The 119,946-nt window shown below is 49.6% G+C and overlaps 1 protein-coding gene across 2 annotated transcripts; it reads right to left on the reverse strand.

The window, feature by feature from the left end:
• Window positions 1–937: 937 nt before the first annotated feature.
• On the reverse strand, window positions 938–96,141 carry PHF21B (PHD finger protein 21B). Of its 2 annotated transcripts, none has more exons than XM_007531912.3 (13): window positions 95,715–96,141; window positions 94,759–94,824; window positions 30,649–30,741; window positions 29,705–30,058; window positions 25,604–25,744; window positions 14,542–14,593; window positions 12,662–12,738; window positions 9,396–9,450; window positions 8,006–8,028; window positions 6,197–6,355; window positions 4,005–4,080; window positions 3,653–3,756; window positions 938–3,079 (listed from the first exon to the last, which is right to left on the reverse strand). In XM_007531912.3, exons 1-13 carry the CDS (start codon window positions 95,766–95,768, stop codon window positions 2,858–2,860), a joined length of 1,476 nt encoding a protein of 491 aa, XP_007531974.1. In that variant the 5' UTR covers window positions 95,769–96,141; the 3' UTR covers window positions 938–2,857. The 2 variants fall into 2 exon arrangements, with proteins under 2 accessions (XP_007531974.1, XP_060044744.1); XM_060188761.1 differs by lacking the exon at window positions 95,715–96,141 and adding an exon at window positions 95,004–95,105.
• Window positions 96,142–119,946: the final 23,805 nt, after the last annotated feature.

The raw sequence follows: 119,946 nt of genomic DNA on the forward strand, positions 1-119,946 counted from the left end.
TGGGTCCCCTTTCTGATGACAGAGCTGGCCTTAGAGGGGCTACCCCAGGAGGGAGGGGGTTCCTATCACTGGTAGAGGCTCTGCCTCTCTGGCTGTGGTGAGGTTGTTGGGGGGACGGGGACCCAGTGTGTAGGGGCTCAGGTTCTCCTTAGATGGGCCTCGGACAGTGCCATCCTGTGTGTCCACCTCGGTGTCCTCACCTCCCTGCCCCACCCCCAGCCCGGCCAGGCCAAGGCCCTGGAGCTGGGCTGGCAGAGAACCCTCAGAGGTGGCCCCCCAACCAGCAGTGCTCTCTCCCAAGGCTCCTCAGGCCATCTCTACCAGCTCCCCCAGCACAGACCATGCACTGACTCCCTTCAAGGAGGGCCAGATTCCTGGAGGTTTAGGTGTTGAGTGTGAAATGCTTATGGTGTCCACTGGGGCTAGAGATTATTAAGAGCACAGGCTGGAGAGGAGGGGGTGGGGTGGGGTGGGGCGCTCAGCACAGAGAAGGCCATCAGGAGGAGAGATGGGGCTGGAACCCAGGTGGGCTATGAGTCATGCAGCCCTGAGAGATCAGATGGGGAGGGGAGTGTCATGCTGACCTTGTGTTAGGCGGTTCTGGGGGAAAAGCAGGACTGACTGGAAAGGGTTCCAGAAGGCAGGAGGGTGGAAGGTGCTGAGTACAGGGATCTCCCTAAGCCACAAGGACAAGGGATTCCTCCATGAATCTCTCCGTGGGGAATGTCTCTGTGGGGTAGACACATAAGGCTCCCACCTCAAACCAGGTGACCAGGGGCGGCCAAGTGGAGAACAGGTGAGCGCTGCAGAAGACTCCTCCCCGGGTGGGGGACAGGTAGGTCCCTGCTACCTAGCCCCTCCCCGCCCCCTCCTGCCCCATGTGCTCCCCAGAGGCCTCTCTGTTGAAGGTAAGGAAACAAAACCAAAGCACATGCTCTGAAATCCTCAATCGCGTTTAATGCATCATACAGAAGGAAAACTACACGGGTGTATTTAAGACAAACACTTTCGCTACCCTCACTATCCACGCGATGATCCTCCTCGGTCGGGGAAAACTAAACAAACAAAACAAAACAAAAAACTAAGTCTCAAGACGCATCAGCAGCTACCCCTCCTGGGTCCAACCTTTCATCTCCTCCCATCACAGTTTAAAAACATTTCCTTCGATCCATCCAAGAAGGTAAAACACACCAATAACGACAACAGATTAAAAAAAAAGAAAGAAAGAAAAACAGAAGGAATCCGAAGGCGTACATGGCAAGCCACGCGGTAATGCATAACTGGCCTCTAGGGTAACCAATATAGAAGACGTGTGTCTCACAGCTCACTTTGTTCATCGATAAAAGAATATAAAAAATCTTGTTCAACCCAGTGTTAGGTGTATTAAAATAGATCTGTATCGTACATACAGCACAGTTTCTCCCGGAGTCGTGAAAATGACATGAGGGACGCAGCAGGCTGGAATTTGGGCCGCCCCCTCACTCTGCACTGGTCTTGGCGCACCTGCGTGCGTGTGCGCGCGTGTGCGGGGCGGGGCGGGGCGGGGGGCTGCAGCGGCACACGCACCCGCATGCTCAGCACAATTCGGCACCGTGTGATCCGCTGCGGTTGGGATCCCCGGGCTCCCGGCTGCATATCCTGTTGTGCTACAGCCTCTGGAGAATAGAGAAGCTGGTGAGTGAGAGGGGCTGGCACAGACCCCTTGGGACGCAGGAGCCCTTTAAAACGAGCTGCATGGGCTCAGCTGTCACCAAAGGACAGCAGGAAGGGGGACTCTAAAGCCTCCACTCTTACCCCTCATTCTTAACAACAGCCCCCCTCTGGATCCCCCCCCAGCTACCCCCCCAGGCTCAGGGGGGTTTCTTGTCGTCCCTTGCAGCAGAAAAAGAAGTCAGCAAGTGTCCCCCTTCACATTAAATATTTTAACATTAAAAACACCATACAAAAATGTAAAGTTCTTTTTTTTTTTTTTTTTGGCATAGTGTCTATCCTGGCAAGGAAAAAAAAAAAGAACTGGAATACTTTATTGGCTCTTCCAAGGGAGGAAAGAAAAAAGGCTTCAGTCAGAAGTTAAACAATTATTTCAACCCAACTGGAAAACCTGCCAGATGCCTCCCCTTCCAGGAGGTGCAACTCCGCCTTCCCCAAAAAACTCCATGAGGAAAATACGTGGGAGGCAAAATGAATCTGAGAGATGGAAAGAGAGAGAGAGAAAGGTGGTGGGTGGTGGCGGGTGTGGCCGGTGCTTCGAAGAGAGGATGACAAGGCCCTTGCAGCCAACGCCACAGCGCAACCCCTGCCACCCCCAACGTTTCTCTGGTGATGCAGCTGTGAATACAGGTTTTCGATGCTAACACTGACTGGCGGGGCCGGAGCTCTGGGAAGGCCTGACATGAGCCTCAGGGCTCCCAGGAGGAAGGGGTACTGGAGTTCTACCTAGATTCCCTACCCACTTCTTGTCCTCACTACCTCTACTACTCAGTTACGTCTCTGTGCCCTCCCAAGGACTCTGGAGGGGCCAGGCCCTCAGTGGAGCCCTAGGAAGGAAAGTCTCCTTGCCCCTCTGCTACCCCATCTCCTGTGGGCAGGACAGCCCCAGGCCTGGGGACAGCTGTGCCTGTGAGCCAAGGGCCATGCATGTGCGCCCTTGTTTCTGGGTGTCCCGTCTGCCTGTGGAGCTGGATGCCATCTCCACCTGGCCCTGGCTCTGGGACTAACATCGCTCAGGTTTGTCTCCCTACGGTTCTGGTTTTTGCTTTTCTCTGAAATTCATAGTGTATATGAATTAAGGCTAGCAGAACCCTCCGGTTTTGTGAGCAGGGTCCCAGGAACTTTCTGTGGGTGTGAAGACAGCAAGTCAGTTGTGCCCCTGGGGGTGCTGGAGGGCAGAGTGCATGGTGGTGGCCGGGGAGGGCTTGGTCCAGGGCCCAGCCAGCAGCGGGGTGGGACCGGTGGTCGTCATGGTGACCTGGAGCATCCGCTCGCCCTGTATCAGTCTCAGGAGGGCCCGCAGGCGGTCCAGGGATGACTGGGTGCCCCGCTGTCGGGCCAGCAGGCTCGTCTTAAGTTCCAGACATTTCTGTCCAGGGAGAGGGCATCAGAGAGAGGGGGTTCAGAACTGTAACCTGGGGAAGCACCCCACTCCTCAACCCTACTCCCTTCCAGGAAAACAAAAGAAAAGAAAAGGGGGTCGGGCGGTAGCGCAGCGGGTTAAGCACACGTGGCGCAAAGTGCAAGGACCGGCACAAGGATCCCGGTTCGAACCCCGGCTCCCCACCTGCAGGGGAGTCGCTTCACAGGCGGTGAAGCAGGTCTGCAGGTGTCTGTCTTTCTCTCCCCCTCTCTGTCTTCCCCTCCTCTCTCCATTTCTCTCTGTCCTATCCAACAACGACGACTTCAATAATAACAACAATAATAACTACAACAATAAAGCAACAAGGGCAACAAAAGGGAATCAATAAATAAATATTTAAAAAAACAACTTCTTGTGGGATGAACCACAGAGCTCCATTCCCCACTCACTGGCTTGCAGGGGGCTGCTGGTAAGCCTGCCCTCTTTTGGGGTCTCATTCACCAGAGAAGGAAGCACTGGGTGGAAAGTCTGGGTTTAAGGGCACCCCCTGAAGCCCCCCTCCCCCCGGTCTTCTCAAACCTTCACTGCAGAGGTCAGGCACCGGCCCCGCTCCTCTAGCTGCTGGTGCTCGGTCTGCAGCTGGCTGCCTCTCTGCAGCAGCTTCTGCTTCTCCTCTTCTTTGACTAGAAGACACAGGGCCGGGGCCCACTGAGCAGGGCAGGTGCAGGGCTGGGCCGGGGCTGAGCGGCAGAGGCAGCAACGGAATCTGAGGGTTATGCCCAGGAGCCAGGGGCTCCGGCTGCAATGGCGGGACTGGAGACTCACTCCCACAGGGATGTCCTGTGCAAGGCCCCGGCCTGGCGAGCCTTTGATCAGCTGAAGACAAGGAGCCAGTGCCCGCTCCCACTCCCCAAGGCCAAGGCCGTCTTACCTGTTTTGTGGGTGACGTAGGAGTGCACAATGGCCAGCATCCCAGTCCAGGGCACACCTTCGTCTTTCTTTAAGGCCTGAGGGCAGATGGGACTGTAACTGGACAGGCCCCGGGGCCTGCTGGCCTCTGACTTGCCCCAGCTGTGTGACGGGGGAGGCGTGGCTGCTCTGAGGGGCAGGGGACCGGGGGATAGGGCCTGGCTGACAGAGACTGCTCAGTGCCATCTTCACAAGGGCTCCAAACAGTACCTGGGGGGGGGGCAGGTGGCGGCACCTGGGTGAGCGCTCACACTAAAGTGCACGAGGACACAGGTTCAAGCCCCAGGTCCCCGCCTGCAGGGGTAAAGCTTCATGAGTGGTGTAATGGGGCTGCAGGTGTCTCTTTGTTTCTTTCCCTCTCTGTCTCTCCTCCCTTCTCAATTTCTTTCTGTCTCTGTCCAATAATAAATAAATTTTTAAAAAAGATTAAAAAAAAAAAAAACCAGTGCCTGGCCCAGCACAGGCTCAGACTTCTTGAATGAAGAGGTGAACGATCATTCTGGGTGAACGATCATCCTTCATCCTGGGTCCTGGGGCTCTCCATCGTGGTAAACGGGGAGCACAGCTGGTTCCCCCTCTGCAGCCCTGTCATGGGGCTGAGACCCCAACAGTCACAGTGCAGGGCTGGGAGGCTACACGGGGGACCCTCCAGTAACACCCAGTCTGACTCCCACAAAACTGAGACTCAGGGTCGTTGTTTTACAGAAAAAAAAAAAAGAGAAAGAAAACTAAATCCCTTCTGATTTTATAAGAGATACTTTTTTTAAAGAAAGCAGATATTTTCATTTTATTTTTTTTTAAAAATTATGCCTTCCTGTCACCCAAGGAAAGCTGGAAAGATTTCACACACACACACACACACACACACACACCCGTTTTTTTTATTTTGCAGTTTCTCTCACATAGCTGACAGGGGTAGTTTAAGTTTGCTTTTTTTAAAAAAAAATTTTTATATTTATTTATTTTCCCTTTTATTGCCCTTGTTTTTCATTGTTGTAGTTATTACTGTTGTTGTCATTGATGTTGTCGTTGCTGGATAGGACAGAGAGAAATGGAGAGAGGAGGGGAAGACAGAGAGGGGAAGAGAAAGACACCTGCAGACCTGCTTCACCGCCTGTGAAGTGACCCCCTATAGGTGGGGAGCCGGGGGCTCGAACTCGGTCTTTGTCCTCTGCGCCACTTGCGCTTAACCGCTGCACTACCGCCCCACTCCCATAAGTTTACTTTTAATTCAGCTCCACAGAGTGACCTAAGACTCACACAGTCTTTGTGAAAAGTCCTCCTCAATCAGTACGCATGATCGAGTTTACTTCCCTACCTCCTGGTCCTGGTTACTCAGGCTGTTCCCATCCTTGTCCCTTTATAAAGAAAGGGCTGGGAGCATCTCAGAACATTATCTGTGCCTGCCGGGCTGTTTCCATCCCTTGAGCTCTGTCTACACCAGTGCCTCAACTGGCAGTGCTGTGAGAGAGGCCAGGAGGTGCTGCTGGCATCTAGTGGGTACAGCCCAGTGACAGTGTGACCAAAAAAAAAAAACAAAAAAAAACAACTCCTGCTTGACTCAGGAGGTAGCACAATGGATAAAGCCCTGGAATGTCAAGCATGAAGTCCAGAGTTTGATCCCTGTCACCACAAGTACCAGAGTATGATGCTCTGTGTTTCTCTTTCTCTCCCTCTCCTCTCTCTGTCTCTCTCCCCTCCCTCTCTTTCCCCCTCTCTCTCTCCTTCTCTGTCTGAAATAAATAGATTTTTTTAAGTAGCTAAGAGGGGCGGGGAGCACCATACTTGGCTGAGCACACATTACAACGCACAAAGACCCATTCAAACCCCTTGATCCTCACCTGAGGAAGCAGCTTTATGAGCAGTGAAACAAGGCTTCAGGTGTCTCTCCCTCTCTCCCTCTTAAGTCATCTCTGTCTCTAGCCATAAATAAATACAGAAAAATAATATCCTGCAGCACCCAGGCCAGTCCCCACCACATGTGCTGCAGCCACCACCAGAACGCCTGGCTCTCCCAGCCTCTCTTCTCACGCTGCTCTGCCCACCTTAGTTCTGCTCACAGTGGGAACTCCTCCCACACCCCACCTCCCCGGAACACAACTTCTGAGCAGCCCAACGTTGCTCACCTGCCCACCTGGCCCACGAGCCCCCTACCTTCTGCTGGCACTTGGGGCACATCCACCCAGCCCTGGGCGCAGTCTTGAGAGGGGGGTCCAGGCAGCTGAGGTGATAAGCCCCTGAGCAGGTGCCGCAGGGCTGCAGGTTGGTTCCCCGTTTGCAGGCAGCACAGTGCTCATCTTGGGTGATCTCGTTCTGAAAGAGAGCAGCAGGGGCAGGACTCGGGTCAGCCAGCAGGGAGCGGGGCACCCAGGCTGCGGCCACCCCAGTCTGCCTGCGTGTCCCCGTTCCCCCACCAGCATCTCTTAGCAGCTCTGGGAGGGTGACATCAGAAGGAGGCTGGGAGCAGGCAGTAGCCTCCAGCCTTCAGCTTCAGAGCCGAGGCTTCCTCTCCTCAGGCTGTGGGCTCAGCAGAGAAGGCTCAGGCTCCAGCACCTCCCATCCCCACCAGCTACAGTGTGCAATGCGGCAGGGTTGCTGTGGCAGATGTCACGGTGAGGCCAGGCAGTGACACACCTGGCCAAGGGCATAGGATGCCATGCTCAAAGACCGGGGTTCAAGTCCCCACTCCCTGCCTGCAGGGGGGAGCTTTATGAGTGTGAAGCAGCTGCAGGTGTCTCTCTGCCTCTCTCCCTCTCTATCACTCCCTCTCTCCTCACATTCTCTCTGCCCTATCAAATGAAAAAATAAAAAAGGAAAAATGGCCACCAGGGACAGAGTCTTCATCCTGCAGGTACAAAGCCCCTGATTCTGGTGGTAAAAAAACAAAACAAAAACAAAAGTACACCACTGTATTAACATGCCATAATCCCATCACTTGTTGCTTTGGAGTTGCCTGGCCACTACAGACACGAAGAGGCAGGGAGATGCTCTCAAAATCAGATCAGAAACATTGCAAAGAAAACCCCTAAGAAGGCTGTGAGACAGCTCACCCCATAGGACACCTGCCTTGCCATGCACATGGCCCAGGTCTAAACCCTGACACCTGGGCGGCACAACTGGTTAAGCTCACATGTTACAATGCATGAAGACCCAGGTTCAAAGCCCCGGTCCCCACCTGCAGGAGGAAAGCTTCACGAGTGGGGAATCAGGGCTGCAGGTGTCTCTCTGTCTCCCTCTCTATCTCCCCTCCCCCCTCCATTTCTCTCTGTCTCTAATAAATAAGTAAATAAATAAAAAATTGAACCCTGGCACCACTTGGAAGTGGCATGGCACTTGGGGAAGTCCCAGTAGTATGCTTTCCTCCCCCTCCCCCAGCCCAGCCACTGAAGTAAAAAGAGGGAGACAGTCAGCCTGGAAGAAAATCGTGCATTCAAGGCACCAGAGCCTACACACACACATACACACAGACACACACAGACACACACGAGACAACTACTGAGCACATATGGAGGTCATTCTGCAAGTGAGGTGATAAGCATCCTATGTCCTAGAAGCAGGGAAAGGAGTGTGTGTGTGTGTGTGTGTGTGTGGCGGGCTCACAGGGTCACAGACATGTGGGTACAAGGGGGGTTACCAGGTCCAGCCCCTTGTGAAGTGGGTCTTGAGAACCAGACACGGTCTGTTCTGTCCAGGGTCACACAGCAAGGCTGGGCACAGCCAGATGCAGGCAGGACAGGATGAGCTCCCCTCAGGCCTCAACACTGGACAGGGAGGGCTCTGCCTGAGCCCGTGGGCCAAGCCCTGTAGTGCTGCCCAAGTCTGCCAGGTGGGTACTGTGCAAAGCTCTCATACACCCAGGACAGAGTCCAGAAGCCCAGTGTCCCAATTCAGTGGAAATGGACCCTATGGGAAGGGAAGCATGCCCCTACCTCCTACCAGGAGTGGAGCTGAGGGGACACATACCTTCCAGCAGGGGTCCTCATTGGCTAGCACAAGTAAGAATGGCAGAGAACAGGTTAGTGGGCATTGGAGGGAGCACCCAAGGCATGATGGGCAAGGCACAGGCTAAGGTCAGGGTTCTCAGCCAGGGCCCGGGGGAACAGCACAAAGCCCCAGAGACTCCTGGCTTCTCAGCCACAGCACAATGGGACCTAGGGTCCTGGCCCTTGCCAGGCTACCACAGGCAGGTTCCTTGTGGCCCCTGAGTTCTGATGAACAAGGATCTGGGAAACACTGCACAGCAAGATGCCCAGAGAGGGAGCCATCACCCCCAACCCCAAGGGAGCCCTCAAAGTGACTTATTCTCAACTCCTTTTTGGTCCTGGCCTTCCCCTATTCATCTGAATAAGTGATGTCAAACCACCCCTTTTAGCAGCTGCCAAATCCTTCTGGTTTCTGGGTCAGACCCATCTGGAAAGAACCACCAGCAGGAAAAGAGCAGTTCCTATGCTCATAGCACTTGGCACTTGACAAAGTGCCACGGTTCTCTGCCTCCTGTGACCATCCCAGCTCTGAGAAGCAGAGTCATGAGCTGTTTATTAGAACAGCCCGGATCCAGGAGGGTGATGTGGTCTGCTGAAAACACCCAGAATCCTAGGGAGCATGCAGTCATGCTCATTCCCTGCTCTGAGGGTAACTCATCTTTTTCTAGTTGAAGAAATAAAACAAAACAAAAAAGGAGCCCCTGGCTGCATTCATAAAGGTGGCTAATTGGCACCCAAAAATCTTGCAGTGGGCCACGGCAGGGAGAAAGTAAGAACCCATGTATCCTTGCACACAAGCTGGGAGCCAGGTTCCCGCCAGAGCTGGGCTCCGGAAACTTGCTGCAGGAAGGAATCCCAGGCCCAGAGGGGGAAGGTCAGACCTGGCCACACAGCCAGGCACTCAGCAGGCCTAGGAGGGTGTGGGAAGTATGTGTGGGCAGAGTGCCACCAGCCAGCCCAGGGGGAGGCTGTCATGGAAATAGATGTGCTTTGTGGGTGGGTGGTGTGGTCACAGGCTGCACCCGGGCAGACAGAGTGGGAGACAGGAGTCCCTCCTGCACCCCAGCCTCGCCGTATCCCATCAGAGCACCTTTGGGCACAGGTGCTCTGCTCATCGTTGGCCCTGGGGGTGGGAGGAGGGTGGTGAGGGTACCTAGCCCCCTGGGCCAATGTCATATCTGCACCTGCCAGATGGGGGCGCACCCCAGCAACCTGCAACCAGCAGGGGAAAAAAGCAAGTTTGGTTGCCCTGGAGGGGCAGATGCCAGCTGCCACCAAGACAGGGCGTTGCAGGCTGAGGCCCCAGCTGTGTGGCACCTCACCCAGAGCCTCCCACCCCCATGCAGAGGACCCCCACCATCAGGGCTTACCTCTTGCTGTGAGGAACAAGGGGGTGTTGAGATAGTTGGATGCCAGCCGTTTCTTCTGCAGGGGACAGAAAACAAAGCCACCTGTCGTGGGGCATCTTGCTGGGTCCCACCATCCCACCCAGGCCTCACCTGGCACTGACGTCATGATGAGCAGCCCCGACCAGAGCTGGGGGTGGAGGGAGCAGGTGAGTAAGGAGAAACCCAGTCCAGGCCCGTCTTGGGGAGTCACAGGGCCCCTCCCTGCTCCCCATGAGCACATGGGGCTCAAGAAGGAAGGACGAGTGGGCAGTCCCAACCTAGGACAAATCCCTGAACCCCGTGACCACTGGCTCCCATCTGTCTGTCTCCTGTGCCTTCCTCCCAGCAGCTCTGGATTCAGGCCGGAAGATGTGGGGTACAGTGGCCTGGTCCCCTAGAGTCCACTCTCCTGTGGCACAGGAAACCCTGGCCCTGGACACAGTGACCCTTGACACTCAAGGCATCACGTGTAGACAGGGCTTTCTGGTACATTCCAGAAGATGGCTTTCCCAATGCTAAGCCAGGAGGTCTGGGTGGCTTCCCTTGAGGCAAGAGGGAGGTTCCTCGGGTCAGAGGACCAGCTCTAGACCTCTCTCTATGCCAAGGTCAGGCTGTGTTCAGGGACAAGAAAGGAAGCACAGGCCTTGCTGGGAGCTCACAGGCATCTAAGGCTGAGTTGGCTCTTGATCTGCCGGAAAGGTCACCTCTGGCCCTGTCCACGGGCTTCAGACACTTGGGTGTAACCTTGACCACAGAGCAGCGGGTGGCAAAGGGATCAGACCCCTGACTGCCCAGAGAACAAGCCCCATGATAAGCTCACAAAAGGGGCACAGTGCTCAGGGTGTGTCCTGGGGGTCAGGACTGGCTCAGGAAATTCAGGAAGCAGCAGGTGGGTATAAATAAGCAGACGACGAGCTGGCAGAATAGCTTGCTTGGATAGCGCACAGCTTTGCCATGTGCATGGCCCAGGTTTGGGCCTGGCCCCCACTGCACTGAAGAAAGCTTCAGTGCTGAGACCTCTTTCACCAACCCCCCTCCCCGTGTGTGTGTGTGTGTGTGTGTGTGTCTTCATCTCTGGCTCTATGTGGGAACAAAAAAGTCACTGCACAGTGATAAAACCCCAATGATGACAAAAAAAAAAAATGGAGGGTCCAGGCTGTGGCGCACCTGGTTAAGCGCACACATTACAGGCTCAAGCCCCTGGTCCCCACCTGCAGGGGGAAAGCTTCATGAGTGGTGAAGCAGGGCTGCAGATGTCTCTGTCACTTTCACTCTCTCTCTTTCCTTCCCTTCTCAATTTCTGTGTCTATCCAATAATAAATAAAAATATTTTTTCTTAAAATGAAGCAGGCTTCATTAAACATTTTTATTGATATATGCAGGCTTTGGGCACATTATTTGAGCAGGAGCGAGGGGAGGAGACGAGCCAAGGACAGGTGGCAGCTGTGGCATACACACAGATGGGCTTCCTAGCAGGCGACCCAAGCTCACCACAGCTCCATGGAGACCCTCCCTCCCGCCCCCCAAGTCACAGTAAGTGGATTCCGGACCACAGACCCAGCTGACCCCTTGCTTCCCCTGCAGGCCTGCAGGGCTCAGCAGTCTTGGACATTCCCTGAGCCAGTCACGGGCCCTTGGAGGGCCGCCCCCATCTCTGAACTGGGAGTCCTAAGGAAACAGCTTCCATTCTAGGGGGGGTTTCTGGGTGGTGAAGTTCCCATTGCCTGTGGTGATTGACAACCAGTCTGGTTATTCAAGAAGAATCTAGAAGCCTGCTGTAGCCTGCATTCAAGCTACACCCCCACCCCTACCCCAGTGAAATGGTGACCATTTCTCACCATGATCTCCTGCACCTGCTTCTTCTGAGTATAATCTCTCTCTTACTACGTGTTTTATAAGATTATAAGATAGTAGTAGGGGTGTAATTCCACACCCCTCTCCCCAGTAAAGTTCTGTTCCACCCCCTCCACAGTAACCACCACAGTCCTCCCAAAGTCATAGATTACATATAGACATACTTTCTTTTTTTCCAGTTTATGTGTTTCAATTCTCTATATTCCACTTACGAGTGAAATCATCCCATAGTCATCCTACACTTCCTTTTTTTAACCAGAGCACTGTTCAGCTCTGGCTTATGGTGGTGTGGGGGATTGAACCTGGGATGTGGGAGCCTCAGGCATGAGAGTCTGTTTGCATTACCATTATGCTATCTACCCTCCACCCCTTCACTTCCTTCTTTACTCACTCAGCATGATCACTCACTGCCAGTCCCATCCATCCATTTAGTACTAAAGGACACAGTACTTTTTTTCTTGTCAACTCCTGAGTAGCACTCCATTGAATATATGTCCCTTTTTGTTGGTTTGGTTTGGTTTTTTGGTATTTGTAAGAGTCAAATCAGCTGTTTTTATCCCATTCTTAAACGCTTCACTGCCCCCACACACTATCTAAGCACTTATAATGGCACCCCCCCCAGTATTTTAAACTTTTAAACAGGAAAATGAAAAGGCACACAACAGAGAAGCACACTGGCCATTTGGGCAAAGATGGCAGAGCCCATGTGGAAGCTGATGCCTGTTTTCATTCACATCTAAGACCCTGCCTTCACTTCCTTTCTTTTTTTTATAGAAATATTTTTTATATTTATTTTCCCTTTTGTTGCCCTTTTTTTATTGTCGCCGTAGTTATTGTTGCTGTTATTGATGTCATTGTTGTTGGATAGGACAGAGAGTAATGGAGAGAGGAGGGGAAGACAGAGAAGGGGAGAGAAAGACAGACACCTGCAGACCTGCTTCACCGCCTGTGAAGCGACTCCTGCAGGTGGGGAGCCGGGGGCTTGAACCAGGATCCTTATGCTAGTCCTTGCTCTTGGTGCCACCTGTGCTTAACCCGCTGTGCTACCGCCCAACTCCCTTCCCTTCCTTTCTAGACTGCGCGCGCACGCGCACACACACACACACACACACACACACACACACACACACACACACACACACACACACACGCCTATTACAACGTCCAGGTGTGCTCCTTTTCCCCTTTTCCTTTTTCCCTCGCAGGTTAGGGAAACAGCGCCTGACGTCTTCAGGTGTTCCCAAGCAGGATTTCTCAAAGGACTCCGAACATGAGAAGCAAAGAAAGAAATGATCTGATGTCAGCTCTGAACTCCAGCACTGGGGACACAGGAGTGAGGGTGGCCCCAGGCACAGGCCCTGCCTTCCAAGCCCTGTGATGACAGCTCTCCTCACCTCTGTCTCCAGGAGGCCACTGTAGGCAGGGTTGGCTGTGCTTCTCCTCTTTCGCTCCTGGCGCTTGCTCTGGATTTCTGGAAAAGTACAGGTGCGGTGGTTACTGGAGCCGTGCCTCCTGGGACCCTGCTGCCGACTCCACCATCCCCTCCACTCCGCAGCCCCCCATCCAGCACACCTCCAGGGCAGCCCTGGCAGGAGAGAGGCCTTTAGAATGGCTCAGAAGCCATCAAGCCTAAGGTGGCAGGGAACTGCCCTCAGCGCAGGGGCCTGTGTACCATCACCGAGTCCAGGGACATCTCTCTCAGGGCCCTCAGACAACAGATCCCCACAAGCAAGAGACAGGCCAGGCTGAGCTGCAGGGAGAGGCCTGGGACACTTGGGGAGCCCAGGTGCAGGCCTGTCACCCTGGGAACCTCTGGCCCCAAGTCTGAATTCTCTGCAGAAGTCGGTGCCTGTGTTTCAGGGAGTGAGACCGGCCTCTCCTCCCTTTCCTTTCGTTAGCTCATTCAAACTGTCAAGTGCTTCGTGACAGAATGCCCAGGCTAAGTACTCCTATCTTTCTCTTCCTTGCTTCTGCAGTGACTGCAAGGTGAACCCTGCGCTCTGTTTTTCTCTGTGCAGCGCTCCTGAGGTCGCTTCCTAGTCTCTGTGCTTTGGGTCTACTTTTCTCTTTTTCAATACTATTCATGTTTCCTATAAGGTACTCTAGAACCTCAGTCAACAAAGCCAGGGGTCAGATAAATAGTTAGAATATCATGGTAGGGGAGGCTTTCAAAATAGCTATTTATCAAAATTCTAGGCAAGCAAATGATACAAGACAAAAATATAAAATATCAAAAAAAAACAAAAACAAAACCAAAACCAAAACCCAGGGCCAGGTGGTAGCACACGAGGTTAAGCACTCATATTAGAATGTGCAAGGTCCCCATCTGCAGGGGAAAGCTACACGAGTGGTGAAGCAGAGTTGCAGGTGTCTCTCTGTCTCTTTCCCTCTCTATCTCCCCCTCCCTTTTCAATTTCTTTCTCTATTTAATAATAATAAAATAAATAAAAATAAGAAAATAAAATTTTTTTTTAATCTTAAAAAAAAAACATTTTAAAAAGTCCCAAGAAATCATAAATATATCAGCAAATCACCTTTAACCTCAGCCCCTACGAGCACCCTCCAATTTGTTTGTTTTGGGAGCTTGGAATGGAAACCATGTTCTCACAGGTGAAAGCATGAGCTTACTGCTGGCGTCCAGCCTTAGACGACGCAAAGTTCAAAGTAACGTCCCAGGGTTTTTTTTGGTTTTTTTGAGTGGGATGTCTGGGGGCAAGTAGCAAGTCTGCATGGGAGGTTGCTAAGCAGGAAACAGTCACTCGGTGCTTAACTTGGAACTTTTGAACGCTCTCATAGGGAAGGTTCAGTCCTTATCCCAGTTTACAGATGAAGAAACAGAGGCAAAGGCTCAGTGACCTGTCCAACCTTGAGCAGTCAGTGAATGACCAGCGGGGCACCGTGGCCCCAGAGTCCGCCTCTTATGATGTCATCACACTGTTTAGGGCAGGGACCCTACAGTCCCTGCACTGAAACAAGTGTCCCCTGGGATTTGTAGTCCTGGAACTGGGAGGACGAGATGGCTTCTTAGTTTGGTAAATGTGATGGGGGGAAGACACCCCACCCACCCCGCCCCACAAAGAGTGACTCACATCAGTGGACAGCCATTGCTGGGGGGCGGGGTTTTTGACAACCTGGAACTAGGTGCTTCTGCCTGATGTCACACGCCCACCTTCCCGGGCAGAAGGCCAAGGGCTACCCAAGCCCTGATGGTCCTGAGCCCACCCTGGCCCACAGCTGTCCCCGGGAGTCCAGTTTGTCACTTGCAGACTCTCACCTTCCAAGTGTTCTGTGGTGACCAGGCCTAGAGCCACCATGAAGGCAATTTTCTGAGGGAAAGAAGCAGAAGTATTAGTCCAGCTCTCAGCATTAGTGTCAGTACTGGTATTGGTATCAGCATCAGTTTCAGCTCTCATTCATTCCACAAACATCTATTGAACACCTGCCTATGGAGCTGTTTTCCTTTTTTTTTTTTTTAATGTATTTTTATTACTGGTTTAATACTGGGACATACGATTACAAAGCCACACCCACCACTACAGACAGTTCTGTGTCCCCTGTCCACTCCTCCGCTCCTACCCCCCCCCCAAGAATAACCACCATATTTTTCAGTCTCAGAGACCAAGCTGGCTTGTCTATTTAGAGTCCCCTATATTTTTTATCTAATATTCTCTTTCTGTCCAGGACCCCACACTCCCACACATCCTATCTCTATAGCTCCTCTAGGTTGGCACAATTTCTCAGACTGAACTCGTTGCTGATGACCCTGGCAGTTTCGAGGTGTGCTGGGCAGGAGTTTTGTAGATGTTTCTCGGTTGGGAGGTGCCTGATGTCCTCAGGGTGAGACTGGGATCATGGGTCTTGGCGAGAGGCCCAGAGAGGTGACATATCTCCTTACCCCTTTCTGTCAAGGATTCCTACTGTGCCATCATCATGACCAATCATTGTGGCAATACTGGCTTTGTCCACATGGATGAGGTGTGTCTGTTCTTTGAAAAGTGGTTCATGGGGGATTAAAGATATGCCTGGACGTGCCTTCATTTCCCCCTTGCTCTTGAAAAACAATTTAACTGGGTATAAAATCCTTGCCTCTTCGAAGTCTGCAGACCAAGTCTGTTCCCTTCTGGCTGGATAAAGGAAGCCCGCAGTCCAGCTGTCATTCCTTGCGATTAATCTGGTCATTCATGAACCTTCTCATCATGAATTTCTAGACTTCCAAGATCTACTTTTATTAATCCTGCCTCAGAGATGGAGTCAGCTTTTGATCTAAGGACTCACGCCAGTTGCCTTCAATTCTAGAAAATGTTTACCTTCCATTCCTCAGTGATGGCTTCTCCCCCCACCCCTATCCTTTAGCCCATGAAATAGAAACTGGTTTCTCAACCCTTTTTCTGTCTCTTACGTGCTTCCACATGTATCCACGTGTAGGTTACACACACACACACACACACACACACACACACGTACACCTTAGCATCTCTGCACTATATTCATGGTGTCTAATTTCAAAACACAAATTACTTCTGTTCATTCTGCCTAGTTATTTTTTTCTCTATCAACCAGTCACTGCCAGACTTTCAAATAATGTTATATTCATTTGATTTTCTTTTCCGCTTCATTACTCCTTACTAATTTCAAGCGGATGCTATTCCTTTTTTAAATTCCGCTGAGCACCCTCACCTAAACACAGTAATGGTAAAAGTCATTGCTAGCGTACTTCACAAAATTAACTTTATCTTGAATAAATTCATGCTCCAAATATTGATGTTACTGTCACTCTCAGCACTAGGTCACTTTAGGTTAGGATTCTCCCTTGGCTATAACTTCTCTTTTTCTCGGTTTATATTTTCATGCTCTCCTCTCTGTAATGCCCTCTTCCCTTGCTGCATGCTTTTTTTCCTTTTTTTATGACACTAGGGTTATTGCTGGGGCTCCATGCCAGCACAATGAACCCACTAATCATGGAAAATATCCCTTTCTTCCTTCCTTCCATTTATTTTTTTAACTGGCTAGGACAGAGAGAAACTGAGAGAGGAGGGGGAAAGAGAAGGAGAGAGAGACACCTGCAGACTTAGGAAAAAAACTTCCACCCCAGGAGCAGTGGATTTGTAGTGCTGGCATTGAGTCCCATTGATAACCCTGGAGGGGGGAAAAAAGAACTTTCAGTCAGCACCCATAGTCCCAAGGGAGCTGCATTTCCCCTTGGTCACTCTCACAGGTTCTATTCCTGAAACTAAACAGCCTGGGGCATGAGGTGGAAGGTCAGCTTGTGCCTCCTGGGAAAGGGGTCATAAAGACCCTTTCACATTGACCATCACTATTTGTAACAGTGGCTGAAAGCTCAGGGGAGGAGGAGATGCCAGGACAATGGCCAGCCACTCCGCTGCTATTCTGAGCTATTCAGTTCCGGCCCTAAGTTCTTCCCCCACACCCCCAACACACACCCCCCCCCAGTATGGCCAAAGCAGAGAAAACCACACAGCACAGCACAGCACTTAGGAGTGCAGGTCTGGGCCGCCAGACTGCCCAGGGATGACCCTTAAACTGTAGGTCATGAGTTCTTGGCCTCAGTTTCCCCATCTATACAAGGGGCTAACAGCAGTCCCTAGTACGCACGTGTTCTTGGAGCCCCCAAATCACTTAACACGCCTTCTGTTGATGCCCAGGAGTCATTCGGGGTACCAGAATATACGGTGCCCCCTGTCCACCGAGATTCCTGTGTAGAACACCCCAGGACGCCTACCAGGCTGGCCCACCACCAGCTGCATGAGGGCCTCCCTGTTGCAGCCGTGGAAACTGGATTCAGCCAGACCGCCTGGAAGTCCCTTCACAGCTCAGCCTCACAAACACTAACCAATGTTATTTTACAGACTCTGGGCCCCATCCACAACCCAGGGCCTGTCTGGCCCATCTGGTGATATTTCTGTGGGAGCTGCAGTAATGGCGTCAAAGGCGAGACGGCCACTTTAACAATGTCCATTCCTCCAGTCCGTGACACCCTCCATTTCTTTGTCTCTTTTTATTTAAAGATCTTAGAATGTCCATTAAAGGCCTCCCACCCCCACGGGCTACTCCAAAGTATTCTATCTTGTAGCAGCAGTGGGAAATGGGGTAGTTTCTCTGCTTTTCCTTTCCTCTGGCTCAATCATTTGTGTACGGAACATCACGGATTTACATATATGAATTCCGCATCCTGCCATTTTACTAAATTTACTGTTTCTAGTAGATGTTAGCTGGGCGGGAGGGAGTCTAGGGTTTTCATATATATTATCATGGAGAGTGCAAACAGTGACTGTTTTACTTATTGACTAGTTTGGAGTTTGGTTTTATATTGTTTTTGTTTTTACCAGAGCACTGCTCAGGTCTGGCTTATGGTGTTGCAGGGTATTGAACCTGGGACTTTGGACCTTCAGGCATGAGAATCTCTTTGTATAACCACTATGCTATTTAACTCCCCACCTTCTTCCTATTCCTTTCTGATTTTTTTTTTTTTTTAGCCTAACTGCTCCGACTAGAACTTCCAAGAGAGGTGAACAGCAATAGTGAGAGTGGCTATCTTTGTCTTGCTCCAGAGCTTAAGGAAAAAGTTGTTAGTCTTTCATTGCTGAGCATGATACTAGCTGAGGGCTTGTCATATGTGGTCTTTATTATAGTGAAGTATGTTCTTTCTAGTTCCAAATTACAAAGGTTTTTTTTTTTTTTTTTATCACAAATGGGTATTGAACTTTTTTTCTCAAAAGCTTTTCAGCCTCTATTTATACGGTCGTGTGATGTTTCATCTCCCATGGTTCTTCTATTGAGCTTATGCTGTTTAAACAACCTTAAAAAGTTTTGTTTCACAAGTAAGTGAATTAAAGCTGTCGTCTTCACATGAAAAAGCGTCTGCTCAAATGGAACCCCGGAAATCCATTTGGACCCCTGTTCTCTGATGTTGCCCACAATATGGCATGACTACAGCAGCCCCCCCTCCCCAAACCAATGATGTGACCTGGCATGACCAGAAGAAACAGATTCACAGACTCCAAAGCTCACTCTCTATAGAAAAGTGGAATTACAGTGGTTGACCTTCCCCATCGAGACATGTGCAGCGGTTCATCCCCTGGCATTTCTTCCATGGTCATCTGCTTTGGACTGACACTTCTACTGGACTTACTGGTACACCTCTTGAACACTTTACAGCAATTTCCCTTTATGCTGCTGGGTTTCTCAAAGACTGACTGCAGCAGTCCATGGGCTTTGCAACCAGCAGCCTTGGGGACTCTATAGGCCATGTCCCCTCGCCTGTAGGCTCTGTCCCCAGAGGCAGGAAACCCCCCTCCTTACTAGGTCCTAACCCCAGAGGCAGGAAACGCCCTTTGAGGCAGGAAACGCCCCCAGAGGCAAGAGATGCCCCGAGAGGCAAGAAATGCCCTTTCGCCTGTTAGGCACTGCTCTTTGAGGCAGGAAATGCCCCTTCAGGGCTCCCCTTGGCATCACACTGGTTCTTGCTGCTCTCTTACTTGTTCCTCCATGTCTTGTGCCAGTTCTTTTGAAAATGCCTGTATGATACAGGTTTCTGTTCACCCCACACTCCTGATACTATGGCCGTTAGTTAAAAAGAAAGGGGGAAATGTTGGTCTGCTTCTAAATTCTGCTTCTAAGACCCCTTCTGTTGCACTGCTTGAGGCGGTGGTCTATTTACATCATCATTGCTTTCATTGGTTGAATGCTGTGGTCTATTTACATAATCATTGCTTTCATTGGTTGAATGCTGTGGTCTATTTACATAATCATTGCTTTCATTGGTTGAATCCCCACTGGCTCGCACGCTATTTTCCTTCTCCCCACCCCCTATCCTACCTACTTCCTCTTCCTGACACTTCCGCCTCAGGAGACATAAAAGACAGAGCTTTCTAATGAAGAGGAATTACATTAGATTAGATTGTTGAACTGCATCCCCACTCGTCAATAAAGATTGAACTGTTTCCCAGCTCAGCCATGAGTCCCTGGTCATCTGTCTCCCGCCCGTGAAGCCAGCCCAGCAAATGGCACCTGAACAGGGACTGGCAATAAATGGTCAAAAAAAAAAAAAAGAATATACTCATTTCATCTAGGCTGCCCAATCTATTTGCATACAGATACTATTAATTGTCTCTTACGTTTCCTTACATTTCTGTGGTGTCAGTTGGGATCTTGCTTCTTTCATTTTGGATTCTTTTTACCCTTCCCCTCAGTGAGCCTAGTCGGGGATTTATCTGTTTTATGTCTCCATCCAAAAACCAGCTCTTGACTTAGCTGATATTTTGTATCATCGTTTTGGTTTCTATTTCATTTATTTCTGTTCTGGTTTTTATCATTTCACTCCTGCCAAGGTTGAGGTCTGTTGTTCTTTCCCTTGCTCCTTCAGATGTACTGATAGATTATTTGAGCTTTCTCTCTTTAACGTGGACCTACACTGCTACAAACTGTTCTCTTAATACTACCTTTCCTGTCTCCTATAGAGGCTGACAGCTCACCTTCATCATTGTTTTTCTACAAATATTTATTTATTTAGAATAGAGACAAAGAGAAGTTGAGAAGGAAGGAGGAACTACAGAAGAGGGGGAAAAGAGAGAGAGGGATAGAGATGCAGCAGTATTTCGCCTCTCATGATGCTTCTCCCTGAAGGTGGGGCCAGGGGCTTGAACTAGGGTCTTTCCACACTGTAATCTGTGCACTTAACTAGGTGCACCACCACCTGGCCCTTGTCCCCAGATAATTGTTTAATTTCTTATGGATTAAAAAATCATCTTTATTTATTTATTGGATAGAGGCATCCAGAAATTGAGAGGGAAGGGGGTGATAGAGAGGGAGAGAGACAGAGAGACACCTGTAACACTGCTTCACCACTTGTGAAGCTTTCCCTGTGCAGGTGGGGACCAGGGGTTCAAGCCTGTGTCCTTGTGCCCTGTAAGATGCATGCTCAACTCGGTGTGCCACCACCCAGCCCCTAATTTTTGAATTTCTCTTTTGCATGTTTTGATGCTCACATGTTAGTCAGAAGCGTGTTGTTTAATCTCAACATGTTTGAAATTTTTCCTATTTTCTTTGCACTGTTGACTTCTAATCTCATACCCTTGTGCTCAGAGAAAAAAACTGCAATGTTTAGTATAAATATAATTTATTAATATTGGCCTTTGAGGGCAGGGGAAATAGCACAATGATTATGAAAAAAGACTTTCATGGGGGAGTTGGGTGGTATTGCAGCTAGTTAAGCACACATGGCACCAAACACAAGGACCGGCATAAGGATCCTGGCTCGAGCCCCCAGCTCCCCACCTGCAGGGGAGTTGCTTCACAAGCAGTGAAGCAGGTCTGTAGATGTGTATCTTTCTCTCCCTCCCTCTGTCTTCCCCGTCTCTCTCAATTTCTCTCTGCCCTATCCAACAATGACGACATCAACAACAACAATAACTACAACAATAAAACAACAAGGGCAACAAAAGGGAATTAAAAAAAAGACTTTCATGGGGGCTGACTGGTGGTGCACCTGTTTAAGCACACATAGTACTAAGCACAAGGACCCACAAGAGAACCAGGTTCAAGTCCCCACTCCCCAACTGCAGGAACGGCGCTTCACAAGAAGCAAAGCAAGTCTGTAGGTGTCTCTCTCTCCTCTTCTTTACCTTCCTCTCCCTCTCTCAATTTTTCTCTGTCCTTTCCAATAAAATGGGGGAAGGAATGGCTTCCAGGTGCAGTGGATTCATAGTGTTGCACTGAGCCCCAGCAATAACCCTGGAGGCAAAAAAAAATTTTTTTAAATACTTTCATGCCTGAGGCTTCAAGGTCCCAGTAAGAGATGAACTGAGGTTTCTTACAACCATCATATCTCTGCCAGTGTATTCCTTGAGGTGTGTTAATAATTGTTTTGTATACTCTCACATTTACTTTTCAGTGCACTCTGATATTTCTCATGGTTTCTTCACTTTCGTTCTCCCTATTCTTCCATTTGTGAGACTGAGAGCATTTTATCTTCTAGTTCATACTCCCTCTGCTGCAAGACTGAGTCTACCTGTTAATCTTCTCAAGTAGTGAATTTCATTCAATGTGTCTATCACGCCCCCCGCCCCCACATCTCTGTTTGGGACTTTTTCTTAAAATCTTCAATTTGGGGGGCTGGGTGGTGGTGCACCAGGTTAAGTGCACATAAAATGAAGTGCAAGGAGCAGCATAAGGATCCCAGTTTGAGGCCCTGGCTTCCCATCTGCGGGGGGTGGGGTGTCACTTAGCAAGTGGTGAAGCAGATCTGCAGGTGTCTATCTTTCTCTCTCCCCTGTCCCCATCTTCCCCTCCTCTCTCAATTTCTCTCTGTCCTATCCAACAACAACAAAAATGGAAAAATGGCCGCCAGGAGCAGTGGATTCATAGTGCAGGCACTGAGCCCCAGAGAGAGGCCTGGAGGCAAAAAAACAACTTCAATCTCTTTGGATAGGCAGTCCTGGTAGTCTTGTAGCTGGCTCTCGCTCTCTCCCTCCCCCTCCCCCTTTAATATCTCAAATTTGTTTTTCTATGATAATCTGGGAACCTTTCTAATTGCTTGAAGGGTCATTATGACGACTCTTCTAAAGTCATGGAACACACACACAAACGTTCTACAAGGCCAATATCACGCCGATCTCCCAAAGTAGGACAGGACAGTACAGAAACAAAACCAGCCTCAAGGATCAGTATCACTCTTCTAAATTCTTTGTCTGGTAAGTCCTCTAGTTCTGCTTATGAATGTCTTCCAGGAACTCATTCTCTTCAACACAGTCCATCCTGTATTTTATGCAGGTTGTCCAAGAAGTTTTACACAGGGGGTCAGAATCTGTTGTTTATCTGCAGGGGGCACTACTACTGTCATGCTGGGATTTTCCTTTGTCTATGGGATCTGGTGGGGAGGAGGAGAAAGGAAATGGAGAAAGAAAATTGAGGCGGCTTTTGGTGTTGCAAAGGCAAAGTGGGTGATCACACAGCCCAGTGAGAGGGCCCCACACTCAAGTTCTGCTTTTCTTGATCCTGACTGCATTACTGCAGCACGGGTCTCCTCACACACTTAAGCAGACAACACCTCAGGTTTCATGTCCAGGTACATTTGAACAACTGGTCTCTTCTGACTTGCAGCTGCCCTCAGATCCTGTCAAGTTCTCTGTAGGGGGAGGAGGGACTTGGCCAAACTGTCTCCTCTTGGCTCACCAGTCCTCAGAGGATTTCATTTTCTGCCTCAGAGCTGAGTCTGTGCCAGCAGGTCAACACCCTGTCTCCGTCAGGAAGTCCCCTGAGGCTGGATCTTCGAAGCCAGCAGTCTCTTTTGTTGCCCTTTTATTATTATTGTTATAGTTATTGTTGTTGATGTCATCATTGTTGGATAGGACAGAGAGAAATGGGGAGAGAAGGGGAAGACAGAGAGGGGGAGAGAAAGACACCTGCAGACCTGCTTCACCGCCTGTGAAGCAATTCCACTGCAGGTGGGGAGCCGAAGGCTTGAACCAGGATCCTTACACCAGTCTTTGTGCTTGGTGCCACATGTGCTTAACCCGCTGCACTACCGCCCAACCCCCTGCCAGCGGTCTCTATTCTGTATCAGCAGGATCTAGGCTACCAGCTACCACGGTGGCTAGTAAGCACCACATATATCCCAGCCTGGTGTACCCCCTACTGACCACTTTCACAACCTTTAGATGGATGTTTGTCACAACCTTTAGATGGACGTTTGTCACAACCTTTAGATGGACGTTTGTATCTTTCAGGCCGACCCTGAGGTGCATGGGTGAGGTTTTACATTGTAGTTTACTGTTTATAATTTTTTTTTCTTCAGGGAGTGTTATTTGTTTGTGACTATTCTGCCATGGCTCTGCCTCTCATCTCCTAATCCTCTTTTAAGAGAAAGTTTAATAAGGATTTTTACACCAGAACGTGCTGTAATTGCAAGTTCTATTTAAGTCATTACATGTATTTACGCTAATGATGCGGTAGGGGTAATTATACTAATTGTATAAATGCACGATAATCGACTAAGATATACTTGGAGAGAACAAAGGCAGCCCACCCAGGAAGCCCTCCTGACCGCACAGGGTGTAGCAGAGCCCCACAGGAGGATGGAGGGCGGGGCGGGGCGGGGCGGGGCGGGCAGGGCGATCACGGGGTCTGTGCTGTGTGCCAGTCCTGGGTCTCCCCATGGACACAGTTCGTACTCATGTGCTGCCTCAGAATTAAGCTGCCTCTTGGTCAAAGCTGGGCCTGGGGCCTCAGAAAAACCCACTTCCACCTCAGTCTTGATGAGCAGTCAACCCAGCTGGCCTATGGGAACCAAAAAAAAGAAAAAAAAGCACAGGATCCTGTTCACAGATATTCTGTGGGTCTCTGCTACTCAGGAACAACATCCCACCTTCATGCCTTCAGAAGACTAGTTGACAACTTGCTTGGCTTTGTGTGTTAACTCTTTTTTCAGCCACCAGGTTCCAGATGCTAAGATGATGCCAACGGGACTTCCCTGGGTAGACGACCCCACCAATGTGTCCTGGAGCCCTGCCCCACTAGGGAAAGAGAGAGGCAGACTGGGAGTATGGATCAACCTGTCAACACCCATGTTCAGCGAGGAAGCAATTACAGAAGCCAGACCTTCCACCTTCTGCATCCCACAATGACATTGGGTCCATACTCCCAGGGGGATAAAGAATAGGAAAGCTATCAGGGGAGGGGATGGGATACGGAGATCTGGTGGTGGGAACTGTGTGGAGTTGTACACCTCTTATCCTATGAGTTTTGTCAGTGTTTCCTTTTTATAAATAAAAATAAAAAAATATTATTTGAAATTAAAAAAAAAACAGGCTCCAACGTCTACCTTGAACATTATATCTAAGAAATCCTCATTGGTACGAGACTTCTGCAGGCCGAATAGTCCAGTCCAATTCCCTGAGGTGCCGAGCCCGGCTCCCCCCCCCACCTCCTGAGCAGCCCACACAGTGGCCTTCCACCCTACACGGCAACCTCCCGCCTGCTCACTCCTCAGGTCCCCATCAGTCGCGCGCCTTCTCTGCAAAGCCTTCCCCAGCCCTTCAAGGTGGGAGCATGCCTCTCTCCTTCCCCCTGGACCTCAGACTTCACCGTTCTCTGTGTCGCCTGACATGCTTGTGGTTGGCTGGGTTAGCACGGGGACAGAAAAGAGGCTCCCACCATGCAAGGTACGCACTCTACCACTGAGTCACAACCTACACTCCCCATCTAAGAGTTCTGACCTGAACACCAGTTCCAGCTGCCGGACCTGTGTTTGTCACAGGATTGAGCTTCCCTCTGACCATGACCCTCCACCCCATGGGCATATCCCCACCTCCACCATGGAACAAAAGCGACACTGAGTGCGTAAATGGGTGAGCCGCTACTCTCAATAAAATAACCTTAAGGGACTGTAGTTTTCCACACAAGGGAAAAGGCAGGGAAGGCTGCCTGGAGGAGACTATGTCCAAAATGAGTCTTCCTTGTAGGATGAATAAAGGGGGGGAAATGAGAGGTCAGGCATGGGCAGTCATGTGGGAAAAGGCCCGATGAGTCGATCTGGGCCTAGGCTGGCTGAGGGCAGAAGTGGCAAGACAACAACAATGACTTACTGCAACCAAAGGTTCAGTAAAAGACAGCCTGGACTCTGCTGCCATCTCCCAGCCTCATGAGTGCAGGTGGCCGTGTGTCAGCCGTGCACCAGAGGCTGCAATTAGGGCCGCTTCACGCCTCCTCCTTTGAGTCCGGTGGAAAAGTCATACCCCATGCCCCTTCTGAACATTCTGAAATGTTCCATTGCCACCTCCAGGACACACCTACGTCTCCCAGGCCAGCCAGGGAGTGGCAGCTGACTCAGAAAGCACTCAGAGTCCTACTTGCCACCTCTGGATTCTTGGGACTGACCAGAAACAGAGAGAAGACATTGGGTTTCTTGAGGTCCAAGGGCAGCCAGGAGCAACGTCACTCCCAGATGGCACGGAGGGTCTGAGAATGGACAGGGTCAGACTGGTCTGTCGCCAGCACATGACAAGAACACTGCAGCAGACCTTGACTGGGGGTTTGGCAGACCCTGCACCATGTCAACCTCCTGCATGGCTGCCAGGAAAGAAAAAAAATGGACTCCTCTGATCCTACAGACAAGACACACTCATCAGGCTCTGCAACCCATGCTCAGCACTGCCCCTCACAGCAAGCAAGTCCCGGAAATAGAAAGGCGGGGGTGTGGGCTCCCTGGGCCTGTCCCCTTCTTGGGGCTCTGTCTGTGCAGGAGTCCACACGCAACCCTCCCCTCAAACACACACGCAGCCATGTCCTCCAACAGCCCCCAGGCCACGCCTGCAGCCCACCTCGGGGTTCTCTTGGCTTGGAGACCCCTCATCCTTCTTCTTTTTGGTGGCCTTCGTTCCCTGAGATGGCTCCTCTGTGGGTGGCCGTGACTCCGCTGTGCTCTCATGCTGTGACTGCGCTTGGGGCTGAATGATGATGACCTGGAAGACAGGGCGGTGCAGGCTGAAGGGGACGCTGGTGGGGCACCAGGGGGTGGTAGAGACAGGCTTGGTGTGGGGCAGACCACCTGCCAATGCTCATGTCCAGAGGAGAAGCAATTACAGAAGCCAGAACTCCCACAGAACTCCCACCTTCTGCACCTCATAAAGATCTCTGGTCCATACACCCAGAGGGATAAAGAATAGGGAATCTTTCAAAGGAGGGGAGGGGATACGGAGCTCTGGTGATGGGAATCGTGTGGGATTGTACCCCTCTTATCCCACAATCTTGTTGATCATTATTAATCAATAATAATAAAAAGAAGTTGACAAATAAGAAAACACAAAGTCGAACTTGGACTGGTGTTGGTGTATTCACCAAAGTAAAAGACTCTGGGGTGGTGGGGAGGGTTCAGGTCTGAACATGATGGCAGAGGAGGACCTAAAGGGGTTTGAATTGTTATGTGGAAAACTGAGAGATGTCACACATGTACAAGCTACTGTATTTTACTGTTGACTGTAAACCATGAATCCCCCCAATGTAGAAAAAATAAATTAAATGAAGGGGGCAGGGAGCTGGAAGTGCCCAGGTGCTCAGGGCCTGCTGAGCCCAGGACCAGGTGCACCTGTGCCTGCAGAGGGTGTGGAGACTTGAATGGCGGCCCCAGAAGGGAGGCACACGCCTTGCCCTTGTGCAGTCCTGCATGAGAAACGCGCCTGGCTTAGAGGGGCCGGAGCTAACCCCGCCCTTTGCTAACGCTCCCCAGCGTGTAGGCTGGGTTTGGCCAATGCCTCATGTCCTCCTCACAGAACCAACTAACTTTCTTTATTTCTTTCTTTCTTTCTTTCTTTCTTTCTTTCTTTCTTTCTTTCTTTCTTTCTCTCTCTCTCTCTCTCTCTCTCTTTCTTCCTTCCTTTCCTTCCTTCCTTCCTTCCTTCCTTCCTTCCTTCCTTTCTTTCTTTCTTTCTTTCCTTTCTCTCTTTCCTTTTGCTGGGGCTCGGTGCCTGCACCATGAATCCACTGCTCCTGGAGGCCATTTCCCCCCCTTTTGTTGCCCTTGTTGTTGTAGCCTTGCTGTGGTTATTACTGTTATTGTTGATGTCATTCGTTGTTGGATAGGACAGAGAGAAATGGAGAGAGATGGGGAAGATAGAGACGGGGAGAGAAAGATAGACACTTGCAGACCTGCTTCACCGCCTGTGAAGCGACTCCCCTGCAGATGGGGAGCTGGGGGCTCAAACCGGGATCCTTCCGCCGGTCCTTGTGCTTTGCGCCACGTGTGCTTATTAACCTGCTGCTCTACCACCCAACCCCCCTCACGGAACCTTTCATGATGCCACACACACTGTGAAAATGGGTGCAGCAGCTGTTCAGGAGCTGGGCTTCTTATCTCCAGCCCCAAAGCGGGCAGAGGGGTAGAGCGAAAGCAGAGACACGCCTGAGGTCATCAGGTCAGGAAGCTGAGGGGCTGGGACGCCTCCTGAGCCTACCAGTCTGCAGTACCTGGCCTCTCCACTCTCACCCCCATGTCGTAGCACCCACCCTCCACCACCACCCATCACATCAGCCCTGTGGGGAGTGGGGGGCAGAGGTAACAATGAGATTCATTTTTCTCTTGCCCTGAGGAGGCCTGTCAAATCCAGGGAGACTGGAGAAGGAGGCGGGCTGCAGATGCTGCTCAACATCACCCAGAGGGAGGTGCCACATCCAGGGCCCCACTTCAGCCCGTCAGTCGTCACAGGGCCCAGGCTTAGTGCTGGTTTGATCGAAGGCCCTGCGGCTGTAATCTACAACAGCAGCTTCTGTAGTCCCAGTTCCCTGGGCTGGAGTCCCCCCGCCGCCCCCCACCTCCACTCAGCTACTGATTTTGGGCCGAGGAATTTTTTTTAAAGATTTTTAAAAAATATTTTAATTTATTTATTATTGAATAGAGACAGAGGGAAAGTGAGAGGGGTGAGGGAGATAGCGAGGGAGAGAGAGACACCTGCAGCTCTGCTTCACTGCTCATGAAGCTTTCCTCCTGCAGGTGGGGACCAGGGGCTTGGGTTTCGATCCTTGTGCCCTGGAGTGTGTGTGCTTAGCCAGCTGTGCCACAACCTGGTCCCATGGCTGAGGGATTTTCCGGGAGTAGTCAGTAAGAGTCTGACTCAAACCAGGAAAAATCTGAACATTTATTTGTCCTTCCCCCCCTAAGAACATGTGGTGAGGATCTTGTGTTTTCTTTGTTTGTTTTGTTTTTAATATATATTTTCAAGATATCATTATAACACTAAGCTAGCCAAGGCTACTTTTTTTAATTAGTCGGTATTTTTATTTTTAATTTATTTTATATTTATTTATATTTATTTTTCCCTTTTGTTGCCCTTGTTTTTTATTGTTGTTGTAGTTATTATTGTTGCTAATGTCATTGTTGTTAGATAGGACAGAGAGAAATGGAGAGAGGAGGGGAAGACAGAGAGAGGGAGAGAAAGATAGACACCTGCAGACCTGCTTCACCGTCTGTGAAGCGACCCCCCTGCAGGTAGGGAGCTGGGGGCTCAAACCAGGATCCTTATGCTGGTCCTTGTGCTTTGCACCACATGCGCTTAACCTGCTGTGTTACCGCCCTACTCCCTGGTTTTTTTTTGTAGACTATTTTACTTGATAAAACAGAGAAAAATTGAGAGGAAGGGGGAGGTAGAGAGGGAGCGAGAGACAGAGAGACACCTGCTGCCTTGCTTCATCACTTGTGAAGCTTTTCCCCTGCAGGTGGGGACTGGGGGCTTGAACCTGAGTACTTGTGCATGGTAATACGTGCACTTAACCAAGTGTATCAATACCCAGCCCCTTCGATCTTGTGAATATAAGGCTCCAGACACAAAGAGAAAATGCATTCTGTTTGTACTTCTGTTTTAGGGGAAAGCACTTTGTTCTTCTATGCGTCACATATTTTCAAACCCCAGAATTCTCTGGGTAGAAAAAAAATGCCACATTTTATGTTCCTGGAAAGAAAAAGCAAGCTTAGTAGGAGGGAAAAAGAGATAGAGAGAGAGAGAGAGAGAGAGAGAGAGAGAGAGAGAGAGAAGTCATACAGGAGGTAGACTTCTTGAAAAATAACAGAAAAACATTCAAGCTTAAGAATGACCAAAGGAACTCAGCCTTGGAACTCAGGAGGCAGCACTGCGGGTTAAGCGCACATGGCGCAAAGCGCAAAGGGCCGGCTTCAGGAACTCAGTCTTCAGCTTAGTGCCTGTTTGCACCAACTGAGGGAACAGTGTTGAAAGTGACAACAGTGAGTGCTACAGGCTGTGCAGGGAACACTGGTCCAATGTCACACACACCCCCTGGGCCAGGGGCGGTGCACACGTCCCCACTACAACTTCCCACAGACCACAGAATCCCTTGAAGCACAACAGTCAGAAAAGACGCCTGTGTACGACAGCACGAGGCTACACAGTAGAGTATCGACATCTCAGCTGGGGAGTACAGAGGACACCGCTCATACCAAGAGAAGGGAATCCCGGTGGACCCCAAAAGGGGGGGGACAGAGGACAATCATCGACCAACTAATAAAATGTGTGGCCAACTGGAAGGGAGTTAATTGTTCCCACAAATGAAGTAGCTGAATCACTGACTGATGGTTCTGTTTCCAAGGGTATTAACGCACTCAGCCAGACACTTGCTCAATCACACGTTCGCTCGTTCGCTCGTACGCCACCACCGTACGATTCCTTCGCCTGGCAGCTCATTCACCCACTCGCGCCTCTGAAGCCCCATTCATTCACGGGCTGATTCATTCATCCTGTCACCCTGCCACCATTCCTCCACATCTGTCCGTGCTCCTTCGTTCCCTTGGGTGGTGGCCATTCTGACACCCACTTACCTGTCTTGCACAAACACCTGTGTGTGTGTGTGTGTGTGTGTGTGTGTGTGTTGGGGGGCGGGGGGAGTATCCCAGAACCTGCTGGCAGGTTCACACTCACCTTGTCGGCACTGATGAGGAGGGGCTGCACTTTGATGCTGTCGCTAACCACGGACACGGCTGTGCTGGGGGCGATGGCGGCGGCGGCGGCATTGCTGGGGGCGGTGGAGATGATGGCGTAGGCCACCCCGGCACTGCTCAGAGGAGAGGTGATGGCAGCTGGCTCGGTGAGGGCCTGGGGCTGGCTGCCAGGCGTTGGCACATGGCTCACGGTGTTGTTGGCAGTGGGGAGGGCTGGGCTGGGGTTCTTGATACTGACCACGGTGGCCTTCTGGAATGTGGGGGGCTGCTTGGGTGGCCGGTCCCGGCCTGGGGTGACAGGGAGGCTGTCTGGAATCAGTGTCTTTGGCCTAACCTGGGATGGAGGGCAAAGTTGCAGGCAGAAGCTCACACAGGCAGGGTGCAGGGGGTGGGGTGGGGCGGGGGGGTGGCAGCTGTGTGGCCCAGTGGTCCTGGACAGCCGGGGCTACCTGCACTTCAGCCAGCGGCCCTGGGAGAGCATGGTGTGCACAGCTGAGCTCCACACCTGCTCCGTGCCAGACACAGCCACAAAAACTATGCACCATCTGACAGGCCTCCACGGTGCTCAGCAGCCTGGGGGGAGGGTGTCCACCAGCTGCCCTGGGCACCCACCCAGCACCTGTGCCACCCACTAAAATGATGTCTCTGGTGCAGTTTCTTAGCCAGTTTTGACCATTCCCTGGACCAGGAACAAACAGTTCAAGAAATGCTTCCATCTTGAAATTTTCTGTTCTGTTCTAGCTCGACCTAGTTTCTTTAAAACAAATTAATAAATTCTGGCCCTGACCCACTAAGGTGACCTGGCAACACCCCAGTGTGGGCAGCCAGGGACGGTCAGGATGGGGGGGGGCGCCATGCAGTTGTCATGCTCAGTGAGGGGCTGGGACAGACAGACGGACCCCGGGGCTGGTCGTGCATATTCACCTGAGGTAGCACTGCTGCTCCTTGCCCGGCCAACCTCTGCAAGGAGCTGACCTGAGGACCCGTGACAGGCACTGCAGTGATGGTTCCCAAAGTCTAGAAGAGACGATGGTGGGAGGGGTGAGATAAACAAGGCTCCTGCAAGGACAGTAAGCTCTGCTCTGTCCTGCTCAACTGCAAGGCTTTTAAAGACATTACTCATTAGATAGAGACAGAGCGAAACTGAGGAGGGAGGGGGCGATAGAGAGGGAGAGAGACAGAGTGAAACTGAGGAGGGAGGGGGCGATAGAGAGGGAGAGAGACAGAGTGAAACTGAGGAGGGAGGGGGCGATAGAGAGGGAGAGAGACAGAGTGAAACTGAGGAGGGAGGGGGCGATAGAGAGGGAGAGAGACAGAGTGAAACTGAGGAGGGAGGGGGCGATAGAGAGGGAGAGAGACAGAGCGAAACTGAGGAGGGAGGGGGCGATAGAGAGGGAGAGAGACAGAGTGAAACTGAGGAGGGAGGGGGCGATAGAGGGAGAGAGACAGAGTGAAACTGAGGAGGGAGGGGGCGATAGAGGGAGAGAGACAGAGTGAAACTGAGGAGGGAGGGGGCGATAGAGAGGGAGAGAGACAGAGTGAAACTGAGGAGGGAGGGGGCGATAGAGGGAGAGAGACAGAGTGAAACTGAGGAGGGAGGGGGCGATAGAGGGAGAGAGACAGAGTGAAACTGAGGAGGGAGGGGGCGATAGAGAGGGAGAGAGACAGATCGAAATCGAGGAGGCAGGGGGCGATATATATAGAGAGAGACAGAGAGACACTTGCAGCCCCGCCTCACCACTTGTGAAGCTTTCCCGCTGCAGGTGGGGGACCAGGGGCTTGAGCCTGGGTCCTTGTGCACTATAGTGTGTGCGCTTAACCACGTGCCACCACTTGGCCCCTAAGATTTTTTTTTTTATAACAAGAGTAACATGTATTCACACGAGACATTTTTGCAAGCTAGAGGAAAAAACATATAGAAGACAGTGCTGTCCACCAACAATCGTGCTTGGCATCTGGCTGCACCTAAGCTTTCTCGTCTGTCTGTTTGTTGTCTCCGGGGCTTCACAGCTCTGGATCAACTTTTTCAGACAGAAAAGGAGACAGAGTGGCCTGGGAGGACTCCTTGGCCTCTCAAAACATGAGGTTCCCACTTTGATCCCCAGTCTCACATGTGCCAGAGTGATGCTCTGGTTCTCTCTCACTCATAAGTAGGTATTTTTTTAATCTTACAAAGAAGGAGGGGGAGGGGAGGGGAGGGGAGAGGAGGGGAGGGCAAGACAATAAACCCAAGTCAGAAGGTTCAGCACTGTTATGAGGTCAGTTCTTCCCAAATCCACGTATAGATTCAATATTTCACGTGTGTGTAGAAATTGACAAAACCATTTCAAATATATGGAGAGGCAGGGAGATAGCTTAGTATTTATGCAGAAAAATGTTCATGCCCAACGTTCCCAAGCCCCAGATTCAATCCCTATGACCACAGTAAGCCAGAACTCAGCAGTGCTCTGGTAAAACAAAGAAGTGAAGTGTATATGGAAATGCAAAGGCAAAAACCAACTCTGAAACACACAGATAACAGCAATATCAGATAAACAAAGGTATGGGACTTAAACCATATAACTTCAAGACCTGTCTTAAAACTAGTGATCAAGATAGTGATAACAGCCCTGCTCCACTAGGGAAAAATAGAAACAGGCTGGGAGTATGGATCCACCTACCAACGCTTATGTCCAACAGAGAAGCAGTCACAGAAGCCAGACCTTCCACCTTCTGCTCCCTATAAAGATCCTGGTGGGGGGATGGAGAGTGGGTGAAGTGGGGTCAGGCGGTAGCGCAGTGGGTTAAGCGCATGTGGCACAAAGTGCAGGGACCAGCATTAGGATCCCTGTTCGAGCCCCTGGCTCCCCACCTGCAGGGGAGTCGCTTCACAGGCGGTGAAGCAGGTCTGCCGGTGTCTGTCAGTCTCTCCTCCTCTCTGTCTTCCCCTTCTCTCTCCATTTCTTTCTGTCCTATCCAACAGCAATAACAACAACAACAATAACAACAAAGGCAACAAAAATCGGGGATGGGGGGAGGTCTCCAGGAGCAGTGAATTCATAATGCAGGCACTGAGTCCCAGCAATAACACTGGAGGCAAAAAAAAAAAAAAAAAAGTCCTGGGTCCATGCTCCCAGAAGGATAAAGAACAGGAAAGCTTCCAATGCAGGGGGTGGGATACAGAACTCTGGTGGCGGGAACTGTATGGAATTGTGCCCCTCTTATCCTACGGTCTTGTCGATCATTACTAAATCAATTTAAGAAATGCTCGCGCACACACAGCTGCATACCCAGACACATGAATCAGAGGATTCCCAAGACAAACTCACACACCATTTCCTGCAAAAGGCTACAGAGAAGTTAATTTGATGAACAGGGATGATTCCTTCACAAATGGTGTTGGAACAAGTAGATACTCGCAATCTAGAGATGAACAAAAAGTAACCTTGATCCACACTACATACCACAGACAAGTAGTCAGAGAAATGATTCTTGAATGGAAAGGGCCAGACCCTCCCCCCAATTTGCAGTTCATGTTGTACAATGTTCTTCCTTTTTTTGCCTCCAGGGTTATTGCTGGGTTCAGTGCCTGCACCATGAATCCACTGCTCCTGGAGGCCATTTTTTTCCCCTTTTGTTGCCCTTCTTGTAGCCTTGTTGTTGTTATTGTTGATGTTGTTCGTTGTTGGATAGGACAGAGAGAAATGGAGAGAGGAGGGGAAGACAGAGAGGGGGAGAGAAAGACAGACACCTGCAGACCTGCTTCACTGCCTGTGAAGCGACTCCCCTGCAGGTGGGGAACCGGGGGCTTGAACCCGGATCCTTCCGCCGGTCCTTGCGCTTTGTGCCACCTGCGCTTAACCCGCTGTGCTACCGTCTGACCCCATACAATATTACTTCTATAAGACCCCAGAAAGTGCAGGCAAATCTAAAGGGCCAGGTGAAAGGCTTAGGGAGATGGGGTAGTGGGAAGAAGGCAGGGAGGCTGTGGGGGGTGAAGACTGGAATCATTGTCTTTGGTGATGAGGTCATGGGTTCTCCATCTACCAAACATCACACTTCGCACTCTTCACGTACAGTTTGCCGAGACATGTGCCTCATCAATAAAGACAGAAATATCTGCTTCACGTACTGGGGTGGGGGTGGGGGTTCAGGTCCTGGAACATGATGGCGGAAGGGCACCTAGTGGGGACTGAATCGTTACGTGGAAAACTGAGAAATGTTCCACATGTACAAACTGCTGTATTTTACTGTCGACTGTAAACCACTCATCCCCCCAATAAAGAAAATAAAAATAAATTCCTGCATCCATACTTCAACAAAGCCGCTAAAAACCACCTACCTCTGTATCCTCATCTTCCATGTGCTCTCCTTCTGGCCCTGAAATGAATTACTCTCTCTCCAAACAGCACAGCTGAGAGTCTCAGAGCCACAAACCAGAAAGCCACCTCTTCTGAGTGGGAATGTGGAATTGGCTGCCTGTCCCACATGTGTGAAGCTGAGACTCTGGAACCCTTTTTGTTTTTTTCTTTTCATTTTTCTTTTAATGATTTAGTAGTGATTTATTCCATACCAGTCTCACCAAGTAAGTTCTGTGCACACACCACACACACACACACACACACACACACACACACACACACACACACACACACACGCCAACAGTAACAACCATAGTTCTCCGAAGGTCACAGGTTTTGTTTTTTTACAAGTTCAATTCTTTCTATTCCCATTTATGAGTGAAACCATCCCATAGTTGTCCTCCCTTTTTCCTCTTCCTTCTCAGATAAGAGAAACAGCGCCTGACTTTCTCAGATATTCTCCAATATGTCTTCCCCTCTCAGTGATGGTGCCAAAAACAAAGCTACCACGTCACAGAAGTTCCACAGGTCCTGCCAAAAGTGGGGTTCAGAGTCTTCTAGCCATCTTCCCATAGCATCTGTCCCTCTGGGAGTATGAACTAAAATTCTTTTGGGGGTGCAGCAGGAAGAAGGAATTCTGTAATTGCTTCTCCACTGGCCATGGACTCTGGCTGGTTGATCCTTAGCCAAGGCTGATGTCTTTTAATACAACTGCCTGCCTCCGCACCCGTGGCAAGTTACCCACGATGAGGTGAACGTGTACAAGAACGGAGCATTCTACGCAGGTACAGAGAACTTTAAAACCAGATGTGCCCACTCTGGGGAGGACTGTCCATCCAGAGCTTGGATGAGTGCTGACAGAACCCTGGCACTAGTGCCCACCATTACTACATGATTCTGCCCTTTCTCTCCCAGATGACTGACCAGGGAAGCTCTGCCCTCCTCTCGGGACCTGCTGGCCAATCAGCACAACTTGTGAAGTCCATCAATGATCAGATTCCCTGCAGGAGCCCAAAGCTGCAGATGTGAGGGAGGCACCCAGCATGCTTGATTACAAACTCCACGGGATTCCACTACCTGGGAACTGCAGGCAGAGAGGCAGACTCGGAGACGGAAGGCATGTGTGGCAAGGCCTTCACGAGTCAGGAAAAGGAGCCATGTTTTCTACCCGGTCCGGTCAGAAGGATGGCCAGAAGGTCCTGGGACTCCAGAGGCCAGAGACCAGAGCAGGCACTGCTTTCCCTGTGGATTCTCCTCTGGTTAAGATGCCCTGAAACAAGCCCTTTGGATGCTGCCAACTTGTGAGGTGTGTGTACCATGTGCGCGCGCGCGCACACACACACACACACACACACACGTACACACACACACACACACACACACACGTACACACACACACACACACACACACACACACACACACACTGTGTCTCAGAGCTCCTGTGTATCTCCATGGAAGATGTCAGGGCTGCCTTCTGTGAGCCTATTTCTGGGTAAGTCGCCATGTGCACTATTCCCGCACCTTAGGAGGTGTTTCCACACAATGTTTCTCTGAGCGCTGCTCTTGCTGTGTCTGTGAGTCCTGCGGGCACCCGTGTCTGTGGTCCTAAGCCTGCATTTCTGGAGGCCTCTGAGTGTCCCCTCCAGACTTGGACATGGTGACTCCTTTTAACCGTTCAGTCATTTAGGTGGGGGGAGGGGGGAGGAAGATGCTGACGAGGCAGAGCCCCCCAAGGCAGGGTGGGAGGGCTCTGGCCTTGGTCTCAATGCTCAATTCTCTAGAAAGTAACAGAACTGCGGGGGTTGGCAGCTGGTGGCTCACTTGGTTAAGTTAACACATTACCAAGTGCAAGGGCCCCGGTTTGAGCCCCTGCTCCCAAAATGCAGGGAATCCACTTCATAGACAATGAAGTGGGTCTGCAGGTATTTATCTTTCTCTCTCTCTCTCTCTCTCTCTCTCTCTCTCTCCTCTCTCAATTTATCTCTATCCTAGTAAATTAGAAAAAAAGGGGGGGAATGGCCACTGGGAGTGAATTTGTAAAGCTGGCACCAAGCCTCAGCAATCATCTGGAAACAAAAACAAAAAAGAAAGGGACAGAACCCACCCCCAGGAAAGCACTGCATGCCTGCAGGTTTGCAGGATTCCCCACTGACTGCAGGAAGTAAAACGCTGTCCAACTCACTCAGCCCTGAGCCGGGCCTGCACTGCTGCCCAGGCCTGGGGAGCAGCCGTTCTTCAAGGAGCATCCAGTAGTGAAGGCGTGTGGTCCAGTCCTGGTCCAGGCACCAAGCACAGAAGCTGGACGGTTCTCTAAGTGAATCCCAGACACGCGGTCCAGGAGGGTCCCACTCCCAGGACACCAAAGTCGCCCTTTGCCCACCCTCCATCTGCTACGTCGCCGTCTGGCGGCCTGGAGTCTCCATCCACTTGCTTCTCTTCGTTCTCGGGCCAACGCGGAGTAGGCTCTCTCCTTATAACCTTTAATTAACAAGCTGAGAAGACATTTCATGCAGCAGGAACTGACCTTTCTGCTCCGTGTTGGAATTTATCGACAGCAGCAGAAACAATCATCTCAGAGGCCATTCGGCCAGCGCCAGATAGTTTATAGCACACTTTAGACAAGATACATGAGCGTCCGATGACTACATTCACAGCTCTAAGCATTTTCATAGAAGAAGAAAAGGGGCCATAAAAAGTCAAAGATAACTTCCAATTTTTTCTTGCCTTGGCAGAATGCGGGGGCAGCCTGGGAAGCCTCAGACAGGCTCAGGCCTTGGTGACAGGAGACAGGTGATAGGAGCACCGGCTGGGGGGGGGGGCACGCCGGCTCAGGCTACCTCCCACCCCAGCAGCACGTGACCTGCCTCTCACAGTCTCCCCACCTGCTACGGGGTCTTCTTCCTGGCCAGTGAGGGGTTCTGGATAAAGCACCAGGTGAGCACCCTAAGACCAGCTTCATCAAAGAAGTTTTGGAAGCCCCAGGTCCAGAGAGGCACAGAGCCCCCAGAACTGGGGAGAACAGAGGGCTGGTGGGTGCGTGCTTGGAAGGAAAGAGGACCCCCAGTGCCAGAGTAGGGGCACTGTCAGTGGCACAGCCAACTGGGGAGTGGCCCCTTTCTTGCTAAATCAATGGGTGTTGGGGGGGGGGGGAGGAAGCCCCAGCAGCTCCCACTATGTGACTCCCCATCTCCAAGACAGGGTATAGGAATTTGTGCTGGGCTAGAGTGGGGGTGCCTCTTCTCGGGCACGTACTCTCTGGGTTGGAGAGAACGAGACCAGAGCCAGCCTGGGCTGCTACTCACTTAGCGACAAGAGAGAGAGATGACCCAGGGACAGAGCTGGTGGTGGTGAGGCGACTCAATTCTCTATTGATCAGAGAGCCAAGGCTTTTAAGAGTTGGACCCAGAAGTGACAAGTCGGAAACTGAAATAGCTTGACATGGTTTGGAAAGGTGACGGAGAAAGGCAATGGGGTTGGGAAAGGTAGGAACTTCCTTAGCAACTGTTGCGAGGGTTTTAACTGGTAGGATTAATAATACCCTGCAGGCGGGGATGGTCTTGAGGGTAGAAAGAAGACAGATCAAAGGAATGGAATGGATGGGGATCTTTCAGGCACAACAATGATTATGTAGATAATAAGGGAGCAGGATATAGTATCAGGAGTGCAGGGTGCTTTGTGAGGCAGGGAGTCTGATAAGACGAGGCAAACCTTGGAGGGTTGTGTCCCTCCTCACTCGACTTCTCAGTAAGGAGAGAGAGACTGACAGAATGGATGTCCCCTCAAGTCAAGCCTTGCCAAGCTCAACCACATCCTCACAATTTCCCTATAATTTGCACCACCCAGTTAATCAAACCCAGACGTCCTGGCATCCTACAGTCCAAGAAAGTAGGAAAGGAAGCTAGGGCCACCAGGCCACCAAGTGGGGGCTTCCTATCCCTGTTCCTTTCAGCGGCACCTCCTCCTGAGTCATGGGACAGAAGCCAGAACAGGGGTGGCCATAGGACCACATCTTCCTCTGGATGAAGGGCTCTCAGCCCACCTGTCTCCTGGCCAGCATGGGCAGCCACCTTCAGTGAGCGCCTCTATCCACAGCTGCCACCTCTACACAGACCCTCCTCTAGCTCCTTCCCAGATGTGGCCGACCATCTCATTGCCTCCCTGGATGCAGCACGCCAAGCCCGCTGGCAACAACTCACGGAAAGTCTGAACTTCACCCACTCAAGTAGGAAGGCCTGGAAGCTTCTTCATAGTCTGGGTGCCGGTAGCCAACCCTCTCCCGTCTCCCATCCTCCCGTATCTCCAAACTCAGTGGCCAGTCACCTAACTCAAGTTGGACGTGCTAAGATCGACCCAGTCAGGAAAAGAGAAATTTCCCATGAGTGGTCATCCCACTTCCGTTTATCTTGTCCATCTCCAAAACTCTCTCCCTTTACACTGTCTGAACTGGAAGATGCTTTGAAGAGGGTTAAACCGGGAACGGCTGCTGGCTATGATAACATCACCCCAGAACTCATTCTTAACTTGGGCCCCACGGCAAAGAAGTGGCTCACTACATTCCTGTCCCACATCTTGGAATCCGAATCTATGCCCAAAATTTGGCGTCGTGCGAAGATAATAGCAGTTTTGAAACCAAAGAAAGACCCAACACTGGCCGCCAGCTATAGACCAATTTCTCTCCTCTCCGTGTGTTACAAACTCCTTGAGAGGCTGCTTCTGTCACGTATTTCTCCTCTTACAGAGAAATTCCTATCACCCGCCCAAGCTGGTTTCCGCCCAGGAAGATTTACCTGCGAACAAACTCTGGCCCTCTCAACTTACATTGAAAATGGATTCCAGAAGAATTTAAAGACGGGTGCTGTCTTTGTTGATCTCACAGCAGCCTATGACACGGTCTGGCACCATAGTCTCCTAGTCAAGATCTCAAGATGCCTGCCTCCATGGGTGGCCAACACTATATCGTTTCTTCTCCAAAACAGAAGATTCCAGGTGCATCTGGGTGACAAGTCTAGCAGATGGAGACTTGTCTCAAGTGGCCTCCCCCAGGGCTCTGTTCTGGCTCCTACGCTATTTAATATTTACATCAATGACCTTCCAGAAACTTCTTCAAGGAAGTTCATCTACGCTGATGACATCTGCTGTGCAACTCAGGCATCCAAGTTTGACATCCTCGAGGAAACACTCACGAAAGATATGTCTCTGATATCTGATTACTGTAAAAAATGGCGACTAATCCCTAGCACTGCAAAAATGGTATCATCTGTTTTCCATCTACACCATGCCTCGGCCTCGCGTGAGCTTAATGTGCAGCTTGACAATACGAGAATCCGGCATGAAGCCCAGCCAGTCTATCTTGGCGTTACTCTCGATGGCACCCTGTCATTTCACGAACATCTCATAAAAACTGCAGCAAAGGTGGGCGCGAGGAATAACATCATTGCAAGACTGGCCAGCTCCTCATGGGGCGCGAGCGCTTCCACACTGCGATCATCATCTCTGGCATTATGCTATTCCACTGCAGAATACTGTGCCCCAGTATGGTTCCGTAGCCCCCATGTCCACTTGGTCGATTCCAAATTATATTCCCCCATGAGGATAATTTCTGGAACCATCTGTTCCACCCCGGTTCCATGGCTGCCAGTTCTTAGCAACATCGCACTGCCAGATATTCGTCGGGATGCGGCATCATCTAAGTTCATTTCCCACGTCTACGCTCGACCGGACCTGCCAATATATGCGGATATCTTCCTTCGCCCACCCTGTCCAACGCTTGACGTCTCGTCATCCAATCTGGTCCCCTACACCTACACTGAACTTCTCTGTTCCAGACTCTTGGAAACAGAGTTGGCAGGCAGCTGAGGTAAAGAACAAACACCTCATCACAGACCCCTGCAAGTGTCAACCCGGCTTTGACCTAGCACGTTATGATTGGGCCCTCCTCAATCACTATCGAACAGGCCATGGCCGGTGCGCAGCTATGTTCCATCGCTGGGGAGCCAGAGACGACCCGAACTGCCCCTGCGGCTACAGACAGACTATGACCCACATAGTCAACGACTGCCACCTCTCCAGATTCAAAGGAGGTCTCGAAACTTTACATCAGGCTCAACCTGACGCTGTTGACTGGCTACGGAAGAAGGGCAAATGCTAGAAGAAGAAGAAGAAGAAGCTCCTTCCTAGCACAAGGGGGTCAGGGACATGACACGCAGTGGCCAGCCCAGCCCCAGCACCAAAGAACAGAGCCGCTGTGAGGTTCCTCTCATCTGGACTCACCCAGGCCCTGGCCTGAGCATGACACAAAGAGGTCCTGGTTCCAGTATCCAACTCTGGAGCCTGTGGCCAGTGCTCTGGCGAGTGGGCTTCTTGCTGGCACCCAGGCTTCTCTCCATGCTAGGGACCTGCCACCCAGTGCCCTCACCCCACCTGAGCCTGCACTGTATACATATGCAAGCCTGTGCCCCAAACTCTGGCCTTGGCCCAGATCCTGTGCCCAGAGCAGAGCCTCCTCCCAGCAGGACTCCTGGCATGGGCGTCGATGAGCCCAGAAGTATGGTGCAGCCTCATTCTGTCCAGCTAAAAGTTCCAGAAAGAGATTCAATGTTGGGGCACGGCTAAGCAGGGCACCCCCATGTGTCTCCCTCCCTCCATCCCTCCCTTCCCAGCGCCTGAGTCCTTCCCAGGACAGGGTGTCCGGGCACTGGGCAGGGGAGGAGGGGGAACACATGGGTTACAGCTGAAGGGCAGACAGAAGTGTGTCGGATGCTGAGTGCTGAGCTGACTAAGGCTGGGGCTCCCACTCCACACACCTTCCAGGCTTCCCCTGCTTGGTGGGCAGCTGGCCCCCCCAAGACCCTGTAGGGCAACTGTGCTCCTAGTTAATAATTTTCCTGGCATCTGTAGGCTGCTATGGAGACAAAGGTTAACAACCACATACTCAGGGCAGTCAGGGCCAAGAAACAAAGATTAAACAAGCGATGTGTGTATATATCTTTCTTTCTTTTTTTTTCTGAGACAGAGAAGAAGAGTGGAAGAGATTTGATCCAGGAGGTGGCACAGTGGATAAAGCACTGGATTCTCAAGCAAGAGGTCCTGAGTTCAATCTCTGGCAGTACATGTACCAGAGTGATGTCTAGTTCTTTCTCTCTCTCCTCCTATCTTTCTTATAAATAAATAAATAAATGAAATTTTAAAAAGGGGGGCTGGGTGGTAGCGCAGTGGGTTAAGTGTACATAATATGAAGCACAAGGACTGGAGCAATGATTCCAGTTCGAGCCCCTGGCTCCCCACCTGCAGGGGGGAGGATTGCTTTTGGAGGCAGAGAGAGAGAGAGAGAGAGAGAGAAAGAGAGAGAGAGAGAATGAAAGAGACCACAGCAAAAACTTCTGGATTTTTGGGTTTTTTTTTTTTTTTTGCCTCCAGGGTTATTGCTGAGGCTTGCCTCCTACAGTAGGAATCTGCTGTTCCTGTGGCCATTTAAAAAAATTTTTTTTTAATTGGATAGGAAAGAGAGAAATTGAGAGGGGAGGCAGACATAGAAAGGGAGAGAGATAGACACAAACAGACGTGCTTCACTGCTTCTGAAGTGACCACCCCCCTGGCAGGTGGGGAGCTGGGGCTTGAACCAGGATCCTTGCCCGGGTCCTTGTCCTTGCCATGGCCCGGCTCCCACTCTTTCTTTCTTTTTTCTTTTTTTCCTTTATTGTCTTTATTTATTTGACAGAGATAGCTGGAAATTGAGAGGGAAGGGGGAGGTAGAGAGGGACAAAAAGAGAGACACCTACAACCCAGTCTCACCAATCGTGAAGCTTTCCCCCTGCAGATGGGGATCGGGGGCTTGAACCTGGGCCCTTGTGCACTGGAGCATGTGTGCCACCCGGCCCTGCAACGAAGCTTCTTTCAAAGCAGCAGGAGCCAGACTCAAACCTGGGTCACACACATGGCAAAGCAGCCCACTCTCCAAGGGAGACGTTTTGCTGGCTCATAATCACCACTTTTATTATTTATCTTTAAAAAAACAACTTATTTATTTATTATGGGATAGAGACAGGGAGAAACTGAGAGGGGAAAGACAGAGAGGGAGAGAGACAGACAGACACCTGCAGACTTGCTTTGTCACTTGTGAAGCTTCCCCCCTGTAGCTGGGGACCGGGGGCTCGAACCCGTGTCCCTGCACATTGTAACATGTGTGCTCAGCCAGGTGCGCCACCACCTGGCCCCTCAAGCACTACTTTTACGTCACATGGAATCAGTTCACCTGTGGAGCCCCACAGCCCACAAGACACTGAGCAGCCCTATCCGCTGGCATCTGACTACCCCCCACCCCGACTATGTGCCTTTTCTGACTCCCGTACACGTGCACACAGGGAAGTGCCAAGGGACATGCAGCCCACTCTCAGCTTTCCCCTCCCTCTGAAGCCCCACCTGTGGCAGTCCACCTGTCTTCACAACCCCCGACACAAACAACAGCAAGGCGCGAGTGCATGCGTGTGCGTGTGCGTGTGTGTGTGTGCGCACGCGTACACAGCCTGGAGCATCATTCCCCTGCTGGCCTCGCTCACAGAGTGAATCCCCATCCTCACCGCAAGAGAAAACCAGGAGGGACTTCCCTGCTCCCAGAACAGAGGTGCTGGCATGTGGCACACAGCGGCCGGAAGGGACTCTGCATGATGCCCCCCACCCCTTCTCAATGAGCCCCAAGAACCTAGTCCGTATGGCAGAAGGAGGGAGGGAAGCAGCAGCGAGCATTCAGATACAGGAGTCCGCCTGCCCTGGGAGAGGGGTGGCCAGCCCCCGGCAAGGGGAGGGTGAGGGCGGGGAGGGAATGTGGAGGCTATGATCCACCTTACCTATGGTACCTTGATAATAAAGAAAACAAGCATTGGAGGGAGCAGGAAGGATTTTCATGTAGCAATGCAGAGTAGGAAGGCTTCCTGGAGGTGATGGTATCTGAGCTGGACCTTGAAAGTTGCACCAGAATGTTCCAAGCGGTCAGTCAAGGGAACTCAGAAAATGGGGGGTGGGAGGGTAATGGGGAGCAGAAGGATCGTGGGGCTGGAGTGCAAACACAGGGAGGGTGTTGGAAGCAGCTTGGAGGGGCAGGCCGGGCTGGTCTGTCAGCCCCAGGAGCTCAGTCATGGTGCTACGGGTGACAGGGGGCCAGAGCAAGTTGCTGGCTGGTGGGTGGTAGCAGGAGTGGGCTTTCAACTTTTCCAACAGGAAGGGCTGCAGGCAGGTCTCCACCCTGAGGAGTGGGAGCAACGGTTGGGGAGCCGAGGCCCAGGAGGCAGCCAGCCACACCCCTGGGTCCTGAAGGTAACCACCTGCTGTGTGAGGGGCGGTCCCCACACAAGGCCACTATGCAGAGAGAAGAGCCACCCCCAGGGGCTGCTGGGATATCACAGGGCAGAGACTTGAGAACAAAACTCTAGAAACTGGCTTCCTAAAGCCCCAAATGGGGGTCACTTCATTTTATTTTTATTTTTTTGGTGGTGCTGGGGATCAGATCACAAGCCTCATATATGCAGGGCCCATGTGCCACCACTGAGTCACAGTCCTGGGCCCCAGGAATCATTTCCGGAGATCTGGCCCCCAGGGAGATGCAGCACACAGCACAGCTCAAAGTTGAGCCTGCCTTAGGGGGCGAGGGATGACGGGCTGGGGGGGGGGGGCATGTACCAGGCTGCTGCATAAGTTCCTGCCCACTGGGTCCCGGTGACCCAGACCCAGCAGAGCCAGCAGATGCAGAACACCCAGGGCCACTTAACCTGTGTGGAGGGCCTTTCAGGGAGGCCATCAGTAATCAGAAAAGCCCAGAACACACAAGTGGCTACTCCTGGCTGACATTTAACACACCCTTTCAGCAGCCCCCGGTGTTGCAAAGTGGTTTAATTAACTTGAAAGGGTGTAATTTGGTGCTATTTAGTGGGAAATACACACTCTAAATGGCATCTCAAATGAATGAGCAGAGGGCTGAGATCACAAGGGTGGGCAAGAAACCCACCCCAGGTCCCTGGCAGCCCCATGTGTGGAGCCAGGGGTGGGAGTGTTGAAGACCCCACAGACAGCAGCACCTGAAGCAGCCAGGTCTACGCTGTGGACACCCCAGAGACAGGTAGAAATGGTCGAGTCACATTAGTAAAACTGGGAACGGAGAAGCAAAACAAAGTGCCTCAGAACCGACTGGACTTGGGCAGGGGACAGTCAGGACTCCGTGTAGCCCTCCCTCCCCTCAGCCCAGCTGATGGGGCCAGGAGGCTGAATTCTCGTGAATGCCGAGAAGACTCTGGGGCTTTTTCTCTCTTTCTCTTTCCATGGGCCCTGCAACCATGTGGCGGCTTCAGATGCTAGAGAACCCATGGGTTTGTCACGAGGGCTGCCAGGAGAGAGGGTGGTGCTGGGAGCTCCCCTCTGGTAGGAGCCAAGAGAAAGAAAGAATGGATGACGCAGGTGGGGGCAGGTAGCGCACCTGGTTAAGCGCACATAGTACGAAGCACAAGGACCCTTGAAAGGATCTGGTTTCAAGCCCCCGGCTCCCCACCTGCAGGAGGGACACTTCACAAGCAGTGAAGCAGGTCTGCAGGTGTCTCTCTTTCTGCCTCTCAACTTCCCCCATCTTTCTCAATTTCTCCAATAAAATGGAAAAAATGAGCAGTGGATTCATAGTGCTGGCACTGAGTACCAGTGACGACCCTGAAGACAAAATAAATAAATAATAAAGATGGAAAGAAAGATAGAAAGAAAGAAAGAAAGAAAGAAAGAAAGAAAGAAAGAAAGGAAGAAAAACAAGAGCATGCCAGCCCCCCTGGCTCCCAGACTCTCTGCTCCCCTCATTTCCTGTCCCCAGAGTCACTCTTGGTTCTCAGATCTGGAGACCCCTACCAGGCACGCCCCTCAAGTGACATCTGACTCTCCCATAAGGACACGGGGCATGCCAGCTTTAGAGGCTATCCCAATGACCACGTCTTATTTTCACTGCAGCTGCAGAAACCTCATTCCAAAGACGGTTGTGTTTCCGTGTCTGGCGGGGAGGGGACAGGGATTTGGGGCTGTGCTCATCAGTTCTGTACACTACTGTGTAAGGGTGCCCCTCCTTCACTGAGGGGCCAGATTTGAGCCCTCTCCTGCCTGCACCCACCCACCCTGAGCCTCCTGGCTCCTGGAACCAGGTGGCTTCAAATGTCCATCAAGTGGGTAGAGGTGCTGGGCACATGCATGGCTTGTCACCAAGTCTCAATGCAGCATGCAGGAGTGAAGAGCACCCACTGGAAGCTGCCATCTGTGTGGGGCTCTGAAACTAGCACCCCTACAGAGGGAGGGGGGGAGTCTAGGAAGGTTGTGAAACAGGGTTCTCTGGGTCTCCGGGTGACAAAAAAGTTCTCTCTGGATTGGGGTGTAAACAACTGTCAAAAACTCATCAAGAAACTCAATTAAGACCTATGTTTTTCACATTTCAATGTATGTAAATTGTATCTCAGGGGGGGAAAGTTTGTTTAAAAAAGAAGACAAGAAGCCTAGACCTCAAGTAGATCCCTCTCTCTATTATCACTGGTTATCTCCATCAGGAACAACATAATGGACCCCTTTGGGGGACCCCCATAGGACCTTGCCCTCAATGTGGATCAACAATGGTAGAGAATGTTCCATCTTCCAAAGGAGGGTTGGATAATATACTCTATCTACCACCTGAAGATGGGTCCTGAAATTGGTGCAACTTGGAATGTTCTAACTGGTGACCACAGAATACAAGTTCGGTCCTAGAGGGATGCAGAGGTTACATAGGCTCCTAAGCTGTATATGGGCCCAAGATCAAATCAATGGGGTTTACAGTCAGCAATATTTATACACTTTTCCCATATTTGGGAGCTACTCCCTTCCCTGATCCAGCTTTCTAGCCCTTTTTCCAGCCATGGCATCATCTCCCCAGATAATAACTTGGGTCCACCTGCGTATCAGATGTCAGGCTCAGGCAAAAACTAATAAAGTTATGGGCCCTTTGGAATATACCTAAAATAGACCTACTAGCCATTTCCAAAACAGAGACTCCCAACTTTCATCTACAATATGCCAGCCTTTAAGTTCATGATTAATGAACAATTTGCATGGCTTTATATGCTAACTCTTTTTTAGCCACCAGGTTCCAGATGCTAACATGATGCCAACCAGACTTCCCTGGGCAGACAACCCCACCAATGTGTCCTGGAGCTCCGCTTCCCCAGAGCCCTGCCCCACTGAGAAAGAGAGAGACAGGCTGGGAGTATGATCGACCTGTCAACGCCCATGTTCAGTGGGGTAGCAATTACAGAAGCCAGACCTTCCACCTCCTGCACCCTATGGTGACCGGGTCCATACTCCCACGGGGTTAAAGAAAAGGAAAGCTATCAGGGGAGGGGGATGGGATATGGAGCTCTGGTGGTGGGACCCCTCTTATTCTATGGTCTTGTCAGTGTTTCCATTATATAAATAAATTTTAAAAATACCTTATTATACATTATTTGTATAAGCAATTCTGGAAGACAAAAAGTAAAAAAAAATAATAATAATAATAATTAAAAAAAAGAAGGCAAGAGCAGAAGCTCCAGTCCTCAGGGAGAAAAGTGTGCGTGTGTGTGTGTGTGTGTGTGTGTGTGTGTGTGTGTGTGTGTATGGGGGGGCAGGTCCAGTCTCTGCTGGAGTGCAGACACACACACACACTTTGGGGGCTTCACAGAGGGAAGGGTATCTTTTCCAGGAGGGGTCCCAGGGCCAGAGCCAGTTTCTGGGGCACCAGAAAAGCACTGGAATTCACACAAGCTGTTTTAATGTCAATAAAATGTTCACTGGTTTCACTGACTAGAAATGTTAAAGGCTTGTTCTCTCACTTCTTTGAGAAGCACTGAAAGTGCCCAAAACCACAGAGAAAGGGCAAGAGTTAGAAGGGTTTGACGGGTCCCCCTGTCCCACTCGGGCTCCTGGGTTCTCCTGGGACCTGCAGGAAGCCAGCTGTAGATTTGAACATGATAAAAAAAAAAAAAAAAAAACTTGTCCCCCTGCAGGTCCCCGCCCCAACACAAGCACCCAGGAGCTGCTAGCAGAAGCCCCAGCGCAGCTCTGATGGGCTGATGGACCAGAAAAGGGGAGCCCCGCCCCAGTGACCATGAGCTGCAGCAATGGATGCTGGGCGTTGCCATCCATGGCAGCTCACCATGGCTGAGTGTCAAGAATGTTGGCGTGCAGTGAGGGAAGCAGAGAAGGAAGCTGGGGGTAGGACGTGTGTGGGCTTCCCAGGATGCTGCCTCATGATAGCAACATCTGAGGTCCATGACAAAGTGCAGTCCACCCATTCCATAAACAGGAAAACCAAGGTTGGACACATGCCCAAGTGTGTGTGTGTGTGTGTGTGTGTGTGTGTGTGTGTGTGTGTGCGCGTGTGTATGTGTGTGTGTGTGTGTGTGTGTAGGGGGGGCAGACGGGCCCCAGGGCTCACACATGGTCTAGTTCTGCTCTGACACTACTAAAGGCAGTGTTGTTAAAATTCGGAGGCTCCAGCTGACCGGGCTAGCTTCACGGGCGGGTAACAGAGACTCGAGGACACACGGCTGGGCAGGGAAGCTGTATTTCTTTATTCAGGAATAATGATTTATAAACTAAGACAAACTAATCACCAAACAAAACTCTCCTGCCTCTTTCCCCCCGCAGCGGCGCTAACAACTCTCTAACTCTGGAACTCTGGAACTCTGTCGGGGTTTCTTGGGGCGGGGACAAGCGGGCCCGCGAAACTAGCAGGACCAACCCAATTTTCTTGGCAGGGGGAGGGCATACAACAAGGCAGGACCACACCAATCCCCAGGGCCAGCGAGGAGGCGGGTTTGCACGTGCAGCAAACCCTTTGTCCTGCAGTGCCTCAGCTTCCCCACGTCTGTGGTGGGGCATATGGAGCAGCCGGTCCATGAGGCCCACGGTGAAGGGTCTGACTCACTGAAGGGGGCAGAGGAAGGCTGAGAAAGACACAAGCCTAAAGAAGAGACACTGGAGGTGAGGTGTCGGGGTGACTCCCAATGCCGCAGGATAACCAATAGCAGTCCACGCCCACCCAGGGCAAATGAAGGATCTGGAGAGAGTTCCTGTCAAGGCAGCCCCTGAGCAACTACGCTCCTCACTTCCTCCCTGAGCACATCCAGACCTGCCCACAGGCCTCTGACTGGAAGTCTGCAGGCAGCTGAGTGGCACAGGGTCCCCACAGGTACAGCAAGTTGATCTCAGCAGCGGCCCACAATCCCCAGGACAGAGTGAGAGCAGACAGACACAGGACAGCTCCCTCAATTCTGAGTGAGGTCTGGAGGAGTCCAGGACTTGTCATGACACACCACAGAAAGTTTGAGGGGTTTCACCCATTCAAGCCAGCCTCTAGGAATCTCAGGCTCATGGGGGTACAACTTCTACTGCCAAGTCACAGTACCTGCTCAATAAAACTCTTCTGTTCCATAGCATAATGCTTACGCAAAGAGATTCTCAAGCCTGAGGCTCTGAAGACCCAGGTTCAATACCCCACACCACCATAAACCAGAGCTAATCAGTGCTCTGGTAAAAAACAAACAAAACCACTTCGGTACTATTCTCATTGGCCATTTTTGTTTGTTTGTTTACTGACAACAAGGTTATTACTGGGGCTTGGATGCCAGCACAACAAACCCACTGCTCTGTGGGCACCTTTTCTTTTTTTCTATTTTATTAATATTTGATGAGAGAAACTGAGGGGGAAGGGGAGATAGAGAGGGGGAAAGAAAGACAGACACCTGCAGACCTGCTTCACCGCTTGTGAAGTGACTGCCCTGCAGGTGTCTCAGACCTGGCTCCCTGTGCATGCCCAGCCAGGTGCGTCACCACCCAGCCCCTCGCTGTTAATTTTTTTTAAGGGTAAGATGCAGAGAGATAGAGAGGGAGACACCTGTAGCACTGCCCCACCCCTGTGAAGCCTCCCCCCCCGCAGGTGGGCATGGGGGCCTTGAAGCCAGGTTCTCGGTCCTGGTAACACGTCTACTCTACCCAGTGTGCCAGCACTCACCCTGCCCTCACACTTTGTGCAGAAGCTCATGACAACACCTCTCTGCAAGGGGAGGTAAGGAGGGACTGAGCTTCATTTCCACTCACCTCTCCTTCCAGGGACATGGTGATGTTGGGAGCCCCCGTCTTAGATGAAACCCCTGTCTTAGCCCCACCACCACCACCCCCCACCCCACCCCCCCGGCCACCCTCCACCAGGCATTAGAAGAGAAAACAGGAATATTGGCTGTGTTAAGAGCTTCACTCCAGGGCTAGGATGACATTTCGAGCAGCGACTGATAAATTAGAGTAAGAAAAAAAAATGTAAAGGACGAGAAAGTAGGAAGAGATTGCCGATACTAGCCCAGTGAAGCACGTGACCGGCCGGGTCTGTACAGACGCAGGATGGGGGCGGGCGCAGGATGGGGGCGGGCGGCGGGGTGCCCACTGCAGCTTCTAAGGTGGTGGTAGCTCCCAGTCATTTCCAGTTTGCTGTTTGCTCCAAATGAGTTGAGGTACTCAGCCAGACTGCAGTGCTGCCTACCCCAGGGTGTGGGACCCGGCCCCTCAGGGCATTTTTGGCTCAGTGTGCAGGGGACCTGGGACCTGGCCCTCTCTGGGCTTCTGCAGCTGACAGCACCTGGGTCTCCAGAGCTGGGAAGAGCAGAAACAAGAGGTCTGAGCAGCCACCACTCAGCTTTCCACAGAGGGGCCCTGGGAGTCTGACACCCACCGATCCCCTAAACCATCCTGCTGTCTTGAATAAAGGAGGGAGTTGGTGGGGGGGGGAACATGACAACAGAGCTACTCAGGCAGAAGGCACAGTGCCAGGTGACTCTGGAGAGGGGACCCTCACCTGCTCCACCTAGAGTCACACCCCAGCAGGACCCCTGGTAAGGAAAGCAAGGATTGACTTTTAAAGAGAAAAGCAAGGGTTAACATCTTAGTTTTTTTTAAAAAAAATGCAGTTGGTGGCAATCTTCCCCCTCCTCCCAGCATAAACAGGCTTTCTACTGCTGTCCTCAGAGTGGCCTTGGCCATGGCCTGATAATCTGTTCCTTCTGTCTTAGAGTTGCTGATAGTTAAACAATGTGTACTCTCTCTATACAAAAAGAAAAAGTAACCTGTTAAGCTTGTTGCTATGAGTTACTATGGGAAAATCAGTAACTGTATAAAAGTGCAAGGTCCCTCTAGGGAAAGACAGAAACAGGCTGGGGGTATAGATCCACCTGCCAACGCCCATGTCCAGCAGAGATGCAACTGCAGAAGCCATAACTCCCACCTTCTGCACTCCATAAAGAATTTTTGTTCATATTCCCAGAGGGGTAAGTGTTAGGGGAAGATGACCAGAGGGCTCTGAACTCCTATTCCATCAGGACAAAGGAAAAAAGGAAGGACATTTGGCAATAGATAACAGTAATAGAAGAAGGTGTGACTTAGGAAGGAAGGGAAGGCAGGACCATAGGAAAAAATGGGCAAAAATAAAGACAGAGACACACAGTTATAGAAATAACTTGGGAGAACTACTGCAGTTCCCCATGGAGGAAATGAGGATACAGAACTCTGGTGGTGAGAATGGTGTGGAATTGTACCTGCTACCTTTTAATTTTGAAAATCAATATTAAATCATTAAAAAAAAAAGACTAAAAAGGGTGGGGGCAAACGCCCCATCTTCTGTGGACACAGTCCGGCTGGATCTGCTGGCATAATAAACACTGCTCCCTGCACTACAGCCTCAGTGTGTCCCATCTTTCTGCCTGAGCATCTGATGACACCGAGAGCCAGGTGTCTGCAGGTCCCTCCCCATGCCTGCCACAGCCTCCCACTGGGCTCCAGGGGTTCAGGGACACTGGCACCCCACACACACCTAGTGTTTGGCAGCAGTCTCTCGGGTGCTGAGTGGCGAGGAGATCCCAGGACCCCACCAACTGCTATTTCGCTCCCACCCAAGCCCTTTGGGGCTGCTGGTGCCCTGAAGCCTGGGGGGCAGGAGAGAAGAGCAGAGGTGGGTGTGGACCAGGGCTGTGGGCACTGGGGACCAGCCCCAGATGGCCAACCCACTACCCAGGGAACCTGCCTGCACTCGGTCACAGAGCAGGTGGTTCCGCCAAAAGCTCGAAGCTGTGTCAGTTCGGAGCTTCCACTTGGCAGCAGCAGGGCGGGCCACTGAGTCACGGCTGTGTCACTGGGCCATGCTGATCCCGTGAGAGGCTTTGGAGGAGTCTAACTCCACTCACTGGCTTCTTTTTTTTTTCTTTTCATTTCACCAAAGGCAGCCACATCTCCATGAGAACCCAGTCTCCAAAGTTTCTCCCCAGTGTCTGCAGATTCTTCTTTCAATTCAGAAGGTTTGGCTCCTGGGAAGGTCCAGGGCTCCCCAGCCATAGGTCAACTACGACCTGCTGTCTATGTCTGTGCTGCCTACCAGCTAGGGATTCCTAATGGTTAGAAGAAGAAGAAAAAAAAAGAAAAGAAAAGGAAGAATAATATTTTGTGTCCCATGGAAATTGCAAGAGATGCACATTTCAGTGCGATAAGAAGTTTGATTCTTTCCATGTTGTCCACGGTTGCTTCTACTACCTGCCCCCCACCCCCAACAGAAGCTGAACAAAATGCCACAGAGACTGTAGGCAGGGGCAGGTCTGACCACGGCACAGGCTGTGCCCTTCCCCAGGGAGAAGGAAGGGAAGACCAAACACGGGGCTGTGAGGCCTGGAGCAGGGAGGAGACGGTGGTGCCACCAGGAGGGCGCTTCAGGGCCACCTGCTATGGCCAAAGTAGACCTAGAGCTACTGATGGCCCACCACCCTCAGCCCACACTGGCACCGGCCCCAAACCTCGCCACCACTCCTGGACTGTGTGACCTTGGCGAGGTCTCTGAGCCTTTCTGAGCTTCCGCTTCCTCATCTGGCTCCTCATGGCTTGTGATCACAAGGTGGTGACAATCCTTAGGTGGCATGTGACCTTAGAATTCAGCCTGGCCAGGCTGGGAGTCTGGATCGACCAGTCAACGCCCATGTTCAGCGGGGAAGCATTTACAGAAGCCAGACTTTCTACTTTCTGCAACCCACAACGACCTTGGGTCCATACTCCCAGAGGGAGAGAGAGTGGGAAAGCTATCAGGGGAGGGGATGGGATATGGAGATCGGGTGGTGGGAATTGTGTGGAGTTGTACCCCTCCTATGGTTTTGTTAATGTCTCCTTTCTTAAATAAAAAAAAAAAGAAAGAAAGAAATGACAAACATTGGGTGTGGGGTAGGGTTCAGGTCCTGGAACACAGCAGTGGGAAGTTATACTGTTATGTGGAAAACTAAGAAATGTTGTGCATGTACAAACTATTGCATTTACTGTTGACTATTAAAGCATTAATCCCCCAATAAAGAAATAAAAATCTTAAAAAAGGAAAAGAAAAGAATTCAGCCTGGCCTGCATGCAGCACCCAACAATTTCTGTTGGTACTGCCCACAAGCAACGCACCCCCAGTTCAGGAGCTGATTAGATGAGAACTACACTGTGGGCTGGAGAGGCAGCTTGTCAGGAAGGGCAGGTTTGAACCCTGGCACCACACGGACGTGCGAGGACACCCGGGGGAAGAAGTTCTGCTTCTGCGCCAGCTCCCCCTCTGCTCCCTCGGCACGAGAAAGTGGCCTGGAGCAGTGAAATCACGCGTGTGAATGGCCCTGGCTCTGCAAAGACAAAGAAAGAGTAGTACACCGCCCCACCCACGCCAAGCAGGTGCCATGTTGCGTCCCCTCCTTCCCACCAGCCACCAAAGAGGGACACCAAGCAGCAACAAGGACACACAAGTGCAGGCCTGGCAGTGGCGCACACATTACCATGCACAAGGACCCAGATTCAAGCCCCCTCTCTCCACCTACAGGTGGGAAGCTTCACAGGTAGTGAAGCAGGTCTGCAGTTATCTCTCTTCCTCTCTCCCTATCTCCCCTACCCCTCTCAATTTATCTCTGTTCTATCAAATAAAGAAGGAAAGAAAAAGAAAGAAAAGAAAAGAAAGGAAAATAATGGCCACTGGGAGTGATGGATTTGTCACGCAGGCCCCAGCAATAACACCAGCAGCAATAAAAAAGACACAGCAGTATTGGAAGTGGGTGTTCCAACAGGTGGCTCACGGTGACGGTGACGGAGCAGAGGCAGACAAGCTCTCCCGGAGGAGGAGGCTCCCACACGGCACCTTCAGGAGGTGTGAGAAGGGCAGCAGTGACGGAGGACCGCTGAGGGCACGGTGGCTCAACCCCACGGGCACAAACTGCACCAAGTTTACAGCCTGGAAGTCAGGAAGTTTTCTCACAACAGGCTATCGGTTCCTCATTACTCAGTTCTTAATAGGGATGACAGGCGGGATTAAATAGTGAGTCATCTCCAGCCCCATTAGTGCCCCAGCAAGATGACTCCAAATTAAATCTAACAGTCAATGAAATCGTCAATATTTAATTTGCTCATTGCGGGCGGCGACGTGGCCCTCACAATGCTATTATTTAACGGTAGGGCTACTGGGATTCATCACACACTATGGGACTTGGAACTTGGAGCTTTCTCCATGTGGTGGGGGGTGGGGTGGGGGACTGGGGGGCGCCCCTGCGCTGCTTGGGGAGCTCGGAAGCTCTTGGGAGGCTGCCGGCTTCTGGCGTGGCTGCTGGGGCTGCCCACGGCAGTGGCTCCCCTTTGTAGAATTCCTTTGACCGTCTGACATTCTTTGGAAATAGGAACTAGAAAGAAACAAGGCTTGGGAGATAGCATAGTGGTTATGCAGCAAGGCTTTGGTGCCTGAGGCTCTAGGGTCCAAGTATCAATCCCCAGCATTACCATAAACCAAAGCTGAGCAGTGCTCTGGTACAAGGAAGGAAGAAGAGGTGGGAAGCAGAGAAGGAAAAGAAAGAGAGGGAGGGAGGGAGGACAGGCTCTCTTTCATGATCCTCTGATCTCTCCAGCATTCAGGAATGGCAAGAACACGGGCACATTTGGACCCTCTGGTGTTCATGTGCAAGGTGTCCATGTGCAAAGGTAACATGCATGACTCAGTGTTAGATGCCAAGCTTACAAATACAAGATGTGGTGGAGTCATTCACCTACTGTGTCCCCAGGGAACTACAGACACCTAAGGGTCCCCACACAGCCCCAGCTGACTCCAGGATCCCAGTACTTTTGGGGCCTGGCCCTTGGGTAGCTCTGCCTTCCTGGACAAGGTAGAGCCGTCCCTGCTCTGTCTCTCGAGCCCTTCCCCTGTCCCAGCCCAGAGACACACTATCCCCAGTCTGGGGTCCTGGTGTGTCTCCCTGCTGGGCTGAGACTCCCAAGAGTATGTTCCATTTCACATACCTCCTATTCTTTGCTCTTCTCTCTCTCTCTCTTTTTTTTAAATTATTTTCCCTTTTGTTGCCCTTTCTGTCTTATTGTTGTAGTTATAATTGTTGTTGATGTCATCGTTGTTGGATAGGACAGAGAGAAATGGAGAGAGGAGGGGAAGACAGAGAGGGGGAGAAAAAGATAGACACCTGCAGACCTGCTTCACCGCTTGTGGGGCGACTTTCCTACAGGTGGGGAGCTGGGGGCTCGAACTGGGATCCTTACGCCAGTCCTTGCGCTTCATGCCACATGCCGCTGTGCTACTGCCCGACCCCAACCTCCTATTATTTTGTTAAATATTTGTTATTTTTATTGTGATAAGACAGAAAGAAATTGAGAGGGGCAGGGAAGATAGGTGTCGTATGCTTTACATTGGTTTGTTCTAGCCCTCCCCCGCCAAGAGAATTGGATGAGTCCTGTTAATTTCACAGGCCGCTTGGCCCCGCCCCAAGGAACCCCGGGAGAGGGTTCCTGAGTTCGAGAGTGCCAGAGTTTCAGAGGGTTCCCCAGTACGAGAGTTCCAGAGTCCCAGAGTTGGAGGGTTCCTGAGTTCCAGAGTAAGAGAGAGAGTGCTTGCGCCGCCGCAAAGAGACAGCAGAGTTCTGTTTGGTGATTAGTTTGTCTTAGTTTATGAATCGTTGTTCCTGAATAAAGAAATACAGCTGCCCTGCCTAGCCGTTGAAATGGAGAGAGGAGGGGAAGACAGAGGGGGAGAAAAAGATAGACACCTGCAGACCTGCTTCACCGCTTGTGGGGCGACTTTCCTACAGGTGGGGAGCTGGGGGCTCGAACTGGGATCCTTACGCCAGTCCTTGTGCTTCATGCCACATGCACTTAACCCGCTGTGCTACCGCCCGACCCCAACCTCCTATTATTTTGTTAAATATTTGTTATTTTTATTGTGATAAGACAGAGAGAAATTGAGAGGGGCAGGGAAGATAGGGAGAGAGAAAGACGCCTGCTGACCTGCTTCATTACTCCTGAAGCACCCCCACCCCCGCAGGTGGGGAGAGGGAAAGGTCTTGAACCTGGGTCTCTGCATATAGTAATGTGTGTGCCACTGCCAGGCCTGCACTTGTGTGTCCTTGTTGTTGCTCAAGCCCAGGCCCCTGCACATGCTAACGTGCACCCAACAGGGTGACCACAATGGATGCCCTACAGCCACTGACAGATGAACAAGGGAGTTGGGGTGGGGGAACAAAAGATGGGCTCTTTCTCCGTGGGCACTGAATGCTTCAGAGTCAGCAAGATGCCTCATAGGTGCCGACTCATGCGATTCATGGGTCTCCCCAATACAGGACGTGGCTGGGCCTGAGGGAGCCCTCACAGCAGAAAACATTAATGAGAGATAACGGCTGAGCTTTGATATTCAAATTCCCCTGCATTCTTCATCTACCTCTTGATTCAGATTGGTTCCCCGCCACTCCACCTAATCACGTTGATGTTGTTAATGAAAATATGAAAGGTGATTAAGGAAAGCTTTTCTTTGTACTTTCCCCCCTCTTTCAATTTTCATTTTTACTTTGGGGAAATGTGCAATGAGTTTTGAATCTGGGCATTTTGGGCAAGTGTACATTTTTGGCACTTGGAAAAGGGAAAAAAAAGTCTCAAAAAGCAAAAAAAAAAAGTTTGGGGGCTCAGAAGTTCAGTTTGGCTGAAGGGATGACCCCAATGGAGAGAAACAGGCGGGGCCCCCCGCTTTGAGCCAGAATGTTGAGCCCACACTGTGTGGCAAGGCCAGCTCAGGGCACCCAGCTGCACCCACAAGACCTTACTCAGCCTGTCAGTAAACACAGTGGGCGGCCAGCCCTGGTGGGGGGAACCTCTTGGGACCAATATGATTCTGGCCCTTCCCTCCCCAGAACCAGGCCTCCAGCTGTGTGTGTGCTGCCCAGCCTTGCCATCATGCTGCCAGTTGGCACAGAGATAATGTGACCCTGGATAGTGCATGTTAAACCAATCCAGGAGCCCGGGAGAAAGCTGGCTCTCCCCCAACCCCCACCCCACCAGCTACTCCTCCATCCTGGGTTTGCAGTCAGAATCCACACTGCCAGGTGAGGGCGGGGCTTAGAGTCAACAAAGCCAAGAAGAAACAGAGCTGCCACCAATTTGTTCCAATTAACAGTGGGGTGATTTCCCCATTATTGACAGTTCAGCTCCCATCTTACTCCTCAGCCCCCAACTGTCAGGTAAATCAAAATGAAATAGAAATGACCAGGTGGGTGTTGGGACCAGAAGCAAGTGCCCCCAGAGAGGGAATCTGAGAAAATCTGCTGGCCTCTCTATGCTCCCCCAGCTTAAAGCTCCAGCCAGGCCACACCTCCTTCTCTCCCCTCATGCCTCCTCCACTCACTCCCCATCCACATACTCAACTGAGGGGTTCATCCTTCTCACCTCCTTAAGGAAAGAGAAGAGAGTAGAGAACTTTTTTTTTTAATAATAATATCCTTTTATTTTTAATGATTTAATTATTCATTATTAGAGACAGAAAGAAATTGAGAGGAGAGGGAGAAAGACACCTGTAGCACTGCTCCACCACTCATGAAGCTTTCCTCCTGCAAGGGGGGACCAGGGCCTTGAACCTGGGTCCTTGTGTGCTTAACCAGGTGTGCCACCTCCTGGCTCCTGAGAGTACTTTCCAGAAGACACACACCACCACTGTCTCTCTAGCAGCCAGGTGCGTAGTCACTTCTCTCAGACAGGAGATAGCCCAGGCTGTTAGAGCACCAAGTCACCTTCACTCCAAGGCCCAAGCATCAAGGGTTCAAGCTGCTCTGCTCCTTGCACCTGTCCCACCACGAGGAGGAAGCTGACCTGCCTGCCTGGCCTTGGCCTCTTGTGACTCGTCCTGAGAACAAAGGTAGGTGACTGCAGAGCCAGAGTGAGGCTCCTGTCCTAGCCCACCTGCACCCCTTTCCAGCAGCCTAGGAATAGTGTGTGTAGTACCTGGTGACCCGTGATCACTTCTCGCCGCCCTCACGGACACGTGGCTCACACAAGTGGCTCTCTCCTGCAGTGCTGGACTGCTCACCTGGCCCCAGAAACATGTGTTCAGTCAAACACCCAGGACAAGCCACTCACACCTCCCTTCTCTCCCTTTCAGGTGTGCAAAGAGCCTCCTAAGACGGCCACTTTCAGAGCCAAGTCCATGCTGGGGGCCAGGGCAGCAGCTTGCTGCTCATTTTCTCCTAAGAGGAAGACAGGAGGTCAGGGGCTCGAGGGTCCTGGGAGACTTGCCAAGGTCACACAGCCCATAAGAGCAAGAGACTCAAGATTCCCAAACCAGCCTATGAGCTCCAACCCATCCGTCTTCCTCAAGGCTGTCAGTCCCGGACACCTGCCCAGCTACTGGGGGTGCAGCGCTTGCCGGTTGGCGGGCGCTGTCCGTGGTGCTGAACCCACGCAGCTGGCCAGTTAGTCCTTCCACCCGCATTGCCCAGGAGAGGGCGCCAAGCAGTCTCACTTTGTTTCCAGATCCATCTACCTTGAAAACAAAAGATTTTTAAACGTGGCCCTTACAGAAGAAGTAAATTGACGATTTTGGTTTCACAACTGACACTCAGGTCGGACTGCATCCAAAAGCTGTACACCTTCTCCCCTCTGGGAAGATGCTGGTGGCTCTGGTGTTGCTGCTTCCCAGAGACTATGAGGTCAAGCACAGCCCTGCCTCTCCAGCCTGCTCAGAAGCACAGGGTTTCACTGTGGGTCTCAGACAGAATGTCCCTCACCTACCGGCTCAGTTTTAAAACTGTATAGATGTGCTTAGATAGATGTGAAGTTGTTCTCCCCAAATTCTATAGAGTTGTAAACTATTCTATAATTATTTTATATAACAATTATAACAACTCTATTGAGTTGTAAACTGAGACATCAATAAAATGTGCCTTAGAATAATTTTTTAAAAGTGTGTGTGTCTGCTTCATTAAGAACTGAGATAGTAGAAAGGATAAAATGTGTAAGCTTTCAATAATAAGAACGCCATAGGAGTACAGCACCCAGTTTAAGAAAATAAACACCAACTAGTAAGGTCATGGCCCCCTTGGAATATACCTAAAATAAATAGACCAACAAGCTTTTTTTCAAAACGGCGATCCCAAATCTTCATCTGCAATATTCTTGTCTTTAGGTTTATGATTAGTCAACAATTTGTTCTGCTTTATATCTTAACTCCTTTTCAGCCACCAGGTTCCAGACGCTATCATGATGCCAACCTGACTTCCCCAGACAGACGACCCCACTAGTGTGTTCTGGAGCCCCACTTCCCCAGATCCCTGCCCCACTAAGGAAAGAGAGAAACAGGCTGGGAGTATGGATCCACCTGTCAATGCCCGTGTTCAGCAGGGAAGCAATTACAGAAGTCAGATCTCCAACCTTCTGTACCCCATAATGATCCTGGGTCCATGCTCCCAGAGGGACAAAGAATAGGAAAGCTTTCAAGGGGGGGGTGGATACAGAATTCTGGGAATTACATGGAATTGTACCCGTCTTATCTTATGGTGTTGTCAATTACTTTCATTGTATAAATAATAAATAAATAGAAAATGAACACCAATGGGGGCTGGGTGGTGGTGCCCTGATTGTGCATGTTATCATGCACAAGGACTGGGGTTCAAGCCTCCCCCCACTCCCTACCTGCTAGGGGGAAGCTTCACAAGTGGTGAAACAGGCCTGCAGGTGTGTCTCTCTCTCTCCCTCTCTACCTCCCCCCTACCTCTCATTTTCTCTATAGGTGTCTCCTGTCTGTCTCTCTCCCTCTCAGTCTCCCCTCCCCCCTCCATTTCTGGCTGTCTCTATCCAATAATAAGAAAAGATCATTAAAAACAAAGAATGACAGAAATAAACAAACACCAGTTCGGAAATACCTCTGCTGCCCTCCCCACTGCTCACACACATACTTCTTCATTCCCTGATCTCTAAAGTTCAGCAATCACAGAGCAGGGGAAGTAGCATAATGGTTGTGCAAAAGGCTTTTCATGCTTAAGGCTCTGAAGTACCGGGTTCAATCTCTGACATCACCATAAACCAGAGGTAAGGGAAAACAAAAAAGCTGGTAAAGAAAAATTATAATAAAGTCTTTTAAAACTTTCTATAAACTCTACAAAACAGAAGTACTCCCCTGAAACTTCCTTTCTGGACTCAAACTAAGGTTCCCTGTCGCCAGCAAGGCTGGGACATGCTTGTTTATCCACCCAGCCTCAGCGGACATCTCTGTCTTCACCACTCTTACTTTGTTTTGTCCTCACTGCTAAGAACACACAGGCTTCCTAATAAACCTGGGTAGGAACTCCTCTGAGTCCTGCAGTGAGTAGCCAGCTCTCTGGGGGCTCAGATGAGTCCATCTTCGTGTGTGTGTGTGTGTGTGTGTGTGTGTGTGTGTGTGTCTGTCTTTCTGTCTCACACAGCTGCCACCAACATTCTAGCATCCCCTCACTGGCCCATCTGCAATGTCTTCCATTCCTCTCCCTCTCCTTCCCTCCCCAAGCCGAGTTTTCACCAAGGGTTAGTTTTTACTTTTTTTTTTTTTTTTGGGGGGGGCTAGGTTGTTTGCTTTATATTCCACATGAGTAAAACCATACTAGTGTAGAGCTTCTGATTAGGTGAGTGAGTCAGTAACTATCAGTAATGTTAACTATTAGCCGTACAGAGAATGCTACCAGCTGAATAAGCCAATAGGCTCAATCAATAAGCCACATAAGCTATCTTGACAGCTCCACCAAATAACCATTTTTAAAGTGAACAATTCAGTAGCATCTAGGATATTCCCAAAGTTGGCAGTGCTTAACAGTCTGGTTCCACCACATTTCTCCACCCCCAACTGACTTGAATTTTTTTTTCTTTTTTTTACCAGAGCACTGTTCAGTTCTGGCTTATGGGGAATTGAACCTGGGACTTTGGGGTCTCAGATATGAAATTCTCTTTGCATAACCCCTATGCTATTTACCACCAGCCCCTCTTCACCCCACAAGAAGCACTCAAGTTCTTTCAGCAGGATGATTGCATGCTGGGTACCCCCATCAAAAGATAGGGGGACCCAAGAGCTAGGTGTCCTGTGACAAGACCACTTCCCCACCCCAGGGTCTCATCAAAGTCACTGAAAACATTCAGAGAAAAACAATCATTAAGCTGCAGTCACCCAGTTCCCAGTGTCTCCTATGCCTGTGCCCCTGCATCCCATGTCACCAGGCATTCACGAACGCAACCAGGGGAGTCCTGGCTTGGGAGACAGCACAGGCTTTGGTCTAGGTGCGGGGTCAGGAGGGAGCCCCAAGTAAACCTGCATGAACCCAGCTTGTGCTAACAACTAGAAGAGAGGAGAGCAGAGTACAAAAGAATCTCTTGCCACCGTGTTCATCAAGAACAGCTAACCGGGCAGCCTGGAAGGTCAGGTTCCCCTAAAAGGTCAGGCACATTGTCCCCCTAGATCTCACTTTACATAACACGGAAGTGCCCAAGACATGTTGTTCCTCAAAGATGCCCAGGTAACCAGGTCCCTTCACAGGGTGACGTGCCCTCCCCATCTAGCTGGGACAGGAAGCTACATCTGCTCACTGGTGCCACCACCCAGAGTCATCAGCATAGCTGATTACCCCTAATTGTAATATCATTTCTGTCTTGCCACTAATACATTTAGACTTGCTAATTTAAATCCAACCACTCCACTGTGCCATGCTTGCAAATAAACATTTCTGCAAAGGGAGAAAGTAAAGAAATAACTCCCAAGCTTTGTTCTCTCTGTAGCTGCTACTTGTACAGACATGAGGGGGGGGAGTCGGGGGGAGGCAGCAGGTGTCATTAATTTTGACACTGGAACCTTTGCAAAGACCCAGATGGAATCTGATGAGGAGCTGCTCTTCACTGTCCAAAGCTTCTGAATTGGGCTGAGAAGAAAAACCTGGACAGGGAAAAGTGGGAAGGGAGAGAGGACGCAGGCAACAAGCTGCTGTAGCTGACCCTGATGTCGGCTAAGCCCCTGGGCCGTGTCACCTGCACCCTCTCAGGGACACCACCTCCTGCAGCTCCTGGCTGGATGGCTGGCTCCTTCTCAGGCCCCTCTTGGACCTCTGAGCTGCCCCCTCCACTCACCAAGTTGGGGTGGCCTGATCTGCTCCCAGACCTGGATTGTAGAGAGCGAACACCCTGTGTTCTTGTGTTTGCCTGGTCCCCGCTGCCAGGCCTGGCACAAGGCAGGGACCAAGGAAAACTCCTACACACACACACACACACACACACACACACGCGCACACACACACATATGCATGCACACACACAGACACACTCACACATGCACATACACGCACACACATAGACGCACTCACACACACAGACGCACTCACACACACAGACGTACTCACACACACATGCACACACACACACACAGAGATGCACTCATACATACACGCACACACATGCATGCACACACAGACGCACTCACACACACATGCACACACATACACGCACACACACATATATGCATGCACACACAGACGCACTCACACACACCGATGTACTCACACATACACACATACGCACACACATACACGCACACACAGAGATGCACTCACACACATACACACACACACACACATGCACACACACAGACACACACACACGCACGCACACACAGACGCGTGACAAACAGCCTCACAATTAGGTCAGTGCCCCTCTGCTACCTGCAGACGAGGAAATGAAGGCGCTAAGAGACAGAAGTCACTGCCCAGCATTTGTGACCAGTCAAGAGGAAGGAATTGGTCCCTGCACTTATTCCGGCCTCACCTGAGCCCCCACAGACAGCAGGGAGAGGACCTGTGGTCCTTCAGAAAGCGAGGCCCTCCTAGGTCAGATCGATGCGGTAAACAGTTCATGGTATTTATATACTTTCCTCATGTTTGGGAGCTGCTCTCTGCCCTTATCCAGCTCTCTAGCTCGAGTCTCAACTCTGACACCATCTTCCCAGACAATATTCTTAGTCCACCTGCACGTCAGCTAGCAGGCTCAGGCAAACATTACTGAAGCCATGGGCCCCTTGGAACATGCCTAAAGTAAGCTTCCTAGCTACTTCCCACACAAAGACCCCTAATCTCATCTGCTCTATTCCTATCTTTGAGTTCCTGTTTATTAAACAATTTGTTCTGCTTTATATCTTTTTCTAAATTTTTTTTACATTTATTTATTTTCCCTTTTTGCTGCCCTTTATGTTTTTCATTGTTGTTGTAGTTATTATTGTTGTTGCTGTCGATGTCGTCATTGTTAGATAGGACAGAGAGAAACTGAGAGAGGAGGGGAAGAGAAAGACAGACACATGCAGACCTGCTTCACCGCCTGTGAAGTGACTCCTTACAGGTGGGGAGCCGGGGGCTCGAACTGGGATCCTTACACCAGTCCTTGCACTTTGCGCCACATCCAGCCACTAAATTGCAGATGCTACTATGATGCCATCATAACTCCCCAGGCAGACAACCTCACCAATGTGTCCTGGAATCTCACCTCTCCTGAGCCCCACCCCACTAGGGAAAGATAGAAACAGGCTGGGGGAATGGATCCACCTGACAATGTCCATGTTTAGCAAAGAAGCAATTACAGAAGCCAGACCTTCCACCTTCTGTAGCCCAAAAGGAATTTTGGTCCATACTCCCAGAGGGATAAAGAATAGGGAAACTTCCAATAGAGGGAATGGGTACAGAACTCTAATGGTGGGAACTGTGTGGAATTATACTCGTGTTATCTCACAATTTTGTTCATCACTATTAAATCACTAATAAAAAAAAGGAAAGAATGAGTGAAAATGGGGCCCTGCACCTGTGCTCTCATAGGAAATTTGTAACTCTGCGCCCTATAGAAGGGGGTGGTGGTGGACAACTGCACACGTGTGCCCACACTCCTATAAAAAAGTTACAGAAGGGGAGTCAGGCGGTAGCGCAGCAGGTTAAGCACATGTGGCGCAAAGCGCAAGGGCGAGCATAAGGATCCCAGTTCGAGCCCCTGGCTCCCCACCTGCAGGGGTGTCGCTTCACAGGTGGTGAAGCAGGTCTGCAGGGGTCTTTCTCTCCCCCTCTCTGTCTTCCCCTCCTCTCTCCATTTCTTTCTGTCCTATCTAATGACGACAGCAATAACAACAACAATAAAAAACAACAAGGGCAACAAAAGGGAAAATAAATACATATTTTTAAAAAAGTTACAGAAGCCAGACCTTCCACCTTCTGTACCCCATAATGTCCCCTGGTTCATACTCCTAGAGGGATAAAGAATAGGAAAGCTGTCAGGGGAGGGGATGGGATAGGAAGTTCTGGTGGTGGGAATTGTGTGGAGTTGTGCCCCTCTTATCCTGTGGTTTTTGTCAGTGTTTCCTTTTTATAAATAAAAATTATATTCAGAAAAATGTAGAACCTGTTTTCCTACAGAAAGGACAGTGACACTGGCTCCTCTGGACCTTGGACAAACATAGCCACACAGGATCCAGTGAGGAAAAGTAAAGGGTTACACACACTCTGCTCAAGGACATCCCAGAGCAGTTCCGCGAACTCTGGAATGGAAGCTGACAAGAAGGTGACCATGACAGTTATGAATGCATGCAGTTACTACAGTGATCTTGCTGGGGAACGCACTCACCCTATACATGCCCTCTCCCCTCTGTGGGAAGTGGGTGTCTGCTGCAGCAGCTCACAGAACTCTGAAGCCCTCAGCAGCCCCCTCTGTCTTGGAGAGATGACCTAGCAGCCTCCCAGGACAGGTGGGTGGGCTCCCCCAGACCCAGTCAGGACCCTGTCTCTTCCTCAGGAGAGAACTCTGGTATCTTGTCAGCTCTTATTTTGCAATGTTGTCCTAGTAATGGGTGAGGGATTGAATAAATGAATGTGTCAGACAATGACTTCCCAAGGCTGGTCTGGGGCAGGACGAGCCAGGAGGAGGGACGGGTGAGACTCAGAGGTAGTAGTATGTCCCTGCTGTCCCCACCCCTAGTTCACCCAGGAACGGTGGCATCACTCAACCCGTTTCACAGATGAGGAGACCGAGGGCTGGGACGTCATCCAACCTGAAGGATGCCTGGCTGTCTGCCACGCTAGGTGACTCCCAGCCCCGACTCCTCTTACAAACCACCCCCCCTCCACCACTGTCACCCACAGCCACCACCTCTTCTGCCCAGTTCACATACATAACTAAAATCTAAACAACCTGCCCTGCATCCCATGAGACTGTCGATTTTCATTAATTTCAGACATTGTGTGTTTCTGGCAATTATTTGTAACAAGATTTACAGAGGGCATTTAAAATCATAATTTTTATCTGGAAATCAATGCTTATTGTTTTAAGTAGCTCATTAGGGGTGAGTATGTATTACAGGAGCAGCCGGCTCCAGCTCCGGCAGGAGGCGTCTGGGGGCTGGCAGGAGAAGCGGCGAGAAGGATGTCTCTGAGAAGGATGTGGCGATCAGATCAAAGGCAGTGGACTTGGGAATTGCAGCTCCCACGGACAGAACACGTCCACACATGGTTTGAGCAGAGGCAAAACAGGGAACATAGTGGGTTGTCAGGGAAGTCATGGCATTTTTCTATGCAAAAGTGCATCATGATTTTTCCAAGAACCCAGCATTTAATAATCCAGAGTGGGGGGAGTCGGGCTGTAGCACAGCGGGTTAAGCGCAGGTGGCGCAAAGCACAAGGACCGGCATAAGGATCCCGGTTCGAACCCCGGCTCCCCACCTGCAGGGGAGTCGCTTCACAGGCGGTGAAGCAGGTCTGCAGGTGTCTATCTTTCTCTCCTCCTCTCTGTCTTCCCCTCCTCTCTCCATTTCTCACTGTCTTATCCAACAATGACAACAACAATAAAACAATAAGGGCAACAAAAGGGAATAAATAAAATAAAATTAAATTAAATTTAAAAAAAAAAATAATAATAATCCAGAGTGGGGGAAGACAGCTGGATGCCTTTGGCTCCTCAGCCTCTGCTGGAAGTCCTGCAGGAGGTGTGGCCACATATGGCACTTGGCTCAGCAGGGGAGTGGCAAAGGCCCCCAGTGTGGGACCTAGAGCCTAGACTGTCTCGAGAGGCCCCCAGTAGCGTCCGTAGACAAGCCCAGAAGAGACAGGATATGAGACACGGGACCCAGGCCTAGCCCCAAACGCCACACAAAAGGGCAAGGAACGGGCCTGGCTGGATTAGCTTTCACCCCTGGTGTGTCTGCTTTTGGATATATGTTTTAGACGTGGGGTCTTACATGTACATGACTTCACTGCTCTGGGTCACACTCCACTCTGTCAATTCTCTCTAGCCCTCTGTGTTTGTCTCTCAAAGGAATTTGAAAAAGAACTTTAAGGGGCCAGGCAGCGGCACACCTGGTTATGTGCAAACATTACAGTGCACAAGGATGCAGGTTCAAGCCCCTGGTCCCCACCTGCAGAGGGAAAGCTACACAAGTGGTAAAGCAGGGCTGCAGGGGTCTCTCTGTCTCCTTCTCTCTCTCTGCTTCCCCCTTCTCTGTTCTGTTTTTATCCAAAAATAAATAAATAAAAATATTTTTTAGGGGGTTGGGTGGTGCCGCAGTGGGTTAAGCGCATGTGGCGCAAAGTGCAGGGACCAGCGTAAGGATCCCGGTTTGAGCCCCCGGCTCCCCACCTGCAGGGGAGTCGCTTCACAGGCGGTGAAGCAGGTCTGCAGGTGTCTGTCTTTCTCTCCCCCTCTGTCTCCCCCTCCTCTCTCCATTTCTCTCTGTCCTATGTAATAACAATAACACCACAACAAGGACAATGAAATGGGAAAAAACAGCCTTCAGGAGCAGTGGATTTGTAGTACTAGCACCGAGTCCCAGCGATAACCCTGGAGGCAAAAGAAAAAAAAAGTGTACACCTATGTTCATAGCAGCACGATTTGTAATAGCCAAAATCTGGAAACAACCCAGGTGTCCAACAGCAGATGAGTGGCTGAGCAAGTTGTGGTCTATATACGCAATGGAATACTACTCAGCTATTAAAAATGGTGACTTCACTGTTTTCAGCCCATCTTGGATGGACCTTGAAAAATTCATGTTTAAGTGAAATAAGCCAGAAACAGAAGGATGAATATGGCACTCACTCTCAGGCAGAAATTGAAAAACAAGATCAGAAAGAAAACACAAGTAGAACCTGAACTGGAGTTGGTGTATTGCACCAAAGTAAAAGACTCTGGGGTGGGTGGGGGAGAGAGTACAGGTCCTGGAAAAGGATGACAGAGGACCTAGTAGGGGGTTGTATTGTTGTGTGAAGAACTGAGAAATGTTATGCATGTACAAACTATTGTATTTATTGGCAACTGTAAAGCATTAATCCCCCAAAAAGGAAAAAAAAATGTAAACAAAACAAAACTAAACAGCAGCAGTTCAACAACAATGGAAAAATAATGGGTGGTCCAGGAGGTAGCACAGTGGATAAAAGCATTGGACTCTCAAGTGTGAGGTCCTGAGTTCAATCCCCGGCGGCACATGTGCCAGAGTGATGTCTGGTTCTTTCTCTCTCCTCCTACTTTCTCATTAATAAATAAAATCTTTAAAAAAAGAAAGAAAGAAAAGAAAAAAGAAAAATAATGGCCACCAAGAGCAGTGGATTCATAGTGCAGGCACTGAGCCCCAGCAGTAACCATATAAAAACAATTCTGGTCCTCTGAATTATAGAAATGAAACCACTAATACTAGTCTAGGACTTTACAGAGTTTATAAATATTTTGACTTCCCTTTTACTGGTAGGAAATCTGAGTTTAGGAGTTGTCACACCTTATCAGTGTTCAGAGTAAGCAATCTTTTTTTTGCCTCCAGGGTTATTGCTGGGGCTCAATGCCTGCACCACGGATGCACTGCTCCTGGAGACTATTTTTCCCCCTTTTTGTTGCCCTTGTTGTTTTATCATTATTGTTGTTGTTATTGATGTCGCCGTTGTTGGATAGGTCAGAGAGAAATGGAGAGAGGAGGGGAAGACAGAGAGGGGGAGAGAAAGACAGACACCTGCAGACCTGCTTCACCGCTTGTGAAGCGACCCCCCCTGCAGGTGGGGAGCCGGGGGCTCGAACCGGGATCCTTACCCTTGTACTTGCACTTTGTGCCATGTGTGTGCATAACCCACCGACCCCGGGTGGTAAGCTGAGGACTTCTTTCATGCCTCTGTCTCCTCAACCTTTCCCTGAACTTAGCTGGAGCAAGACAGTTATTACCTGTTGGAAACACAGCCTGTGACAGGAATAATGGACTCTGGGATGTAATTAGCCCACAGCTGACATCCGCGTACGAGCGTACTATGGACTCACGCAAACCCACAGGGATTGTGGGTGCATCGAAAGCTTTTTAAGCGCACGTCTGCTGGAGAGAACTCTCAGCTCCAGTTCCTGCACTCTTGGTGACTGCTCCCCTCCCCAGGACCACCATGCCACTTCTCCCGGGACCTGAACACATGTAGCCGAGCTCTGGTAAACTCAGCTTAAAAGACTCCCGGCTCCGGCCATCATAACTAGCTGATCTTGCCCCTTTGCCCATTCTGCTGTGCTGAAACAGCCCCACAGTATAATAAACTCCCCATTCATTTAAACACAGACCAGAGCCTCCTGAGGTTTTTATTTTCAATTACTGTAATTACCACCACCATCATCACAAAAATTTCAAGGGCTGGGGAGACAGCATAATGGTTCTGCAAAAGACTTTTTTTTTTTTTTGCCTCCTGGGTTATCACTGGGGCCCAGTGTCTGCACTATGGACCCAGTGCTCCTGGAGGCTCTTCTTTTTCCTTTTGTTGCCCTTGTTTATTGCAGTTGTTATTTTTGCTATTGCTGTCATGATTGTTGGATAACACAAAGAGAAATCAATAGAGGATGGGAAGACAGAGAGGGGGAGAGAAAGACATCTGCAGACATGCTTCACCACCTGTGAAGCGACCCCTCCCCCCGCAGGTGGGGAGCCAGAGGCTCGAACCAGGATCCTTATGCCAGTTCTTGCGCTTTGTGCCACGTGCGCTTAACCCACTGCGCTACCGCCTGGCCCCTGCAAGACTTTATATGCCTGAAGCTCTGAGGCCCCAGGTTCAATCCTTAGCACCACCATAAGCCAGAGCTGAACAGTGCTCTGTCTCTCTGTATCCTTCTTACTCATTAGAACAAAACAAAATTTATTTAAAAAAAAAAAAAAGTGGGGGTGTGTTGGTACGCTTCTGGATTCTGATTCTAAGATCCCTTCTGTTTCATTGGTTTGATTCCCCCTGCTTAACACTGTATTCTATTTGCATAGCCACTATTGACTGAGCACCCCCCCCCCCCCCGCCTCCAGGACATTGGTTCAATCCTCACTGGCTCTGCTTTTTCCTACTCCCCGCCCCCTGTCCTACGTACTTCCTTGTTCCTGACTCTTCCGCCTCAGGAGAGATGGAAGACAGAACTGTGTTGTGATTAGAAGAGATTAGATTGTTGAACCGCATCTCCGTTCATCAATACAGAGATACTGCTTCCCAGCTCAGCCATGAGTCCCTGGTCGTCTCTCTCTCCTGCCCGCGAAGCTAGCACGACAGGGGCGGTGGTCACCTGGTTGAGCGCACATGTTACAATGTGAAAGGACCCAGGTTTAAGGCCCCATCCCCACCTGCAGGGGGAAAGCTTTGTGAGTGGAGAAACAGGGCTGCAGGTGTCTCTGTCTTCCCCCCTCTCTATTTCCCCCCTCTTGATTTCTTTCTGTCTCTATCCAATAAACAAAAGATAATAAAAATTAAAAAATTTAAAAAGCAAAAAAATTGCCACTATCAGTACCATCACCATCATCAGCGCCATCAGTTACCAAGAACACCACTGTGACCATAACCACCACCACCACCACCACCATCACAAAAACCCCACGAGGGTAGGTGGAGCATGCAGGACACAGCTGTCCATTTTGTCAGGGGGTCATCCTCATCCAAGACCCTGGTTCTCACTTTGGGAGGGTTCAGAATCATGAGGGTTGCACGCCACACACACTCCTGGGCCCAATGGTTGGGCTTCTGGACCTGCGAGTGTAGGGTGACCTCGGGCACCGCCAGCAGACAGAGCTCCCCGGAGCTTCAAATGGAGAAGTCAAGGGGGAAGGTGGGGGTGGGCTCCAGGGGGCCCTGGGTGAAGGGCCAGTTTGGTCCTGGGTTTCTGACAAGTCTGAAAACACTGTTGTCAAGAGTCAAGTGTCTCCTGGGGGGGGGGGCGGGCTTTAAAAATAAATATGAAGAGAGTCGGGCAGTAGCTCAGTGGGTTAAGTGCAGGTGACGCCAAGTGCAAGGATCGGCGTACGGATCCTGGTTGGAGCCCCCGGCTCCCCACCTGCAGGGGAGTCGCTTCACAGGTGGTGAAGCAGGTCTGCAGGTGTCTATCTTCCTCTCCCCCTCTCTGTCTTCCCCTCCTCTCTCCATTTCTCTCTGTCCTATCCAACAAGGACGGCATCAATGACCACAAAAATAATAACTACAACAATAAAAAAACAAAGGCACTAAAAGGGAATAAATATCTTATTTAAAAAATGAAAAATAACTATTGCAAAATGATAGACAAATATCTGCTAAGCATGATAGGCAGCATGTCAGTGAAAGCCCTGGCTTCCCCATCTTGCTCTGTCACTCACTCACCTATTCCAACTGCAGGCTGGTGCTCTTTTTCATCTGAAGTTTTGGTTTCTAAGAAAATTCATGTTTTTTTTTTCTATTTCTGTATTTCCTTTGAGAACCTCAGCGTCACCTGCTGGCAGCCAACTGCAGGCACCAGCAGAAGAAGAGAAACACCCGAAGAGCTGACCTGGAATTTCTGGGCTCACTGACGGCAGATGTCACAAAAAATAACTGTAAGACAAGACAAGACATCTGCCCAGATGAAACTCTCCCTGAGTCTCAGGGTCTTTAAAGGAACACGGGGCCCATTTTCTGTTTTATGTGACTCTGTGATTAAGACCGAGAGGTCCTCAGGAGGGTGGTCTCTTGCACAAGGGACATCACTGCCTGGATGCAGCCAACCTCAGAACTTTCAAAGCTTTTGCCTGCCTTCCTTTTTCATAAACACAAGTAGCTAGTCTTCTGGGACAGAATGTAGCAGCAGTAAAAGCCACGTCACACTTATTGGTTGTAACGTACAACTGCTAGCTATTCATTGCCTAGCTGTTCACAGCTAAAATAAAACCGGGTGTCTATGTGTCACCATAAAGATGACCGTCGAATCCAGAGGAATCCAAGGGTATCTTTCCTGGGACTGAGGAGATGCTGAGAGGTTGGGGAGGTGGGTGGGAATCAGCAGGATCTTGTTTCAGAGAAAGGGGTGATGTAGGCAGGAGAACTGCCCTGGGAAAAAGTGCAGCAACCCACGCACATCTGGAAGGTCCAAGAAATGGTCGTCAAGTGTGGCATCTCACAAGAGGAAGCTGCAGAAGGGAACTTGTGGGATGACACGAAAGCTCGGTAGAGCTTAGAGGAGCTCTCCCATCCCTGGATGGAGGTCTGGAAAGACACCCACCTTGTAAGCCTCTCTCCTTATAGAGATGAGCCAAGAGGGAAAAGTCTCCCAGACTCAGTTTCTCCTTGTTAGTCTCTCAAGCCCACAGAAAGCCTAGAAGCCTCTCACACTTAGTTCCCCCTGCTAGCAGGCCAAATAGCTGCCTGCTTGTTCACTCAAAGTTCACTATAGTCATTCAAAGTTCACACATTCACTATAGCTTCATCTTCTGATCATATAGGAGAACACACTCTATCATACACCCCTGCCAGTACCCCGCAGTGAGACCCCATATTCTATTTCCTCGTGTCCTTTGATATTGTGATTCACATCAAGCTTTGTTTTTCTCCTTCTCTACCTCACCTTACTGGTTTAACCCCTATGCTTTTCTCAAATACCTTTGGATAATTAACTTGCCTGCATCATGGAAACTAATTGTCTTGACCTTTATGTATCTCATCAATTCTTGTCATACCAGCCCCCTACCATGGGGACAAGCTGACCTTTAAGAAACCTGTAATTTCTGGCATATGTGAAAAATGTTCTTTGTTTAACTCAGTATAAAAGCCTGTACCCATCTCCAAATAAACAGATGTTCATACCAGAATATCTCCCGATGCTTCTTTCTAATTCACGCAGCCACTAGAGCTGGTGAGGGAGGGTCGGAGGCTCCCCCCCCCCCCCCAGTTGGAGCCACTCCACGTGAGCACCAGCAGGAACTGAGGTCAGATCATGAAGGTTCCTCATTTACAAAGAAACTGGAAATCTTTGTCCTCAAGTCACTGGCTTCCAGACTGTATTACTGCAATCCCCAAAGTTTCCTTCCTGCTAGGAGTCCTGCAGTTGGACTAGAGGGCAGGATGCATTATGGGAGGTTGGAGGATGGGGAAGGTGCAAGCCCCAGACCCAGGAAGACAAGCTCCTCCCTGATTTACCCCGAGAAAGAAAGCTCCCTCCCCCTTTTATCATTTTGTTGAGGAAATAGTGATTTGTAGGACAGCTGACACAGGGGGACAGTCTCTCACCTCCCTGTGACACATATCTGCACACCACTCCCACCACCTGCCCACATCCCTCTTCACCATCGCATACTGGGCACCTGATACCCATCTCCCCCAGTCCAGAGTCCTTTGCTTTGCTACAATACACTCCACCATGTGCTTCCCTTGAGAAAGAGCTTGAGGGGGTCGGGTGGGGGAGCACTTGGTTAGGGGCACCTATCATCGTGTGCAAGGACCCAAGCTGGAGCCTCAGGGGGCATTTCACAAGCAATGCAGCAGGTCTGCAGGTGTCTCCTTCTTCTTCTCCTTCTCCTCCTTCTCCCTCTCCCTCTCCTTCTCCTTCTTCTTCTTCTCCTCTCTCTCTCTCTCTCTCTCTCTCCCCTCCCCTTTCAATTTCTCTTTGTCCTGTCAAATAAAATAAAAATAAAAGTGGGGGAGGGGGGAATGGCCGCTGGGAGTGGTGGATTTGTAGTGCCAGCACTCAGCCCCAGAAATTGAGAGGGGAGGAGGAGGTAGAATGGGAAAGAGATAGGAGATAACTGCAGCTCTGCTTCACCACTCATGAAGTTTTTCCTGGTCATGGGGACCAGGGGATTGAACCCAGGTCCTTGTGCACTGTAATGTGCGTACTTAACCAGGTGTGCTACCACCTGGTCCCTATGGATAGAGACAAATTGAGAAGGAAAAGGAGTGTGTGTGTGTGTGTGTGTGTGTGTGTGTGTGTGTGTGTATGAGAGAGAGAGACCAAAACATGCAGCACTTTTTCACCACTTGTGAAGCTTCCTCCCCCTGCAGGAGAGAACTGGGGACTTGAACCTAGGTCCTCGTACTCTGTACATGGGTGCTCTACTGGGTGCGCCACTGCCTGGCCCCTGCTCCACCTTAGAGACAATACGGAAGGCAGATGCTGGAGACAAAGTGCAGTCAGAGGCTGCTGGGAAAGTCCAAGTAGTGCTGCTGAGAGAAAAAGTGCTGGTGCAGAGGTGGGGAAAACAGAAATCATTCTGTCCTGATCTGGGATGGACTCGTGTTAGAATAGTGAGCTCCCTGTGGCAAAAAGGACTCACCTGTAACCCCACCTCCCCAGAGCCCTGTCCCACTAGGCAAAGACAGAAACAGGCTGGGGGTGTGGAGTGACCTGCCAACACCCACGTCCAGCAGAGAAGCAATTACAGAAGCCAGACCTCCCACTCTCTGTACCCCATGAAGATCTTTGGTCCACACTCCAAGAGGGATTAACAATAGGGAGGCTTCCAGTGGAGGGGATGGGATGTGGAAATCTGGTGGTAGGAACTGTATGGAGTTGTACCTTTCTTATCCCACAATCTTGTCAATCATCATTAAATCACTAATAAAAAAAAAAAAAAAAAACACCTCAGTGGTGAAAGTGAGAATTGGGTTGGCTTCAGCCAAACTGCCTCAGGGAGCAAAGACTAGAGACCGCATCTGTGCAGAACGCCAACAGACTGATAGCGTTACAGAAAAATTTCACAGTAGACTACAGTAGCTGCGTTTATCTGCACACAGAAACAGACACCCAGAAGTCACTAGCGAAAGTCCTTCCTGGTTGTAATCACAACTCACTGCAAGATTGCATCTGCTACTTCTTATGTCTCATGTCCTCTGCCAGAGCCCAGACAAGAAAAGTTTACCAACAGTCAATGCCAGAAAAAGAAGCGTGATTGAGAGAGGTCTGTACATTGTTACTCTTGTTTGCCGATGGAGGAAAGATGGAGCTGCTGAAGTCGGCAGGGGCTCACTACAACCTGACCTTGGCAGGGTCCACACTGCAAGGGATCAGCCTGAAGACTCGCAGTCAAAAGGCCTCGTGAAGGTGACTGCAGAGAAGTCAGTGTGAAGCAGCCCGGGAAGTAGCACAAGGGTGAGAGCACTGGACTTGCAAGTCTTAAGGGGAGGAACTGACTCGACTCAAGAAAGCGGCCTCCCGACCTCTGGAGTTCTGTTCCTGGATGCCCTCGACATGACCCACTGGCCCTCTACCCTCAGCTCTGTTTCTTGTGAAATGTTTGAATATCCCTGGTGGGGCCTCATACACACAAGTGCTGTGACACAAATGGCAGCCGTTATGAGTCTATGAAGAGCCTCCCAGGGAGTTGGTTCCACACCTGCAGTGGCTAATCATCATAGGGAAGGTGGGGTAAGCCACAAAGTGTGCCCAACTCACCATAACTGGTAACATTTTTGATGTCCACACAAGTCTCTTGTGGGAGGAAGCCTTTTGAACACAGGCATCCTTCCACACAGGGCACGCTGAGGCCGCCTGCAGGCTTCACAGATACCAGACACAGATACTTACGTCCACATACAACCACATCCTTGTCCCCAAGCAGAGAGCTCCCAGGGCCCCAGGAAGGCTCTTGGAAAACACTCAGCTTACCCAGGAACTGGTGACATCAACATATGGATCCCTCAGTTACAAGACACAGTCTGAAGATGGAAAGTGTCCTCCCTGCACCCCCTGACCCTGGGCTGACTCCTCACAAGATGCCCCACCAGGCAGCCCACTGGAACTCTTCAAACTTTTCCTGACCTCTGTTCCACCGTGAAAAGCCAAAGTCAACTCCAGCAGTCCCACCGCTGGGCAGGCGCCCCAAAATAACTACAAGCAAGGATCTGCACGGGCAGAGCCGGCATGTTCATATCTGTATTCACAACACCGTGACTCACCAAAAGGTGAAAGTAGCACAACTGAACCCAACACACCCATCCAAAAAGATCTGTGTACACATACGTTCTTAGCTGTTTGTAACTGCCAAAACCTGGAAGCAACCCAGGTGTCCAACAACAGATGAGTGGCTGAGCAAGTGGTGGTAAATATACACAATGGAATACTACTCAGGTATTAAAAATGGTGACTTCACCGTTCTCAGCCCATCTTGCAAGGACCTTGAAAAAACCATGTTAAGTAAATAAGTCAGAAACAGAAGGATAAGTATGGGATGATCTCACTCTCAGGCAGAAGTTGAAAAACAAGATCAAAAGAGAAAACACAAGTAGAACCTGAACTGGAATTGGCGTATTGCACCAAAGTAAAAGACTCTGGGGTGGGTGGTAGGGAGAATATAGGTCCAAAAAGAATGACAGAGGACCTAGTGGGGGGTTGTATTGTTCTGTGGAAAACTGAGAAATGTTATGCATGTACAAACTATTGTATTTGCTGTTGAATATAGAACATTAATTCCCCAATAAAGAAATTAAAAAAAAAAAAAGTAACACAACTGACCATGAATGGATACACACAATGTGGTCTAGTCAGACAATGGGACTGCGTCAGTCTTAAGAAGAATTAATGTGGGCAGGGGGAGCCAGCATAATGGTTATGCAAAGAGACTCTCATGCCTGAGGCTCCGAAGTCCCAGGTTCAATCCCCCTCACTACCATAAACCAGAGCTGAGCAGTGCTCTGGTGTTTCTCTCTGTATCTTTCTCTCTCTTCATTTCTCTCAAAAATAAATAAAATAAAAAATAAAAAAGAAGAAGAATTATTAAAGTATATACACACTAAATCACGGAACGACCTGGAGGACATTTTGCTACATGAAAGAAGTCAGACAGAAAAGAACATAAAACCTACAGCCCTATTTATATGAGTCATCAAATTCACAGAGGCAGAGTGGAGGACAGGGTGTCTGGGGCTAGTGCAGGCTTTGATGGAGTTACTGGAGAAACTTCCGGTACGGGAAGTTACAAGTGGCTAAGATGGCACATTTAATAACGTGTGCATGTATATTTACTTGTTTTACAATGAAGAATTAAGTAACTGAATTATTTTAAATCATTGGAATACAGGGGGGTTGGGTGGTAGGTAGCACAGCGGGTTAAGCGCATGTGGCGCAAAGCATAAGGACCGGCTTAAGGATCCTGACTCAAGCCCCCGGCTCCCCACCTGCAGGGGAATCGCTTCACAGGCGGTGAAGCAGGTCTGCAGGTGTCTGTCTTTCACTTCCCCTCTCTGTCTTCCCCTCCTCTCTCCATTTCTCTCTGTCCTATCCAATAACAAATGACATCAACAACAACAATAAAAACCACAACAAGGCTACAACAACAAGGGCAACAAAAAACAAAAGGGGGAAAAATGGCCTCCAGGAGCAGTGGATTCAGATGGTGTAGGCACTGAGCCCCAGCAATAACCCTGGAGGCAAAAAAAAAAAAAAAATCATTGGAAAATAAATGAACCGAAATGTTCACTTACAAATGGTCAATATACATACATACTCAACAAAGAATATTGTACATAGAAGAATACATTCATGAAACATTTCAGGACTTTCACATTAAAGATGGATTTGGAGACCAGCCCATGGGCAAGGGGAAATAAAACAAGAATGAACAAATAGGGCTCTATCAAATTGAAAAGCTTCCACACATCAAAAGAAAGTTCCATAAGGATAAAGAGGAAACGGAACACATGGAAAAGTCATTTGCACACTACACTTCAGATAGTGGCGGATATCAAAGGCCTGTAACAAACTCATACAACTCTGCAAAAGGAAAAGGAACAACCCAATAAAAAAAAAAGTGGGCAGAAGATATGAATAGATGGTTATCAAAAGGAGAGATACATATGGCCCACAGACATATGCAGAAATGCACCAATTCACTCCTCATCAGAGAAATGTGAATTAAAACCACAAGTGTTGGAGAGGATGTGGAAGGAGAGAGGAACTCTATTCCACTGCTGGGGATGTAAACTGGGTCAGCCACTCTGGAGAATAGTCTGGAGAATCCTCAACCAAATACAAATGGAAACACCAGATGACCCAATTCCACTAGGCATACACACACAAAAAAATGTAATAACACTGATTCGAAGGAATCTATATACCACGCCCCACCCCCGCCATGTTCATAGCGGCCTTATTCACAATAACAAAAACTTGGAAACAACCAAACTGTCCTTTGACAGATGACTGGATAAAAAAGTTATGGGGTATATACTCAATGGAGTATTACTCAGCAATAAAAAAATGATGTGTTGGGATGCCACTTTGGGATAAAGTGGATGGAACTGGAGATTATGCTTAGTGAAACAAAGAGGTGAAGGACAAATACAGAGTAGTTTCACTCAGATGCAGAATATAGAAAACTGAACATATGAATATGAAAAAAATAAGTCAATCGATCTCTAAGACTTTGAGAGACTACAGTGGTTATCTATGGGGGTAGAATGGGACACAGACTTTGCTGATGGGAATGGTGAGAAGAAGGAGAAGGAGGAGAAGGAGGAGAAGGAGAACAACTACAAAGCATCTTTATCAATGCTATTTACTAAACGCACTCAGTAAGGATTAACAAGAAAACAAAAGGCCCAGGTTCAGGAGCTGGAGGTGGGTCAGGTGCCCACACAGCTAAGGACAGTTGGGATAGGTCACAGGGCCCTGACACAAGTCTCCTGTGTGCATCTCTGCCCTGTGGCTACGGCACAAAGCCCCAATGCTCGTCTTCAGGCATGTGACCTGGGTCTTGCCCACATCGGACAAGGACCGTCTCAGCTAACTATTCAGAGAGGTGACGGTGAGCAGGCTCTGTCCCAGGCCCAGGCATATGACTCAGACACTGGCGCTCTTAACTGCAGCATGAAGTAGTCACACTGAGCAGCCCTCGTGGGCATGGCAAGATTCCACCACACATTTCATCCTCATCAGTGGGCACACAGACAAGCAGTGGGTTCATTCTGTGGGCTAGGGAGAAATCCAGTACTAACCAGGACTGATCTGAGCACAGAGGGGAGGGGGTACAGTTCATCTTTCTGTGACGAGTGACATAACACGACAAGGCAGTTATCTAGTCATGTCCTTAGGGGCCTCGGTGGGGAGAGGTCGGCAGAGGGTCCCACACCCACAGCCTCAGATAAGAATATGTCCCCCAGGGTCCGGCAGTAGTGCAGCGGGTTAAGCGCACATGGTGCAAGGACTGGCATAAGGATCCCAGTTTGAACCAGGGCTCTCCACCTGCAGGGGAGTCGCTTCACAGGCGGTGAAGCAGGTCTGCAGGTGTCTATCTTTCTCTTCCCCTCTTTGTCTTCCCCTCCTCTCTCCATTTCTCTCTGTCCTATCCAACAACAATGACATCAATAACAACAGCAATAATAACTACAACAACAATAAAATAAGGTCAACAAAAGGGAAAAAAAGAAAAAAGAACAAGTCCCCCCAGAGCCTCAGCTGTCCCTCCTGAAAAATGGGAGAGGAATATGACTCTTAAGTTGTGAGGCATAAATTCAGTGAGGCAGGCACACTCTCAACTGTGACCTGCCTGTAAGACTGACTCCACCATCTCCCCCACGACCTCAACATATACGCACCCTATGACATATACACACCCCAACTTTCTGGTCAGGCCAGACAGGCCACATAACAGTACCACCTCCCCCCACACACACACACACACAGGGACATGTGCAACTAACAGCATAAGACACTTAGTCCCTTGGAGGCAGGGTCTGTCATTATAGACACTTTAAGGAAGAGAAAAATCGTGGCCTTGGAGGTGAGCAACTTGGCCAAGTCCCAAAGCGCCCAGGAAGTGGGGCTCTGACTTGGTGGGGGGCCCCCGACATCCTGTAGAGGAAGCAGAAGCTGGAACTCACTGTTTGTTCAGAAACACCCCTTCCTACTGCTGACTGAGCACACATCAGTTGGCTGATTTCTCCACAAAGTGTCGATACAAATGAAGGTTGAACTCCACTTCCAGTGAGCCAGGAAATGGGATAAAGATGCACCCTCAGTCACTGGGGTGGTCCTGATTCCAAAGACCCAAACCAACTGCCAGGCAGTGTGTTCAGAAGACACAGTCACCTCTGCTCAGAGAGACGCAGGTGCAGCCCCCACTCCCAGCACTCAGCGAGAGTTAGCTGAGCCCGCCTGGCACTGAGTCAGCACCGAGCTTTCTCCACTGCTCTGGCTGCCCCAGCCCTCCAGCTGACATAAGCAATGAATAGCTTGAACTGGCAGACATGAAGAGTTGAGTAACCCTCAAAAATTGGTAGGGACCCAGGCGACATCTGAGTGAATTAAAGTGTATGCTTTACCATATGTAAGGTCAAGGGTTCAATCCCCAGTACCACACGGGAACAACACAGACATGCTTTCTCACCTGGGAATACCAGGAGGAGTTCCATGGATGGTAGAGTGTGGTACCTCTCCCTCTCTTTCCCGCCCTCTAAAAAGTATAGAAAAAAGAAAGGAAGGAAGGGAGGGAGGGAGGGAGGGAGGGAGGAAGGAAGACTCACCATCACCCAAAACCTCAGAATGTGACCTCATTTGGAACCGGGGTCTTTGCAGACACTCAGGTGACTCCTACTGGATCACAGTGGACCAGAAGTCCAACTAGATTCTTCTCATAAGACAGCCCCAGGAGCCGGGCGGTAGCACAGCAGAATAAGCACAGGTGGATCAAAGTGCAAGGACCAGATAAGGATCCTGGTTCGAGCTCCTGGCTCCCCACCTGCAGGGGGGCTGCTTCACAGGCAGTGAAGCAGGTCTGCAGGTATCTATTTTTCTCTCCCCTCCTCTCTCGATTTCTTTCTGTCCTAGCCAACAACAACCACAGCAATAAAAGCAACAACAATGATAAACAACAAGGGCAACAAAAAAGGGAAGGAAAAAAATTTTCCTCCAGGATCAGTGGATTCATAGTGCAGGAACTGAGCCTCAGCAATAGCACTGGAGGCAAAATAAATAAGTAGAAGGAGGAGGAGAAGAAATGCCATGGCCAGAGGCCAGGCGGTGGCTCACTTGGTTAAGTGTTCACATTACAGTGAGCAAGGACCCAGGTTCAAGCCCATGACCCCCACTTGAAGGAGAAAAGCTTCACGAGTGGTGAGTCACGGCTGCAGGTGTCTGTCTCTCTCCCTATTTTCCCCATACCTCTCAATTTCTCTCTGTCTCTATCCAATAAATAATAAGTTAATAATAAAATCCAATAAATAATAAAAATATTTTAAAAGAAAGAAAGAAATGCCAAGAGTCGGGTGGTAGCGCAGCGGGTTAAGCGCAGGTGGCGCAAAGCACAAGCACCTTTGTAAGGATCCTGATTTGAGTCCCTGGCTCCCCACCTGCAGGGGAGTTGCTTCATAGGCGGTAAAGCAGGTCTGCAGGTGTCTGTCTTTCTCTCCCCCTCTCTGTCTTCCCCTCCTCTCTCCATTTCTCTCTGTCCTATCCAACAACGATGACATCAATAACAACAACAATAATAACTACAACAATAAAACAACAAGGGCAACAAAAAGGAATAAATAAATAAATAAATAAATAAATAAATAAATAAATAAAAGAAATGCCATGGCCAAGGTCCCTTGGGGTCCACCCTAATGCCTCCCCCTCCCCACTGTTGATTGGGACGAAAGATTTGCAAATGCCCTCGCTTCAGCTGTAACCAAATTAGTGTCATTTACAGAAAAGAAGTCCAGGTATAAATATCTAAACCCAGGGAGCTGGGGAGAGACTTGGCCCGGGACCAGGTAGTCTGCAGCACCAGGATCTCAGCAGACTTTCAGCCAGGGGTTTCCGTCCCCCAAGCCAACAGCGATGACCTGACCGGTTCCCCCGACTGCCAGTGCCAAGTAACCTAGCTCCTCCACTCCACAGAGCACATGGATCCGTACATAGTCCTGGGAAAGCGGGTCAGTACATTTCCCCTCTATTCGTCAGAGATATGGGGGAGGGCACAGGAGGAGGGCGGAATCACTGAGCAGTGAGTCCAGCTGCACCAGGATGTAATAAAATGTGTTGCTAAGATACAAGTGCCAAAGAAGTTCATTAAAGGACACTTTAAGCCAAGCTGCCAGACTCTTTTCCCTTCAAAGGCTGCTTCTTTGGAACCGTCCCTCGTGTTTATAATTAGATTTTCCGATAGGAGAGCATCGCCCCATTCAAGTCCACTCAGCAAAACTCGTTAATAAAATAACCTCAGTGAGACCTCAACATGTGCTGTGGTGCAGGGGAGGGGTGTGTGTGTGTGGGGGGGGGGGTTTTACAGGGCTGTTTTATTGACAGAGATATCGTTTTCCAATTTCTTATCCAAATTAGAGAGAGGTGCTCATGGAGAAGCTCAGAGTGTCTCCAGCCACACAGCGCACTGTCTCCCCGACTGGAGTAGGGGTCATAGCTAAGACAGCAGAAACACAGCTCTGGGCTCACCAGCATCTGAGGCTCTTGTCTTGGGCTCTTCAGTCTGTAGAATCTCAGCCTCAGGCTGACTCATGTGTCTGGGCTCCGTGTATAGGCAGCAGTGAGAGGCTGAACCGGGGCAGGATGGGGATGGCAGGAAATGACCAGCTTACAGCCTGAGCAGTAGGGCTGTGGAGAGGATCGTGTTGAGAGCAGAATGGGGCAACTGCCCAGCCCGGATGGGCCAGGACAAGGAGGAGGAAAGGCCAGATGTCAGGACAAGGAGAGGGGCTTTCGCAAGACTGGTTGGAGGACAGGTACTAGATACCACTTCTGGGCAGCAGCACATAGAAAAGGCTTCTGAACAGGGATTTCACACAAACACAGGTTTCTCTGCTTGCCTTAAAATAAAGAGAGTGGGACCCAGTGGTGGTACACCTAGTTGCGTGCATGTTACCATGTGCAAGGACACTGATTCAAGCCCCTAGTCCCCACCTGCAGGGGGAAAGCTTTGCAAGTGGTGAAGCAGAGCTGCAGGTGTCTCTCTGTCTCTCTCCCTCTCTGTCTCCCCTACCCTCTAAACTTCTGGCTGTCTCTATCCAATAAATAAACAAAAGATAATGAAAAAACATTTTAAAAGAGAAAATTTTCTTATAAAAAATATTACAAATAATATTTGTTCCCTCCAGTGTTCAGTGCCAACACTACGAATCCACTACTCCTGGCAGCCATTTCTTTTTTTTTTTCTTTTTTAATTGGATAGGACAAAAATTGAGAGAGTTGGGGGGAGACAGCTAGGGAAAGAAAGACAGACACCTGAAGACTTGCTTCACCCCTCGTAGAGTGTCCCCCTACAGGTGGGAAGGTGGGAGCTCGAACCAGGATCCTTGTGCGAGTCCTTGCAAATAGTACTATGTGCACTTAACCAGGTACACCACTGCCCAGCCCCATAATATATCTTTAAAAAAGAAAAGAAAAGAAAAGAAAAAAGAAAAGAAAGGCTGTGTAGCCTGTGCCATGTGACACTAGGGCTGACAACAGTCACACTGACCCCGCCCTGTGGGCAGGGTCTCTTAAACAAGCCGGTTGGGAGTTGGGCGGTATCGCAGCGGGTTAAGCGCAGGTGGCACAAAGCACAAGGACTGGCATCAGGATCCCGGTTTGAGCACCCGGCTCCCCACCTGCAGAGGAGTCGCTTCACAAGCGGTAAAGCAGGTCTGCAGGTGTCTGTCTGTCTTTCCCCCTCGTCTTCCCCTCCTCTCTCCATTTCTCTGTCCTATCCAACAACGATGACATCAATAATAACTACAACAGTAAAACAACAAGGGCAAGAAAAGGGACTAAATAAATAATTTTTTTAAAAAAGCCGGTATCAACCCCCAAGACACTGACTTTCTCAACCCTGCATGAATCAAAAGCATCCCGCTTCGGCAGTGGCAGAATCCTAGCGCTCTTCTTGGTGTTTCCAAAATGGAGTATCTCAGCCGAGGGGAAATCAGCTCTGCTCCCACCCCCCCATTTAACTGCCAGCAGGTGCCTCTTCACCTGGACTAACCGGAGGTGTCACTGCCTGCGGGAAGGCTGGTGGTCAAAGCAAGCAGCTGTCACTAGTGTGCTCACTCTTGGGGGGAGCTTCCAAGTGGAGGGTCTCAGTCTTCCAGTAACTTCGAGCTTTGAGTTGGAATTCTGTCCTAGGAGAGGGCTGCTCTTTCTTACACATCAGAGCGAGTCGACGACTTCAAGGCAGAGAGGTCAGTGACACAAGAGAGGACAACTCACGGTCACGCTATTAAAATAGTCACCTGATGTACTGCACCAAAGTAAAGGACTCGGGTGGTGGGGGGGGCGGGGAGGGTGCTTTCAGGTCCTGGTGCGAGATGGTGGAGGAAGACCTAGGCTGGAGGGTGAGTGTTTTACAGAAAACCAAGAAATAGGGGCCAGGTGGTGGCGCACCTGGTTGAGCACACGTTACAGTATGCAAGGACCCAGGTTCAAGTCCCAGGTCCCCACCTGCAGGGGGAAAGCTTCACGAGTGGTGAAACACTGCTGCAGGTGTCTCTCTGTCCCTCTTCCCCTCTATCCCCCCTTCCCTCTTGATTTCTGGCTGTCTCTACCCAATAAATAAATAAATAAATATAATAAAAAATTTCAAAAAAGAAAACCAAGAAATATTTTTATCTATTTTTATTAGTGATTTAATATTGATTTACAAAATTACAAGGTCAACAGAGGTACAACTCCACACTGTTCCCACCACCAGAGTTCTGAATTCCTAATCCCTCAATTGGAAGCTATAGTAGTTCTCCCAAGGTTACAGATATGGGTTAACTATTATTTCTAGAACTATCCATCTATATTTGTATATATTTGACCTTTCTTTTTTTTAAGTCCCGTCTTCCCTACCTTTCTAAGTCACACATACACCTATTGTTAAACTCAAAATGTCCCTCCCCTTTCCCTCTTCTCTCTCTGGTTCCTGATAGAGTTGGAGTTCAGAGCCTCTGGTCATCTTCCCCTTATCATTTCTCCCCCACTGAGAGTATGGATCAAAATTATTTTGGGGGTGTAGAAGGTAGAAGTTCTAGCTTCTGTAATTGTCCCTCCGCTGGACACAGGCATTGGCAGGTCGATCTATATATACCCCCAGCCTGGAAAACTGAGACATTTTACATATGTACCGGCAACTGTATTTACTGTAAACCATTCATCCCCCCCAGTAACAAAACAAAAAAAGGAAGCCACCTGCCTACACGTGCAGACAGGCACACTCTGAAGCAGACAATACATTCACACTCGCACCTGTCCTGTCCTACTTGCTTGCTTTCGCACCACTCGCTAAGAAGGTTGACTATTTCCTCTAAGACTACAAGCAAGGCTCAAGGGCCTCTTCTGTCCCTTCTGTGCCCCCAATGCCTGGCAGTGGCCCATGAAAGACAAGCCCTTAAATGGACCTTCCCAGTCATTGTGTCCCCTTAGCAGTGGCAGCAGGAAAGAGGACGTTGGCTTTGTGAGCACAGAAAACTCCGTCTTCTGTGGGGCAGTTCAAATTGTAGTTCAAGAAATAATTCCAGTGTTTATCTGAGGTGCATGTATTACCAGTGCGATGCATTAATCACAGGGAAGCGCTGGTACCACTGATTGTAGGAGATGCTGCTTGTCACTTGGTGAGCGCTATCTCACAGCCAATTCTGGGTCACGGTCTCTAATGTGGATATAGATTTAATTGCATTTCCAAGTTCATTTACATGTGCAGATTGGCTCTGTACCTGAATGACACCAAAGAGAAACACATCTCCTCACTTCCTCCCTTTCTCCCCTGCCCCTGTCCTGGCCCTTTTCTCATTCTTGGGGCAAAAGGTTCTCCCCAGATTGTTTACAGCTTCATCCCTAGAACAGTCAGCTGCTATCCCCCGGGGGAGAGGCCCCCTAGCAGTTGAATGAATTATTCACGACTGCATTACTTCCCCATCATACCGGTGAACACCTTTTCTCTGGGGGGGGAGGGGGGGGAAAGAATCTTCCCCAGAAGCCCACAACAGATCTCTGGCCCCCAGTGTAGACTGAAAGCAGAAAATGAGTGGGTGGGTTGGCCGACAACAGCCCCCACAGCTGCCTCTCCTGAACCATCCTTTGGCAACTTACCTGCTTCTGGAGAGACGCAGCCAACAGCCCCCAACAAGAGCCATAAGCGGGCAGCTCCTAATACACCCTCCCTGCCCAGAGCCCCTGCGCCTTGTGCATGCAGATCAGGAGTCATGACGGCACATCTGGTCGAGTGCACACACTGGTACACAAGGACCTGGGTTCAAGTCCCCAGTCCCCACCTACATGGGGGAAGTTTCACAAGCGGTGAAGCAGTGCTGCAGGTGTGTCTCCCCTCCCCACACACACCATTCCCTCTCAATTTCTGTCTCTATTCAAAATAAATAAACAAGCAAAAAACAGAGCAGGAGTCAACATTTCTGAAAGTCTGGGAACCACTCTGGGCACACCCACGAGTCCCATCTTGGTGGCTCTGTTGTCAGCACACCAGGCTCTTCTAGTGTTTGCTTTAAGCTGCCAGGCCAGGTCTGGGGTGTGTGTGTGTGTCCTCAAGTTGCACCACATCCCAAGTTTAGGACCCAATCCTAGCTGGGGACACACCAGTCTAAGGAGACAAAAAGTCACAACTGGCCGTGGACTTCTCCCGAGCAGTCCCATATCTGCGGCACCTCCCGCTTCCTGCTTCTCATGTCATTAATAAAAAGCAGCGATGACAGCTCCCCTCTAACTCAGCTGTCCTGCTGTACAGTGGGGAATTCTGCTGGCAATTCTGCCTGGGATCTCACATCCTCCTGAACCCTCAGAACAGGCTGGAGAGCAATGTAGTCCCACACTGCAGCAAAGGTCCATGAAGCCTACCCCTCCTGCCCTGCTTAGGGGCAAGGGCGGTTACTCAACCCCCAGACAAAGGATGAAATCATCAGAAGATGCACATCTTCCTGCAGTGTTTTAAACCAGGCAACGCAGGTGCTGAAGAGCAGGGACAAGAATCGTGGTGTGTGTGCGTCTGCATGGACTTAGCAGGGTTACCACCAGCATCAAGCTGCGTCAGCACTTCCGCCCACCCACCTAGAACCTGCTACTTACCCAACAAGTAACTATGAAAAATGTGTTTAAAAAAAAAAAGTCTTAGGGAAGTTGCTTTGTCCCATCAAAAGACAGAGGCCACTTCTTGGTGAGAACTGTCTCTGCTTTAAAGTACAGAGGGCCTGGGAACAGCACACCAGCAGAGATGCAGGTGGAAAGGCAGGGCCGAGAGGCTTTGGGGTGTGGAGGAGAATCCACTTCCGGTCCGTCCACACCTCCACTGCAGTAGGCTCAGCTTCCACACCCTGGGGGCTCACCCCACTCCACGATTCATCATGGTGCCAGCCAGGCAGGCAGCCTCCTAGACACCCCCCACACACACAGTTGTAGGTCCATCTACTTCCAGTCAAACTCCCACTCTTTATCAGGGAGCAGCTGCTAATCTGTTAGCAGTTATCTCTGCCACACATGCTGCACTTACTGCTATCTGAACGCCCACCCTGGAGTGACGTGCATACCAAACTTTCCCCATGGGGGTTCGGTGTCGTCTCCCTGCCCCACACTACAGCGTCAGGATTAAGAACACAGAGCTGCATGGCCTAGAAGTGAATGGCAGCTGCTTCTTGCTCAGCAATGTGAGGTCAACAAGCCACTCAACCTCCCTGGCCTGTCCCCCTTTCCCGGAATACAGTGGGGATGGACAGCAGCCTCCCCAACTACCAGCTGTGGAGAGGGCCTGGTTCTGAATCAGCATGGAGTCACAGAGATGCTGCTGGTCCACCTTCCTTGTTGGGTCTTTGCCAAGGGACCAAAGCCTGGTGCCTTAGTTCACAGGCTCCTCCCGGCCTCTCCCAGGATGCACGCCACACATGGTCACTGCTACCTGGCAGGCAATGCACTACTGCCTCATTCCACAACCTTAATTCCGAGACAGTTACAAATGGCAGCGCTGGCTTTACAACTCCGTCTGTCCAGATGTAATACCTCGGCTTAACCTCTCTGCTTACAAGACTTCTTTGAGAGTCCTAGAATGGAAGGGAAATGCAGAATACTGTCTTTGCACTACTATAACTTTTTTTTAATTTTAATTTTATTTTATTTATTTATTCCCTTTTGTTGCCCTTGTTGTTTTATTGTTGTAGTTATTATTGTTGTTGTCGTCATTGTTGGATAGGACAGAGAGAAATGGAGAGAGGAGGGGAAGACAGAGAGGAAGAGAGAAAGATAGACATCTGCAGACCTGCTTCACCGCCCGTGAAGCGACTCCCCTGCAGGTGGAGAGCCGGGTTTCGAACCAGGATCTTTATGCCGGCCTTGTGCTTTGCGCCACCTGCACTTAACCCGCTACGCTACAGCCCGACTCCCCCCCTACTATAACTTTTTAAAAACTATTTATTTATTTATTCATTCATTCCCTTTTGTTGCCCTTGTTGTTTTACTGTTGTAGTTACTGTTGTCGTTAGATAGGACAGAGAGAAATGGAGAGAGGAGGGGAAGACAGAGAGGGGAAGAAAAAGATACCTGCAGACCTGCTTCACTGCTTCTGAAGCGACTCCCCTGCAGGTGGGGAGCCAGGGGCTTGAACCAGGATCCTTACACCAGTCCTTGCATTTTGCGCCACCTGCACTTAACTCGCTGCGCTGTCACCCGACTCCCACTGCTATAATTTTTAACTGGTACCAGGAACTTAAGATTGTGCAGCCATGCAGCCCACTGCTCTGAAAACCTGCCTCTTCCCCAAGTCCTCCAGGCCTGGACAACGTGCAAGACAAGCCCAGAGGGCATGTGACTGGAGCCAGAGCACCAGGCAGGCTGTCCCTCAGAAACAACCAGGCTTTGCACGGGGTTCACACCAGCCAGATAAAAACAAACAACAACAACAACAAACATCCAGCAAGCCCAGGACCAAGTTCTTACACAAAAAGTGTTGGAGGCAAAACCTTGCTAATCATCACAGCCAGCAGCTCCAACGAGGCGCCGTGGGATTACCAAAGTTATGATCTGAGTCATCTCAGAGGGAAAATCCAAAGTGAACCGAAATCAGTCGAACAGTTCCTACAGCAGGTGTTCCGAGAAGCGAAGAAATCAAACTGAAGTCCTGGGTCTGGCCAGAGAAGAGACCGTCACTGTCAGGCTCCAGCAGGAGTGACAAGCAGGAGCTTTTGCCCCAAAGAGTCAGCAAGCAGTAACACAAAGGGCCTGGCACCCCTGGTGTGGGTGTCCCACGGTCAGGGACACAGCGGACACAGCGAGGATGGTTCTCTTCCCTTTGCCCCTCGTGATTTCCATGTGTAGCCACGGGTATCACTTGAGTTCATCCGATGAGCCAGTGAAATGGCTCTGTCCCTGCACCCACTAACATGCAGGACTCAAGGGGCAAAGTGACCAGATGCAGGCAGCTGGGGAGTGACACCAGGGCCTCTGCTCTTTGGTACCGGCACACGTTGTCTTCGACAGTGCAGGCAGGGGACAAAAAAAACTAGGCAACCGTTGGAACAGAGGACACTCTCTCAACGGCCCTCAGAGATTTAACCTTAGCAAATTACCCTTTCTATTCTGTTCAGCAGAGGGAGACTCACCTGCCCAGCCCACCAAGGCACAGAACTATCAGGAGAAATGATGTATTTCTAAAGAGGGCCTGGTAGAGACCCCCGATGGGACAAAACACTGTGTGTGTGACTTGTCTCTATGCTTCTCTGAGGTGTCAGCATTGCCTCCTAGAATCCCGGCATCTCACACCAGCCTGTCTCCACTGGGGAAAGCCTGGCGGTGAAAAGCTTGCCAGCAGAGGCCAAGCCCAAGTACTCCGGGGAGCATGACACCTTATCAAATGACATGCCGCCATTACTGATAACACATCACCCACCACCACCTCCCCGAGCCCAACACCTGGCAGGAGCTCGTTAAGTGTTTGCAGAATTACTATGACTCACTCCCAAGAGAGTCTATAAAACCACATCAAGTATAAAAAGCAAGTTTAGGAACAGTATGCAGAGTTCATCCAGTGTGTAAGGGGAGAAAAGTGTTTCTCCATATTCTAGCTGTTTGTGTGCACACACAACACAGCCCACCAACACACCTGCCAGCCAGCACCACGCTGACCCCAGAGGTACTGGGGCAGGGAGAAGAGAACTAATGGTCCACAAAGCTCAGATTTAAACTGTGTTCCAACAGGCAATGTCTACCTTGTATAGTAAAGTTTGCCAGAGATATATTTTTTCTTTATTTTCTCAATATTATGGGGAGGGGGGGTATCCAGAAAGTATATTGGTCACACTTTCCTGAGAAATTTTTTTTTCTTAACTTAAAAAAAAAGTGACAGGGGCCAAGTGGTGGCACACCTGATTGAGCGCACATGTTACAGTCCGCAAGGACCCAGATTCGAGCCCCTGGCCCCCACCTGCAGGGGGAAAGCTTCACAAGTGGTGAAGCAGGGCTGCAGGTGTCTCTCTGTCTCTCTCCCTATCACCCCCTTCCCTCTCAATTTGACTGTCTCTATCCAGCAAATAAATAAAGATTAAAAAAAATGACAGGGAGAAATTGAGAGGGGAGGAGGAGATAGAGAGGGAGATAGAAAGATAGACATCTGGAAGTCAGGCGGCAGCGCAGCAGACTAAGCGCATGTGGTGCAAAGCACAAGGACCGGCATAAGGATCCCGGTTTGACCCCACCGGCTCCCCACCTGCAGGGGAGTCGCTTCACAGGTGGTGAAGCAGGTCTGCAGGTGTCTGTCTTTCTCTCCCCCCTCTGTCTTCCCCTCCTCTCTCCATTTCTCTCTGTTCTATCCAACAACAATGACATCAATAATAACTACAACAATAAAACAATAAGGGCAACAAAAGGGAATAAACATATATATACATATACATATACATATACATATACATATACATATACATATACATATACATATACATATACATATACATATACATATATATATATATGTGACACTTGCAAACCTGATTTACCACACCTGAAGCTTTTTCCCTGCAAAGGGGGCAGGGAGCAGGGACTCCTGACTCTTGCGCACTGTCGTGCGTGCACTTAACCAGGTGCACCACCGCCTGGCCACTCTTCATTTAGATTGTTACATCAGCAGCACCCATGCAAACAAAACTTGAACCAGGGGCACCACCACCTGGCCACTCCTCAGTTAGATTTTTACATCAGCAGCACCCATGCAAACAAAACTTGAACCACGGTGCTAAGTGAAAGAAGCTGGTCAGAAAGACTAATATTCACGGCTCATTCAAATCACGGGTTCAGAACAGCAACAGAGAGTAGATTAGCAGCTGCTTAGAGCTGGGGCAAATGATAGCCAAAGGGTTTCTTTTTTGAGATGAAAACGTTCCAAAATTGATGGGAGTGATGGCTGCAAATATATGAAGAAAGACATTTACTTATGGGCTTTAGATGATTAGTTACATGGTATGTAGATTATATCTTAATGAAACTATTTTTCAGTGGCTACAGTAAAGAGGCTATCCAATATTCTCACTGAGACAGGGGCCAGGGTGATGATAGATGGAAACACAGCTCAGATATAAATTTAGGGTCTTCAGATCCCTTGACTGGGAGAGGGGAAGCCAGTCACACACAAGTACCAGAACTCACCCCCGTTGCCTCAAAATATGCCCTTCCCCATATGGTGCTCAATGGACAGCTTTCAGTTAACATGTAACTATTTCTTTTCTTTTCTTTTCTTTTCTTTTCTTTTCTTTTCTTTTCTTTTCTTTTCTTTTTTACCAGAGCACTGCTCAGCTCTGGCTTATGGTGGTGTGGGGGATTGAACCTGGAACTTGAAAGCCTCAGGCATGAACGTCTCTTTGAATAACCATTATGCTATACCCCCCACCCCCAACATGTAACTATTTCTAAAAGAATATCTGGTACTCCATGTCGGGAAGATTAAAATTTATCCTCCTGGACGAGAGAGATCTTTTACTAAAGAGTTGCAAACAACTACAAGGAGCTCTTGGAATAAATCCACCTCACAGTTCTGTTTGGGATCCTTCTTTGTTATTCTTTTCATTTATTTATCGATGAGTGCGAGTGAGAACCAGGACATCACTCTGTTACATACACTGCCAGGGACAGAACTCAGGACCTCATGCTGGAAGACTAGATGCTCTCCCTACAGCAGTAACTCCTGGAGCACTTGGGTGGATAATTCTAAAGTGAAATGTCCCACTGGTGTCAATGTGGCCAGTGAATCATGGTGAAGACATGCTTCAGCACGTGGGTGAGTGCCACATACATAATATCCTTCAAGACATATTTTTATTGCTGCACTTGAGGACAGCCACAAGGAATTCAGAGTCCATCAAATCAAGGGGGTCAAATAGAGCACAAGGCTTCAAGTTCACCTCTGGGGTATCTTACCTCTCTCTCTCATTCTCTCTCTCTCTCTCTCTCTCTCTCTCTCACACACACACACACACACACACACACACACACACACACACGAATCTGTTTGCAGAGAAGACAGATAAAGCTGAACTTGCATGAAGTCCAGGTCCGGAGATGTAGCCTCTAAATGTTCTGATCAGAACTCCAAGGTGGGAGGGGGAGGAAGTCTCCTGTATTTATGATGGGTCTGTTATTTACATGCAAGTGCTTGTTGCTTGACAATTTAAATAAAAATGTTACTGCCTCTCTGCATGTGCTTCGAATTCATGGCATAAAATCACTGGAGCAACTAATGGAGTCTTCACACATCACATGTCGTTAAAGAAGAGGGTCTGTCCTCACCAGAATCACCATGCAGCAGCCGGGGATGGCCACACCTGGGCGGTGCAGCCCTACCACTCGGGAAGGACTCAGCTCAGCTCTGACCGGCTACCCCATTTTTTTTTTAAAGGAAATACTATGAATTCTGTTTTTTAATGGCAAGTTTCTACAGAAGCCAGTTTCCTGTTTCTCCCCTAGTCCAAGGATGTTTTTTCTCTCTACTTCTGACCACCAATCAACTTCTATGAGGCCTCAGTAAACATCTCTAAACATACAGGCATGATTTTAGAAGTAACTGGAATAATTCCAGTGCCAAGGGCATGAATGGGAAATTGATGGCTGCGCATCTAATGATATTACTCAGCTGCTGTTACACTACTAAATGTGGATAATGGGGTCAGCTTTCATTTCGCTGTCTAGTTCATCATTTCTGTGTGTACTTTTCATTGAATCTGAACCTCCACATCCCATACTCCAAGCAGGAGCAACACAAAAACACATTATCTGGAAGTGGAGCTGTTATGAGTTTCCCCTCAAACAAATCAACACAGCAGTGCTAGCATTAAGTTCATAGTGAGTTAAAAACAAACTGATCCGCTGGCATTTTCCTCTCTGTCCCCCCATTTTAGGATGACCCAGCAGAGGGAAGCTAGCTGGCTGCAAGACCTAGGGTACAGCCCAGTATCACCTCCAAGAGCTGGCCATAGAGCCAAGTTGCCAATCACCAGTGGAGAGAAGGGAGAGCAAATATTAAGTCTACCCAACTCATTTCACAGCTGACCTGCGAAAGACTTGAGCAAGGAGCTCTGGAGAGACAAGGGAGCTTTATTAGCATGCGGCACCATGGCCTCAGCCCCCCCTCCCCTCTTCTTCATGAGCCCTTGTTACATGAAATGCCACAAAGGGAAAAGGAAAAACATGTCACACTTGCAGTGACAAACGGAAGTTCCCAAAACCAGACCAACCCAGGCTGGCTGACCAGATGTTATTTAAAGGGAAAAAGTGGTTTTTAAAAGGCCCAAGAACAAAAGTTTTTTGTTTTCATTCGTTCTTTTTAAACTATCTCTCTCTCCTCTCTCTCTCTCTCTCTCTCTCTCTCTCTCTCTCTCACACACACACACACACACACACACACACAAAGATGGAGGTCCATTCCTATCTCAAACATCCTTCCTGGAGTTCACATTTAAAGGCAAAGGCAGCTGAGAGGAAGAGGAGCTCCTCCTCCCCCCCCCACACACCCCCAAGCTATACTGCCAGCTTCAAACAGGATTTACAAAATGTTCCTCTTAGCCTCATCTAAATTCCGGCATGACGAATAATAAATGGCTACTCATTTACTATCATCATAAAAAATTAAACAGCCTTAAAATAGTTGCTACTGTACGGAAGAAAAGATCAAACCGAAGCTCCAAAAAACCTCGCCAAACAGTAAAACTATTGCCGTGCAGAAGCTCACATAAAGAGACATCGTCGCAATCACAGCGGCGGGGTTATCGGATTCTCTGGCTTTTAAATCTTCCGTTCTGAGCCTGAGAGTTAACAACTTGCCGGTTTACCCAGTGGGGAGAGAAGAAAAAAAAATAAAATAAAAGAGGAGGGGTAGGCTCTAACCCTTAGTTATCACACACGATCACATTGGCTGGTGTCTTCTTCTTTTTTTTTTTTAAAGAAAGTCTCTGATCTGATTCTGCACAGTGATGAAACATCTTTGTGCTCTCCACGGAGAAGGGTCTCACAACCCCTCCCCCTCCAAAAATGGCATCAAAGCAATCAAAATGGTAATGCCCGGCCTGGGTCCCTCCTCCGGCGGGAATGGAAGCTTCCACCCGCGGACGGGGGCGCGCAGCCGGGAGCGGGGCCGCGGCGCCGACAGAAAGGGGTTAATGCCGCCGCCTCAACCCTCCCGTCCAGCCGGGCGCCCCGACCGGCGCGGGCCCTCGGGAACAGCCATCTTTCTTCCCCGCAGGCCCGGCCCCTCCTCCTCCTCCTCCTCCTCCCCCAGTCCCCCTGCCACCACTTTGCAACTTTAAAGACGTCCACGCCAGGGCTCCCAAATCCTCCTCTCCGGGGGGGCGGCAATGCCCTCAACTCCCCTTCACCACCCCCTTTCCCACATTCAGCCCCCCCCGCACCCCAAGACTCGGGGCCACATCTCTCCCACCACTAAAAATTGATCCGAGGAGCAGCTGATCCGACCGGGGTGACTGAGGGAGGTGGGAGGGGACGCGAGGAGAAAAGGAACCGGGTCCGAGACCAAATCTGCCGCAGGGAGGGAGGCAGAGGGGGGCCGGCTGCGGGGGGTGGGGGGGGCGCTGCCCAAGTTTCGTGCCGACGGCGGCGACATTCCGAAGGAAGAGCGATCGATTGGGGGGGGGGGGAGGAGGGGAGGGGGCAGTGAGGAGGGTGCCCCCGCCCCTCGCCCCCCGCCCCCCGCCAGCCTCCGAGCCCCGAGAGCGCCATTGGCTGAGCCGCTGAAAGTTCTCGGCTCCGGGCTACGAAGAGGAGGGGCGGGAAGGAGAGGAGTGAGGGGAGGGGGCGGGGGGAGGGGCGCGCAGGCAGGGGGAGGGGAGGGGAAGCGGGAGGGGAGGGGGGAGGGGCGGGGAGGGGGCGCGCGGCCGGCCGCGCTCCGCGGCGGCATCTGTTCGTGGTGCTGAAATCCGGAGCGCTGAGCTCAGTGCAACTAAGTCACAATGGACAACTTTTCCTCCCCCCGAGGGGGCCAGGCAGGGGGTGGGCGGCCGTGCCCTCCAGTGCAGGAGCCTGTCGAGTGTTCCCCGCCATCCTCAATGACCGCAAAGTTGGGACTGAATTGTGGGGAGGGGGGGTATCTGCGGGAGGGGGGGGGCTTCTTTTGTTCCCCGGAAGCAGGCTGTCAGGCTGGTTCCAAGAATAAAAAAGTGATGCTGGAGAAGTGGAGGGGAAGGACGAGGACCCCCCCCCCCAGGAACGAGCCTACAAATAAAATGTGCAGTGCAAGCCAGAAATCACTTCCAAGGACTTTGGTGGCCAGGCCTGAATCACCAGCCCCTCTTGGCTCTCGACCCCCCAACCCTCGAGTCGGCGTTAAGTGGGGGAGGCTGGAGGGTATGCGGGGGCACAAAACCGGGAGAAATTGCCACATTCCAAAAACATGTCCACCAACTCAAAATGGACGCCGGGCTGCTCGCCGCCTTTTAAGAGCAGCCTTGCTCCTTCGGCCACTGCCGAACCTCGCTCCCCGAGCAACCCCACCAGGCCTCCAAGAACCGGCCCTTTCTCTGCAAAGAAGAGGGGCCGGGGGTGTAACTTTGAGACTGGAAACACTCCGCTGCTGGGGGGGGGGGGGGTCTGAGCGCGCGGCACCCAGGCCAGCACTTCTGAAGGTGCTGCCAAAGTGCCCGGCGACCCCGTCACCCCCACCCCTGGGCGGGTGGGGGGCTGCCTCCCGCTCCTTACCTGTTTGTCGCTGAGCGCAGCGATCCGGGGCTGCCTCTCTTGGAGCTGCTTCTTGAGGTCGCCGTTCTGCAAAAACACGGAGGAGCGGGCTCAGTGCGGCGGGTCCCCGAGGGAGGGGGGGTGGTCTCGCGCACCCGGAGCCCCAGCGGGTCACGGGCCAGCCGTGCAGGGGGCGCCCCGAGTTCCCGGGGCCGCGTCCCGCCCGCACGCGCGGCGGCGGGGCAGTGGTGCGCGGGGCCGCTTACCTGTGGCTGCCGCCTCATCGGGGCAGCTCGCGGGGCGGGGCGGGGGCCCAGGCCACCCGGCGGCGTGGCCCGCGCCGTGCAAGTTTGCAGGCCAGGGTGCGTGTGCGAGTGAGGGTGAGTGAGTGTATGCCGAGGGGAGGGGAAGGGGAGGGGGGAGGAACAAAGAGCCAAGTAAACACGGCGAGTCCGTGTCGAGCAAAGCTCATAAATATTCAAGTCGCGTCCTAATCTCCCCAACACACACACGCGCGCGCGCGCGCACCGCAACAGCGCTCAGGCTCCGGCCGCCACGCCGCTCTCGCCCGGGCAACAATCGCCCAACTACTTCTGCAAACTGTACAGCTCTGCTGGCGGGGTGGAGGCCCGGGACACACACACACGACACCCCGTAACTAGATCAGAAGGGGCCACCCTCCCCCGACACACACAGTACTCTTAGTCCAGCAGATCCAGCATCGAGAGAGAAAAATCTGCATTTAAGTTCCCTGGGCTCCCGACCCCTCCAACTGGGCAAGAGGGCACGCGAGGAGGAGCCCTAAGAGGTATCTGTGCAAGTACAGAGCTCCCCTTAACCGCCCCAAAACCGAGGCATCAAAGAAGGACGCTATTTCTGGCTATCTCAATCCACTCAGACCCGGCGACGAGGAAGAGGGTGTCAGGTTCAAGGTTCCTGGAGCCCTGGAGCCTGGCCCGGGACCCCTGGCCTCCTACCTGGTGACACGCAAGTTCCACGGCGAGCGCCTCGGACCGGCTCTGCAGCTCCATCCCGGCAACTTTGCGCTCACTTTGGCCCGGGCTCCCCTCAAGTTGCGCCTCTCGGCAGGGGCGGACGCCGGCGGGAGAGAACCAGGCCTCCAGGAAAGGGGGCGCACACGCCCCCTCCCCCCCGCGGCCGAAATGGAGTGGGGGCGGGGGGAGTCCCCAAGGGGGACGAAAAGCCCCCCGGGCGCAGACCCCCACGGCCGCCCCAACTCTTCAGGCTGCGGGGCGGCAAGTTGCGCGGGGTTCCCGGGCTGCCCGCGCAGCCCGGTGCATGCCCCCCCCCCGTCCCGGCGCCCGGCGCAGCCCCGCGCAGCCCCGCGCAGCCCCGCGCAGCCCCGCGCAGCCCCGCGCAGCCCCGCGCAGCCGGCCCGCCGCCCCGCCGGCAGGGACTATATTTCCTCCGGAGCGCGCGCCTGGATCTCGCAGGGCCTCGGCAAAGTTGTGCCACGGCACGATGCTAATTCGGCAGTGCCCGGATGGAGCGGGCCGGGGCGGCGGGGGGCGGGGCCCAAGCCGGAGCCCCCTCCCACCCCGCCCCGCCTCTCCCCTCCCCTCCCGCGCCTGCGCGCAGCCACCCTCCGCGGCCCCGAGCCCCGAGCAGAGAACAAAAGTGGCGACTCCAAGCCTTGCAAACTCGCCGGCCTCCGGACCGCTCGGGGGAGGTGGGGGTGAAGAGGGGATTCTCTTCGCCACTTTCCCTCCAGTTAACCCTGAGGAAAAAGGGGCTCCCCATCCCTCTCCGCTGAGCGCCTTGGGATTAAGGAGATTTTCCCATAAGAAAAGAAAACAAACAAACAAACAAACAAACAAAAAAGCCCATTTCTTCACTTCTTTTCTCCGGTGTTTCTCTGCATCCTCCTCTTCCCGGTCCCCTACCTCCCCCTCGCGCTTTATTGAATCCGCTCCCAGCTCCCTATGACCACGTAGTTGTTCCAACAATATGAAAGCTGACCTCTTGACGGTTCCTTGAATGATTTAAAAAAAAACAAAAACATTAAACTCTCAGCAGATGTGTCACGCGACTTTTAATGAGTCTTATTAAAAATAGTCAACATTCCCCGTCAATGTCATACATAAAACGATGGTGCATTAGAGATCGCATTTCTAAGCTCCCATCCCCGCAGCCAGGGTCCAGTCCATGATGTGTCGTGTGTGTTCCCCCACCCACCCCCCCATCACCATCTTTATCAATGAACAGAAATGTAGGGGTCCTGCAGGGAGTGTCCTGATAGATCTGAAAGCTGCTGGGGAGAGACTTTGCGATTGTATACTTCAAAGGAAGCATTTAAACTGGTATGCTTGTAACTTCACAGGAGAGGGGGAGAGAGAGAAAGGGAGGAAGGAAGAAAGAAAGAAAGAAAGAAAAGAAAGAAAGAAAGAAAGAAAGAAAGAAAGAAAGAGAGAAAGAGAGAAAAGAGAGAGAAGGAGCAAGGAAGATAGAAACCCCAACACACTTAACAAATGCCCATTTCAGTATGTGTCACTTAACTTCTAAGGTCAATGAGAGTTTTGTTTGTTTATTTTTTTTTCTGGTCAGTACTCCCACTAATGTTCTAGTCTCTGTTAGGGCATTGACCACAGTTGATTTCTGTGTTTGTTGGGGACTTCTCATTTTGACACCTCTACCCAGCCCTTAAGAAGCCTCTATAAAGAACTGCTGACAAACTAATGAGCTTTGTTATCTAATACACAAGGAGCACATCTTCTACCTGACAATCTTCCACTCGGTCTTGTTCCAGCCAAGCCGAAGCAAGAATCTCTGAATGCAAAACAAAAAGGCTAAGTCTGGGTGTCCTGATGTGCACTCTAGTGTCCCTTCCCTCCCCCACTTGGTGGCCCGGACACTAGTAGAGTGAAGAGGACTGTCCAGATTGCCAGCATTCAGAGACAGCACACGGGAGGATTCCTACTGTAATCACTTCCAAATGTCACTGGCTTAAAAAAAAAAAAAAAAAAAGCCAAAGTAATTTCATTGACTATGTGACACTGAATTGACAGAGGAAAGATTCTGGTGCCTGTGACACACAGACTCAGGCAATTGCTGCTGGAAGACAGTGGTTCACACTACAGGGCCATTCAAGTGAGCTCGCTGGGGTCACAGTCATGATCATCTGTAGGCCCCTTGGAGGGTTCCACAGTCAGCTCATGCCTGAGCGGGCTGCTGTGTGGTTGAGGAAAGCCAAAGGAGAAGATTGTGTGGTCAGAGTTCCAAGGACACCTGTGCTCTTGATGCAGACATACTCCTTCGTGAAAGCACACACCTGCACTCAGATCCCCTCCCCTCTTCTCACCACTCCCACCATTTGCAATGTTCTTTCCCTCACAACCTGCCTCCTAGCAATGCACTTCATTTGCCATGATTCACTCCAAAAGCCATGTTTTGGGAAACTCCCCCTAATTTCTATATGTCATGTGTTGTTATCATTATTACTCTTATTGTTGTTGATAGAGACAGAGGGAAAATCATCACAGTAGCAAAGTTTCCTCCAGTGTGGTGGTGTTGAGGGATAAGTTACCACCCAGAAATAGGGATGGTTACAGGTGTAAGAGGGGAGACTTTGTTTAGCTTTAAAAGGGTTAGCCTTTGGGGGCTAGCTCTCTTTTCCTGGGACTATCATGTGAGCAAAATGTAAGTCAATCTCATACTCTCTCTTTCCCTAATGTTTTGTTCTCAGTAAAGTTTAATTTACCTAGATAACCATGATTTTCCCTTCAGTTCTTTGCTGAGAAAAAATGTGTGACAGACCCTTAGAATGGAGGACAGATGCCCCCCCCTCCCTTTAACAGTGGGGTCCCGGTTCCAATCTGGGTAGTGTATGTGTTAGAGCAGGTGTACTATCCAAATGAACTATCTTACCAGCCCTTGTTTTTTTTGGACACAGCAATTCTTTACATCTCTAGAGACCCACCAACCAAAGTTTATTTAGTATGGGTAGTTGTCCCATAATAAAGGTAAATGCTTTCCTCCCCCCTGCCCAGCCAGAAGGAACTCTGAGGCTGACCTAGATTCTGGCACATACATGCATACATACATTGAAAGAAGGTGGGGGTACCTACAGCCAAGCAGATGCTTGATGGACAGAATTTGGGGGTGAGATGTGAATAAAGGAATGCTAGCAGAAGATATATCCCTGTTCTGGAAAAGAAGACTACTAGTAACAGTCTAGAGACCCAGGAGGCGGCTCACCAAGTAGAATATATGCCTTAATATGTGTCAGCCCCTGGATCTGATCCTGGCATTGGGAATACTCAGGACGGTACCAAGGGGAGCTCCATGGTGTCACTGCCTCTCTCAAAACATAGAATAAAAAATTAGGAGCACATCTTACTGTGTGTGAAGCCTTGTGTTCACATCCAAGCACACAAAAGCAGCACACACTGTATAAAGTTCCATGGAGAAGTGCAGTGGGATCTTTCCCTCTCTGTCTCTATCTGAAAAATAAAACAAAACTGTTAATTGGGAGCTATCCGCTAATAGCCTTTTGTTCTAAGCAAGTTAACTAACATCTCCAGGGTCCATTCCCATAGCTATCAAATGAGAATATATCTAACTCAGCCAACTACATTACCCAGGACTTCCTTGGACCCTCCTGGTCCCTGGCCTTGACAGCAAGCTCAGTGAACAGCTTCAGTTCACAGGCTTGTCCACCAAAGTGAGGACAGAGCTTTCCATGGCCTCTATCACATGCTTGACATGGGAGTGGGGGAGGTGGTGTCATGTTAAACCCTGTGGACCCATGGGGGAACTAGCTGCCCCCCTTTTTATTGCAACACAAACACAGATCTGATCACTCCAGCACTGACCCAGAGGGTAGGCAGCATTGCTCAGCTGATTAACTCCACAGAAAGCATTCACACCCCTTAAAACAGGAATCTGGTTCCCTTCTTTGGCTGAGTAGAATGTTCAAGGACGGACTTGAGAACGCTCACCCCTACATAACCTCATAGAGGGCTGACTTTCCTGAGAGTAGTTGAAGGTTCCATAACTCATCAATCTGCTTTTTCTTTCTTCCCATCTTTCCTGCCCCCTCACTCCTTGTTGGGCTAGCTTCGCGGGTGGGAGAGAGACGACCAGGGACTCATGGCTGAGTGGTACGCAGTTCAGTCTTTATTCATGTGGAACACAGCGCAACCTAATCTATCTCTAATCACAATCCTGTCCTTATATATCCTGAGGTGGAAGAGTCAGGTCCGAAGAGGAAGTACATAGGATAGGGGGTGGGGAGAAGGAAAAAGCATGCAAAACACTGAGGATTAAACCAATGCCCTGGAGGCAGGGCGGTGCTTAGTTAACAGTGGTTATGTAAATAGAATACATCATAAGTAATACAAGTGAACCTAATGTGATGATCAAAACAGAAGGTCTCATAAGCAGAATTTAGAAGCATACCAACATTTCCCCCTTTCTTTTTAACTAATGGCGATAGTATCAGGAGTGTGGGGTGAACAGAAACATATATCATACAGGCATTTTCAAAAGAACTGGCATAAGACATGGAGGAACAAATAGGAGAGCAGCAAGAACCAGTGTGATGCCAAGGGGAAGCCTGAGGGGGCGTTTCCTGCCTCAAAGGGCAAGGCCTATCAGGCAAAAGGGCATTTCTTGCCTCTGGGGGGATCTCTTTCTTCTGGGGGCATTTTATGCCTCAAAGGGCATTTCCTACCTCCGTGGGAAGAGCCTGCAGGCGAGGGGGCATGACCTATAGAGTCCCAAGGCTTTGGCTGCAAAGTGCATGCACTGCTGAGGTCAGTCTTTGAGAAACCCAGCAGCATAAAGGGAAACTGTTGTAAAGTTGTGTAAAGTGTCCAAGAGGTGTGCCGGTAAGTTCGACAGAAGTGTCAGTCCAAAGCAGATGACCATGGATGAAATGCCAGGGGATGAAACACTGCACGTCTATCTCGATGGGGAAGGTCAACCACTGTAATTCTGCTTCTCTGTCGAGAGTGAGCTTTGTAGGCTGTGAATCAGTTTCTTCAAGTTGTGCCAGGTCATATCATTGGTTTTGGGGGGCTGCTGTAGTCATGCCATCTTGTGGGCAATGTCAGAGAACAGGGGTCCAAATGAATTTCTGGGGGTTCCATTTGAGCAGATGTTTTTTCATGTGAAGATTACAGCTATAATTCACTTACTTGTGAAACAAAACTTTTTAAGGTTGTTTAAACAGCATAAGCTCAATAGAAGAACCATGGTTAGAAGCCTCAAGCATGAGAATCATTAGCATAACCATTATGCTAACTATCCCACCCATATTCATACAGTTTTCAGGATTAAACATTTCACATTTATGCCAAGACTTAAAAAAAAATCAAAAGAGAAAGAAACAATTTTTGTATTGTTTCTGGATGTCTCTAGAAATCATGGCTGCATCCAGCTTTTGTTTTTTTTTTTTTTTGTAAAGTCAATGTCATATAAAAATTTAGTCAGGAGTTGGGCTGTAGTGCAGCGGGTTAAGCGCAGGTGGTGCAAAGCACATGGACCGGCATAAGGATCCCGGTTCGAACCCCGGCTGCCCACCTGCAAGGGAGTCACTTCACAGGCAGTGAAGCAGGTCTGCAGGTGTCTGTCTTTCTCTCCTCCTCTCTGTCTCCCCCCCCTCCATTTCTCTCTGTCCTATCCAACAACGACAACAACAATAATAACTACAACAATAAAACAACAAGGGCAACAAAAGGGAATAAATAAAATTTAAAAAAATTTAGTCATTCAAATCAGTCTTTTATGAAACGCAACAGAAAGCAGACAGCAAACTTAAGATATTCAGAGAGAACAATGAGGGGGGAATCGAGAGAAAAGCCGTAGGCAGTTTTTGCTTCTTTCACCTTGAACCAGATTATCCAGATCTCACCATGTAGCATCATGAGTCCCCGGAGGGCGTCCTAGTCCAGAAAGCTCCTCAAAATTCCATTTAGGGTGCTTCTGACGGTTCCTGCTGGATTACTGCAGTCACCCATTTTTAAAAACATCTTCCCATTGAAGAAAGAATCGAATCAGGAGGGTAGAACTAACCACATGCCTCCATTCTTGGGGACTTCCAGGGTACTGGAGAATGCTCTTCAAGTTAGAGTAGTACTTCTCCGTGGGTAACATGCGAGAGGAAGTCCAGAAAGTCCAAGGAGAAATCTCCGTGCATCTCCCAAGCTCTATGATCACAGTCATAAGGAACTAAAGTTCCCTGTCAGGGAACCAAAGTGTGGCCCAAAGCAAAATGTTCCAGAGACAGAGAAACTGTCTCATGAAGAAAGAGTAGAGGCTTTGGGAAACCTCTTCATAATTAGAAAGGCAGCCCATGGCAGATGGGTAGCCAAGTTTACTTATCTGGGGGATGGGCGGCTTAGGTCCCATGTTAGTGCCGGTCCCCGTTCGGGTGCCATAATGTCAGGCTAGCTTTGCAGGCAGGAGAGAGACACAACCAGGACTCATGGCTGAGTGGTACACAGTTCAGTCTTTATTCATGTGGAATGCAGCACAACCTAAGCTATCTCTAATCACAATCCTGTCCTTATATATCCTGAGGTGGAAGAGTCAGGTCCGAAGAGGAAGTACATAGGATAGGGGGTGGGGAGAAGGAAAAAGCATGCAAAACACTGAGGATTAAACCAATGCCCTGGAGGCAGGGCGGTGCTTAGTTAACAGTGGTTATGTAAATAGAATACATCTTAAGTAATACAAGCGAACCTAATGTGATGATCAAAACAGAAGGTCTTATAAGCAGAATTTAGAAGCATACCAACAACTCCTCCTGCCCCAGGAGTGCCCCCCAGAAATAGCCCCTCAGTTTTATTTAGCTTCTGTTTTCTAAGGATCTAGTCCACCTAAGAAGAGGACTAGCTGCAGCCACACCAGGATTCATGAGATCTTATCTGACAAAGCCCTTATTTAGAATGCTGGGCAGAAACAGAAACATGAGTGAATATTCTTTGATTAAAGAAACAATCTTTAGATTTGCATCTACTTAAAAGATTCCTATAAAAAGTCAAGGTGAGTCTAGGAAAAAGGACATCAAAAACACTCTATGTCACCTGTGGTGGACCAGGCTCCGTGACAGGTGCTACAAGACACATTTACCTGGATGGGCCTTGCCCAGGGGGTAGGGAAGGTGGGCTGCAGACCATGATGTAGAGAGGGCTCAGATAGAGAGCATGCAGACATGAGATGATAATACAAGGGCCTTGTACTAAGATAGCTCAGAGTAAAAGAAATGGTGTAGCAGGAGGAAGGGTTCTTTTTTTTTTTCCTCCAGGGTTATCACTGGGGCTGGGTGCCAGCATTATGAATCCACTGCTCCTGGAGGCTATTTTTCCCATTTTGTTGCCCTTGTTGTTGTCATTGTTGTGATTGTTATTGTTATTATAGTTGTTGTTGTTAGAAAGGACAGAGAGAAATCAAGAGAGGAGGGGAAGACAGAAAGGGAGAGAGAAAGACAGACACCTGCTGACCTGCTTCACCACTTGCGAAGCGGCCCCCTTACAGGTGGGGAACTGGGAGCTTGAACCAGGATCCTTGAGCCGGACCTTGAGCTTTGTGCCATGTGTGCTTAACCTGCTGAGCTACTGCTCAGTCTCCATCAGGGTTAATTCTCAGAGGAGTGGCCCAGCACAGGCTGGTCAAGGAGTCAAGCCCTGGGGTGCTTCAACTATGAATTCTCCAGATTACGAATTATTTCCTGTTGTTGTAAGCCCTCCAAAAACAGGAAGTCCTGGGAAGACCCACATCCTGCCTAGTGGAGGACAAGAGAGGTCACTGGTTGGATACTAACCCCCATCTGTTGCCCATGGCTCAGTGGCCTGGGAGGGAGTATCCTAGACCCTTGCTCCTGCATCAGCTCAGGAGAAGAGAACACAATGTCTGCAGTTGGTATCTGTCATCATAGCAACATGGAATTTCTCAGACCTTTAGAAAAAAAAATCACATGGTCACCTTTGAAGCTACCTCCAGCTGGGTCAACACATTACTCAACAATCAGACACCTCACCGTGTCCACTGTGAAATGTAGGCGTGCTCACCAGAATTGGAATGAGAACACTGAATGGCCTGCTGCCAGTTCAGGTCAGGGTGTGCTGCCCAGGAGAAAAGTGACTACACAGGTGGGATTGTGCTTAGTTAGAGACACCTCAGCCTTCTTTTTTCACCACCTCCACACTGGCACTTTGAGAGCCTGGCAGACGCCATATACACAGCAGCTCCTTGAGACTAGGAGGGCAGTGACTGTTAGTGTCAGTGAGGAGACTGAGACATAGAGAGGTTGGTGGGGCCTCCTCAAGGTCGACAGGACAATGTCTGGGGCACTAAGGCCTCAGTAGTGAGGAATCTTGCCTCTGTTGTTGGGGGAAAGCCTGCTCATAGGGCTGGGAGTTACTCAGCATGGGTGACATGTCTGGGGTAGAAGTGAAGAGGATGACTTACTCCACGGTTTCCTGGGGACTCCCACACTGGGGCTCAAAGAACAGAAAATCACTCTTGGGAGTCTGGTGGTAGTGCAGCGGGTTAAGCGCAAGGACCGGCGTGAGGATCCCAGTTCAAGATCCCGGCTCCCCACCTGTAGGGGAGTCGCTTCACAGGTGGTGAAGCAGGTCTGCAGGTGTCTGTCTTTCTCTTCCCCTCTCTGTCTTCCCCTCCTCTCTCCATTTCTCTCTGTCCTATCCAACAACATCAATAACAACAATGATAATAACTACAATAATAAAACAAGGGCAACAAAAGGGAATAAATAAATAAGTATAAAATATAAAATATATATATTTTAAAAATAAAATCACTCTCTTGCTGAGGCCTCTCGAATGCAAGCTGTATGTGCTCTCTCCTGGAGCTCATTTCTCATTTTCTTTCTTTCCTTTAAAAAGTTGTTTATTTGTTTTATTTTAATGAGAAACAGAGAGAGAAAAAGTGAGGGGAAGGGAGAAGAGAAGATTGAACCTGGCACTTTGTAGCCACAGGCATAAAAGTCTTTCCGCATAACTGTTATTATGTCCCTGACCCTTATTTTTTAAAGTTAGTCTTTTCCTCTTGTGGTAAGCACAGTCGACATGTAACGTACCTCTCGGCAGAATGTTGTTGACGACCTTGATCACCCTTTCTTTTTTCTTTTATTTTTATTGGTAACAGGATTATCACTGGGGCTCAGCACCAGTGCTACGAATTCACTGCTCCTGGCAGCCATTTTTTCCTTTTTTTTTTTTTTTTTTTGTTCTATTTCATTTGATAGGACAGAGAGAAATTGAGAGCGAAGAGGGAGATAGAGAGGGAGAGAGAAAGAGAGACACCTGCAGACCTGTTTCACCTCTTATGAAGCTTCCCTCTGCAGGTGGGAATCAGGGGCTCAAAACTGTACTTTGTGCATGGTAATGTGTGTGCTCAACAGGGTATGCCATCTTGCAGCCACCCAGATCTCTGTCACCAACCATAGGCCTCAGGTTGTAAGAGGCTCTCCAGTCTGATCCTCTGCTTTGGCCACAGCTACCTCTCTGTTTCTCCTTGGCAATTGTGCACACACACACATACACACACACACACACACACACACACACACCTGAAAAGGGAGATGAATAGGTAGCTTCTAAGGTAGACACTCAGAAGCCACAAGGTGGGTGGTAACTAATAATTGTAGAGAATGTCTGGGGGGCAAGTGATGGTGCATTTGGTTGAGAGCACATGTTACAATGCACAAGGACCCAGGTTCGAGCACCCAGCCCTCCCCCCCCCACATGGGGGCAAAGCTTTGTGAGTGGAAAAGCAGTGCTGCAGGTGTCTCTCTGTCTCTCTTTCTATTTCCCCCTTCTCTCTCATTTTCTGGATGTCTATATCCAATAAATAAATACAGATAATAATTTTTTAAAATATTTGACTGAAAAAGAGAATGTTCTAGCAGCCTTGCTGACTAGACAGAATATAACTGTTATAAGATCATCCATTCATAACATCCTAAAGAAACATTTACAATGTACTCCAATCCAATTACAGATAAGAAAAATTGAGGTGCAGCTATCTGACCTTGATATTAGGAGCCTGGTTTCTTTTTCAAACTTGGGTACCAGGTCCCCAGGTGTTGAATCCTAAGGATTCAAGAGGAAGAAGAGCAAAAAGAACCCAGCACTGAGAGAGAAGCAGGGATGGACCAGTGGATGGGAAGAACCACCATTGCTCAGTTTCTGCCCATCTCTTGGGAAGAGCAGCAAGGCGCAGACAACCCCAGGGACATAGCTCTGCTGCCTCCAGCATGAGCTTCCCTGGGTGGGGCTGTGGCTACCTGGCCATCCTCAGAGTCCCGCTGTGGTCTGCTTCCTCTGGCAGCTTGGGCTTTCCTCCTGGAGTTAGTTCGCTTGCTGTGATCACCAAGTCAGAAAGTAGCCAGGGAAAGGTGACACACTGTTCAGTGTAAGGCTTCGCCTAGAGTCAAGGCTCCTGTTATTAGCAGAAGAGTCTAATTAGCAGCTTCACACCCAAGCATCATGCATTTCATCAACCAAGAGATTCACTTTTGAGAGCGAGTGCATTGCAACACACGGAGGCTGTGCCCTTTCTCTGGAGAAAGACAGTTCCTGGAACATGCAGAGAGACACGTCTGTATTTCTCTCTCACCTTTCCATCCCAAGACATGAGGAGCCACGAGAGTGGAATTGGTTCTTGAATTTTTTTTTTCTCACATTTGGTAATGTCTTTACTTCTAGGCTTCTGGCCAAGCAGTGATTCTGACCTGGGAACCTTCTGCAGAGTGATAGTGAAAGTTATTTTTCACTTGTCTGACCTGCTCCTGCCTCTTCTTTTCATTGGCAAAGCCAAGGATGTCCCTGGGGGTAATTACTGGGGAATGGAATGATAAAAACTGGTTTCCATTCTAGATATCCTGCTACATATCAAATGTCCTGCTGGAGCCAATGGAACACTGGGACCTTTAAGGGGCTCCCTGTCTGAGCAGGACAGAGTGGCTTCAAGCCACAACCACCCTCTCCCTCAGGTGAGTACAGGAAAGAGGCCTGTAAGAGGTATAAACAGAGAATAAAAAGGGGGGGGGGCAGATTTCATCCCCACAGGCAGACTTCACACCCCATCATTATACTGATCCACCATCAATGGCAGTGTGGGGCAATATTGCTGTCTCCTCCACTCTGCAGGGGGAAACTGAGGCTCAAGGCCGCTTGAATACTAGCAAATCAACTTGCAAATCATCTTTATCAAAAGATGATTTAGAGCCTGCTGACTTGGGCTTAAATCTAGGCCCCCTCACTAGGAAGTTGCAGCTGTGGGGCTGGGGCAAGTGTGGACAGGAGGCCCAGTGAGTCCAGGGTGGAGGTGTGACAGTGCAGATTAGCTCTCAAGCTCAGGTTTCCTGGGAGGGGGCAGTAGTGGGTGGGGAGCCCTGACCTATATTTATTTTCCCTTTTGTTGCCCTTGGTTTTGTTTTAATTGTTGTTGTAGTGATTATTGTTGTTGCTATTGATGTCGTCATTGTTAGATAGGACAGAGAGAAATGGAGAGGGGAGGGGAAGACAGAGAGGGGGAGACAAAGACAGACACCTGCAGACCTGCTTCACCACTTGTGAAGCGACTCCCCTGCAGGTGGAGAGCTGGGGGCTTGAACCAGGATCCTAGTGGGTCCTTGCACTTCGTGCCACATGCACTTAATCCACTGCACTACCGCCCAAATCCCTTCAGGTTTCTTTCTTTCTTTCTTTCTTTCTTTCTTTCTTTCTTTCTTTCTTTCTTTCTTTCTCCCTTCCTTCCTTCCCTCCTTTTTTTCTCCCTTTCTTTTTCCTTCCTTCCTTCCTTCCTTCCTTCCTTCCTTTCTTTCTTTCTTTTTTCCACAAGAGTTATTGCTGGGGCTCAGTGCTAGCACTTCAAATCTACCACAACCAGTGGCCATTTTTTTAAAAATCTATTCTATTTAATAGGACAGAGGGAAGAAATTGAGGAGGAAGGGGGGAGATCAAGAGAGGGAGAGATACAAAGAGACACCTGCAGACATGCTTTACCACTGTGAAGTATCCCCCACACTGCAGGTGAGGAGTGGGGGCTCAAACCTGGGTCCTTGCAAGTGGTAATACGTATGCTTAATTGGATGTTCCACTGCCTACCAAAAGAAGGACAGGTGATTCAGAGCATGCCCAGGAGCATGGCACCAGTGGGTGATGAGCGGCCTGGGACAGATTCCTTCTAGAACCTTCAGAGCACGGTCCTGCTGATGCCTCGCTTATCAAACTCTGGCCTCCTGAACTGTGAGGTAAGAAATGTCTGTGGTTGGGGAGATAGGCGGTAGCGCAGCGGGTTAAGTGCAGGTGGCCTGAAGTGCAAGGACCAGCGTAAGGATCCCTGTTCGAGCCCCCGGCTCCCTACCTGCAGGGGAGTTGTTTCACAGGCGGTGAAGCAGGTCTGCAGGTGTCTGTCTTTCTCTCCCCCTCTCTGTCTTCCCTTCCTCTCTCCATTTCTCTCTGTCCTATCCAACAATGACAACATCAACAACAACAACAATAATAACTACAACAATAAAGAAACAACAAGGGCAACAAAAGGGAATACATTAATTAATTTTTAAAAAGGCTGCAGTTGAGAGCTGCCCACCAGGGGCAGCTCCAGGACCCCACCACACACCCCATCCTTCCTTATCTGATTGGTGGACTTTCACCTCCTTTGCCACGCCACCAAGACCCAGGAGATGTAGCACCTCCTTCCTGAGATTCTGAGTCTTCTTTTTCCATGGCTCACCCTCGCTAGCCCAAGCCTCCTCTCCCGCTCCAGTCGGTGGAGCTAGGACTCTCTCCAGGTGAGAGGAAGGCAATCCCATCGCCAGCCTCCATGTTCTCTGTTGGGACATTATGCAGATGCGGTCACATTCACCATGTTGTCCCCTCAGGGCATTGTCAATTCCTGCAGAGTTGAAATTCTATTCCCGGAGTGCCTTGTTCCACCATGTTGTCCCCTCAGGGTATTGTCAATTCCCGAGAGAGAAACCCTATTCCCGTAGTGCCTTGTTTCCTAGCCAATCCTGTCCTGACTCATCACTTCCAGTTTTTGCCCTACAAAGCCCTCCTGCTTCCGCCTCTTTTTTTTTTTTTTTTTTTTGCCCGCTTTTCACCCTGGTGACCTGATGCAGGGAAGGGTTGTTGCCAGTAGCAGAAGGCAGCCATTCTGCTAGCTCCATGTGGCCCAAACCTCTGCACTCTTACCCAACTCTGAGGTGTCCACGTGAATAAAGATTTGTGTTCCCTCTCTGCTCCGGATCTCCTCTCTCCCCTACGAGTCACAGGCTGACAGTTCTCTACCTTTCGCCCTTCTGACTCTCCCTTCTGTGCCCTGTGTTGTAGGCATAGCAAGCAGACTTGGGTTATTCATTCACATGTTCAACACTTTCCCCTCCATAGTTCATTGAAAACTTTCAAGGACTTCTTTAAAAATATCCTTTTTTTTCCTTTCTTTTGGTGTATTGTTCCAGAGAAAACAACTGGGAGTAGAGGAGGTGGGGGTGGGAATCCCAGTCCTGGAGCATGATGGTGGAGGAGGACCTAGGTGGGGGTTAGAGTGGCTAAATGTTTCCTATATACCAATTACTGTAACTCCCCAATAACTTTTTAATTTTATTTATTTATTTGATAGAGATAGAGAAATTGAAAGGGGAGGGGGAGATAGAGAAGGAGAGAGACAGAGAGACACCTGCAGCCTTGCTTCACCCCTTGTGAAGCTTTCCCTCCTGCAGGTGCAGTCCAGGGGTTTACGAACCTGGGTCCTTGCGTACTGAAATGTGAGCACTTAACCAGGTGTACCACCCCCTGGCCCCAAATTTTTTTTTTTAATTTATTTAATTTATTTATTCCCATTTGTTGCCTTTGTTGTTTTATTGTTGTAGTTATTATTGTTGTTGTCGTTGTTGGATAGGACAGAGAGAAATGGAGAGAGGAGGGGAAGACAGAGAGGAGAAGAGAAAGATAGACACCTGCAGACCTGCTTCACCTCCTGTGAAGCGACTCCCCTGCAGGTGGGGAGCCGGGGTTCGAACTGGGATCCTTATGCTGGTCCTTGTGCTTTGCGCCACCTGCGCTTAACCTGCTGCGCTACAGCCCGACTCCCCTGGCCCCAAATTTTTAAAAAGCTTTTTGACTCTGACCATTTCAGTGAGCCAAAGGCCATCATGGGAGAGAGAAAAAGCATCTGTCTCCCTCTCCCTCACCCCCCACAGCCTTGCTTCCCATAGGAACCTGCAGCTCCCAAGTCCAAAAGCAGGAAGTAGGACCTGCTGGTGTGAAGAGCTGTGGACGCCCCTTTGAGTCAGAGCAGTGACGATGGTGAGGACATACTCACTGGGTGAGGGGAGTCAGAGCAGTGACGATGGTGAGGACATACTCACTGGGTGAGGGGAGTCAGAGCAGTGATGAAGGTGACGACATATTCACTGGATGAAGGGATCTGTCAAGTGTCAGGCTTCATCAAAAGGGCTGTCATGCCTCATTTTCATTCATTCACTTATTTGTTTAGACCAGAGCACCACTCGGCTCTGGCTTATGGTGGTGTAGGGAGCTGGACCTGAGACCTCTGAGGCTAAGGGACAAGACTTTTGTGTTGGCTGACAAAATAACTCACTTGCATAGTGTGCCTGCTTTACTGTGTACTCAGTCTGGGTTCAATCTCCAACCCCACCACATTGGGAGAAACTTCAGTGCTCTCTCTCTATCTCTTGCTCTCTCTCTCTCCTTCTCTCTCTCTTTCTCTCTCCCCTCCCCTTTAATCTCTCTTGTCCTCACTCTCGTTTGCACTCTTTCTGTCTGAAAACTGTCAGGAGTCAGGCAGTAGCACAGCAGGTTAAGCACAGGTGGCACAAAGCGCAAGGACCGGCATTAAGGATCCCGGTTCAAGCCCGCAGCTCCCCACCTGCAGGGGAGTCGCTTCATAGGTGGTGAAGCAGGTCTGCAGGTGTCTATCTTTGTCTCTCCCTCTCTGTCTTCCTCCTCCTCTCTCCATTTCTCTCTGTCCTATCCAGTGACAACGGCATCATTAACTACAACAATTAAACAACAAGGGCAACAAAAGGGAGTAAATAAATAAATATTAAATTAAAAAAAATAAAAGTGTCATCCAGGAGTGGTGAAGACTTAGCAATGACAAAAAAAAAAAAAGTCTGTTGTATCAACTTCTGTGCCATCTCCCCAGACCATGTTATCTAATTTTAATCCTTCACAAAGGCCCTGCAAGGTAGGCTACTAAGACATTGTTTAGAAGGGCAGACTGAGGCCAACATTCACCAAGTGACTTATGCTGGGAACTTGTGCAGGTGCAGTCACAGCTGCCATGTTGTCCCCTCAGGGCATTGTCAATTCCCCTGGATAGTTGGAGTGCTTTGTTTACTCCTCCCCCTTCCTGTCCCCTCGAGAGCTATTATCCTATCCTGGAGTGCTTTGTTTACTCCTCCCCCTTCCCATTATCCTATCCCCGAGTGCCTTGTTTCCTAGCCAATCACGTTCCAACTTTCTCCCATAAAAATCCCTTCTTCTTCCACCCAGCTTTTCACCTGGGTGAACGGAAGGGTGCTGAGCATAGCGGCCATTTTTTCTAGCTCCACATGGCCCGAACTGCTGTGCTCTCACCCAACTCTGAGGTGTCTGTGCAAATAAAGAATTGTGTTTCCTTTCCACTCCAGATCTCCTCTCTCTCTCCTCTGCGTCACAGCCCAACAGACTTATCTGTTTTTCTCATTTTTCTCTTTTCTATTTTATTTGATAGGACAGAGAAAAATAGAGAGGGGTGGGTGAGATAGAGGAGGAGAGAGAAAGAGAGACACCCGTAGACCTGCTTCACTGCTCATGAACTACCCTGCAGGTAGGGAGCAGGGGCTCAAACCTGGGTCTTTGCACATAGTAACGTGTGCTCTTAACCTGGGGTGCCACCATCTGCCCCTGGGTGACTTATCTAACAACACAGGCTATTAAGCAATCATCTCCAGTGAGTCTGTCTAGGGGAGCTACCCAGCATGGCAGCAAAGGTGGGGTTGCACAAGACACCCTGCTGACATGTGACCTGAAGTCAGCTTTACAGGCTCGGGGGTGACAGAGGGGAAGATCACACAGAAATCACTGGTGAGAATAGTAGCTAAACAGTTGCTTGGTATTAATAACATTTACAGCAATGAGATAAAGATTGTTGCTCTAACAGTGAGAGGTGCTGGGAACTAGTGTTAACTGCAACAACTACCAATGCATTGGAGAATCAGAAGAGCATTTAAGGTTTGTAATGCAGGGAAGAATGAGTGGGATAAGTACTGAGAAAAGACAGTGAGTGGCCGAAGACTTTCGGTACAGTTGTTTTTACCCAGGAACAGGAGCTCCCCTCCCCCCCAGAATGTAGCTGCAATATTGGATCTCTATTAAAAAAAAAAAAAAAAAAAGAATGAGGGAGAAAGAAAGAGAGAAAGAGACAAGACTCCAGACTCCAGCATTGTTGTACCCAGGCTCTGCTGACAATGATAAGATTACCGTGTCTGCAACACAGTCAGCAAAGGGGCGGGTGGGAGAGGAAAGCTGTGCTGGCCTCCGCGCCATTGTTCCAGCCGTCACTGGTTGCCAGCAGAGGGCAGGGCCCTAGAAGAGGCAGTGGCTCTTTTGGGTAGTGGTGTGAGCATAAATGAACAGCAAAGCTGAGCACTGTATCTGAGTGTATCTGAGCAGCCACTGGTGTGGCCCTCCTTCCTTCTAGGAGAAGGTTAGAGATAGCATCACAGGTGTGTGTGTGTGTGTGTGTGTGTGTGTGTGTGTACCTCCATGTTCTCATAAGGAATCATCTTGGTGCTCAATAAACTTGCTGAAAGTTACAAAGCCATGTAAACTTGTGGAATATCTTTCAGTCTCCAACTTGTGGTTACACAACACCAAATTCAAGTTAGACAATCTGGCAGTGATCTCCCACCTTCTGCACCCTAAAAAGAATTTGGAGGTTGGGTGGTAGTGCACCAGGTTAAACACACAAAGTACAAAATACAAGGACCTGCAGAAGGATCCTGGTTCGAGACCCCAGCACCCCACCTGCAAGGGAGTCACTTCACAGGTGGTGAAGTAGGTCTGCAGGTGTCTGTCTTTCTTTCCCCCCTCTGTCTTCCTCTCCTCTATTTCTCTCTGTTCTATTCAACAACAATGACAGCAACAACAATAACAACAATGGCAACAAAACAAATTTTTTAAAAAGAAGAATTTTTGACCCACACTCCCAGCGGGGGAGAAATGATAGAGGGAAGATGAACAGAAGGCTCTGAATTCCAACTCCATCCGGACCTGGAGATAGAAGAGGAACAAAACAAAGGACATTTGGAAGTAGTAGTAGGTGTAAGTGTGATTCAGAAAGGAAGAGAAGATAGGACCATGGGGGAAAAATAGGCAAACTTATACAAATATAGACAAATGGTTGCAGAAATAAGAGTCAACTCATGTTTGTAACCTTGGGAGAACTGCTGTAGCTTCTAATGGAGGGAATGGGGATCCAGAACTTGGTGGGAACAGTGCGGAATTATACCCCTGTTATCTTATAATTTTGTGAATCAATATTAAATCACTAATTAAATAAAATTATATATAGTCAACTTGGAGCAATGTAACTCCAGAGACCATTAATAATAATAATAACAAATACTGAGTTTTCAATCATAACCTTTATAAGTCGAACCATCACTGTTGGTATGCTTAACACTGTATTCTATTTACATAACCACTGCAGGGCATTGGTTCAATCCCCACTGGTTCATGATATGTTTTTGCTCCGCCCCCTCTCCTTGTCACACTCTGATTTTCACCAGTCACTTTTCTCTCCACCCTCTCTCTGTCACATCCTGTTTCCACCCTACTTGGCAAGTACATATAAAGACAGCATTGTGAGTTTTAGGGTACCTTGAGTTTAGCTTAGCTCGGCTTAGATTGCGCTGCGTCCTGCATGAATAAAGAGATACTGCGTACAACCCAGCCATGAGTCCCGGGTCATCTGTTACCCGCCCGTGAAGCCAGCCCGGTGAAAACAACATAGCCCAGCGAAAACGACAATCACAGACATTCCCAATCAAGGTCTAACTCAAGTCAGCAAAATATTAGTATCAAAAAGAGTCAGTATGGTCAGATTGACTCACAGGTCACCTGAGATTTCTCCATGACGGATCCTGGGGAAACATGAAGGAAAGGGCTTACACGAGTGGTTTGGGCTGTCCTGGGTGTGGCAGCACTGTGCTCAGCGGGTGGGTTTTAGCGCCCCCAACCCAGGATGCCAGGGCACCTGTGACCATCAGTTTCCTAACTTCCCAGTAGGGACACAACAGTACTTACCTTGTGACATGGTACAGTGAGTGCCCCTGGCACTTGGTAAATATAGTAGGAAAGACTCTGTCCTCCCAAAAAGAGACACTCAAATCCTGAACCCCAGAACCTGCATGTGCCACCTTATCTGAAGCTAGGGCCTTTGTAGACATGATCAGGAGTTCTTACTGGATTAAGGGGGCTCAGTCCAGGTACCTTCACAAGAGAGTGAAGAAGGGACACAAGTGGAGAAGGCCCCGAGAAGACGGGGCAGGGGTTAGAGTGATGTGACTGCAATCCAAGGGACATCGAGGGCAGCCAGTGGCTCCAGACAGTATCAGGGAGGCAGGAAATGGCTTCCTTCTGGAAGGTTCCCAGAGGAACCAAACTCTCAGGCCTTTATCTTGCACTTCCGGCCTCCAAAGCATCAAGAGAATAAATAGCCACTGCTTCAGCTAGCAGCTGCTTTTCAGGGGTCTTCTCCCTCCCCTGGTCTTTCCAAGATCCGCCGAGATCAGTGTGTTCAGGGTGGTATGGTCGTAGAACCCCTGGTCTTTCTATGTCTGTGTGTCTTCAGGGTGAGGAGGACCCTTGGACACAGAGAATTCATGGTGACTCCTTCATCCTAAAAATAATTTAAGAAGGAAACAGAGGGGAGTCTGTGGGTAGCACAGCGAGTTAAGCACACGTGGCTCAAAGCACAAGGACTGGTAAGGATCCCGGTTCGAGTCCCCTGGCTCCCGCCCTCCTGCAGAGGGGTCACTTGACAGGTGGTGAAGCAGGTCTGCAGGTGTCTATCTGTCTCTCCCCCTCTCTGTCTTCCCCTCCTCTCTCCATTTCTCTCTGTCCTATCCAACAACAGTGACATCAACAACAATAATAACTACAACAACAATAAAAAAACAACAGCAACAAAAGGGAAAATAAATAAATATAAATTTTTTAAAAATCTTCCTGCCTAAGGTTCCTAAGGTCCCAAGTTCAATTCCCAGTACCACAAGCCAGAGCTGAGCAGTGTTCTGGTCTCTCTAATTAAAATAAATAAAGTATTTTTCAAAAAAGAAGGAAACAGAAAGAGGAACATTCTGCACCCCACATTCAGACTCAGTGTTGGGGAGGGCAGTGTTTCAAGACCAGTGTTTGAGCCATTTGAGTTACACAGTGAATTACATCAATTTCATAAACTTCGGTTTGGCAGGAAGTTTGAATGAAGGATCAGCTTTTCTATCTTTTTTATTTTAATTTTATTAGTGACTTAATATTGATTTACAAAATTATAAGATAATGGGTACAATTCTGCACAGTTTCCACCACCAGAGCTCTGGATCCCCATTCCCTCCATTAGAAGCTACAGCAGTTCTCCGAAGGTTGCAGTTACAGGCTGACTATTATTTCTGCAACTACCTGTCTATATTTGTATAAGTTTGCCTATTTTTCCCCCATGGTCCTATCTTCTCTTCCTTTCTGAATCACACTTACACCTACTACTACTTCCAAATGTCCTTTGTTTTGTTCCTCTTCTATCTCCAGGTCCTGATGGAGTTGGAATTCAGAGCCTTCTGTTCATCTTCCCTCTATCATTTCTCCCTCTTTGGAAGAATGGACCAGAAAAAAATTTAGGGGGTACAGGAGATGGGAGATCTGGCTTCTGTAAATGCATCTTAACTGAAAATGGGCATTGGCAGGTCAATCCATACCCCCAGTCTGTTTCTATCTTTCCCTTGTGGGGTGGGGTTCTGGAGAGGTGAGGTTCCAGGATACATTGGTGAGGTCATCTGCCCAGAAAAGGCAGGATGGAATCATGCTAGCATCTTCAACTTGGTGGCTGGAAGGTGATAAGATATAAAGCAGGACAAAATGACTAATGAACAGGAGCCGAAAAGTAAGATTAGAGCAGATGAGAATAGGGATCTTACAGTGGAAAGAAGTGAGGAAGTCTATTTAGGTATGTTCCTAGAGGCCTATGACACTCATAGTTTTTGCTTGAGTTTGATAGTTAAAATGTAGTTGGACAAAAATATTGTCTGACAAGATGGTGTCAGAGCTGAGAATAGGCTAGAAAGTTGGATTAGGGCAGAAAGTAGCTTCCACAGTTGAAGAAAACCTACGAGTAAAATTCACTGTTTACCCCACAACCCATATATATTTATATTTAGTACAGGAGTCTCTGAGTCCCTGTCACTCTGAGTTCATAGTTCATGATCACAGCTGGGAACATTCTAGACTGCACTCATTTCAGAACCAGTCTCTCTCAAGTGGAAGAACAGGTTGACCCAGCCTCCCTTAGGAGAGTGGGCTATTCCCTACTATTTTTACTTTATAGGAAGGATAAGGTCCCGAAGTGTCCCACAAGAGGGCTTATGATGACATTCCTAATGGAAGTGACCAGTGATGGTGGAGAGAGAGATCTAGTAGAGGTCTAGACCGATCATTTCTGTGTAGGAATCTGAGGATTCCCTGACAAGGGCCCCAGATGATAGAGTGGCCTGGTATTGAACAAAAAGCCCATCATTAAAGTTTCTCTTGCCCTTAAAGGAGCAGGTCTTCTTCTTCTTTTTTTAATTTTTTATTTATAAGAAGGAAACATTGACTAAACCATAGGATAAGAGGGGTACAACTCCACACAGTTCCCACCACCAGAACTCTGTATCCCATCCCCTCCCCTGATAGCTTTCCTATTCTTTAACCCTCTGGGAGTATGGACCCAAGGTCATTGTGGGATGCAGAAGGTGGCAGGTCTGGCTTCTGTAATTGCTTCCCTGATGAAAATGGGCATTGACTACCAGCCTGTCTTTCTCTTTCCCTAGTGGGGAAGGGCTCTGGGGAAGTGGAGCTCCAGGACATTGGTGGGGTTGTCTGTCCAGGGAAGTCTGGTTGGCATCATGCTAGCATCTGGAACCTGGTGGTTGAAAAGAGTTAACATACAAAGCCAAATAAATTGTCGACCAATCATGGACCTAAAGGCTGGAATAGTGCAGATGAAGAGTTGTGGGGTCCTCCATTCTGTAGATAGCTAGTAGGCATATTTTAGTTATATTTCAAAGGGCCTGTGGCTATAATATTTTTTTTCTTTTTCTTTCTCTCCCTGTGCCTGAAATCTGATATGCAGGTGAATCCAAGTTGTTGTCTGAGGAGATGATGTCATGGCTGGAGAAAGGACCCCAGGGATTCGACTTCCGGAGGCGGAGCTAAGAGCAGCAGATCACTTTCTCTCCTCTCCTCTCCTCTCCTCTCCCAGATCAACTAGGAATACCAAAGGAGACCACCTGGGACTGAAACAAGACAGGACTAGAATGACCACAGGAACCCAGTAAATCACCGGTGAATACAAACACGTGTGGCTGGTGACAGAGAGGAGAGAGGAGCCTAAGGAGAGATTAAGTGACTGCTAACAGTTCAGCAGTTTATCAGTTGAGACACCACCTCCAGTCTGCTCCACCAACAAGGGGACTGCTGAAGGGAGGAGAGGACTCCCCAGAGACTCACCAAGTGCAACTCTGAGTCTCCATTGCTACTACCCTCAGAATCTGGAGCAGCAACAGGGAGGGACACCAGGGGACAGAGATATAACCAGGAAACTCAGGAGAAGACCTATACCTCGGTGGCATAGCTGAGGGGCTGTGAAAGTCTCTTTGCATAACCACTGGAGTATCTCTGCCACACCCTGCTTTATCTCTTTGTCAGGAGTCAGTGATTAAGCTAAGAAGCCTATTGATAATTTAAAAGCCCTCAGGCTCCCATAGCCTACAGGGAAGAAAAAAAAAGAGGCTTTTAAACCACTGAGCTCCAACTCAGGGATTGAAACAACTGTTAACTTCCACCACTGTGAACCCTTTAATTAAATTACTTAGACACAAGTCAATCCAGGCAATAGTAATCAAAAATTTGAAAAGTACTGATAAAGGGAACTCATAACATAAAATATAAAATGGTTAAAACAACAAGAAAAAATATTGAAGAATCAAACCAGGACAAGAGTCCAGCTAAAAGACCTCCAGAGGGTGAAGCACAAAATAATGAGATCAACATCCAAACATTAGCTAAGGAAATAATAACAGGAGTGAGTAAAGAATTTGAAAAAATTGTAATCAGAAATGCAGGAACAACAAATGAGAATATGGAAGAAAATATTAATTATCTCATGGTTATTAGAAAGCTGAAAGCTGAAATCGCTGAGCTAAGAAGGCAACTAGCTGAACAAGCTAAAACAGTATCAGAGCAGGGCAACAAAATAGATGAACTCCAGAAAACAGTAGAGGGCAGAGAGAATAGAATCTATGAGGCTGAAAACAGAATTAGCAAGATTGAGGATGAATTAGAGACAACAAAAAAAGAAGTAAGAGATCTCAAAAAGAGATTAAGAGATGCTGAAAACAATAACAGAGTCCTATGGGATGACTTCAAAAGAAACAATATACGCATTATTGGCATACCAGAGGAAGAAAGAGAAGGAGAGGAAGAAAGCATTTTCCAGGCCATAATAGCTGAAAACTTCTCTAGTCTAGACAACATCAAAGACATAAAGATTCAAGAAGCCCAGAGGGTCCCAAACAGAATTAACCCAGACCTAAAGACACCAAGACATGTCATACTTAGAATGGAAAGGAAGAAGGATAAAGAAAGGATCCTCAAGGCTGCAAGAGAAAAACAAAGAGTCACCTACAAAGGAAAACCCATAAGATTAGCAGCAGACTTCTCCATACAAACACTACAGGCCAGAAGAGAATGGCAAGATATCTATCGAGTGATCAATGAGAAAGGCTTTCAGCCAAGAATACTATATCCTGCTAGACTGTCATTCAGACTAGATGGAGGCATCAAAACCTTCTCAGACAAGCAACAGTTGAAGGAATCAACCATCACCAAGCCTGCCCTGAAAGAAGTTCTGAAAGGTCTCCTATAAACAACCAGACCACCACAAATAGGACATATATCAAAATACTCTAAAACTCTACAAGAATGGCATTAAAATATCATCAATCTTTGATATCAATAAATGTCAATGGCCTGAATTCACCTATTAAAAGACACAGAATAGGAAGATGGATCAGAAAACACAACCCAACAATATGCTGTCTACAGTAAACCCACCTAACTCAACAAGACAAACACAGACTTAAAGTGAAAGGATGGAAAACTATCATACAAGCCAATGGCCCACAAAAAGGGGCAGGAATAGCTATTCTCATATCTGACACGATAGACTTTAAAATAGATAAGATTAAAAAAGATGGGAGTCGGGCTGTAGTGCAGCAGGTTAAGCGCAGGTGGCACAAAGCACAAGGACTGGCATAAGGATCCCGGTTCGAACTCCAGCTCCCCACCTGCAGGGGAGTCGCTTCACAGGCGGTGAAGCAGGTCTGCAGGTGTCTATCTTTCTCTCCTCCTCTCTGTCTTCCCCTCCTCTCTCCATTTCTCTCTGTCCTATCCAACAACGACAACAACAATAATAACTACAACAATAAAACAACAAGGGCAACAAAAGGGAATAAATAAATAAAATAAATATTTAAAAAAAATAAATGATAAAAAAAGATTTTAAAAGATAGGAATGGACACTACTTAATGCTCAGAGGATCAGTCAATCAAGAGGACTTAACAATTATTAACATCTATGCACCCAATGAGAAGCCATCTAAATACATCACACTTCTACTGAAAGAGCTACAGCAATATATTAACAGCAACACAATCATAGTAGGGGACTTCAACACCCCACTCTCTCAACTTGACAGATCATCCAGGCAGAAAATCAATAAAGACATAAGGGAGCTAAATGAAGAGATAGATAAACTAGAACTATTGGACATTTTCAGAGTCATTCATCCCAAGAAACTGGAATACACATTTTACTCAAATCCACATGGGTCATTTTCAAGGATAGACCATATGTTAGCCCACAAAGACAGCATCAGCCAATTCAAGAGCATTG

This window comes from Erinaceus europaeus, chromosome 4 (assembly GCF_950295315.1).
Source record: "Erinaceus europaeus chromosome 4, mEriEur2.1, whole genome shotgun sequence".
Lineage (NCBI taxonomy): Eukaryota > Metazoa > Chordata > Mammalia > Eulipotyphla > Erinaceidae > Erinaceus > Erinaceus europaeus.

Bases quoted from the DNA above. Each gene is read 5' to 3' on its own strand.
- PHF21B (XM_007531912.3), bottom strand. From the start codon at position 95,768: ATGGAGCTGCAGAGCCGGTCCGAGGCGCTCGCCGTGGAACTTGCGTGT. The intron at 8,029-9,395 runs GTAAGCCCTGAT...TACTTGTGCTAG, and splicing joins CTTGTTCCTCACAGCAAGAG to CCAATGAGGACCCCTGCTGG. The intron at 3,757-4,004 runs GTAAGACGGCCT...TGTGTCTTCTAG, and splicing joins CTACGTCACCCACAAAACAG to TCAAAGAAGAGGAGAAGCAG.